We start from the raw sequence: 102,199 nt of genomic DNA, 5'->3' as shown, positions 1-102,199 counted from the left end.
ACCCTGAGGGCTCACCCCTTCACGCAAATGCATGGTCAACAACTCAGCCATTATCACCTCAACCACTTAAATAAGCAGTCCACAGGTTAGACAAAGCAAAAGGGAAGAAAGAAATAGGAAAGTGAGTGAATGAATGTAAGTCAGATTGCCTCCATTCTCAGCTTTGCTTTCCAGAAGGTCTATCTGGGGACTGTCTGCGGTGACCATACAGTCCTGAACATCTGCCTTAACATGAACACTCGAAGAGAACATGAATCACAGGATCGGGCCATCGTCAAAATAGCAGCTCATTTACCGGACCTCATTGTCTATGGAGATTTCTCTCCAGAGCGACCTTCTGTGGATTATTTTGACGGAGTCTTGATGTTTGTTGATATTTCAGGCAAGCGCAAAAGGGATGTTTAATGTGGGGGAACAACAGGCTTGAATCGGAATCACGTGCAGAGCTTGACTGCAGAGCAGAGGGAGCATTTTCGAGTTTTTTGTGCTGTTACTGCAAATATTCCTACTGAGAAAACTGGAGGGAAGAGGGATAACCTGTGGACCTGCCTCCCTTTCTTCTTCCTTTACCCAGCATGTCCAGTAATGGGCAAATCTTTAAGGTGTCCACGTCCCAGGCCTGGAACTTCAGGCTCCAGTGGCCCTGTCCCAACTGACTCAACCCCCCACACCCCACAGCATCCCAGGCAAAATTGACCTCAGGAAATGGCCTCTCCAGATGTTGTTTACAGCTTAACAGGAAACTTGCCACCTCTTTAGAAGTCTTTGAATTTTATGAGTTTTCATTACCATGAAATGGAAGTTCTATATCCAGTTAAAGAAACTGCAGTCATCCCTGTACAAGTTGAGAAATTAGGAGGCAAGAGTTATCTGGTGCCTTTCCCTGACCCCTAAAATAATAAATAGAGAAGGCCCAATATCTGACACTTGACCAGCCACATAGATCACTTAAGAGAAACCCTGCCAGTTCTTAAAAGCTGAGACCCACTGCTCACCAGTGTGGTCCTCTTCTCCTGACTCTGTTTGGTTCCTCCCAGCACCCAAGGAAACTAGCTGCACATTTGTTACAGGTTTTACTGCAATGACTGAGAAGTTCAGCACAGCCATGTACATGGACAGAGGGGCTGAGCAATTGGTGGAGATCCTCAACTACTATATAAGTGCAATAGTGGAGAGTAAGTGTCCCCAGAGGTTTCTGGCTTAAGCATATTTCAATTCATTGTTTTTCTGTATTTGGTGGTTATAACCTGATAAAGTACTGTTGCTTAGCATTCTTCACTGTCCCCATGAAATGTGTATGAAACCAGTCTTTTTGAAATATAATACAGTACAAATGAAGGAATGCCGTCAAACCTCACTAGCACAGACTATTTGAGGGATTAGTTTTGCATTAGTTACAAAACTAAATTAGAGACTACTTTTAAAAGAACTGTAGTAGTAATTCTTTTAGTTATATTCAATAACTCTAAAAAGCTAGCATCAGTATAACTCAAACACAGTCATTAAGAGAATAGGCTATGAATAGATGAGTGATTTATAATCAACTTGTCAGTAATTTGTGTCCTAATAATGGATTCTGAAGTACTCCCAGCTGACTGAAACTTTGGTCTCCTTTTCAACCTCTGCCTACCAACTTGTTTGCATTATTAATTCGAACTATTCATGAAGAAAAGGATTTATTCTATGAAGGTAAACCTTAGGTCTAGTCTATTATCAGGCTCTGAGTTCCCTAGTAATATCTTAATATCACCCACTAGATAAAATTTGGTTGTCTTTAAAAGCAGAAACTGTATCTAATTCCTTTTCGCATTACACTCAGCGCAACGGTGCTCAACAAATTTGTGACGATGCAGAAATAAGAGGAAAAATGTCCATTTATGTCAGAAAGCCTAAATAAACAAAATGCAAATTGGTAATAAACAAAACCCAAGTTGACCATAGTTGTGGGTTTTTTCTGATTTTCAGTTCTTATGGAGTCCTGTCACTCATGTACTCACCCACGCTCACTCAAGCCCCTGCTCATAACATACATAGATCAGTGAAGAACGTCCCATTACCATGGGAGTAGGGTAGCTGTCCTTAAGCCTCCTCAGCAATCCCACCGTCTTCGTTCCTATCTTTTCCCATTCACAAAAACAGAGCAGGTACATAATCTAGTTCACTGTTCTCATTCTGCAGTTGAGGAAACAGACTTAAATGGATTTAAATGCCTTGTCTGAGATGACACCTTTAGTATAAACCTATTCTCTGAATTGCTCTTCTCTTGACCTAATTTCTATCCCACTATTGAGGAGTAGATTCGTTTTATTAGCTTTAAGAAATCAAAATTATGCTGTACACCTGAAACTTACATAATTTAAAAGAAAGAAAGAAGCCAGAGTTTGATTTTACCTTCTCTTTTTTTTTTCTCAGAAGTGTTGATTTTTGGAGGAGACATCTTAAAATTTGCAGGTATGGGGGCTTACCGACATAGCAGGGGTAAGAAAGGAATGCCGAGGGGCCTGTGCTCTGACAAACGAGGCATCTCAGAGAAAGCAGTGGCCAGCAGACCGGGTGGAGAGATGTTTGAAGCGTAATTCTGTACAGATTTCATACAAAATAGACTGACCCCCAGGGCAGGGCAGGACCTCTGGTGTGTCTTCCTCTTCAAGGTGATGCGCTGCTAGCCCTGTGGAAGGTGGAGCGGAGGCAACTGAAAAACATCATCACGGTGGTAATTAAATGTAGCCTGGAGATTCATGGATTGTTTGAGACCCAGGAGTCTGAAGAAGGCCTGGATGTCCGAGTCAAGATAGGTAAGCTCTTGAGAAAGAAGAGATGCTATAGCAATTTGGATATAGGTCCTGACTCCTGAGGCATCTCCCCTCTAAAGAGAAAACAGTAGAACATTGTGACTCAGGTCCACCATCTTGTCTTGAACTTTGGATTAGGTTAACCAGAATGTGAATTTTGGTTCCCTCACTTACCAGTTAAGAGAACTAATATCTACCTCATAGACTCTTACAAAAAAGTAAATTTAAGTGGTTAGTATAGTACCCGGCACATAGTCACCACTCCACAAAATAGTCTTTATCATTACTATTGCTGTTATTGTGATTAGGTCTTGCTTCTGTCAACAATATGTATCATTAAGCTCAACAGGGAGCAGCTTGTGATTACATAGATTCAGCAATGTCTTAAGACTGGTCCTCCCCCACGTCATGAGAATCATGTGCAAGAAAAGCTTAAAAGTTCAACCTGCGACACAGCTCCACTTAATAGAGGGCTTCTTAAATTCACACGTACAATAACAATCACACATATTTACAGTTGTGGTGCAGACATTACACTATGTCATTTCCGCTTCACCACAGTCCTGAGGTACAGGCATCAAAGGATCTCTTTCACAGGTGGGGAATGAGATTCTGAGAGGTGTAAAGGATGAGTTACAGCTGCTGCTGTGGGTGTTAGCTTCTGCCTAACTAAGCTTTGTAAACTTTGTAATTCTCGAGTATCAGAGATGATGAGAAGATCAGAGGTTATCCAATTAACTGTTTCTCAGTTTTCTTTATGTTATTCAGAATTTCCAAATTAGTTAAGTCTTCTGTTGAAAAAATAATCAAAGTTGTTATAATACTGAATCTTATTTTCCCAAGGTAACACCTAGAGAGTTTTGACATATTATCCTTCTTGGAAATGATGGGGACCCTTCATGTGGATGCTGATTGGCTGTTAGAGAAGTGAAATGGTTCCAGTACCTTTCCTTCTTTTTTTTTTTAATTTAATTTCATTTATTTTTAAATTTTTTAAATTGAAGTATAGTTAATTTACAATGCTGTGCCAGTCTCTGCTGTACAGCAAAGTGAATCACTTATACACATACAGACATTCTTTTTTTTATATGCTTTTCCATTATGGTTTGTCACAGGATATTCAATATAGTTCCCTGTGCTATACAGTAGGACCTTGTTGTTTATCCATCCTATATATAATAGTTTACATCTGCTAATCCCAAACTCCCAGTCCTTCCCTTGGTAACCACAAGTCTGTTCTCTATGTCTATGAGTCTGTTTCTGTTTTGTAGATAGGTTCATTTGTGCCATATTTTAGATTCCACATATAAGTGATATCATATGGTAATTGTCTTTCTCTTTCTGACTTACTTCACTAGTACGATAATCTCTAGTTGCATCCATGTTGCTGCAAATGGCATTATTTTGTTCTTTTTTATGGCTGAGTAGTATTCCATTGTATATATGTACCACATCTTCTTTATCCATTCGTCTGTCGATGGGCATTTAGGTTGTTTCCATGTTTTGGCTATTGTGAATCGTGCTGCTATGAATATAGGGGTGCATGTATCTTTTTGAATTATTGTTTTGTCCAGGTATATGCCCAGGAGTGGGATTGCTGGGTCATATGGTAATTCTATTTTTAGTTTTCTGAGGAACCTCCACAGTGTTTTCCATAGTGGCTGAACCAACTTACATTCCCACCAACAGTGTAGGAGTTCCCTTTTCTCCACACCCTCTCCAGCATTTGTTATTTCTGGACTTATTAATGATGGCCATTCTGACTGGTGTGAGGTGGTACCTCATTGTAGTTTTGATTTGCATTTTTCTAATAATTAGTGATGTTGAGCTTCTTTTCATGTGCCTACTGGCCATCTGTATGTCTTCTTTGGAGAAATGTCTCTTAAGGTCTTCTCCCCATTTTTCGATTGGGTTGTTTGTTTTTTTGTTGTTGAGTTGTATGAGCCGTTTGTATATTTTGGAGATTAAGCCCTAGTCTGTCACATCATTTGCAAATATTTTCTCCCATTCGGTAGGTTGTCTTTTCTGCTTTTTGTTTGTTTGTTTGTTTTTATGGTTTCCTTTGCTTTGCAAAAGCTTGTAAGTTTGATTAGGTCCCATTTGTTTATTTTTGTTTTTATTTCTATTGCAGTAACTTTTCTTTTAATGAGCCTAAGCGTCAGTATGTTTCAGAGGGAAAACAAACCATATGTATATATCAGGGGAAATCAGCCTTGACAAATCAGCATGGCCGAGAGCAAAGATAAAAAACAAATTATGATTATGTTAATTATAGTCATTTAAAAGAACTGTGTATCACTTATAGTTCATGTATACATACATTTCGTATACATGTCATATTTTACAAGTCTCTCTTCTGTTGCTTTGGTACCAAAACCTTCAGCTCCCAACTTGAAAACAACTGGAGGACACATTCTTGGGATAGAACCTGATGGTCAAGATGCCTGTTCCTTTCCCCTACCTTTTCTTCTCTGGCTGTTGCCTGAAATTTCACCCTAAGTGCTTATTTTCAGCTAGAGCCTCAATCTCTGATAAAATGCAAGTTGTTCCCAAACAGAAATCATTAAAACTGTCCTCTGTATAAATAAGAAGTGTAAATAAGTCAAAGTATAAATAAATTGAAGAAAAGATAAAATAACTTTTGGGACTGACAGGGCCATCTAGAGAGCTAAATGTCATAGAAAGGTGAAAACAAGTAGGTAACTTGCTAGCTTTGGGAGAAAAGGAGTTTGGGAAGGGCCAGACCCAGAATAGACTGCTCTGATTTCCATGTAAAATTTTAGAAACTAGATTTTGCTCTGGGATGCTCAAGATTCTGATTTGTCCAAGAACCCATGCTGCGGGGGACTAAGCCAGAACTTCTCATGCAAATCCATTGCTTGCCTTCTTGCCAGGCCTGGCTGCCGGCCACATCACCATGCTGGTCTTTGGAGATGAAACTCGAAACTACTTTCTGGTGATTGGTCAGGCGGTGGATGACGTGCGCCTGGCGCAGAACATGGCGCAGATGAATGATGTCATTCTATCGCCAAACTGCTGGCAGCTCTGTGACCGGAGCATGATAGAAATTGAGAGGATTCCAGATCAGAGAGCAGTTAAGGTAGGTGTGATCCTGTCACTTGCAGAAAGTTCTGCCAGTCTGTGCCAGGGGCCTCCTGTCAGAAAAGCCACTGGGAAACCACTGGTTCCATGAAGCTTCCGGGCTGGAGACTCGGATGGGGTCAATCTGGGTTAGATTAAAAATTATTGGTCCAGGGACTTCCCTGGTCGCACAGGGGTTAAGAATCCACCTGCCAATGCAGGGGACACGGGTTCGAGCCCTTGTCCAGGAAGATCCCACATGCCACAGAGCAACTAAGCCCGTGAGCCACAACTACTGAGCCTGCATGCCACAACTACTGAAGCCCAGGCGCCTAGAGCCCGTGCTCTGCAACAAGAGAAGCCACCTCAATGAGAAGCCCGCGCACCACAATGAAGAGTAGCCCCCGCTCCCTGCAACTAGAGGAAAGCCTGTGCGTAGCAACGAGGACCCAACACAGCCAAATAAATAAATAAATAAAGTATTGGTCCAGAACACCTCCTCTGGGAGGAACCAAGGCTGGTGAGTTCAAGAGGAAATGATCAGGCTTCTCCGTGGTAACTAAGGATGTGAAATTTGGGTATGGAGGCCTTTGGGGGGACTAGTGCCCTTGCTTAATGAAAGGAAGAGTCTCCTGGCTATTCCCTAGGAGCAGAGGGTTGTAGTTTTGATGGCTGCCATTGGCCTTCAGGTTCTCTACTCAACACTCTCCTAACTCAGGGTGAGGAATCACCGAGGGTGAGGATTGGAAGTGAGCAGGGGCAGCAAAGATTAGTGAAGGAAGAGACTTTTCCTGTGGCCCTGCCTAGTAGAAAGCACTGTAGTTAAGTTGAAGACCAACTATAAGCAGAACTGTTCTTGGGATATAGCCAATTAGAGAAAGGGGGCACAGCTGTACTGCTAGATGACCCAGGAATGAGACTGCTTGGCAGACGGAAAGAAAAGATAGTGAACACATGGAATTGCAGGCAAAGGTGAGAGCCCCCTCACCCCCCAACACACAATGTACTAGGTAAGCCTCAGTCTACAACCCTCACAGCCCTCCCCCACTCACTCTCCCAGTAATACACATCCCAGCTGCATGACCTAGCTGGCTGATAGCAATGCCCCCCATTCCCCATCCTCTTCAATCATTCCTTATACCTTTAAAAATTGTTTTTAATTTTTAAATTAATTTTAGACTCACAAGAAAGTTCAAAAATAATACGAGTGTTTCCCTATATCCCTTACCCAGCTTTCCCAATGTTAGCATTCTTCATAACCAGAGTGCAATAGTCAAAACCTGAAAATTAACATCGGTGCAATACTACTCACTAATTAAAGGCCTTATTTGGATTTCACCTGTTTTCCCACTGAAGTCCTCGGTGGAGTGTTCCAGGATTCTATCCGTGATCTCACACCACATTTTGTTATTTTTACTTAGCCTCCTGCAATCTCTAAAACAGTTTTTTAGTTTTTCCTTGTCTTTTATGACCTTGACATGTAAGAAGAGCATTAATCAGTTATTTTAGTGTATGTCCCTCTGTCTGGTTTTGCCTGATAGTTTCTCATTATTGGACTAAGGTTATCCATTTGGGGGGGCAAGAATGTCACAGAAATGAGGTTGTGCCATTCTCCATGTATCATATCTTGGGGTTCATGATCTTGATATGAATCTTATTACTGGTGCTGTTCCTGATACCTTTTTGGGGCATTAGCACCCTTTGTCTTCTTACGCTTGTAAGAAAGAAATGATGTACGGTTTAACCAGGCTTTATTTGAATTAAAATATTATAAAAGAATAAGAAAAAGAAGAAGAAAGTTCTAAGACTGGAAAAGTATATAGGTCAGCCCCTTGGAATGGCCCTCTGTGTGTATACCAAAGATTGAGATTTTAATGGCCAATCAGAGATATTTTTAATGTAGTCACATGCAGATAAATCTCTTCATTGTTTAAGTATGCCTGTCTCTGTTTATCATGTCCTGGATATTCAAAAGCATACACCCTGCCCTTTCTGTTGAGAAATTACATTCAAAGGACCAGACATCCCTCAGAATAACCAAAAACTTCTCTCTCTCTCTTTTTTTTTTTTCAATTTAGGTTAATTTCTTAAAACCACCCCCTTCTTTTAACTTTGACGAATTTTTCACAAAGTGTATGGCTTTCATGGATTATTATCCTTCTAGTGACCACAAAAGTAAGTACCCTCTATAGACAAAAGCCCTTGCCTCTACAATTGGTCAGTAGGGTCTTATACCAATGCCAGGGGCTCCATTACAAGTAATTGGCCTCCTCAGTACAGCTCCCAGTCCCAGCAGCACACAAAAGGGACCTCCTTCCCATTCCCCACAACCTTCCTCAGGTCCTCTACCTCTCCCTTGGCAATGACTCCTTCTCTCATTGTCCAAACATTTGCAAGTCTTTTCCATGATAAAAGAAAAAAATAAAACTTCTATGAACCCTACTTTTCCCTTCTAACCTTCACCACCAAACTTCTCAGAATAGTAATCTATATGTCTCTGCCTCTTCTTCTATCCTCTCATTTATTTATTCACCTAATAAGCATTGATTACATGCACCTCGGAGGTGAGGGGGCATGTGTTCACCTACTTGTCAGTCTTGAGCCCCTGCCATCTAGCTTCTGTCCATTCCTCCTGTCTACTGAGACTGTTTATGTCAAGGCCACTAATAACCATCAACTTACCAAACCAGCTGACCTCTCTTCAGGCCTCATACTGGGTGCTTGGCTTTAGATTACTCTCTTTTTCTGGATACTACCTTCTCCTCTTTCCTTGCTTTCAAGAATATTCTTTCTTAGTTTTGCTTTTACCCCTCAAACTATCCATTTTCAGTGCCCTTTCTATTCCTTAAATGTTGATGATTTCAGGGATCTGTCCTTGACTGTCTGGTCTTCTCTACCCACCTTTTGTGGAACCATTCATCTATGCTGGATTTCCCCATGACTCCACAGGGCTGGGACTAGGGTGAGGAAAGCAGGACAATTTAGGTGATACAAAACAAACTTTAACACTTCATGAAGTAGACAGTCTTCTGCAAAATGGTGCGGAGGGCAAGAAGCTTTTATAGGATAAAGAATAAAGGAAGAGACAAATAAAAAATATCTGATTGGCTGGGGTCATATAGTTAGTCTTGTTTGGAATGAGAAGGCCCAGGGTTGGCTTGGCATTTGGGGATTGGCTGACTAGATTATTGCATTTCTGGTTAAGAGGAGCATTTACAGGGAAACAAATGTTATCTAAGTCTTGGTTTGCTGACATGGCACCCTGGGCAGGGAACAGCTCCATCTTGGGCCTAGAAATTTATTTCAACATTGTCTAAATTCTATGCTACTTATCTTTCCCTACAAACCGTTTCTTCATCCGAACTAGAAACTTCAGAAACATCTTTGAATCATTTTTCTTTCTCATCATTTATGTGTAGGTCTTGAATATTTTGAGCATCACAAATAGTAGACTGTAATTTTACAAAACTGCAGTAGGTAATGGAGTGGGAGGGACACTGAGGGGAACTGTAGGAAAATTGACCAGGAAAGGCCAAGAACCCAAAAGTTCCAAAGATGGAGAAAGTCTGGTGACACTCCTTGAGTTGTATCCCATCCCAACTCCTAGATCTTAATGATGCCTTCAATAAAGAGCTTCTTCTGGCCTTATTTTGGTCACTGCAATACTGCAATGCAATTCTGGTGCTAAGTACCTGGAGTTAGCATAGATAGGTGGAGTCCTCCATAAGACTCTCCTTATTTCAGACACCAGCTGCAAGCTCTGAGATCACCAGGCCACCTGCACTTCTGACCAGTTGGCTACAGATCCAAGGGTTCCCAAAATGCTCTCAGGTTCAATAAATAATTCACTATAGTTCAATATTCACTATAACTCACAGAACTCAGGAAAGTGCTATGCTTACAATTATGGCTTTATTGTAAAGGATACAAATGAAGACCAGTGTTGTATTTATCTCTAGACACATTGGGTGAGGTCTGGGAGAGTCCCAAACATGAAGCTTCTGTATCCTCAGGACACATCACTCTCCCTGCACATCAAGGTATGATTACCAACCAGGGAAGCTCACCCAAGCTTTTGGGGGTTCAGAGATTTTATTGGTGTTTAATTAAGTAGGCATGTTGATTGAATCATTGGCCTTGCAATTGAACTAAATCTCCAGTCACCATTCCCTCCTCAGAAGTCCTGGAGGTCAGGCTCTAATCACCTGGCTCAAAGCCCCAACCCTCTTATCACATGCTTGGTCTTTCCAGATAGACCCCTATCCTGAATCATCTCATTAGCATAAATTCAGGTGTGGTCCAAAGGGCCCACAGTGAATAACAGAGACAGTCCTATTAACTGGGAAATCCCAAAGATTTAGAAGTTACTCTCAGGTACCAGAAACAAAAACCAGCCAAATTCTTTATAAGTTTTGTCTCCATAACCATTGCCACCGTAATGGTCTAGACCTTTACAACTCCTGCTCTCTTCCTGAGCTCTTTGCCTTTTTCCACAGTCTATTTAGTGTCATTTCTTGTTAATCTCCAATATTCACATGGGGCTCCAGCCAGGCTAGAGTAACATACTGTGCTCATTCTTGACTTTAACCAACTTGGTTTCCTCTGCTAGGAATGCCCTCCTCAATCCTCCTAGTAAAAAGCTATAAGTCATTCAAGATTGAGTAAAATTCCTAGTTCTCCTTCGAACCCTTTTCAGATTAAACCAGTTTGTCTAGACCCCTGCCTCCTCTGAATCTCTCTGGTCTTTATAATCTTTTAGCCCATTTGGCCTTTTTTCTATTTAAATTTTCTAAAAATATTATACTTGAATGTCCATAAGTCAGTGCCTCCAGGAAAAAGTCCAAGTTTCCTAATGACTTTTTTTCCCCCACACAGTGCCTAGCATGGTGTTTTAAATATACTAGGTTTTGAATATATTCCATAAAGACTTTAAAATTAAATTTTCTTCTTAATTTGTATCCCTTTCAGACTCCATTGATCTTTTTCAACTATTTTTTTTCACATTATCATTATTTTATTCCCTGCTAAAAGCCTATCATCCTTTCTTTCTCCCTCATTTTTTGATTTCTTCAAGCTCATTCTTACCACCTACTATCAGTCTATTTTAGAGTATGGAACTATCAACCATTATAGTAACGAGAACCATAGAGATAATGAAACCCCAGTGCTTTTTTTCCCTGGACAAGGAAGTAGGAGTCAACCAAGGCAGTGAAGTGACTTGTCCAGAGTCACACAGTTGGTATCAAACCTGAGATCAGAAGCCAGTGTCCTGAATCTTATTTGTGCTGCTCTTTCAACTCTGTCATCCCCTACATTCTGTCACCATTGTCCTCCATTGGCATTCCCTCATCTCTCCATTCCCATCACCTGTGGCAAGACTTTTAGCTCAAGTATGGAGGTGAAAGTCTCCTTAAGTTCTGAAGAGTGATGACAATTAGAACAGGGTTTTGAGCTACACACCACTGAATTTTGGGAAACCCGCAACTTCTGAGAACTTCTCATTGGATTTCCCTTGCCCCTGTTTGGCCACTAGGTAGCCCAGAGTGTCCTGACTGAACAGTGAAGACCACTGCCCAAGGGAATGGGGACTGGGAGGTGCCTCTCTCTAGCACTGCAGAGCCAAGCTTCCCTTTCTGAGCCTGCCCCTCCTTCTGCCCTCTTAGACCTCCTGAGGCTTGCTTGCATGCTGGAGTCCGATCCTGAACTGGAGTTGTCCCTACAAAAGTATGTGATGGAAAGCATATTGAAACAGGTATTTTCAAGTTTTAATTTATTGGCTTTTGGGGTGTCAGGGATCTTGGACAGCTGTTAAGATCAAGGAAATCAGTAGCTTGTAAAATGTTTCATTGAAGTAAAAAGAGGTGGGGCTGACATTCTCCATGTCTAGGTGACCGAAAAGTTTATTGTTCACATCAGGATACTTTTAAGAGTTAAAGGGGCATTATTCATAATTACACTGTGACAACAGGCGTAAACTAGGACTGTGTTGCCTTACACAACTGGGCAAACTGAAACTGTCCCAAGTATATAAGAACATATGGTTACCCTTTCTATAGGCCACATAGCAGAAAGACATCAAGTGAATGATACTGTTTCTCTTAAGTCACTTGAATTGGATCTTAAGCTTTGAAAGTTAATACAGATAATTAGAACTCTCAGAACTACCTCCAGCCCCCAAAGTTTTCCCTTTGCATTTGCTTAGATCTAGGTTCTCTCAAATGCATTAATCTGTGCAAGTTATAACTGTTTCTGAGCACTCATCATATGCCAGATACTCTACTCTTTCTTTCTTTCTTTTTTTTTTAATAGCCTACATATATTTGAACTACATTTATAGCCAACTGGTTCACCTTTTTTTTTAAAACTATTTATTTTTTTGGTTGCACCGGGTCTTAGTTGTGGCAGGCAGGCTGCTTAGTTGTGGCATGCGAACTCTTAGTTGCAGCATGCACATGGGATCTAATTCCCTGACCAGGGATTGAACCCAGGCCCCCTGAGCTGGGAGCTCAGAGTCCTATCCACTGCACCACCAGGGAAGTCCCTCTACCCTTTCATATATTTATTCTTCACAATCCTTAGCAGATATCTTTATCCCTTATAGGTGAGAAAACTGAGACCCAGAAGGATACCATGAACTTTCCTGAGGTTGTAAAGTAGGAAATGTGGCTAGGATTTGAACGCTGTTCTCTCTGAACCCTACATTTTTTGCACAGGCTATACACTGCCTCTAATATATGGCTGTTTTAATTCTTTTTTTTTTTTTGTGGTTTTATTTATTTATTTATTTATTAAGTAATTTATTTATTTTTGGCTGTGTTGGGTCTTCGTTGCTGCGTGCGGTTCTTCTCTAGTTGCGGCGAGCAGGGGCTATTCTTTGTTGTCATGCGAGGGCTTCTCATTGCGGTGGCTTCTCTTGTTGTGGAGCACAGGCTCTAGGTGAGCGGGCTTCAGTAGTTGCAGCACGTGGGCTTGGTAGTTATGGTGCACGGGCTTAGTTGCTCCATGGCATGTGGGATCTTCCCAGAGGGCTCGAACCCATGTCCCCTGCATTGGCAGGCGGATTCTTAACCACTGCGCCACCAGGGAAGTCCCTGGCTGTGGTTTTAAACCTGATAACTGGGAGGCTGATACGGTCACTAATTTTTTTTTAAAAATGAGACAAAAAACAGATCTGGCTTGGTAACTGGCAACCGTGCTCTGTAAGTTCTAGCGATTTGTTTTATCACCATCATGTAATGGCTCCGTCCCTTGGACCAGAGGTTTAAGGGTAATCAGTATAAGAGATGGGACATTGTGGTAGGCCAGATGCTTTTCAGAGCTCTGATTTCATCCAGATATGTACATGTCCTAAGTGCAAGGCTCCATTAGTCTTTTCTCACAGCACAGAGCAGGTGCTCAGCAAGCACATGCTGAACTCAACTTTGATGGCAACGCTTCATTCAGGTAGCGGTTACAGCATTCTCACGTCTCACTGTGGCTTCTCCTCTGTCCTTGGGCGTGGGGTATCCTCCTTGGTGAAGTCCAGGGTCTTCCTGTCAGTGATTGTCCAGCAGCCAGTTGTGATTCTGGTGCTCTCGCAAGAGGGAGTGAGAGCGCATCCTTCTAGTCCGCCATCTTGGTTAACGCTCTAGTCTGTTTTAATTCTTAATCCCATCAAAATGCAGTTGTGCCCTAGAGGAAATCTTTGTAGGACAAGCCTGATCAGTGGGCAGCTGCCTTCACAGTGTGGGTTGAAGAGCTATCAGAATGCACCCCTCCACATTCTGCTCAATTTAGAAACACTGCCTTTAGTGCCTGCAATTGTTCGACTCTTCAAGGTTTTTGAAGCTCAAGAGAGCCACCCCCTCTTCCCCTCCCTCCCTCTAAGAGATATAACACATTATGCTTCTTCAGCTGCTACCAGCTGAGAGCAAGGTCTACAGGAATGGGATATGTAAGACTCTGTGAGTCACTGTGAAAATTGTGGGTAGGAATGACGAACACCAGCTGAAGATATAACAGCTAAGGGGGCTGAAAGGAGGCAAAAGAGAAACCTTTTACAGCTTTACCAAGGCCTGTCCCTGCACTTCAAGAACAGAGATGTGGGGACTTCCCTGGTGGCGCAGTGGTTAAGAATCCACCTGCCAATGCAGGGGACACGGGTTCGATCCCTGGTCCGGGAAGATCCCACATGCCGCGGAGCAACTTAGCCTGTGTGCCATAACTACTGAACCTGCGCTCTAGAGCCCACGAGCCACAACTACTGAGCGTGCGTGCTACAACTACTGAAGCCCGGACGCCTAGAGCCTGTGCTCTGCAGCAAAGAGAAGCCACCACAATGAGAAACCCACAATGCACTGCAGCAAAGAGTAGCCCTTGCTGCAACTAGAGAAAGCCCGAGTGCAGCAATGAAAACCCAATGCAGCCAAAAATAAATAAATAAAATAAATTTTAAAAATAATAATAATTAAAAAAATAAAAAGCACCCCTAAAAATTCAAAGTAAAACAAAACAGAGAGTTGTAGGCATATAATAGAAAGATATGTTTAAAAAAAAAAAAAAAGAACAGAGATGTGGTTGCATTTTCCAAACCAAAACTCAGAACACATGGCCTGATAGAATAAAATTTTAATTATTTAATTAATTTATTTATTTAACATATTTAAAATTATGTATTTAATATTAATTATTGACACTTATTTTAGAAATTCATTTGAAAAATCAGAGAAAATTATCATATTGGTGAGTTAGAAATTATTAAATTATCTTTTATGAAAAGTCTCAAATTACATGAAACCAGGACTGTCTCAGCCTGCAAGATTCCCTATACACAACTGGCTGCAAGATTCCCTATACACAATTTCCTCTTTCATCCAGAAGATGTGTTTCATATAGCCAATGGAGAATTTGACACTTTTGTGCTCTTTGGGGGAGAAAAAAATGCAGTGATTCTCCCCCATTGGTTTGCTATGCAGTTAATTTAACAAAATTCAGGGCTGATGATATAGGCAGGGAGAATTTGGGAACACCCTCCTTTCCTTTCCCTGTGCCTGTTGTGGATAGACTTAGAGAAAAGATGGGAGCTGAATGAAATATACCACCCCAAGAGGCAGGGGAATGTTATAAATGGAATGTTGGACTAGAAGTCTGTAGATTTGCATTTTTGTTTGCTACTGTTTCCCCATGTGACTTGGGAAAATTATGTTATTTCTCCATCTCTCAGTTATCTAATTAGTAAAATGGGGATAATAATGCTGATTTTATTTCATTTGAGGATAAAATAGCATAGAATATGAAAATATTCTGGAAGGTACCTTACTATGAAAATATAAGGTTGAATTACATAGCATGCTATTCTTATTCCTACACTGTAAGGGAGCCAAAAGAACAGCAGTCCTTTTTTTATTGTGATGGCTCATATTGGCATGAGGGAGATAGCAGATGGGGCAAGGGAGTGGTGTCTGGCCAAAAATGAGCAGGTGTGTAGGTTCCCATTGGAAGAGATTTTGAAAGGCCATTCCATTTCCATCTTTTTTACTTTGGGTTGCCTCTTCTGTGTTGTACCTCCCAACTTTGATAACTTCAGCTTCCCTAGAGAATCTCAAAAGGCTAGTTCTATCCCAGTGATAATTTTGGGTGTAGGGGTGATATTGGGAGGAAAGATCCACTGCCAAGGACACATGTTAAGGAAAGCTTCCCTCTAAACTGCAGATTGATGACAAACAGCTTCGGGGCTATTTGTCTGAGCTTCGCCCAGTGACGATCGTGTTTGTGAACCTGATGTTTAAGGAACAAGACAAAGCAGAAGTCATAGGCTCAGCCATCCAGGATGCCTGCGTGCACATTAATTCTGTCCTGAGGGTCTTCCGAGGCCAAATCAACAAAGTCTTCATGTTTGACAAGGTAAATTTCCCACTGAAGGTGTGGGTACCTACCAATAATTTAAGGTTAGCATTCATGTCTATGGACATGGGGGAGAGGGAGGGAATAGACGCCTTTAACCTAGAACTATCAGTCTTTATTCATAGTTATAATTACAGCTTACATGGTGGATATGGCACTCACTATGTGCCAGGCATTGTTCTCCACACTTTACATATTTTACTCATTTCTCCTCATGACTACTCTAAGAGGTAGGTACTGTTCTTATTGTCCCCAATTTACAGATGAGGAGGTTTAGGGAGAGTTGAGGATACTGAGACAAGATGAGATTAAATGGGGGACTGGGATTCAAGCCCAGGTAATGTGCCTTCTTCGTCTGTGCTCTTAACCACTGTGTTCAACTAGCTTTTACGATACATACGTATATCTGCAACCCAGGGTATAACGCATCTCCCAGAGATTTTAGGTCAGGTTTCTAGTAACCGTCATACCCCAGAAGCTGTAACTTCCAATAATCTCCACCTGCCATATGTACACTTCCCGTTCCCCTTTCAGTTTCTTAATCAGTTGGGGTGGGTGTGGTGGTGGGTGTCACATCTAGCTCTCAGTGTTTTCAATCTGCTCTTATTCAATTCAGAGAAAAATGATGTGATAAAAATTATCACAGAAGTGCTCCTGAGAATTGACTCCCCATCTCAGGTGTTTCTGTATCTTAAGAGCAGGGCACTCAATTACTGCCCCACACTCATTCATTCACTCATTCAGTAAGCACTTATTGAGCATTTCATAGCCACTGCAAGCTAGGGCTGCAGAGATGGGTAACTCACACACGTTGTCCCAGAACCAGGCAGAAAGAACAAATTCTTTGTAGGAAAAATAAACTCTGTGCTTCTGAGGGAGTGGGGCCCTCCAGCACAGTGTGCTCTGGTACTTTCTTCCATATTCATTCATGAGTATCATCAGAAAAGAGCATAGAACCTAAGAGAACAGTCTTCGGTGTCTAACAGACACTCCAGACAATTCCTGGAGAGAGAGTTCCTGACTCCAACGATTCCCAGCTGTGTGACCTTAGCAAGTCATTGAACTTCTCTGAGATATGGTTTGTTCCTGAATAAAAATAGGGATATTATTTAAATGGGGATAGTATTTGCCTCAAATGATTGTTGGAAGTTTTAAAAAATATATGTGTGAAGCGCTTGTTGCAATGCCTAGTTCACGTCAGCACTCAGCAGATGAGAGATGCTAGTCTCACTGCCAGCGTGAGACCTTCCCAAGCCACTAGGCAGAATTTCCAGGCAAAGCAGACCAACCAGTGGCCCCAAAGGGGCTGCCCTCTAGTCTCTTCACAGACCTGGATTCAGGGCTCCCCTCGCACATCCCAACAGAACCCAGCGCCAGTTAGGATTTGATTCTTGGTCAGCTTCTTTTTGGAGAGGGTTGAAGAAATGGAGGTATTTTACTGTTCTTTTGCATTTTATCAGGATATAACATACAAAGACTCAAATTTTTAACTCATTGGGCCTTATTCATTATGCCCTTTTCTTACAGAAAACAGCGTCTGAGATCGTTTTTTAAGGGACTGGTAGTAAAAGTGCCAAGTTTTAGAGTTTACTCTCTGCTTGAAAGAGTTAACTTTTTGCGAGAAAAACCACTACCAGCTTAAGCCTTTATCCTTAAGAAAAATGAATAATAACAATTTCTGAAAAGAACTTTAGAGTTTATAAGGTATATGTGTATATATGTGTGAATATGTATATATAATATATTAATATTTTCAGTAGCCAAGCCAACCTCAGCAAGTCTAGGTTATACCCATTTTCAGATTCATAAACTGAAGTTCATAGAGTATAACTGACTTGTTCAAGTTTCTACACTTGGGAAGTGGCCTGAGAACACAGATTTTCTGATTCCAGAGCTGGTGCCTTTTGCTCTGTGCTGCTTCTTGGCCTTAAACTTAGTACCTTGCAGCCCAAGACCTTGGCCACAGGAGAGAGTAGAGGAGGGTGCACACAGATAGCTCAGTACAACCCACTATCTCTGGAGCAAAATCAAGCCCCTCTCAGGATCAAGCCCTACTGTTGATGATGCACTAGAAGTTACATGAAGTTTGCTAAAAATAAAATGGGTGTGAGAGAAATCATGATGAAATTTGTTTCAGAGAGTGAAAATTGCTGTCCCCCCTCCACTGGGCCTTCTAGCTGGTCCAGTTTAAAGCTGACTGTCCACCAGCTGTGCTTGCTGATTCTCTCCCTCACAGGGCTGCTCCTTTCTCTGTGTCTTTGGTTTTCCTGGGGAAAAGGCACCTGATGAGGTCACTCATGCCTTGGAAAGTGCTGTGGATATATTTGACTTCTGCTCTCAGGTCCACAAGATCCAGTGAGTGTTTCCAGACCCTGATTTCGTCTGGTCCCTGACCCTGTTGTAGGATATGGGGAGATAGGACAAGTGTCAGGGAAGAGGAAGGCAGGAGAAGGCTGTCCTTGCCTGGGTGCCCTTATGTCTGCATTCATTACTCACCTAATGTACAGGTAGGGTGAGCAAACCCAGCCCTGACGCAGTCAGACGGGCGATGGTCAAGGCCAGGTGGAGAAAGGATACTCCTAAAAAGTCCAGATGCACCAGAGAGAGTCTAACTGAGTTGTCTCTCTCTACTCTGGCTTACTTTCTGGTAGAGGTCGCACTCCCAACTATGTTGGAGACCTGAGTTGATTTTTAATAACTAGGAGATAAAGTAAGTCCTTGGGTTGGAAATTTATATATTGATCTGGCCTCAAGATGATCCACTGAGTAAAACTGTCAAGATAATGTTTACCATCCTCAACCCCGGCTGCCCAAGAGCCCAGTGCCCTCAGGCTCCCCCAGACTGAGCACCCCAGTGACCCTACTTGCGGCCCACTCTGGTCTACTCTAACAGGTACCACCCCTTGCCCTAAATATCCCACCTTCTCAGCCTCTAGTCATCTGGATGCATTAGCAAAGTTAGCTTTTGATGCCACACACTGAGTTACTTCCTTTCAAAACAATGACCCTGTTCTTTCTAGCAATCACAAAAGATAGTTAAAATTGTTTACGCAAAGTCATTCTATATTGAAAGTCCATTTGGAGTGATGAGCTTATTTTCCAGAAAAATAGCTCAGATGAATACTTAAAAATAGCAGAAAAGTGAACTGAGTTATCACTTCTAATAACTTAGTTCTCTGTCACAGACTGCCCCTCCTTTACATCGCCAGGCCATGTATAATTGCCCTAACCTAACTACAAAGGGAAGAGAGTTATTTCTTGAAAATCCTTTCCCACCCCTCCCCCATCCCATTCATCACCTTGTCCCCACCCTCCCTGCCTTCTCTGTGCTCATTGTCTTTGCCTCTTTCCTCACAACTCTCTTTCTGCCCGGAGCCAGCACTGTTTCCATCGGCGTGGCCAGCGGGATTGTCTTCTGCGGAATCGTTGGACACTCTGTGAGGCACGAGTACACAGGTGTGCGGGGCTAACTTATCTCCGTCTTCCTTTCAGCAAACACTGTGCCTTGCCACTGGGCTTGGTGGGAGGAAGGACAAAAATAAGTGAGACGTGGGCCCTGCCTTCAGAAAGTTTACAGTCTTCCAGATGGAACCAAGCCGTATAGCTTTGCCTCTTGACAACTCAATGATTGCAAATATGCATTTCTGGGGCTATGATTGAGTATAAGAAATATGCAGCCATTGGAGGGGAGCCATGGGGGGCCATAAGCTCGTGGGACGATGGGCCTTTATGTTAATTTTCTGTTCACATTAAACAGTTACTCCTCTTAATTCTTGGGATAGGTTAGGACTGCTTCTTTTTTTTTTTTTTTTTTTTAATTTATTTATTTTTGGCTGCTTTGGATCTTCGTTGTGGTGCACGGGCTTCTCATTGCGGTGGCTTCTCTTGTTGCGGAGCACAGGCTCTAGGCGCGTGGACTCAGTAGCTCTGGCTTGCGGGCTCTAGAGCACAGGCTCAGTAGTTGTGCCGCACGGGCTTAGTTGCTCCGTGGCATGTGGGATCTTCCTGCACCAGGTCTCGAACCCCTGTCCCCTGAACCGGCAGGCAGATTCTTAACCACTGCGCCACCAGGGGAGCCCCAGGACTGCTTCTTAAAAATTACGAATATTGGCATTACTGATAAATAGTACTAATCTCAAAAGGAAATAGTAAGTAGGTGTTATCTCAAGATTTCACTGCTCTTTCCTCTTCAATCCTATTACGGTTTTAAATGTTCAGAAATAATACATCTAAAATACTGAATACATGTAAAACTGAAATAGTTATGTCTGAAATGATATGACATCTGAGATTTTCTTCAAAATAATACAGGGTGGAGAGTGGATGGGAATGGGGATGGAGCGGGATTGGCCATGGGTTAATGGTTTTGGGGACTGGGTGATGGGTATATAGATTCATGATACCATGCTTTATTGTATGGTCAAATTTCCCCATAATAAACTGTTTTTAAAAAACGAATATCTTAATCAGGAATACTCAAGTTTATGTCAAAGTGCAACATTTAATACCTAATTAGTAGTATTATTAACTGAGGGCTTACTAGCAGCCCAGTACTTCTCAAAGTTCTTTATGTGTATTAACTCATTAATCTTCATAAACCACCCTCTGAGAGAGGTACTATTATCAACCCCATTTTACAGATTAGAAAACTGAGCCATGGAAGAGTTCAAGTATTTTGCCCAAGTAATTTACACATAGTAGTTAGAGGTAGAGCTGAGATCCAAACCTGCATAACCTGGTTTCAGACTCTGTGCACTAAAGTGTATTACCTCTTACAATATCCCCTAAACCAATCCTACACACACACTCCTTCCAGCCCCATTTACTCACTCTTAAAAAATTAAATGAAGGCTCATACACAGGAACATGCAGACCCAGTTGAAGATCACTGTTCCAGGCCCAAGCTTGTGCTTATCTCTCTTGTAGCAGAAGACCAAGTATACCTCATCTGAGGGCCCTCAGGCCCTGTCCACCATCCCAATTAACAGAATCCTCTCCATATTCAGGGTCCTGCTATCCCTAAGCAGATCGTCCCCTTAGCCTCCCAGGTGGCTAAACGAGTTAACTCCCTATATATTCTAAAATAGCCATTGGCTGAATCTGGGTAGTTGAAGGTGAGATTGCTGTGTCATCCATGAGAGGCAAAGGGAGTAAAGGGTAACAATGCCGGTTGGGGACAGTATGCCTCAGATTACACTCAGTTCAATGGCTGTTTTCTCCCAGCTCTTTGCCTTTCTCTCTCCTTCCTATTATAGTCATTGGTCAAAAAGTCAACATAGCTGCCAGGATGATGATGTACTACCCAGGAATCGTGACCTGTGACTCCGTCACCTACAATGGCAGCAACCTACCAGCCTACTTTTTTAAAGAGCTTCCAAAGAAAGTCATGAAAGGTGTTGCAGATTCTGGACCAGTGTATCAGTGTTTGGGCCTTAATGAGAAAGTGTGAGTGTGGGGCATTGATCTTGCAGTACTTTTTAGTAAAGAAGTGGGACAATTATGATAGCAAAACGACAGGTCACCCATTTCAGATTCAAAGCCAGCTCATGAAATTAAAATCTATTCCTTCCCAGACCAAGGCCCAGATTTCAAATTCCTTCATCTTCCTCTATCCTGCTGATAGTATAGCACGGTGGAAGATCCCGTTCTACCCTCAGTTCTGAGACTATGAGGGTAATTCTTCAAAGGTTGTGTAAAGAGAACAGAGAATCCCCTCATTCGAGTATCTATTTGGACACAGATGGACCCAATCACCAACCATTAACTATTGATCGCATCAACTGTGTGTCCAGGCATTGACAGGGATTGCTCCTCCTCTAGGTGTTTAGAGAAATACATTCCCTCAAAGCCCAACTTGCTCTCACATTGGGGCTTAAAACCCCTCAGTATCTTCCAATCATTTTCATGATAATTTTCAAATTCCTTGCAATGACATACAAAGTAACCATCTGCCTTTCCTACCTCATCTCCTCCTGTGCCATTTCCTCTGGGTGGCGGGCCGGGGGTGGGGGTGGGGGGCTTCTAAGGGGATTATCCTCCCTTTCACTCATTCAATCCCCAGTCTCCTAGGAAAACCACAGTCATTTTTTTTTTAACATCTTTATTGGAGTATAATTGCTTTACAACGTTGTGTTAGTTTCTGCTGTATGTTATACAAACATAGTGAATCAGCTATATGTATACCTATATCCCCATATCCCCCTCCCTCTTGCATCTCCCTCCCACCCTCCCTATCCCACCCCTCTAGGTGGTCACAAAGCACTGAGCTGATCTCCCTGTGCCATGCAGCTGCTTCCCACTAGCTATCTATTTTACATTTGGTAGTGTATATATGTCCATGCCACTCTCTCACTTCGTCCCAGCCTACCCTCCCCACTCCCCATGTCCTCAAGTCCATTCTCTACGTCTGCGTCTTTATTCCTGTCCTGCCCCTAGGTTCATCAGAACCATTTTCTTTTTTTTTTAGACTCCATATGAAATTTGTAGTGAGGTGGATGGACCTAGAGTCTGTCATACAGAGTGAAGTAAGTCAGAAAGAGAAAAACAAATACCGTATGCTAACACAGTCAGTTTTTGAAATCCAGCTCAAGGATCTCCTCCTCTCTGAAGCTGCCTTTGGAAGCTACCCAACCCCAGCTCAGACAGTTTAGCTGTTTCCTCCTCTGTGTAACTCTATAGCACATTAGAACATTCATTATGCTCATCACAATCACAGACTCGATGTGCCTTTTCACCTCCTACACTGGGAACTTTTTGAGGATAGTGATTATTTCTTGTTCATTCTTATATCCCCAATGCATGGTAGGCATCAGTAATGACGAATAAATGAATGAACAGCATGGAAAGCTCTATATAGTAGTGCTTGGTGGATGGAAAGTGAGAAGGTATTATTCTTTATACTAGCAAGCTAGAATCTGGGTCTTAAAGGGTCAGATAACAGAATCAGGGCTATAATTGGTTCAAGGAGTTTTTATTATTCATCTTTGTATTCCCAGGGCTCAACACTGTTCTTGGCATGTGTAGATCATCAATAAAATGCTGTTCGAATAAATGAATGAATAATAATTTTTGTGAGCCCTTATTAAATATTAGGCACTTTACCTCAATATCAACTATATGAGGTAGAAACAAACTATTATTAACTCTATTTTATAAATTTAAAAACTGAGACTCTGAGACGTTAAATGACTTGTCCATAGCCATAAATCTAGTAAACAATTGAGCCAAGGTTCAAAATGCCACAATAATGCTGCATTATAGCCAACCACAAAACCTCAGTTGTATACAACAGTAAATTTTTACTTATCTCATGAATTTGTGGGGTTCAGCTGATCTTGGCGGATTTGGATGATCTTGCCTAGGCTTGTTCACATGCCTGGGGTTCAACAGGTTGTTGGCTGATCCAGGACGACCTCAGGTGGGATAACGGGGAATTTTGGCTGACATAACTGGGACAGTTTGATTCTATGTGTCTCATCTTATATTGGGCTAACCCAGGCATGTAGTCATGGCAATATCAGAAGATCAAGAGAGAGCAAGCATTTTTCAAGCCTCTATGTCATGTTTGCTAACATCCCATTGGCCAAAACATTCACAAGTCTGAGCCCAGAGTGGGAGGACACTGCAAAGGTACAGTACATAGCAAAGGGCATAGATACAAGTAGGGATGAAGACGTGGCGCCTTTAATGCAGTCAGTCTACCACAGAAACTATCTACTGCTTCTGAAACTACCAGGACTATCTGATCCCAAAGCCTGCCCTCTCTATGGTTTCTCTATACCATCTCTGCAAATAAGAGACTATAGAAATACACATACAAATATGAACAGGGCCTGATTCCTGTCCTGAAATCTAATGGGGAAGACAACATACACAAAATTAGCTGTATATTACATAGGAAACTTTGGTATGTACTACAACAGAGGCATAACAAGGTAGTATGATAGTATAAACAAGGGATTGAGCCATTTGTCTAAAAAGGCCCCTTCAAGAGATGATATTATGCAGTGGGCAAGCATATGCCCCTGGCCTAGTTTTAGATACTGACCCTGTCACTATCCTCTGTCACCGCTAGCCATGGGATCTTGTTCAAGTTAAATTCTCTGTACCTCAATTTTCTCATTTGTAAAATGGACATAATAATAATAATACCTTCTTAATAAGGTTTTTGTCAGGAGTAAAGAAAATGATACATGTACAGCACTTGAAACTGCCAGGCACATAGCATGTGTTCCACAAAGGTGAACGATCATTGTTTGAGCAATTGGTAGAATCTTTCCATGCTCTGAGACAATATAACACATCTAACTTTATTGGGTCCCATACTGAGTGCCTGGTTTCCCTAGAAAAGGGTCAGTTCTACCAATGCAGACTCAACTCATTTTTTGAACAACGTACCAGGTGCTGTGGTAAAGGCAGCTACATAAGTTGTTTGGAGACTCTATTACCAGGTAAGAACTTCTCCTTTCCCTTCCTCTTGGCATCTGCACCCCTTGATAGACCCCTTGATAACAGGGGATAGATTCCTGTTAGAGACTGAAAAGGAGGCTTTCTGGGAACTAAGAACTAGTCCCTCTGGCTCTCAGTATTTCCCTGTTTTGATGCTAACATCTTTTCTTTTCTTCTCTTCAGCATGTTTGGGATGGCATACCTCATCTGCAACAGAAATGAGGGTTACCCTTTGCTAGGTAGGTAGTGAGCCTTGATTTTTAAACCTCTTTATCGAACTATAACAAAACACACAGAAAAGTACACCAATGATAAGTCTTCAGCTTAATGAATTATCACAAAATGAATGTAGAATCACCATCCAGGCCAAGAAATAGAAAAATAACAGTACTCTGGAAACCCTCACATGCTTTATCCCTCTCCCTTTACCCAAAGATTTCTAACACCCTAAATTACTTAGGCCTGTTCTTAAAATTTATATGAATGAAATCATATATTGTGTAATTATGTAAGCCTTCTTTAAATCAACATTACATTATGAAATTCATCCATATTGTTGGATGTAGCTATAATTCATCCATTTTCATTGCTGTGTAGTACAGTTGGCCCTCTGTATCTGCAGGGTGTGCATCCATGGATTCAAACAACCACAAATCAAAAAAAAAAAAAATTTTATTTTAAAATTTATTTATTTATTTATTTTCGGCTGCGTTGGCTCTTTGTTGTTGCGCACGGGCTTTCTCTAGTTGCGGTGAGCGAGGGCTACTCTTCCTTGCGGTGGGCGGGCTTCTCATTGCGGTGGCTTCTCTTGTTGCGGAGCACAGGCTCTAGGCACGTGGGCTTCAGTAGTTGTGTCACGCAGGCTCAGTAGTTGTGGTACACGGGCTTAGTTGCTCTGCGGCATGTGGGATCTTCCCGGACCAGGGCTCAAATCTGTGTCCCCTGCATTAGCAGGTGGATGCTTAACCACTGTGCCACCAGGGAAGCCCCCCCAAAATTTTTTTTAATTCCAGAAAATTCCCAAAAGCAAAACTTGAATTTGCTGCACACCGGCAACTATTTACATAGCATTTACATTGTATTTGCTATTATAATTAATCTAGAGATGAGTTAAAGTATACAGGAGGATGTGTTTATGTTGTATGCAAATACTACACCATTTTTTTTTTTAACATCTTTACTGAAGTATAATTGCTTTACAATGGTGTGTTAGTTTCTGCTTTAAAACAAAGTGAATCAGTTATACATATACATATGTACCCATATCTCTTCCCTCTTGCATCTCCCTCCCTCCCACCCTCCCTATCCCACCCCTCTAGGTGGTCACAAAGCACCGAGCAGATACTCCCTGTGCTATGCGGCTGCTTCCCACTAGCTATCTATTTTACAGTTGGTAGTGTATATATGTCCATGACACTCTCTCACCCTGTCACATCTCACCCCCCCCTCCCCATATCCTCAAGTCCATTCTTTAGTAGGTCTGTGTCTTTATTCCCATCTTGCCACTAGGTTCTTCATGTCCTTTTTTTTTTTTTTTCCTTAGATTCCATATATATGTGTTAGCATACTGTATTTGTTTTTCTCTTTCTGACTTACTTCACTCTGTATGACAGACTAACTCCATCCACCTCATTACAAATACCTCCATTTCATTTCTTTTTATGGCTGAGTAATATTCCATTGTATATATGTGCCACATCTTCTTTATCCATTCATCCGATGATGGACACTTAGGTTGCTTCCATGTCCTGGCTATTGTAAATAGAGCTGCAATGAACATTTTGGTACATGACTCTTTTTGGATTATGGTTTTCTCAGGGTATATGCCCAGGAGTGGGATTGCTGGGTCGTATGGTAGTTCTATTTTTAGTTTTTGAAGGAAACTCCATACTGTTCTCCATAGTGGCTGTATCAATTTACATTCCCACCAACAGTGCAAGAGTGTTCCCTTTTCTCCACACCCTCTCCAGCATTTATTGTTTCTAGATTTTTTGATGATGGCCATTCTGACCGGTGTGAGATGATACCTCATTGTAGTTTTGATTTGCATTTCTCTAATGATTAAGGATGTTGAGCATTCTTTCATGTGTCTGTTGGCCATCTGTATATCTTCTTTGGAGAAATGTCTATTTAGGTCTTCTGCCCATTTTTGGATTGGGTTGTTCGTTTTTTTGTTATTGAGCTGCATGAGCTGCTTGTAAATCTTGGAGATTAATCCTTTGTCAGTTGCTTCATTCGCAAATATTTTCTCCCATTCTGAGGGTTGTCTTTTGGTCTTGTTTATGGTTTCCTTTGCTGTGCAAAAGCTTTTAAGTTTCATTAGGTCCCATTTGTTTATTTGTGTTTTTATTTCCATTTCTCTAGGAGCTGGGTCAAAAAGGATCTTGCTGCGATTTATGTCATAGAGTGTTCTGCCTATGTTTTCCTCTAAGAGTTTGATAGTGTCTGGCTTAACATTTAGGTCTTTAATCCATTTTGAGTTTATTTTTGTGTATGGTGTCAGGGAGTGTTCTAGTTTCATACTTTTACATGTACCTGTCCAATTTTCCCAGCACCACTTATTGAAGAGACTGTCTTTCCTCCACTGTATATGCTTGCCTCCTTTATCAAAGATAACGTGACCATATGTGCGTGGGTTTATCTCTGGGCTTTCTATCCTGTTCCATTGATCTATATTTCTGTTTTTGTGCCAGTACCAAACTGTCTTGATTACTGTAGCTTTGTAATATAGTCTGAAGTCAGGGAGCCTGATTCCTCCAGCTCCATTTTTCGTTCTCAAGATTGCTTTGGCTATTCGGGGTCTTTTCTGTCTCCATACAAATTGTGAAATTTTTTGTTCTAGTTCTGTGAAAAATGCCTGTGGTAGTTTGATAGGGATTGCATTGAATCTGTAGATTGCTTTGGGTAGTAGAGTCATTTTCACAATGTTGATTCTTCCAATCCAAGAACGTGGTATATCTCTCCATCTCTTTGTATCATCTTTAATTTCTTTCATCAGTGTCTTATAGTTTTCTGCATACAGGTCTTTTGTCTCCTTAGGTAGGTTTATTCCTAGATATTTTATTCTTCTTGTTGCAATGGTAAACGGGAGTGTTTTCTTAATTTCACTTTCAGATTTTTCATCATTAGTATATAGGAATGCAAGAGATTTCTGTGCATTAATTTTGTATCCTGCTACTTTACCAAATTCATTGATTAGCTCTAGTAGTTTTCTAGTGGCAGTTTTAGGATTCTCTATGTATAGTATCATGTCATCTGCAAACAGTGACAGCTTTACTTCTTCTTTTCCGATTTGGATTCCTTTTATTTCTTTTTCTTCTCTGATTGCTGTAGCTAACCCTTCCAAAACTATGTTGAATAATAGTGGTGAGAGTGGGCAACCTTGTCTTGTTCCTGATCTTAGTGGAAATGGTTTCAGTTTTTCACCATTGAGGACAATGTTGGTTGTGGGTTTGTCATATATGGCCTTTATTATGTTGAGGAAAGTTCCCTCTATGCCTACTTTCTGGAGGGTTTTTATCATAAATGGGTGTTGAATTTTGTCGAAAGCTTTCTCTGCATCGATTGAGATGATCATATGGTTTTTCTCCTTCAGTTTGCTAATATGATGTATCACGTTGATTGATTTGCGTATATTGAAGAATCCTTGCATTCCTGGAATAAACCCCACTTGATCATGGTGTATGATCCTTTTAATGTGCTGTTGGATTCTGTTTGCTAGTATTTTGTTGAGGATTTTTGCATCTATGTTCATCAGTGATATTGGCCTGTAGTTTTCTTTCTTTGTGACATCTTTGTCTGGTTTTGGTATCAGGGTGATGGTGGCCTCGTAGAATGAGTTGGGGAGTGTTCCTGCCTCTGCAATATTTTGGAAGAGTTTGAGAAGGATAGGTGTTAGCTCTTCTCTAAATGTTTGATAGAATTCGCCAGTGAAGCCATCTGGTCCTGGGCTTTAGTTTGTTGGAAGATTTTTAATCACAGTTTCAATTTCAGTGCTTGTGATTGGTCTGTTCATATTTTCTATTTCTTCCTGGTTCAGTCTCGGTAGGTTGTGCATTTCTAAGAATCTGTCCATTTCTTCCAAGTTGTCCATTTTATTGGCATAGAGTTGCTTGTAGTAATCTCTCATGATTGTTTGTATTTCTGCAGTGTCAGTGGTTACTTCTCCTTTTTCATTTCTAATTCTATTGATTTGAGTCTTCTCCCTTTTTCTCTTGATGAGTCTGGCTAATGGTTTGTCAATTTTGTTTATCTTCTCGAAGAACCAGCTTTTAGTTTCATTGATCTTTGCTATTGTTTCCTTCATTTCTTTTTCATTTATTTCTGATCTGATCTTTATGATTTCTTTCCTTCTGCTAGCTTTGGGGTTTTTTTGCTCTTCTTTCTCTAATTGCTTTAGGTGCAAGGTTAGGTTGTTTATTCGAGATGTTTCCTGTTTCTTGATGTAGGCTTGTATTGCTATAAACTTCCCTCTTAGAACTGCTTTTGCTGCATCCCATAGGTTTCGGGTCGTCATGTCTCCATTGTCATTTGTTTCTAGGTATTTTTTGATTTCCCCTTTGATTTCTTCAATGATCACTTCGTTATTAAGTAGTGTATTGTGTAGCCTCCATGTGTTTGTATGTTTTACAGATCTTTTCCTGTAATTGATATCTAGTCTCATAGCGTTGTGGTCGGAAAAGATACTTGATACGATTTCAATTTTCTTAAATTTACCAAGGCTTGATTTGTGACCCAATATATGATCTATCCTGGAGGATGTTCCATGAGCACTTGAGAAAAATGTGTATTCTGTGTTTTTGGGTGGAATGTCCTATAAATATCAATTAAGTCCATCTTGTTTAATGTATCATTTAAAGCTTGTGTTTCCTTATTTATTTTCATTTTGGATGATCTGTCCATTGGTGAAAGTGGGGTGTTAAAGTCCCCTACTATGATTGTGTTACTGTCGATTTCCCCTTTTATGGCTGTTAGTATTTGCCTTATGTATTGAGGTGCTCTTATGTTGGGTGCATAAATATTTACAATTGTTATATCTTCCTCTTGGATCGATCCCTTGATCATTATATAGTGTCCTTCTTTGTCTCTTGTAATAGTCTTTATTTTAAAGTCTATTTTGTCTGATATGAGAATTGCTATGCAAGCTGTCTTTTGATTTCCATTTGCATGGAATATCTTTTTCCATCCCCTCACTTTCAGTCTGTATGTGTCCCTAGGTCTGAAGTGGGTCTCTTGTAGACAGCATATATATGGGTCTTGTTTTTGTATCCTTTCAGCCAGTCTGTGTCTTTTGGTGGGAGCATTTAATCCATTTACATTTAAGGTAATTATTGATATGTATGTTCCTATTCCCATTTTCTTAAATGTTTTGGGTTTGTTGTTGTATGTGTTTTCCTTCTCTTGTGTTTCCTGCCTAGAGAAGTTCCTTTAGCATTTGTTGTAAAGCTGGTTTGGTGGTGCTGAACTCTCTCAGCTTTTGCTTGTCTGTAAAGGTTTTAATTTCTCCATCAAATCTGAATGAGATCCTTGCTGGGTAGAGTAACCTTGGTTGTAGGTTTTTCTCCTTCATCACTTTAAGTATATCCTGCCACTCCCTTCTGGCTTGCAGAGTTTCTGCTGAAAGGTCAGCTGTTAACCTTATGGGGATTCCCTTGTGTGTTATTTGTTGTTTTTCCCTTGCTGCTTTTAATATGTTTTCTTTATATTTAATTTTGGATAGTTTGATTAATATGTGTCTTGGCGTGTTTCTCCTTGGATTTATCCTGTATGGGACTCTCTGTGCTTCCAGGACTTGATTAACTATTTCCTTTCCCATATTAGGGAAGTTTACAACTATAATCTCTTCAAATATTTTCTCAGTCCCTTTCTTTTTCTCTTCTTCTTCTGGGACCCCTATAATTCGAATGTTGGTGCGTTTAATGTTGTCCCAGAGGTCTCTGAGACTGTCCTCAGTTCTTTTCATTCTTTTTTCTTTATTCTGCTCTGCAGTAGTTATTTCCACTATTTTATCTTCCAGGTCACTTATCCGTTCTTCTGCCTCAGTTATTCTGCTATTGATCCCGTCTAGAGTATTTTTAATTTCATTTATTGTGTTTTTCATCGTTGCTTGGTTCCTCTTTAGTTCTTCTACATCCTTGTTAAATGTTTCTTGCATTTTGTCTATTCTATTTCCAAGATTTTGGATCATCTTTACTATCATTATTCTGAATTCTTTTTCAGGTAGACTGCCTATTTCCTCTTCATTTGTTAGGTCTGGTGTGTTTTGACCCTGCTCCTTCATCTGCTGTGTGTTTTTTTGTCTTCTCATTTTGCTTATCTTACTGTGTTTGGGGTCTCCTTTTCACAGGCTGCAGGTTCGTAGTTCCCGTTGTTTTTGGTATCTGTCCCCAGTGGCTAAGGTTGGTTCAGTGGGTTGTGTAGGCTTCCTGGTGGAGGGGACTAGTGCCTGTGTTCTGTTGGATGAGGTTGGATCTTGTCTTTCTGGTGGGCACATCCACATCTGGTGGTGTGTTTTGGGGTGTCTGTGGCCTTATTATGATTTTAGGCAGCCTCTCTGCTAATGGGTGGGGCTATGTTCCTGTTTTGCTAGATGTTTGACATGGGGTGTCCAGCACTGTAACTTGCTGGTCGTTGAGTGAAGCTGGGTCTTGATGTTGAGATGGAGATCTCTGAGAGATTTTCACCGTTTGGTATTACGTGGAGCTGGGAGGTCTCTTGTGGACCAGTGTCCTGAAGTTGGCTCTCCCACCTCAGAGGCACAGTCCTGATGCCTGGCTGGAGCACCAAGAGCCTTTCATCCACACAGCTCAGAGTATAAGGGAGAAAAAAATAGAAAGAAAGAAAGAAAGAGGATAAAATAAAATAAAATAAAGCTATTATAATAAAAAATAAGAAAAAAATTATTAAGAGTAAATGTATTCAGATAAAATTTTTTTTAATTTTTAAATATAGATTTATTAATTTTTTATAATAAAAAATAAGAAAAAAATTGTTAAGAAAAAAATTTTTTAATTTTTTTTAAAATAAAAAATATGAAAAAACTTATTAAAAATTTTTTTTAATTTCTAAAAATAGAAAATAAGGTAAAAATTATTAAGAAAACATTTATTAGGAAAAAAAAATTTTTTTTAAGTTAAAAAAAAAAAAAAACGGACGTACCTAACCCTAGAATTAATGGTGAAAGCAAAGCTATACAGACAAAATCTCACCGAGAAGCATACACATATCCACTCACAAAAAAAGGAAAAGGGGAAAAATTAATATATCCTGCTCCCAAAGTCCACCTCTTGAATTTGGGATGATTCGTTGTCTATTCAGGTATTCAACAGATGCAGGCACATCAAGTTGTTTGTGGAGCTTTAATCCGCTGCTTCTGAGGCTGCTGGGAGAGATTTCCCTTTCTCTTCTTTGTTCGTACAGCTCCCGGGGTTCAGCGTTGGATTTGGACCCGCCTCTGCATGTAGGTCGCCTGAGGGCGTCCGTTCCCCGCCCAGACAGAACGGGGTTAAAGGAGCAGCTGCTTCGGGGGCTCTGGCTCACTCAGGCCGGGGGGGGTGGGCGGAAGGAAGGGTACGGAGGAGGCGGGGCGAGCCTGTGGCGGCAGAGGCCGGCGTGACGTTGCAGCAGCCTGAGGCGCGCCGTGCGTTCTCCCGGGGAAGTTGTCCCCGGACCACGGGAGCCCGGCAGCGGCGAGCTGCACCGGCTCCCGGGAGGGGCGGTGTGGAGAGTGACCTGTGCTCGCACACAGGCTTCTTGGTGGCGGCAGCAGCAGCAGCCCTAGCATCTCCTGCCCGTCTCTGGGGTCCGCGCTGATAACCGCGGCTCGCGCCCGTCTCTGGGTTCCGCCCTGTTAGCTGCGGCTCGCGCCCGCCTCTGGGGTCTGCGCTGATAGCCACGGCTCGCGCCAGTCTCTGGAGTTCGTTTAGGCGGCACTCTGAATCCCCTCTCCTTGCGCGCCGCGAAACAAAGAGGCAAGAAACAGTCTCTTGCCTCTTCGGCGGCTGCAGACTTTTTCTCGGGCTCCCTCCCGGCTAGCTGTGGCGCACTAGCCCCCCTCAGGCTGTGTCACGCCGCCAGCCCCAGTCCTCTCCCTGCGATCCGACCGAAGCCCGAGCCTCGGCTCCCAGCCCCCGCCCGCCCTGGCGGGTGAGCAGACAAGCCTCTCGGGCTGGTGAGTGCTGGTCGGCACCAATCCTCTGTGCGGGAATCTCTCCGCTTTGCCCTCCGCACCCCCGTGGCTGCGCTCTCCTCCGTGGCTCCGAAGCTTCCCCCCTCCGCCACCTGCAGTCTCTGCCCGCGAAGGGGCTTCCTAGTGTGTGGAAACCTTTCCTCCTTCACGGCTTCCTCTCACTGGCGCAGGTCCTGTCCCTATTCTTTTGTCTCTTGTTATTTCTTTTTTCTTTTGCCCTACCCTAGTACGTGGGGATTTTCTTGCCTTTTGGGAGGTCCGACGTCTTCTGCCAGCGTTCAGTAGGTGTTCTGTAGGAGTAGTTCCACGTGTAGATGTGTTTCTACTGTATCTGTGGGAAGGAAGGTGATCTCCGCGTCTTACTCTTCCGCCATCTTGCCCCTCCTCTACACCATTTTATATAAGGGACTTGAGCATCCGCAGATTTTGATATCCCCGGGGGTCCTGGAAGCAATCTCCTGTGGATACAGAGGGATGACTATATTCCTTTTTATAAATATATAACAATGTATTCATTCTGCTTTTGTACAACATTTGAGTTGTTTCCAGTTTGGGTTCTTATGAATAATACTGCCATAAAGCTTTTTGTACAAGTCTTACGGTGAACATATGTATGCATTTCTGCTGTTGAGTATATATATATAGAAGTGATACTGTTGGGGCAAAGGGTACAATTTTGGTAGATAGTTTTCTCAGTCTTTATAATTTTAATAATTCTGTTGGGTTTATAGTGGTATCTCACCATGGTTTCCATCTGTATTTCCCTGATGTGGTTGAGCGCCTTTTCCAAATATTTATTGGCCATTTGGAAATCATCTTTTATAAAGTGTCTGTGCAAATCTTTTGTCTATTTTTCAATTGGATTGTATTTTTTTATAGATCTGTTGGAATTATTTATATATTCTGAAAATGGGTCTATTTGTTTTTACTGTATGTAACTTTTCCCATTCTGTGCTTGCCTTTTTACTCTATTATGTATTTACTCTATTTATATGTATTTACTCTATTTACTCTATTTATATGTATTTATTATGTATTTAATGAACACAATTTTTGATTTTAATGAAATCCAATTTATCAATCTTTTTCTTTATAATTAGTGCTTTTGTATACTGTTTGAGAAATCTTTCCTCACCCAAAAGTCATGAAGATATTTTTCTAGATTCTCTTCCAGAAATGTTGTTTTACCTTTTACATTTAGAGCTATGATCCCTCTGGCAGTGATGTCTTTGTGATTCTTGGTGAGAGGGACCCTATCATAAGAAAGCTAACTCAAGACAATACAGGGAAGTAGACATAAAATGAGGTAGAGAAGAGACCCACATGAAGATTGGCCTGTGGATTCTGAAGGCAGCCATTTCAAGTAACACTTGTAATTTCCATCTGTTAGACGTGAACATCCCTAAAAGTATCATTATAAATTAAATCTCGGTCATAATTGTGTTAGGGCAATTGAGAAGAGTCTCTGTCCCACACCTTGGGGGAATATTAGGACAGAATCTTGATGTCAGCAGAGCATAAAAGAAGGCAACAGTTCCAGAACTTCAAAGAGCACTTGAGCCAGCAGCAATGCCTAACTTTCAGTGCATTCAGGTAGTTTTCAGAGTCTGCAAGCACATCACTTCTTATAAGTCCAGATCCCCAAACTCTTGAAGGCTAGAAAGGAGAAGGAATGCCCACTCTCACCCTCCTCCGAGGCCTAACTTTTCATCCTAGGATATGCTTGTTGTGATAGTGACTGACAGTAAATGGAAGTCCTAACACCCTTTCTACAAAACTGAGGACTCAGTATGACAGACATATTAGAATACATTGCTGCAATATGCATATATTTCTCAGTCTGGTCTAGTTGCCTTTGTTTGTTTGTTTTCTGTGTGTGTGGTTTTTTTTTTTTAATTTTTTAAAAAATTAATTAATTAATTTATTTATGGCTGTGTTGGGTCTTCGTTTCTGTGCGAGGGCTTTCTCCAGTTGCGGCAAGCGGGGGCCACTCTTCATCGCGGTGCGCGGGCCTCTCACTATCGCGGCCTCTCTTGTTGCGGAGCACAGGCTCCAGACGCGCAGGCTCAGTAATTGTGGCTCACAGGCCTAGTTGCTCCGCGGCATGTGGGATCTTCCCAGACCAGGGCTCGAACCCGTGTTCCCTGCATTGGCAGGCAGATTCTCAACCACTGCGCCACCAGGGAAGCCCTGTGTGTGTGTTTTGTTTTCTTTTCTTTTTCGGCTGCTGCTGAGCAGCTTGTGAGACCTTAGTTCCCTGAACAGGGATCAAACCCAGGCCCTCAGCATTGAAAGCGCAGAGTCCTAACCACTGGACTGCCAGGGAATTCTCTCTATTTGCCTTTTTACCCTGATTTCACCAGTATAAGGTAAAGATCAGGCCCACATATCTTTCCTTAAAGCTATAACCAAAAACAGACTGTCAGAGGTTAGGAGTACGGGAAATACCCTTCTTTTACAAGAGCGCCTGTAAATGAAATTGTATATGCTAAATGATAACAAAACTAAGATGAACAAAAAGTGTTCTTTTAGGGTCAAAAATGCATACAACAGTCTCAGATATTAGGGCCTTGTTCAAATAGAAACAAGGTATGCATACTTCAAGGCAAGTTGAGTTAACCTCATTTTAGAATCCAACTAAAAAGACAATCAGTAAGTTCTTACCTGTATGTGTTCTATACAAATAGAACATAAAACAGCTAGAATATTCTGCTCTGCAGACTTCTGGGCCTTATCTTCTAAGTTCCTGTGTAAGCTTTAGGCCAAAGAACAATACTACACATCTCACAAAATTGAAATTCAAATGCGTTTTCAGAAAGGAAATGTTTCACTTAAAAGAAGCAATATGGTCTGCAGAGTAATTCTCACTAAATCTTACCCAGAAATTTACATTACCAAATAAACACTTAGCTTCTTTGTATAAAACATCTAAACTTAGAGTAGTGGTCTTGGTTTTCAATAGACTTTAGCTAACACCTAGGTATGTATTTACTCTATCAATGGAAAACAGAATGGGCCCTCCACAGTGATCTGTCCAGCAAAGAAGGAAGAGTCAACCCTGATTTGGTCTCCAGCTCTTTTGACAGAAATTACCGTTCTGCCAACTCCTTCCTATCCACCCAGGTTTCAAAGACTGTAGGCTGAGTTTCAGATTTCAGTCAGGGCATCCTGTTACACATATTTAAAAACACATAAGAAAAATAAGAGTGATAGTGTTGTAACCCAAGAGGACTTTTTTATCTTCTTCTTTTCATTTTTTAAGTTTTCTATATTTTCTACAGTGAGCATGCATTAGTTTTATAATAAGGAAAAAAAACTATAATTTATTTTTACTAAGAATTTAGGTTGTTCTTATGATAGAATTAATCTACATATGAGTTTTTTAAAGCAAATTGAATTTTTTTTATCACTGTTAATACTTTTAGTAGCCCTGAGATAAGTATAATTTCTCATTTACAAAGAGCAAGTTTCCTTCACAGAATCAGAAATAAAAAAATTTTATCCATATTTTTCAACATGGGAACCTTAACTTTAATAAGTTGATTTCCTAATGTAATAATCTATAGTTACTTCTCGTGTGTTACAGAAAAAGGAAAAGAAAACAAGCATTAGGGTCAGATAGCCCTGGTTTAATTCCTGGTTGTATAATTTAAGCAAATCTCAGTTTTCTACACTAAAATTAAATGGACATCATAATGAGCATTATAAGAATCCTTTCCCTCACAGCTTGTGGGAATCAAAAAAAACCAAACCAAACCAAAACAAACCAAAACTGTAAAACCACACTGTTAACTGGAAAGTTCTAGAGAAAGATTTTTAAAAATTTTAAAGTGCACAGGACCTCAAGAAACTCCATGAACAATGCCATGGAAATTCCAAGGGTATTCTTAGAAGCTGTATCACTATGTGCTTTTTTATGTTTCTAGACTATTTTATGTTGATTGGGTTTGCTCCCTTTTTAAAAAATGAAAATAACAGGACGCGATAAGGAGATCAAATACTTCATGTGTACTATGAAGGAATTTTTGATATCTAACTGCAGCCGGGTCCTGATGTACGAGGGATTATCGGGATATGGAAAAAGCCAGATACTAGTAGAAATTGAGTACCTGGCCCAAGGTGAGAACCACAGGTGAGTGTCTTGCAATGACCATTTTTTTGTGAATCCAGAGGATCCTGACATCCTCAAGAGTTTCATTTGTTTCAATGTTCCTCTCCTTTATATAAGTTGCCTTATGTATACTATCCACAATCTATCAGTTATTATTGGGTGTCATGCCCCTTGTGCTAGATAAATAATTAATGATAAACATATCGAACTGAGAAAATGGAAGATGGGCTGACCCCTGGAGATCCTGATTTAATGCCAAGATGGGCTTGGACATTGATCTTTTTAAGTTTCCTAATGCACAGTTTGAGAACAACTGGTATAAATGTTGAGGATAGATTGGGTTTGCAGAACAAATACGTAAGTTTATCCATGTGGCTGACAGGGAATCACTAGTTCAAACCACTGAGCCCTGAGAGTATGGTTAGAGAATGAAAGGCCTCTGGATTTTCCTTCGGAAGGCAGAGCTGATGTACTTACCTCATGCTGTTTGTCTCTTCTCATATAAGGAGTGTCATGAGGGCTCTCTTTGGGACAGCCCATCTCATGGAGGTGGACGGTATGGTATTCAGTAACAGTGATGATGACCAAGACAATGGTAATGGTGTCTCACATCCTTTCACCATCTAACCTAAAGGCTTTAAGGGGAACATTCTTATTAATCTTATTTTTAACTGTGTTTCTACTCTTTTTTAATGTCAGGCCTGAGAAAGACTAGTTTTAAAATACCTTTAACATTGCTGAGGGGATAATTCAAAATAACCAGAAGACACTCATTTATTCCATCACTTACTGAGTACCTACTATGTTCCAGGAACTAAGTGCTGTGTTAGTTTGCTAGAGCTACCATGACAAAGCACCACAAGCTAGGTGGCTTAAGCAACAAAAGTATATTGTCTCAGTGTACAAGAGGGTAGAAGTCCAAGATCCAGGTGTCGTAAAGTTGGTTCCTTCCATCAGCTGTGAGGGACAATCTGTTCTGTGCCTCTTTCCTAGCTTCTGGTGGCTTGCTGGCAGTCATTGGTGTTCATTGGCTTGTATAAGCATCACCCCAGTCTCTGCCTCCATCTTCACATGATGTTCTCCATGTGTACTGTCCGTGTCCAAAAATTTCCCTCTTCTTTTTTTTTCCCACTGTGTGGCTTGCAGGATCTTAGTTCCCCAACCAGGGATTGAACCTGGGCCACACCAGTGAAAGCACCGAGTCCTAACCACTGGACCGCCAGGGAGTCCCCCAAATTTCCCCTTCCTATAAAGAGACAGTCATATTGGATTAGGGGCCCACCCTATTCCAGTATGGCCTCATCTTAACTTACCTAGTTACATCTGCAATGACCCTATTCCCAAATAAGGTTGCATTCTGAGGGCTAAGACTTCAGCATATGAATTGGTGGGGGGGATGCATAAATCAATCCATAACAAGTTGCAAAGCCTTGGAGACGAATAATATCTGATCCCTACCCTCAAGGAGTTCTCACAAAAGAAAAGGAAAGAGAGATGACAGTAAAAATAGAATGTGGTGAGGACACTGATAGAAGCACGCAATAGAGTACTGTAAAAGCTACAAGAAAGAGGGGTATGTCATCCAACCTGAGGGCATCAGGGAAGATTTCCAGGAGGTTACTCCTGAGCTGAGATTTATAAATGAACAGGAAACGAGGGATTAGGAGGGACTGTGAGAAGTGATAACACTCCAGGCCGAGGAAAGCAAAGGCATAAAGAGAAGAAACAGTTGGATGTGCAGGGAAACCTCACCGGTTTGTTGTTGGTGGAGGGTAGACTGCTGGGCAGAGAGTGGCAAGAAATGACAATGAGGCCTTGGAAAGGCTTATATGTCACATGAAGGAGTCTAGGCTTAGCCTAGACTTGCATCTATCTAGGTGCTTCAAGCTTCTATAAAGGTGATGCATTCAGAGAGTCTTGGCGCTAGACAGGGGTAGTAGTATGCTGTTAGGGAGTATAGGTGAGAGTATGAGAGCCTGAACCCAGGCAGTGGTGGTAGGGCTAGAGAAGAGGGGATAGCTAGGATACATTTACAGAGCTTAGAAACATAGTGGAATAAGGGAGGGTATCTGAAGCACAAATAAAGAACAGCTTCCAGATAGCTTGGGAAATCTGTCGTTACAACTGAATATGAAGAGTCAGGGCTTTCCTTCAACCTTTATTGTTTTCAAAAAATATTATTTTAAAACTCTGATTCCTGACTTTCTTATAAACAGGACTATTGCTATTGCGTTGACTAAGATCAGCTTCCATCAAAATTTTTATACCATCCAGATACTCATGGCCAATGTACTAGGTCTGGATACTTGCAAACATTATAAAGAACGACAGACCAACCTTCAAAATAAAGTCAAGTCACTGCTGGATGAAAAGTTCCATTGTCTTCTTAATGACATTTTCCATGTGCAGGTAACTAGCTAGTGTTAGACTCCTGTGAGAAATAGTGAAGGGGCAGATGTGGCCACTCTTCCCTGATGCTTTATGACTTTGCATCTCTTTGGCCTTTATTATCCTCTTCTTTTCTCATCTGGAGCATCCAGGTGGTAAGGAAATGGCTCCCAGTCCTTGAATGAGCCACCTTCCTGCGATATATTGGTACCAGACTCAAGAAAACCCAAATAGCCACCTGCAGATTCATTTCTTTTCTCACCTTCCCATCATAGCTATACTATACTAGCTAGTCCAGGGCACGAAATCACTCTGCTCCCACAGGTGACCGCCAATGCAAAGACAAGAATGTGCCCTGTTGTTTCCTGTATCTATTAGATTCAATGGCATAGAGTATTAGAGCTGGAAGGGATGTTACGGATTATCTAACACATGAGGATTTTAAGGCACAGAACAGTAAAGTGAATTGCCAGAGTCATACAACTAGTGGTTCCCTCTGCTATTTGCCCACACTCAGTATTCTCATAATTCTTTATACAGTTCCCTATTTCACGAGAGGTTTCCAGGATGAGCACCATGAGAAAGCAGAAGCAGTTGGAAGCGTTGTTTATGAAGATCTTGGAGCAAGTAAGAGCATCTATGGGTCAAATAATGGGGAGGGGGAAACTGGGCATCTCACCGCAAAGCCAGGTGGCCTCAAGGGTTTAGACTCCAATGGCAAGAAGCTTTGAAGTATGTGAAAGCTTTAACCCAAAGTGTTTCATTTTCCTCCATCCTTCCAAACCTCAAGCTAAGAGTCTGTTCAGAATTTAGCTGTGCTTGAAAGGAGTCCTTTAACATTACTCCTGGGAGTTTGGCCTCGCCTTAAAACCAGTCCTCTTTTTCTCTCCCTCTGTATGAGATGCAGTCTATCAAACTGGTTATGTATATAGGCTCTGTAATCAGTCTACCAAGGTTTGAGCCCTTAGGCCTATCACTTGCTACCTGGGTAACCTTGATCAAGTGACTCAACCTGTCCATGCTTTTACTTTATCTTCTATAAAATGAGGAAATAATAGTACCTAGCTCACAGGGTTGTAAGGTTTAAATGACTAGATTATGTGTAAAACTTAGAATAGTGCCTCTTTCATTGGAAGCACTCAACCAATGTTAACTTTTTCTCTCTGAGTAATATCATGACTGTCCATTATATGTTGATGATCACCAACTTTATATCCCATTCCTCAGCTCTCGTATAAGCACCAAAACCATATTTCCAAGAACTGTATATTCCACTTGGATATGGGGACTCACACTCAGTTCAGTGTCTAATACTAAATTCATTTTTTTCCCTACTTTAGTGCCCTACCTTCCTCATCCTGATCCTGACCCTTGATTTAGTTAATAGCAAATTCATTCACACATCATTTAAAGTTATCTTTGCTCCCTTCCTCACAAGTTGCCACATCTTCTACATTTACTCAGTTGACAAGTCCTACCATGTCTACCTCAGACTGACTCTGGAATCTCCCTGTCCTCTGTTCCCTACTGTAGTTCAGCCTCTTTCTCTTCCTGGACTATTTCCATAGCTTTCCAACTAATCTCTGTGCCTCATACCTCTCCACTCCAATTCATCCTCCATACAACTGCTAAAGTGTGTGCAAATCGCTCCAACCAGTGCTTTATACTATCCAATTAGTTCTCAATACTAATAAGATAAAAGACTTTTTTTTTTTTTAACCTGGAGAAATGCTACTCATCATTCAATGTCACCTCTTCAGTGAGAACTCCCCCAAATCACGAGGCATGACTAATTCCTCTTCTGCTGTGTTTCTGTAGCACTTTGAACATATTTCTTATTGTATTTTCCATACTGTATTGCAATTTGCTACTTATATATGTGTCTCTCCCCCTCAGGAGGTCGTGAGCTTCTTAAGGAAAGGGAGCCTCTTTCTCATTCTTGTATCACTATTGACCAGCAGAGTGTCTGGCACAACATAAATAAACAATTCAAGTTTGTGGCATTGTGTAAGTTTATAACACAACTTCCTTCTTCTCCACTGCAGGCAAATAAGGCTATATCAGTAGTTTCTAAATGTCAGGCTTTGGACTGTTTGCACCACAAGTATCCAGGAAGCTTCATAGAATATATGGATTTGTGAATTCTACCCCAAATTGAAAAGGGCTTGGTTTGGGCCTAGGAATCTGTTTAGTTGTTTGTTTTTGTTTTGAAACTTCTCAGTTGGTTCCGATCCACAACCTAGTTGGAAACCATGAGTAAAGCTGTGCTTTGACTCTGTGCTATGACAACAATCTTTGGATCATTTACTATGGGTATGACCTCGGGCAAGTGGCTTAACTTCTCTTTGCCTAAATTTTCTCAGTAAATAGATTCAACAGTGCCACCTCCTATGAATGTTACGAAGATTTTTTTAATTAAAAAAAAATTTTTTTTTGGCTGCATTGGGTCTTTGTTGCTGCACACAGGCTTTCTCTAGTTGTGGTGAGCGGGGGCTACTCTTCGTTGCAGTGCACGGGCTTCTCATTGCGGTGGCTTTTCTTGTTGCGGAACACAGGCTCTAGGTGCACGGGCTTCAGTAGTTGCCTCATGTGGGCTCAGTAGTTGCGGCACTCAGGCTCAGTAGTTGTGGCTTGTTGGCTCTAGAGCGCAGGCTCAGTAGTTGTGGCGCACGGGCTTAGTTGCTCTGTGGCATGTGGGATCTCCCTGGACCAGGGTTCTAACCTGTGTCCCCTGCCTTGGCAGACAGACTCTCAACCACTGCGCCACCAGGGAACTCCCTGCCCTGTAGTTTTAAAGATATTAGTCAAATACAAAACAATGGGATACTAACCCCTATTCATTAAAATGTTCTCAGGGTCAATGAAGAACTAACGATCTGGTGACAGAATGGGGGTGTAAGAGGGGACTTAACATATATGTGATAAGGCAGGCTATACTACTTTATAATGATCATCTTCTGAAATTTGACATTTGAATGTAGCCTTTGCTGCTCTAGTTTATAAAAACATGCAGAGGGAAAGAATGGCTTAACCCAATCTCTTCCCAGAGGGAAAAAAAAGAAGCCAAGAGCAGTCTGGAGCAGTAAGATTGGGGAAGGTTTTCTCCATTTAGACATGTTACACTATGGAAATGCAGGGCCCGCTATGCAGGGGCTCACACTAAATGTAAGCTCTATATTTTGTCTAATACTCTATCCCCAGTGCTTAAAACAGTACCTGACCCTAACAGATGCACAATAAATGCTTAATGAGTAAATAAATAATTCAGACTAGTTAGGGAAAGGTAGTCTACACAAGAAAAGAGACACACGATCTGTTTTTAAGTGTAACATGTGCCATAGCTCAAGCTAGAACAGCATAAACTGCCAGCAGGGCAAGGACCAGGTGAGTTTCTCTCAGCACTCTGCCTCCAGCACCCAGCCCAGTGGGTGCTTGGTAAGTATGTGTTGAATTGATGTTGGTTGAATAAATGTCAATGTATTTCCAGGAGACCTTCATTTTTCAATAGATTAGAATGACTTGAAGTAAACCTCAGTAATTTTTATGTAATGGCTGTTTAACTTGACTACAACCCCATCTATCCTATATATTTACATTACCTTTACACAAAGATTTGACCAAGTAACAGTCTATTCCAGCCAGTTCTGTCCCCATTGCCACAGATTCCAATTAGCGGAATCTAAATTAACGCAAAGTTATTGGAAAGAACAGATTCAACTTAGCTTCACAAAACTCGGTGGATACACATGCATACCCATACATGTGTATAAAAAACTGAAGTCACGGGAGTTCCCTGGTGGTCTAGTTAGGATTTGGCGCTTTCACTGCCATGGCCTGGGTTCAATCCCTGGTCGGGGAACTGAGATCCCGCAAGCTGCTCGGTGCGGCCAAAAAAACAAACAAAAACAGAAAAACCCCCTGAAGTCCTACAGCATTTTTCTTTCTGTTTCTCCACCTTGTCCAGACGGTGAAAGAGGAAAGGATTATTTTCATCATCGATGAAGGCCAGTTTATCGATTCAGCCTCCTGGACCTTTATGGAGAAGCTTATCCGGTCTGTTCCCATCTTCATCATCATGTCCCTGTCTCCCTTCATCGACATACCCTGTGCAGCTGCCAGTGCCATAATGAAGAACAGGAACACCACCTATGTCACCCTTGGAGCCGTGCAGCCTAAGGACATCCTCAACAAGGTCTGCCTGGACCTCAACGTCAGGGGTATCCCCAAAGAACTAGACACGTGAGTAACCTATGTCTGTCCTGAGGCCTTGACATCTGCACTCATTCTCCAGGTCCAGACTTCATCAGATTCCTTAAGATGTGTCTGAAAGCGGCCATTTCAGGATTCTTGTTGGTCCCGCCTCTCAAAGGGGCCACTGAACATGCTTGACAGGACGGGTGCTGCTCACTTTTCCTTGTTATGGTCCCTGTTACACCGTCTCAAACGTTGCTTAGGACCTCAGTTTTGTCTCCCTTTCATCACGCTGGCTATGGGTACACTCACTCTAACCCACAGTGACTAAGGGCACTGTCATGGGCAAGTAACACGAAAGGCAAACTGGTAAGCCTTAAGAACCACAGCCCACAGCTGAGCAAGGTCTTAGCCGCTGGCAATAACGTGGTCTGGTGCTGGTGTTCCCTGTCATGGTAGATGGTGACGTCAGTGCTCTCTGAGCTTCTCAGTGACTCCTCTCCTGGGGTCTTGACAGCAGTCCCCTTAACAACATGGACAACGCCTCTTCCTTAGCTGGCTGTTCACAAGCCACCTTGCTATCTGCATCTGTTCTTTCTAATGAGGTTGCTTTGCTTCTGGAAGAGAAACGTCTTGGACAAAGTCTCATTTAAAATAACTCCAGGCATGAATTTTGTGTGTTCTTTCCCTTTGTCTCTCTGTCTCTCCCTCTTTCTCTCTGTATGTATGTATGTATTTATTTATTATGTATGTATTTATTATATATGTATACATTTATTATATATGCATTTACTTTTTGATCTAGCCTTCCCAATTCTAGGAACCTATCTCAAAGATACACTGACAGGGAACTATGCTCAATATTTTATAATAACCTATAAGGGAAAAGAATCTGAAAAAGAATATGTATGTGTATATATATATATATATATATATATATATATATCTGAACCACTTTGCTGTACACCTGAAACTAACACAACATTGTAAATCAACTATACTTCAATAAAAAATTTAAAAATATATATATTGACAAAAATATGAAGTGACATATGGGCACAGTTTTTATTGAGGCATTATTTGTACTAGTAAAAGACTGAAAGCAATCCAAATGTCCATCTCTAAGAGGATAGTTAGAATAAACTAGGATTCATCCACACGATTGAGCCCTACGTAGCTATAAAGAGAAATAAGGAAGATCTACTGATATGGAGGGATGACCAGGATACATTGTTGAGCGAAAAAACAAGGGGTTGCCTAGTGTGCAGTATGTATAACTTGCTGTCTTTTATCTAAGGAAGAGAGTGAAATACGTGTGTGCATTTTCTATAGTTTTACAAAGAAACGTTGAAAAGATAAACCAGAAACTAATTTAAATGGTTACTTATAAGGTGAGGAAGGGAATCAAGACTGAGGATGTACCTTATTACATAGTTTTGACTTTGGAAAGATTTAAATGGTTTATTATGTAATTTTAAAAATGAGAGAAAAAAGAAAAAGCAATCCCTAAAAATGAAAAACAAACCAAAGCAAATGGAGAAAGAGAAGTGATTATTTTCAGGTGATTGAGAAAACTCAAATATTTTTACTTCCCTAAAGATGGTTCTTTGATATAAATAGATTGCGTTGTTTTCACTACAGGTACATGGCAGAGGGAAGCTGTGGGATTCCATTTTACTGTGAAGAATTGCTTAAAAACCTGGACCATCACAGGGTACTCATTTTCCAAACAATAGAGTCTGAGGAAAAGACAAATGTGACCTGGAATAACCTGTTCAGTAAGTCCCATAATGATGGTTCTTTCTCCCTGTCTCCTTCTGCAGAGAGGGTGGCAAGGGTGGGCTTTTCCATAGGCCGCTTCCTATACGGGTCAGAGGCTTTGGGGAGGCAAAGAATGTTGGACTTGATATCCCAGACTGTGAGAGAACTTAACATTGCCAGGGACTCACTGAGCTGGGAGAAAGAATGTAGACCTGTAATAGAAATGAAAGAACACTGGAGAATCTTAAAGCCCAGAATCAGAACTGACGGGGGATGTAGATGTTATCTGGGAAAAAGGATAACTTGTTTTCCAGAGGTAAAATTATTAGCTCAAAGTGAATTGTCAACAAGGTTCTCATGCTACAGAGACATACAGAAGGATGAACTTTGAGATGATGTCACAAAGAGGGCAGTTGGAATTTTTAAGAAAATAGTTTTAGTGAAGGGAGAAGGGTAGAGGTTGGGGAATGGGGTAAGGATGCAAGCTGGGATGTAGAGGATTAAGGTTAACGTGAATGATAAGAAAATGTCTGTGGTGGATATACTAGTTGTTTAGGGAGACGGCAGTGATGAGAAGGAAAAAACCATATTCTAGCAAAAATAAAAAGAAAGAAAGAAAGAAACTATGTTTTGACACAAAGGAGACCATGAAGGTTTAAGAGATAGCATCTCTTCCATGAGAAGAGAGAGTATAAAGATATAATCATCTCTGGGCTTTCTATCATCTCACACCGGTCAGAATGGCCATCATCAAAAAATCCACAAACAATAAATGCTGGAGAGGGTGTGGAGAAAAGGGAACCCTCTTGCACTGTTGGTGGGAATGTAAATTGATACAGCCACTATGGAGAACAGTATGGAGGTTCCTTAAAAAACTAAAAATAGAACTACCATATGACCCAGCAATCCCACTCCTGGGCATATACCCTGAGAAAATCATAATTCAAAAAGTGTCATGTACTAAAATGTTCATTGCAGCTCTATTTACAATAGCCAGGACATGGAAGCAACCTAAGTGTCCATCAACAGATGAATGGATAAAGAAGATGTGATACATATATACAATGTAATATTACTCAGCCATAAAAAGAAACGAAATTGAGTTATTTGTAGTGAGGTGAATGGACCTAGAGACTGTCATACAGAGTGAAGTAAGTCAGAAAGAGAAAAATAAATACCGTATGCTAACACATATATATGGAATCTAAAAAAAATGGTCATGAAGAACCTAGGGGCAAGATGGGAATAAAGACACAGACCTACTAGAGAATGGACTTGAGGATACAGGGAGGGGGAAGGGTAAGCTGGGACAAAGTGAGAGAGTGGCATGGACATATATACACTACCAAACGTAAAATAGGTAGCTAGTGGGAAGCAGCTGCATAGCACAGGGAGATCAGCTCGGTGCTTTATGACCACCTAGAGGGGTGGGATAGGGAGGGTGGGAGGGAGGGAGATGCAAGAGGGAAGAGATATGGGGACATATGTATATGTATAACGGATTCACTTTGTTATAAAGCAGAAACTAATACACCACTGTAAAGCAATTATACTCCAATAAAGATGTTAAAAAAAAAGATGTGATCAAAAGAAAATTTTGCCCTTGAAGTTAGGAGTCCAGAGTTCCAGTTCCACATATGCCATTTAATAGCTAGTATTTTGGGATTAGTCACAATCTTTATGGCCAGGTACCTGCTATAAAATGGGGGGTCGGGTAAAGGAAACTCAAATCCTTTCTTATTTATTCATTCAACAAACCTCTACTGAGCACCTTCTCTCTGTCTGACACCACAGGAAGCATTCTGGGGACCTCTTGGAGTATAAATGAAGTGACTGAGTACAATAATACTTTGCTGTCTCATTGATTTTTTTTTTAATTAAATTTTTTGAGGTGATTATATATTTACAGGCCATTGTAAAAAATAATATAGAGAGATTCTGTATACTCTTTACCTAGTTTTCCCCAGTAGTAACATCAGCAAAACTACAGTATAATATCACAACCAGGTCCAGTAAAGATGTTAAAAAAAATATATCACAACCAGGATATTAATATTGATACAGTCAAGATACAGAACATTCCCATCACCATGAGGATCCCTTATGTTGACCTATGATAGCCACCCCCCACTTCTCTCCTACCCCTACTTCCTTCTTAACCCCTGGTAATCGCTCATCAGTTCTCCATTTCTATAATTTTGTCATTTTAAGAATTTTTATAAGTGGAATAATATTGTATATGTAATCTTTTGAGATTATTTTTTTTCACTCAGTGTAACTCTCTGGAGGTTATCTAGGTTGTTGTGTGTATCAATAGTTTGGTCTTTTTAGTTGCTGAGTAGTGTTCCATGGTATGGACATACCTCCATTCACCTGTTGGAGGACATCTGGGCTGTTTGCAAAAAACAAGAAAAAGAATGTTAAAGAACATTACTGAGGCAGTTGACAAAACTGGATTATGAACAGTAAATTATTGTATCGATGTTAAATTTTCTGAAGATGATAAGTATATTCTACTTATGTAAGAGAATGTTGTTATTCTTGGGGAATTCAGAGTAAAGTATTTGGGGGTTAAAGGGCATGAATTATGCAACTTAACGCTCAAATGAAATGCTTCAGAAAAAATAAGTACATACAGAGAGAACAAAGGCTATAAAAAATGGAGCAAAATGTTAACAGTAGATGAATTGGAATAAAGACTGTATAGTGTTATTCTTACAACTTTTCATAAAATTTGAAACTTACCAAATAAAAGAATTTTTTAAAAACCAAACAACTTTTAGTGGTTTCCCATTGAGCTTACAATGAAATCCAAACTCCTTACCTTGGTCTGGAGATCCCTGAGGGAGCTTCCTTCCACCCCCTCTGTGGCCTCACCAATACTCTGAAATGTACTCCAGCCACATTTCTGCTCCTCCAACACCCGAGCTCCTTTCTGCTCCCTCTCCGCTGGCATTTCACGTACCTGCTCCCTCTCTCCCTCAGCTCAAGTGTTACCTCCTCACAGCCACTTTCTCTGACCATGCCCTGGTTAAGGAAGGCCTTCCTCTCTCTGCACTTTCCTGTTAGTCTCTATCACCAGGTTTATTTCTTTCACAAAACTGACTCACATTAGGAGATTATCTTATTAAGTCACTTTTCCTGTATTATGATTAGTTGCCTAAATATCTGTGTCCATAAATGTTAAGATCCTTGAGGGCTGGAATTATGCATTAGCCACATTTATAGCCTTCCCAGGTTATGGTGCATAAAAAGTCTGTACTGTGTTGATATGAACTCTCCAGCCTTTACTGTCTGTGCCTACTCACGTGGCACTTGTTTACTGCCTGGTCGTCTGGGTCTCTGTGTATATACCTTATCTTTCCAGGAGGTCGGGAACTTAGTATGTTCACCCTCATATTTCCACATCACCTATTTCAGTGTCTTGCAACTCAAATGTTAATGAATGACTGGAGGGACAAATAAGTAATGCATTTTGGAGTACCAGGAGAAAAATGACTAGGCAAGCTCACTATTCAAACTTCACCTTTTCTTTTTTATTTTTTTTTTGGTACCATATGGTATATTTACTATCCTATTTCACTCAGCTGAAGATTTTCCAAACTCAATATTCCTCAACAATTGTATCCTAATGGCTATGTAATATTTAAGGTAATCACTGTGTTATGGCTGGATATTTAGGCTATTTACAATATTTTAATGTTTAAGGAGACTATGAGCATCTTTTTTCAACATATTTTTTCTGGATCACTATAATCATATGAGTTTCTAATATGAAAAATTACCTTGCTGCAAGTTATAATCTTAAGGATTTTGGTCAAATTGTTGTGTTTTTTTTTTTAACGTCTTTATTCGAGTATAATTGCTTTACAATGGTGTATTAGTTTCCGCTGTATAACAAAGTGAATCATCTATACATGTACATTTATCCCCATTTCTCCTCTCTCTTACGTCTCCCTCCCACCCTCCCTATCCCACCCTCTAGGTGGATACAAAGCACTGAACTGATCTCCCTGTGCCATGCGGCTGCTTCCCACTAGCTATTTTACATTTGGTAGTGTGTATATCTCCATGCCACTCCTCACCTCGTCCCAGCTTACCCTTCCCCCTCCCTGTGTCCTCAAGTCCATTCTCTACATCTGCGTCTTTATTCTTGTCCTGCCCCTAAGTTTTTCAGAACCATTTTTTTTTTAGATTCCATATATATGTGTTAGCATATGGTATTTCTTTTTCTCTTTCTGACTTACTTCACTCTGTATGACAGTCTCTAGGTCCATCACCTCACCACAAATAACTCAATTTCATTTCTTTTTATGGCTGAGTAATACTCCATTGTATATATGTGGCACATCTTCTTTATCCATTCATCATTCGATGGGCACTTAGGTTGCTTCCATGTCCTGGCTATTGTAAATAGTGCTGCAATGAACATTGTGGTACATGACTCTTTTTGAATTATGGTTTTCTCAGGGTATATGGCCAGTACTGGGATTGCTGGGTCATATGGTAGTTCTATTTTTAGTTTTTTAAGGAACCTCCATACTGTTCTCCATAGTGGCTGTATCAATTTACATTCCCACCTACAGTGCAAGAGGGTTCCCTTTTCTCCACACCCTGTCCAGCACTTATTGTTTGTAGATTTTTTGATGATGGCCATTCTGACTGGTGTGAGGTGATACCTCATTGTAGTTTTGATTTGCATTTCTCTAATGATTAGTGATGTTGAGCATCCTTTCATGTGTTTGTTGGCAATCTGTGTATCTTCTTTGGAGAAATGTCTATTTAGGTCTTCTGCCCATTTTTGGATTGGGTTGTTTGCTTTTTTGATATTGAGCTGCATGAGCTGCTTGTATATTTTGGAGATTAATCCTTTGTCAGTTGCTTCATTCGCAAATATTTTCTCCCATTCTGAGGGTTGTCTTTTCATCTTGTTTCTAGTTTCCTTTGCTGTGCAAAAGTTTTTAAGTTTCACTAGGTCCCATTTGTTTATTTTTGCTTTTATTTCCATTTCTCTAGGAGGTGGGTCAAAAAGGATCTTGCTGCGATTTATGTCGTAGAGTGTTCTGCCTATGTTTTCCTCTAAGAGTTTTATAATGTCTGACCTTACATTTAGGTCTTTAATCCATTTTGAGTTTATTTTTGTGTATGGTGTTAGGGAGTGTTCTAATTTCATTCTTTTACATGTAGCTGTCCAGTTTTCCCAGCACCACTTATTGAAGAGGCTGTCTTTTCTCCATTGTGTTTCCTTATTTATTTTCATTTTGGATGATCTGTCCATTGGTGAAAGTGGGGGTTTAAAGTCCCCTACTATGATTTTGTTACTGTCGATTTCCCCTTTTATGGCTGTTAGCATTTGCCTTATGTACTGAGGTCCTCCTATGTTGGGTGCATAAATATTTACAATTGTTATATCTTCTTCTTGGATTGATCCTTTGATCATTATGTAGTGTCCTTCTTTGTTTCTTGTAATAGTCTTTATTTTAAAGTCTATTTTGTCTGATATGAGAATTGCTATGCCAGCTGTCTTTTGATTTCCATTTGCATGGAATATCTTTTTCCATCCCCTCACTTTCAGTCTGTATGTGTCCCTAGGTCTGAAGTGGGTCTCTTGTAGACAGCATATATACGGGTCTTGTTTTTGTGTCCATTCAGCCAGTGTATGTCTTTTTGTTGGAGCATATAATCCATTTACATTTAAGGTAATTATCCATATGTATGTTCCTATTACTATTTTCTTGTTTTGTGTTTTTTATTGTAGGTCTTTTCCTTCTCTTGTGTTTCCTGCCTAGAGGAGTTCCTTTAGCATTTGTTGTAAAGCTGGTTTGGTGGTGCTGAATTCTCTTAGGTTTTGCTTGTCTGTAGATCTTTTAATTTCTCCATCAAGTCGGAATGAGATCCTTGCTAGGTAGAGTAATCTTGGTTGTTGGTTCTTCCCTTTCATCACTTTAAATATGTCCTGCCACTCCCTTCTGGCTTGCAAAGTTTCTGCTGACAGATCAGCTGTTAACCTTATGGGGATTCCTGTGTATGTCATTTGTTGCTTTTCCCTTGCTGCTTTTAATATTTTTCCTTTTTGTTTAATTTTTGATAGTTTGATTAATATGTGTCTTGGCATGTTTCTCCTTGGATTTTTCCTATATGGGACTCTCTGTGCTTCTTGGACTTGATTGACTGTTTCCTTTCCCATATTAGGGAAGTTTTCAGCTATAATCTCTTCAAATATTTTCTCAGTCCCTTTTTTTTCTCTTCTTCTTCTGGGACCCCTATAATTAGAATGTCGGTGCATTTAATGTTGTCCCAGAGGTCTCTGAGACTGTCTCAATTCTTTTCAGTCTTTTTTCTTTATTCTGCTCGGTGATAGTTATTTCCAATATTTTATCGTCCAGGTCACTTATCCATCCTTCTGCCTCAGTTATTCTGCTATTGATTCCTTCTAGAGAATTTTTAATTTCATTTATTGTGTTGTTCATCATTGTTTGTTTGCTCTTTAGTTCTCCTAGGTCCTTGTTAAACGTTTCTTGTATTTTCTCCGTTCTTTTTCCAAGATTTTGGATCATCTTTACTAACATTACTGAATTCTTTTTCAGTTTGGCTGCCTATTTCCTCTTCATTTGTTTGGTCTGTTGGGTTTTTACATTGCTCCTTCATCTGCTGTGTATTTCTCTGTCTTCTCATTTTGCTTAACTTACTGTGTTTGGGGTCTCCTTTTCGCAGGCTGCAGGTTCGTATGTCCCGTTGTTTTTGGTGTCTCCCCCCAGTGGGTAAATTTGGTTCAGTGAGTTGTGTAGGCTTTCTGGTGAAGGGGACTGCTGCCTGTGTTCTGGTGGATGAGGCTGGATCTTGTCTTTCTGGTGGGCAGGACCACGTCTAGTGGTGCGTTTTGGGGTGTCTGTGAACTTATTATATTTTCAGGCAACCTCTCTGCTAATGGGTAGGGTTGTGTTCCTGTCTTGCTAGTTGTTTGGCACAGGGTATCTAGCACTGTAGCTTGCTGGTTGTTGAGTGGAGCTGGGTCTTAGTGTTGAGATGGAGATCTCTGTGAGAGGTTTCGCTGTTTGATATTATGTGGGGCTGGGAGGCCTCAGGTGGTCCAATGTCCTGAACTCAGCTCTCCCACCTCAGAGGTTCAGGCGTGACACCTGGCCAGAGCACCAAGACCCTGTCACCCACTCGGCTCAGAAGAAAAGGGAGAAAGAAAAAGAAAGAAAGAAAGAAAAAAATAAAATAAAATAATTAAAATTTAAAAAATATTATTAAAAAAAAGGTAATAAAAACAAAGGAAAGAAAGAAGAGAGCAACCAAACCAAAAAACAAATCCACCAATGATAACAAGCACTAAAAACTATACCAAAAAAAATCCAAAAAACAAAATGGACAGACAGAACCCTAGGCCAAATGGTAAAAGCAAAGCTATACAGACAAAATCACACAAAGAAGCATACACATACACACTCACAAAAAGAGAAAAAGGAGGGGCTTCCCTGGTGGTGCAGTGGTTAAGAATCCGCCTGCCAATGCTGGGGACACGGGTTCGAGCCCTGGTCCAGGAAGATCCCACATGCCGCAGAGCAGCTAAGCCCATATGCCATAACTACTGAGCCTGAGCTCTAGAGCCTGCGAGCCACAGCTACTGAAGCCCGCATGCCACAACTACTGAAGTCCGCGCACCTACAGCCCATGCTCCGCAACAAGAGAAGCCACCACGATGAGAAGCCTGAACACTGCAATGAACAGTAGCCCCCACTCGCCACAAGTAGAGAAAGCCCGCACGCAGCAACAAAGACCCAACGCAGCCTAAATAAATAAATTTATTTATTTTTAAAAAAAGAGAAAAAGGAAAATATATACATATAAAAGGAAAGGAAGGGGCTTCCCTGGTGGTGCAGTGGTTGAGAATCTGCCTGCCAATGCAGGGGACACGGGTTCGAGCCCTGGTCTGGGAAGATCCCACATGCCGCGCAGCAACTAGGCCCGTGAGCCACAATTACTGAGCCTGCACGTCTGGAGCCTGTGCTCCGCAACAAGAGAGGCCGCGATGGTGAGAGGCCCACGCACTGCGATGAAGAGTGGCCCCCACTTGCCGCAACTAGAGAAAGCCCTCGCACAGAAACGAAGACCCAACACAGCCATAAATAAATTAAATAAATAAATTAATTTAAAAAAAAAAAAAAGGAAAGGAAGAGAGCAACCAAATCAATAAACAAATCTACCAGTGATAATAAGCTCTAAATACTAAACTAAAATAAACATAAAGCCAGAAACAAATTAGATGCAGAAAGCAAACCCCAAGTCTACAGTTGCTCCCAACGTCCACCGCATCGGTTTTGGGATGATTCATTGTCTATTCAGGTATTCCACAGATGCAGGGTACTTCAAGGAGATTGTGGAGATTTAATCTGTTGCTCCTGAGGCTGCTGGGAGAGATTTCCCTCTCTTTTCTTTGTTCGCACAGCTCCTGGGGTTCAGCTTTGGATTTGGCCCTGCCTCTGCATGTAGGTCGCCTGAGGGCATCTCTTCCCCGCTGAAACAGGACGGGGTTAAAGCAGCGGCTGATTCGGGGGCACTGGCTCACTCAGGCCAGGGGGAGGGAGGGGTACGGAATGCGGGTAAGCCTGCAGCGGCAGAGGCCGGCATGACGTTTCAACAGCCTGAGGCGCACTGTGTGTTCTCCCGGGGAAGTTGTCCCTGGATCACAGGACCCTGGCAGTGGCGGGCTGCACAGGCTCCCGGGAGGGGAGGTGTAGATAGTGACTCTGTGCTTGCACACAGGCTTCTTGGTGGCTGCAGTAGCAGCCTTAGCGTTTCATGCCCATCTCTGGTGTCTGCGCTGATAGCCGCGGCTCACACCTGTCTCTAGAGCTCGTTTAGGTGGCGTTCTGAATCCCCTCTCCTCGCACACCCTTTTGGGAAGTCTGATGTCTTCTGCCAGCATTCAGTAGGTGTTCTGTAGGGGTTGTTCCACATGTAGATGTATTTTTGATGTATTTGTGGAGAGGAAGGTGATCTCCACGTCTTACTCCTCTGCCATCTTGAAATCTTCACCATTTTTGATATCTCTTTCTGGCAATAACCACATCTTAAGTAGAGTACAGTCTTCCACAGAATGTGTTTGCCTCCGAGTGTGAGTATTTCAATGTGCATACAAGTATATATATAAGTATATAATATAAGCTATATTTGTAAAACTGCATGTCTTACGGAAGACATCCTGTAGTTATTACCAATCCTTTTTTTCTTGGAGGGAGGGGAGGAAAAACATATTTTGAGTAAATTTTGATTTTCATATATCAGTTTTGCTTAAAACACAGTATTCCAGAATACTTTACAAGCCAACACACATCTCTGCCTGCTCTTTCTCATGTGAGACCCATCTCGAAGTTTATTGGAAAATCCAGATAATAATAGGACAATGACTCTCAAATTTTCCTCCCTTTTACCTCTCTATAGAGAATTTTGCGAAGCCAACAGAGGACTTAAAAATATTTACTTTTGGTCTTGAGGAGGGAAATGAAGAAGTCTGTAACCTCGCTAGTGGTGTCAGATTGAAAAACTTGTCACTGCCAGCATCATTAAAAGGTAAAGAAAATTTGACCTGGTGTTCATTTTCCAGGACCTAGATTCCCCTCTTGCTTTCTCTAGGATGCCTCCAACAAAGGAGAAAGGAAGATAGAAGACTGGCTTTGTTTTTTGTTTTGTGTTGCCCAGGCAATGGGAAGGTTCCATTACAAGCTTGGCTTTTCTGCTTCTAAATAGGAGCCAGCTTCCCCCTGTGCATACGCTGGAGTCTGATTTGAACAAAGTTTTACTCAACTGCATAAAAGAATGAGGTATAGTACATTTTCAATTAAACAGAAATCAAATAATGAGAGAGAAAATCTAACAGTGATACTTTTCCTGCTATCTACTTCCATAAGAAATGACAAACAAGGGAATTTATATCAGGGATGTACTGTTATTCATTTCAAGAAAAATGAATTTCAAGCAATGTTCTAGCATGCATTCAGCTCCAATCCATGCCATCCATAAAATGTTCAACTTCAAATGTTTAGTACAAGGATGAGACCTCAAGTTCTCTATCTCCAAAAGAGCATCATTTGTCTTTCGTTCACTATGTCTACTAAAATAGCAAGATGGATTAACTTGGTTTCTTTTAATCAATATTTTTTGTATTGAAGTATATTTGATTTACAATGTTGTGTTAATTTCTGCTGTACAGCCAAGTGATTCAGTTATACATACATACATATATATATAATATATATATATATATATATATATATATATATATATATATTCTTTTTTTTTTTTTTTTTTGGCCACACCGTGCAGCTTGCAGGATCTCAGTTGCCCTACCCGGGATTGAACCCAGGCCACGGCAGTGAAAGCCTGGAATCCTAACCACTAGATGACCAGGGAATTCCCACATTCTTTTTTTTTTTTAATATTTTTTTCTATTATGGTTTATTATAGGATACTGAATATAGTTCTCTGTGCTATACAGTAGGCTTTGTTTATCTGTTCTACATATAAAAGCTTACATCTGCTAACCCTACTTATATCTGGACTAGCTTGGTTTCTACAGTGTTCTGTGGACATATTGAGAAGTTCATATATTGTCCCTGAGGAGGGTGATGTAATAGAAGGACATCCTGGTCAAGATGTCCAAGAAGCCATGTGAGCTATGATACTCGAGCTTAGATGAGAAGATGGAATTGGAGCTAGGAGCTCTCTGACACTTGGTCATGAGCATAGAGATGGTAATGGGTTGTCACAAGAATAACTGAATCCCTGGGGCAGATAGAGAGAAAGCTTATTGCTGGGAAGTTCCAGGAGAAAGGGCAGCCAGTGAAGAAGACAGAGAATGAGCAGCTGGAGAAGTCAACACAGAACACGGATGGCAGGCCCTGCTCCTTTTGACCACTTCTCACCATGACCTCTGCTCTCCTCACACACCCTTGTCACACTTTAACACAAAATCAGAACACCTTGAAATCAATCTTATTGTCATGGCCAATGGGACATGCATATTTTTAGGTTATAGCATCTCCATCTTTTGTACTCCCGACACAAGTGCTATCTGTGAAATAGGTACTAAGTAAATACTTCTTTTGGCTTAGCTCAGCTGGGTGTAGTTCTATTGAACAAGAACTATAGAACAGGACAGTTGTCCATCTCTAGAATGTATCTGATAAAGACAGATGACTCGGTCCCTGTTGTGTGGCATTCCACCTACAGAAATCTCTCTGGTCCAGCTGGATAGCATGAGCCTGTCCCACCAGATGTTGGTGAGATGTGCAGCCATCATTGGCCTGACCTTCACTACGGAACTGTTGTTTGAGATTCTCCCTTGTTGGAACATGAAGATGATGATCAATGCCCTGGCAACCCTCGTGGAATCCAACGTCTTTGATTGTTTCCGGAATGGCAAGGAGCTCCGAATAGCCCTAAAACAGAACGCGGCCTCGTTTGAGGTGAATTATCGCTCCCTCTCTCTGCAACCACCCTCTGAAGGAATGGGTAAGTAGAGCCTGGAAGTGACCCATATTTCCTTTAGTTTAAGGCACATCTTGATAAAAGAACTGATCTGTATTTTGTAGCAGGGGCTGACTTGTTGCCCACTGCCTTTCTGTCCTCTCTAGCCCATGGCGAGGAGGAAGAGCTCCGTGAGCTGGAAAGCGAGGTGATTGAGTGCCACATCATTCGATTCTGCAGCCCGATGATGCAGAAAACAGCCTATGAGCTGTGGCTGAAAGACCAGAAGAAAGCCATGCACTTGAAATGTGCTCGCTTTCTGGAAGAAAATGCCCACAGGTGTGACCACTGCCGAAGTGGAGACTTCGTCCCCTTTCACCACTTTGCAGTGGACATCCGGCTCAACACTTTGGACTTGGATACCATTAGGAAGATGGCTAAGTCCCATGGATTTCAAAGTAAACTTTCTTCGTTCCTAATTAGTTCTAACTATAACTGGGGAACATGGAGACAAGACCTAGAAGAAGTGGGTCTGGACCATGAGGATTTCAAGTCCTCTGCAGGCTCGGGCACCACGGATGATGAGACGTGAGCAGCATAGGTCAGCGGGGCAGGAAGTTGGGGAGTACACATGTAGCTGAGTTGGCAGAACCAATCTCACTGTGAGACTGTCAGGGAGGATTTGGGGGTAAGGACTCTGGCAAAATGGGCTGTGAGCAGAGCTCAAATTAAAATGTCCAAAGGAATAAAACAGACCCAGCTTCATTCGCACCAAGGGATGGAATCCAAGGAGGGTAGTGGGTAGGGAGCGGGGTCTGACATGAAGTGGGGGGAAGAGAAAGATCCGAGAGGGAGTGGTGTTTCTTGGCAGATAAAATGTTGTTGCTCTGTCTAGTTTGAAACAAGGTTCCAGTGGAAAAAATGTATGAGTGGGAGAGAATTAGCCAGGACTAAGCATGTCAGGGCCCCCAGAAAAGAGGGCTTGGGTTTAGAACAGGGATTCAAGACCATCTGAGGTGCAAGTAAGAAAGTTACAGACTGATAGCACAAACTGGCCACATGATCTGGGAAAACGTAGTAAGGATTCAAGGGGCATAAGGGCCCAGGGACTCAGTTACTGCAGGAACGATGGATGTCAGACTTAGGGCAGCAACACCAACTCCAGCCCTCATTCGGGGGTGGCCAGGGAACACCCAATGGACTTCCTGCCCTAGTCACAGGGCCTCCATGATTATGACTAAATCTGGTCAGGAAAACAGGCTACACATAGAGGACTCCTATATTATAAGTATATGAAAAATTGGGAAAGAATGTATGTAAAGTGCCCAGCACATAGTAGGTACAAAATAAATATTTATTCTCATTCATTCTCTACTTTACCTGCATTCTCATTTCATTCTCTTATCAACCCTCCAAGGTGGAGGGTTATTTTCATTTTATAGATAAGAAAATTGATGTTCTGGAAGATTAAATAACTTTCCCGATGCCACACAGCAAGTAATAGACTTTATTCAATCCCAGGTCAGTCTAATTCCTGAGTTCATGCTCTGCCATTACACTTGAGCTTCCCAAAGCACAGGACTGGATTTTAGGTAATACTGGCCAAGGAGACTGGAAGAGGTTCATAGATATAGCATTAGGTATGAATCAGAGAGTGAGGAAGGTGATTCCTTTGCAATACTTGATCAGGGAGAAAGCAGCTTTGTCCTGTGATTTAAGCCTATCATTGACGCTGCACTAACACTTGCCAATCTCCCCTTTTAAAAAAAGAGAAATCAGCCTTTAAGTTCAGAGACTTAGAGTCTATACATATAGAGAGAGTCTATACATGAAGGTTTCAAGTCTCGGAGGGCGTGGGCGCAAAGATAATGAGATTCAGCAGTAGTCTCATCCCACTGGGGCAGGAAGATGTCAGAGAGATGGACATGTAGATGAGCCTAGTGTTTATTACTAGTATTTACTACATTTCCCCTCATGCAGTATATTTTTTCCAAAATTGGAAACGTGTTATTATTATTATACTATTAGTGGTATACGTGTAACATGATGTTGAAATTGCAATTTGTACCAAGCACCAAGATACAATGGATGTTGAAATCCAAAGTGAGGTAAATAGATGGATGTACAGACTCTATAAAGGAAATAGCTGAGAATCATTCACAATATTGTATCCTTCATCCACATTCAAGATATAAAAATGAGGTATAGTGTGGAGAGGGCCAGGATTTGTGGAGAGATTTGGCAAGAACTGAGGAGGTACTGTGTACCTTCCTCAAGTGGGTTGCTTCCTTTCTCACCTCAGTGCTAGGAAGATGTCTTCCTTGGAATCAGTTAGAGGACACAGAAGACCTCACACCTAATGAGGCCAGCGTGGCCTGTGGCTGCACCAGGATCAACCTGCCCTCCCAGAGTTTGGGAAAGGATGTGTGAGGGTTTCCTATAAATCAGATATAACTCACCTGGGAGAAAAAGCCAGCCTGGCATCATTTTAAGTTGTTCCCAAGAGTACCCCTAGGAGTGTGAGAAGACCCCTAGTAGTGGGCTGCTAGAATAAAACAGGCACCAAGAGGGCAGGAGATGGAGAGCTGAAGAGGATGCATGACTGGATCAAGGGATCTTCAGTGAAGGATCCCAACACAGGGCCATAGTCAAAGCACCAAAGAAAGCATTAATAGGAGAGAGTCAACTGACAGACATAAGAGAAAAGGGAAAGAATACAATAAGTCCTCTACATACGAACCTTCAAGTTGCGAACTTTCAAAGATGTGAACGTGCGTTTGCATGTCCAGTCATGTAAGTTAGTTCATGTGTCTGGCGTATATTGTCATGTGTGCATCCTCTACAAGTGGTGGTGCTTTTGTGTACTTTACTGTACAGTACTGTATAGAGTACAGTAGTACAGTATCTTTATTACAAGCCCAGGATGTCCAGAAGCAAGCATAAAAGCAGCAGTGTTGTAGCTGGTACTACTGTACTTTTCAAGGTACTGTACTGTAAGATTAAAAATGCTTTACTTTTGTGTTTGTTTTTTATGTATTATTTGTGTGAAAAGTATTATAAACCTATTATAGTACAGTACTATACAGATGATTGTGTTTGTTGGGTACCAAGGCTAACTTTGTTGGACTTACGAACAAATTGGACTTGATGAACATGTTCTCGGAACAGAACTCATTCGTATGTAGGGGACTTACTGTATTCCAGACTCCGTGGGATCAGTGAGTCTTATTTTATATATACATTATATACATAAATAAACAAATTATATATAAACTATGTATATTATATATGTATGTTTTAGTTATATATTTGGTGAGGGGTAAAATCAGCTGGCAGCTAGCAGACAGGTTAGCCTGAGTAGTTCGTTGGTCTTAAGCAGGTTGGCTAAGGCCACCAAAGGAAACAACTACAGTTATTTCAGGTTCTCCAATGTTCCTTAACCATTTCACTCTGGAGCATATGTTACCAGATATCTCTGAGTCATGTCTACTGATGTTCTTTCAACAGAACCTCCACCTGAATGAGGCCAGGGCTTGATTATTTCCCTTAGAATTTTTCACCTATTGAAAAGAGTATCAACTAGACATCTTTAAATAAAGACATTTTTTAGATTTCCTGAAAGTTTTACCATAAAAGCAATAGTCCCATGACCTACTGCCCTGCATATGTATCTTCAATATTTCTTCTCAGGGGCAAACATTTTTAACTTAGCTGTTCCCTCTAGTAATTACTTCCATATACTAAGTGGTATGTTAATGCTACTTTTTTTAAAAATCAAATTTGACATCATCTGTTTTAGTCTTGCTATGGTAGGTAAGGATTTAACTCTATTACACCATGCTTGGGCACCTCTTCTCCAATATTGTTATAGAACTATCATTAGATAAATCAATCAAGTATTTACATTATTAAGACTATGAAAATGCTGTCCATTAGAGAACTAAGTAGTAATATACTGTGAATAGATTTTTTTTTAATTTTTGAATTTTATTTTTTATACAGCAGGTTCTTATTAGTCATCAATTTTATACACATCACTGTATACATGTAAATCCCAATGGCCCAATTCATAACACCACCATCCACACCCACCTGCAGCCTTCCCCCCTTGGTGTCCATACGTTTGTTCTCTACATCTGTGTCTCAACTTCTGCCCTGCAAACCAGATCATTGGTACCATTTTTCTAGGTTCCACATATATGCATTAATATACGATATTTGTTTTTCTCTTTCTGACTTACTTCACTCTGTATGACAGTCTCTCGATCCAGCCACATCTCAACAAATGACCCAGTTTCGTTCCTTTTTATGGCTGAGTAATGTTCCATTGTATATATGTGTCACATCTTCTTTATCCATGCATCTGTCGATGGGCATTTAGGTTGCTTCCATGACCTGGCTATTGTAAATAGTGCTGCAATGAACATTGGGGTGCATGTGTCTTTTTGAATTATGGTTTTCTCTGGGTATATGCCGAGTAGTGGGATTGCTGGATCATATGTAATTCTATTTTTAGTTTTCTAAGGAACCTCCATACTGTTCTCCATAGTGGCTGTATCAATTTACATTCCCACCAACAGTGCAAGAGGGTTCCCTTTTCTCCACACCCTCTCCAGCACTTGTTGTTTGTAAATTTTCTGATGATGCCCATTCTAACTGGTGGGAGGTGATACCTCATTAGTTTTGATTTGCATTTCTCTAATAATTAATGATGTTGAGCAGCTTTTCATGTGCTTCTTGGCCATCTGTATGTCTTCTTTGGAGAAATGTCTATTTAGGTCTTCTGCCCATTTTTGGATTGGGTTGTTTGTTTCTTTAATATTGAGCTGCATGAGCTGTTTATATATTTTGGAGGTTAATCCTTTGTCCGCTGATTCGTTTGCAAATATTTTCTCCCATTCTGAGGGTTGTCTTTTCGTCTTGTTTATGGTTTCCTTTGCTGTGCAAAAGCTTTGAAGTTTCATTAGGTCCTATTTGTTTATTTTTGTTTTTATTTCCATTACTCTAGGAGGTGGATCAAAAAAGATCTTGCTGTGCTTTATGTCAAAGAGTGTTCTTCCCATGTTTTCCTCTAAGAGTTTTATAGTGTCCAGTCTTACATTTAGGTCTCTAATGCATTTTGAGTTTATTTTTGTGTATGGTGTTAGGGAGTGTTCTAATTTCATTCTTTTACATGTAGCTGTCCAGTTTTCCCAGCACCACTTATTGAAGAGATTGTCTTTTCTCCATTGTATATCCTTGCTTCCTTTGTCATAGATTAGTTGACCATAGGTGTGTGGGGTTATCTCTGGGATTTCTATCTTGTTCCATTGATCTATGTTTCTGTTTTTGTGCCAGTACCATATTGTCCTGATTACTGTAGCTTTGTAGTATAGTCTGAAGTCAAGGAGTCTGATTCCTCCCGCTCCGTTTTTTTTGCTAAAGACTGCTTTGGCTATTCGGGGTCTTTTGTGTCTCCATACAGATTTTAAGAGTTTTTGTTCTAGTTCCATAAAAAATGCCAGTGGTAATTTGATAGGGATTGCATTGAATCTGTAGATTGCTTTGGGTAGTATAGTCCTTTTCACAATATTGATTCTTCCAATCCAAGAACGTGGTATATCTCTCCATCTGTTTGTATCGCCTTTAATTTCTTTCATCAGTGTCTTATAGTTTTCTGCATACAGGTCTTTTGTCTCCCTAGGTAGGTTTATTCCTAGGTATTTTATTCTTTTTGTTGCAATGGTAAATGGGAGTGTTTCCTTAATTTCTCTTTCAGATTTTTCATCATTAGTGTCTAGGAATGCAAGAGATTTCTGTGCATTAATTTTGTATCCTACAACTTTACCAAATTCATTGGTTAGCTCTAATAGTTTTCTGGTGGCATTTTTAGGATTCTCTATGTATAGTATCATGTCGTCTGCAAACAGTGACAGCTTTACTTCTTCTTTTCCAATTTGTATTCCTTTTATTTCTTTTTCTTCTCTGATTGCCATGGCTAGGACTTCCAAAACTATGTTGAATAATAGTGGTGAGAGTGGACATCCTTGTCTTGTTCCTGATCTTAGAGGGAATGCTTTCAGTTTTTCACCATTGAGAATGATGTTTGCTGTGGGTTTGTCATATATGGCCTTTATTATGTTGAGGTAGGTTCCCTCTATGCCCACTTTCTGGAGCGTTTTTATCAGAAATGGGTGTTGAATTTTGTCAAAAGCTTTTTCTGCATCTATTGAGATGATCATATGGTTTTTAGTATTCAAGTTGCTAATATGGTGTATCACATTGATTGATTTGTGTATATTGAAGAATCCTTGCATCTCTGGGATAAATCCCACTTGATCATGGTGTATGATCCTTTTGTGTTGTTGGATTCTGTTTGCTAGTATTTTGTTGAGGATTTTTGCATCTATGTTCATCAGTGATATTGGTCCGTAATTTTCTTTTTTTGTAGTATCTTTGTCTGGTTTTGGTATCAGGGTGATGGTGGCCTCATAGAATGAGTTTGGGAGTGTTCCTTCCTCTGCAATTTTTTGGAAGAGTTTGAGAAGGATGGGTGTTAGCTCTTCTCTAAATGTTTGATAGAATTCACCTGTGAAGCCATCTGGTCCTGGACTTTTGTTTGTTGGAAGATTTTTAATCACAGCTTCAATTTCATTACTTGTGATTGGTCTGTTCATATTTTCTGTTTCTTCCTGGTTCAGTCTTGGAAGGTTATACCTTTCTAAGAATTTGTCCGTTTCTTCCAGGTTGTCCATTTTATTGGCATAGAGTTGTTGTAGTAGTCTCTTAGGATGCTTTGTATTTCTGCAGTGTCTGTTGTAACTTCTCCTTTTTCATTTCTAATTTTATTGATTTGAGTCCTCTCCCTCTTTTTCTTGATGAGTCTGGCTAATGGTTTATCAATTTAGTTTATCTTCTCAAAGAACCAGCTTTTAGTTGTATTGATCTTTGCTATTGTTTTCTTTGTTTCTATTTCATTTATTTCTGCTCTGACCTTTATGATTTCTTTCTTTCTGCTAACTTTGGGTTTTGTTTGTTCTTCTTTCTCTAGTTTCTTTAGGTGTAAGATTAGATTGTTTATTTGAGATTTTTCTTGTTTCTTGGGGTGGGCTTGTACAGCTATAAACTTCCCTCTTAGAACTACTTCTGCTGCATCCCATAGGTTTTGGATCATCGTGTTTTTATTGTCATTTGTCTCTAGGTACTTTTTTATTTCTTCTTTGATTTCTTCAGTGATCTCTTGGTTATTTAGTAATGTATTGTTTTGCCTCCATGTGTTTGTGTTTTTTACGTTTTTTTCTCTGTAATTCATTTCTAATCTCATAGTGTTGTGGTCAGAAAAGATGCGTGATATGATTTCAATTTTCTTAAATTTACTGAGGCTTGATTTGTGACCCAAGATGTGATCTATCCTAGAGAATGTTCCGTGCACACTTGAGAAGAAAGTGTAATCTGCTGTTTTTGGATGGAATGTCCTATAAATATCAATTAAATCTATCTGGTCTGTTGTGTCATTTAAAGCTTCTGTTTCCTTATTTATTTTCATTTTGGATGATCTGTCCGTTGGTGTGAGTGAGGTGTTAAAGTCCCCCACTCTTACTGTGTTACTGTCAATTTCCTCTTTTATAGCTGTTAGCAGTTGCCTTATGTATTGAGGTGCTCCTATGTTGGGTGCATATATATTTATAGTTGTTATATCTTCTTCTTGGATTGATCCCTTGATCATTGTGTAGTGTCCTTCCTTGTCTCTTGTAACATTCTTTATTTTAAAGTCTATTTTATCTGATAGGATTATTGCTACTCCAACTTTCTTTTGATTTCCATTGGCATGGAATATCTTTTTCCATCCCCTCACTTTCAGTCTGTATGTGTCCCTAGGTCTGAAGTGGGTCTCTTGTAGACAGCATATATATGGGTCTTGTTTTTGTATCCTTTCAGCAAGCCTGTGTCTTTTGGTTGGAGCATTTAATCCATTCACGTTTAAGATAATTATCGATATGTATGTTCCTATGACCATTTTCTTAATTGTTTTGGGGTTTTTTTTGTAGGTCCTTTTCTTCTCTTGTGTTTCCCACTTAGAGAAGTTCCTTTAGCATTTGTTGTAGAGCTAGTTTGGTGGTGCTGAATTCTCTTAGCTTTTGATTGTCTGTAAAGCTTTTGATTTCTCCAGCGAATCTGAATGAGATCCTTGCCAGGTAGAGTAATCTTGGTTGTAGGTTCTTCCCTTTCATCACTTTAAGTATATCATGCCACTCCCTTCTGGCTTGTAGAGTTTCTGCTGAGAAATCAGCTGTTAACCTTATGGAAGTTCCCTTGTATGTTATTTTTCATTTTTACTTTGCTGCTTTCAATAATTTCTCTTTGTCTTTAATTTTTGCCAATTTGATTACTATGTGTCTTGGCGTGTTTCTCCTTGGGTTTATCCTGTATGGGACGTGCTGTGCTTCCTGGACTTGGGTGGCTATTTCCTTTCCCATGTTAGGGAAGTTTTCGACTATAATCTCTTCAAATATTTTCTCGGGTCCTTTCTCTCTGTCTTCTCCTTCTGGGACCCCTATAATGTGAATGTTATTATGCTTAATGTTGTCCCAGAGGTCTCTTCATTTCTTTTCATTCTTTTTTCTTTATTCTGTTCTGCAGCAGTGAATTCCACCATTCTGTCTTCCAGGTCATTTATCCGTTCTTCTGCCTCAGTTATTCTGCTATTGATTCCTTCTAGTGTAGTTTTCATTTCAGTTATTGTATTGTTCATCTCTGTTTGTTTGTTCTTTCATTCTTCTAGGTCTTTGTTAAACATTTCTTGCATCTTCTCAATCTTTGCCTCCATTCTTTTTCTGAGGTACTGGATCATCTTCACTATCATTATTTTGAATTCTTTTTCTGGAAGGTTGCCTATCTCCACTTCATTTAGTTGTTTTTCTGGGGTTTTATCTTGTTCTTTCATCTGGTACATAGCCCTCTGCCTTTTCATCTTGTCTATCTTTCTGTGAATGTGGTTTTTGTTCCACAGGCTGCAGGATTGTAGTTCTTCTTGCTTCTGCTGTCTGCCCTCTGGCGGATGAGGCTATGTAAGAGGCTTGTGTAAGTTTCCTGATGGGAGGGACTGGTGGTGGGTAGAGCTGACTGTTGCTCTGGTGGGTAGAGCTCAGGAAAACTTTAAACCACTTGACTGCTGATGGGTGGGGCTGGGTTCCCTCCCTGTTGGTTGTTTGGCCTGAGGCAACCCAACACTGGAGACTACCTGGGCTCTTTGATGGGGCTAATGACAGACTCTGGGAGGGCTCACGTCAAGGAGTACTTCCCAGAACTTCTGCTGCCAGTGCCCTTGTCCCCATGGTGAGCCACAGCCACCCCCGCCTCTGCAGGAGACCCTCCAACACTAGCAGGTAGGTCTGGTTCAGTGTCCCCTGGGGTCACTGCTCCTTCCCCTGGGTCCTGATGCGCACACTACTTCGTGTGTGCCCTCCAAGAGTGGGGTCTCTGTTTCCCCCAGTCCTGTCAAAGTCCTGCAATCAATTCCCACTAGGCTTCAAAGTCTGATTCTCTAGGAATTCCTCCTCGCATTGCCAGACCCCCAGGTTGGGAAGCCTGACGTGGGGCTCAGAACCTTCACTCCAGTGGGTGGACTTCTGTGGTATAAGTGTTCTCCAGTCTGTGAGTCACCCACCCAGCAGTTACGGGATTTGATTTTACTGTGATTGCACCCCTCCTACCGTCTCATTGTGGCTTCTCCTTTGTCTTTGGATGTGGGGTATCTTTTGTGGTGAGTTCCAGTGTCTTCCTGTTGATGATTGTCCAGCAGCTAGTTGTGATTCTGGTGTTCTCACAAGAGGGAGTGAGAGCATGTCCTTCTACTCCGCCATCTTGGTTCCTCCTCGTGAATAGATTTCTTAATAGAAGTTTATTTTTCCTAGAGTTTCTAGGAAACTTTTTTTTGCAATGTCTCCTTTATAATATCCTGCGTCAGTCTTGGCTGGACACTCTATCCATTACCTGTGAATCTCCCAAAGTGTGAGGTATGCTTTTTTTTATATAATTATTTTATTTATTTTTTTTTTTGGCTGCATTGGGTCTTCGTTGCTGTGTGCAGGCCTTCTCTAGTTGTGGCGAGTGGGTCTACTCTTCGTTGCTGTGCACTGGCTTCTCATTGTGGTGGCTTCTCTTGTTGCAGAGCACGGGCTCTAGAGCGCATGCTCATTAGTTGTGGTTCACGGGCTTAGTTGCTCTGCAGCATGTTAGAGCTTCCTGGACCAGGGCTCAAACCTGTGTCCCCTGCATTGGCAGGCAGATTCTTAACCACTGTGCCACCAGGGAAGTCCATGAGGTATGCTTTTAAGAAATGCTGGAGAAGGACATATCATAAGAGGTTCAAGGACACAGCATTAGCTGTGAATCAGATAGTGAGGAAGTTGATTACCTTTTCAATTCTCTATCAATCCTCATGTCCTTCCTAAAAACTTATTTTCTGACTCTTGATCCATTCCAAGGATTGACAGCCCATGGGCTCCCTCCTGGGCTCTTTCATCTGATATGTGCCAGACAGTGCTCTAGGCACCTTAGATGCGCCAGACAGTGCTCTAGGCACCTTAGATGCATCAGGGAACAAAACAGCATTCTATTGGGGAGAAGCAGACAATGGAGAGAAAACATTAACAAGGAAGTAAATTCTGTAGTATGTATAAGTGATCCCAAGGAGAAAACCAGAAAAGAATGTTGGGTAGGGCAAGGGAGATTAGGAGTGCAGAGTCATTAGGGTAGCCCTCTTACCTCAGTGAGAGGTAAGATTCATGGAAAGGCAAAGGAAGTGAGGGATTTTATTGTATGGATGGCTGGGGAAGAGCATTCTAGGCAGAGGGGAGGGCCAGGGTAATGGCCCTAAGATAGGAATTGACCCCTTCCATTCTGTATATTGTGAGTTTATGCTTTTAAAAATTATTTTATTCTTGTTTTAATGGGGTAAAATGTGCTGGACCTGGAGGTCAGGAGATAAATAAAAGAGGTCAGTTTTTCACCTTGAACTTGAAGTCTTATTTCTGAGTCTTTGACACCACAGGTGAGCAAGTACTATCTTTGCTTTTCTCCTTTCTTCTGAGAACCTACAAGCATTCCGTATATTTCTTTTCTTTTGATTTTTACAGATCCTCTTTGAAGTAGGGAACTTTTAATATATTTCCTTCATAAATGAAGAAAATTGAGACCTAAAAATAATATGATTCACCCAAGGGGTAAATGATATGACAAAAATCATATCTTATATATCCTGACTTTATTTGCTTTATTTAGCCAATATTGCTTTTCGCCACATCTCATTGTATCACTATTACAATTTGAAATATAAAACAAAACATATAGGATGTTGAAGAAGAAATAGCATTTTATTTTTAATCATTGATTTTTTTTCCCCCCAAAAAACGCATTTATTGAGTATCTATTATGTGTCAGGCAGTGATCTAGGCATTGGGGATATAGTGGTGAAAATGGCAGACGTGTCTATTCTCATATATTGAATTTTAATGGAGGCTGATAGACAATAAACAAATTAATTAATAGAAGCATCAGGGGGACTTGGAGGCCTTGAGAAATATTCTGTATTTTATTCCAAATGGATTAGAACACATTAGAGAAATATTGATTAGAATTAGTATTGGCTGCATATAACAAGGACCCAGCTAGAGTGGCTTAAATTTATTATTAAAGTTCCTAAATGTATTTCTCTCTATGTAAAATGCTTGTCTCATCACTGGGACTGGTATGGAGGCTTCATGATCATCAGAGATCCTTGGTTCAAAATGGTAGCTGGAGTTCCAGCCATCATGTTCACATTTAACACTAGAAGGAGGAGAAAAGAAACCAAAAAATGAAAGGGATGCCCCTTCCTTTTTCAGTAGTTTTCTAGAATTCTTCCTACCCAATACTGCCCTTATATCTCAAGGACCAATACAATACAATACAATACAATACATCACATGGCTATATATCCAGTTGCAAGGGAGGTTGGAAAATGTAGCTTCCCCAAGTAAAATTGAGTTCTATTACTAAGGAGAAAAGGGACAATGGAAGTTGAGATAGGAAACAAGCAGTTTCTGCCACTGAGATCTGAATTTTTTTTTTAAATTATTATTTCATTTATTTATTTTTGGCTGTGTTGGGTCTTCATTGTTGTGCGTGGGCTTTTTTGTTTTTGTCTCTAGTTGTGGCGAGCGGGGGCTACTCTTCATTGCGGTGCGTGGGCTTCTCATTGCAGTGGCTTCTCTCATTGCAGTGGCTTCTCTCATTGTGGAGCACGGGGTCTAGAGCTCAGGCTCAGTAGTTGTGGCACATGGGCTTAGTTGCTCTACAGCATGTGGGATCTTCCCGGACCAGGGCTCGAACCCGTGTCCCCTGCATTGGCAGGTGGATTCTTAATCACTGCGCCACCAGGGAAGTCCTGAATCATGTTTTTAAAAACTTACTCTGCCTTCTTTATAGAAAACAGATTGAAGAGGATAGGAATAGGAGGGAGATCAGTTTTTCACACTTGTCTAGATGAAATTTGGTGATGGACTAGGGTGGTGCTATAGAGAAGATTGACAGAAGAAAATGGATTCAGATATGTATTGGAGTAGACATAATGGGACTTTCTGATGGACTGAATTGGGGATAGGGGTGAGGGAAAGAAAAGAATCAAGGACATTGTCTAGGTTTTTGCCTTGAGGAGATGAATATGGCAGTGATGCCTTGAGAAATGAATACGGCAGTGATGCTAAGACAGGTGAAACGTTGGTGGATATAGGTTTATGGAAAAGAGATTCAAGAGTTCTGTTTAGATCATTTTAATTTTGAAATTAGGCATCCGCGTGGTAGCTGCCAAGGAGACACTTGGATGTATGAGTTGGTAGGTAAGGGTTGATGTCAGGTCTTAAAGATGTAAAACCAAAAGTCGTTGTCATATGGGTAGAATTTAAAGTCATGGGCAGGTGAAATTATCTAGGGAGAAATTTGGATGGAGAAAGAAGCCCACAGTCAAACTGAGGCTTACCAAAATTTGGAACATTGATAGAGGAGTAGGAGCCAGCAAAGTGAGCAATGAGGGAGGGAAACAAGGGAATGGGTATTATGAAATCCGGTGAAAAAAGGGAGTGGTCAATTGTCGTAAATGCTGCCAAGAGGTGTAATAAGATGCAGACAAAGATGTAACCTTTGGATTTGGCAACTTGGTTGTCACTGGTAACCCTGACAAGAAAGTTTTAGAGGAATAGGAGGATAAAGGCATAATTCAATTTATTCAGCCTCTAGTCACTAGAGATAAAGTAGACAGCAGACTAGGAGAGGTGGGCAAATTAATCCTTATACAGTGTGATAAAGGATGATGATAGAGGTCTGCATGGGGTCAATGGGCACACACAAGTTGGGGCACTAATTCTATGGGGCAAGGGCACAGAAAGCTTTCAGAAGAAGGTGATAAGTATCAATAGATGCTGAAACTGAATTTTATAAATTAAAAGATCTATGGAGTAATGCATTCACCTTGGAGTCAGGAGACCTCCATCACGAACAGATATATGATCTGAGACAGGGCCCTTTCCCTCTTTAGGATTCTTCCTTCTCCCTGAATGGAGAAGTGGCTAGATTCAACAATCCTCATTTGTTTTCTGTTTTAAGATCATTATGGAATTTTCTAACCTATTGAAGTCTAGATAGACTGAAGGTTATAAATTCAAGGCTCTCAGCCCTTAAGTTAGCCCTTTGGGGTATTCCATTAATTGTCTGTATTTCTCCATTAGAAGCTGACATCGCTTTCTTCATCATCATTAATTCATAGTTTGAATTACTGCAGGGTAAATTAGTTAGGATAATGTTATCATCTAAAACAAACCCCAACATTTCAGTGGGTTAACACCGTCGAATGACAGTTTTTTTCTGCCCAGGTAATGATCCAATGAGAATGTTGTCAAATAGCCTTGAACACAGTCAGTCAGGGACCCAGCCTCCCTGACTATGTTGTCGATTTGCTATCCCTTAGATCCCTACAGTTAATTTGTTTTCCTGTGGAAGGAGAAGATGGTGAAGATATCTAACCGTCTCAATTCAGAGGTGACATATATTACTTCTGATGGAATCCCATTTTCAAACTAAACACATGTCTTCACTTAAGATGCAGTGGGGACTGGAAAATGTAGATCCTGGCTGGGCAACAACAACTTTGTCATGGAAGGGGAACAGGAAGCTTCAGTGGACACCAGACATCTCTGCCACATGAACATTTCAATGACCCATACAACTCACTTGTTTGTTTATTTTCCAGCTGAAGAAGAGATCACCTTTTCCAGAATAGAGACTTCTAAGCGATCTGAAATATTTTCTGAAAATCTCAGGTACAGGCTTCTATAATTGTTTAGGAGGTAGAGCATGAACAACTGGCATTAAATTCAGAACACTGTTAGAATCATTTGTCTGGTCAGTACTCTGGGTCTTTTAGGCACAAATCAGAGCGTGTGTGTGGTGAGTTTGGTCAGTAGTTATGTAATGGAGCGGGAACCTATGGGCCCTTCCCAGGACAGACCCCCTCCCCCATATCCTCTGCTGTAGCTCCTCTTTGGGTTTTTTTGTTTTGTTTTGTTTTAAATATTTATTTACATATTTCGTTGTGCTGGGTCTTAGTTACGGCAGGCGGGCTCCTCAGTTGTGGCATGTGGGATCTTTCGTTGCGGCAAGCAGGCTCTTCGTTTTGGTGTGTGGGCTTCTCTCTAGTTGTGGCACACAGGCTCCAGAGCACGTGGGCTCAGTAGTTGCAGCAATATAACCTCCTTAGTTGTGACAGGTGGGCTCCTTAGTTGTGGCTCACCAGCTCCTTAGTTGCGGCATGCATGCATGTGGGATCTAGCTTCCTGGCCAGGGATCGAAACCAGACCCCCTGCATTAGGAGTGCAGAGTCTTAACCACTGTGCCACCAGGGAAGTCCCTGTAGCTCCTCTTTGAAGTACCTAGATAATAGTATCTGATGCACACTTCCTGAGTTGTTTTACAGACGCTAAAACCACCACCAAATGGAAGAAATCTACATTAGATTTTCTTATCTTGCTCTTTTATTTGTTTTTGAAGATCTCTTCATATCAAACACTATACTATATCTACAAATTATTACTCCTATTTATTTCTGCATTTGGACAGTTCTGAAGAAATAAGAGAAAAGATCTTGAGTTTCTTTGACATCATTATATCAAAAATGAGGACATCTGAGAACGACATCATCCCTCTGGAATCTTGCCAGTGTGAGGAAATCCTAGAGATTGTCATCATGCCTCTGGCTCACCATTTTCTGGCTTTGGGAGAAAACAACAAAGCCTTATATTACTTCCTAGAACTTGCGTCTGCTTATCTCATCTTGGGTGATAATTATATGGTAAGCTGTTTCTGCCCAGATCCCCTCCAGTTTTTTTTTTTTTTTTTTATAATTAGTTATTTAGGGGAGTGCTTTTTAATTTCTAAGTTGTCAGGGTGCTTTTATGTATCTATTTTTATTTTATTTATTTATTTATTTATTTATTTATTTATTTATGGCTGTGTTGGGTCTTCGTTTCTGTGCGAGGGCTTTCTTCTAGTTGTGGCAAGCGGGGGCCACTCTTCATCGCGGTGCGCGGGCCTCTCACTATCGCGGCCTCTCTTGTTGCGGAGCACAGGCTCCAGACACGCAGGCTCAGTAATTGTGGCTCACGGGCCCAGTTGCTCCGTGGCATGTGGGATCTTCCCAGACCAGGGCTCGAACCCATGTCCCCTGCATTGGCAGGCAGACTCTCAACCACTGCGCCACCAGGGAAGCCCACCTGTAGGTCTTTGAATAAGCACAAATCTAGTTTTAGTCTTGTGATCCCTGAAGGGGCTCACTCACTTTGGTCTTCATGTAACTCGTGCTAAATCATCATACATACCTTTAGGCCACCAAAGCCCTAGTGAATATTTCTCTAGGATAATTGTAAATAACCTTCCAGGGCAATATGCCCTTAGAAGTTGTGGGGATTTGATACATATAATGAAATAAAAGAATTTATTGTTAAGTAAGTTGGAAAGCGCTGAGCTGAATAAAGCTAAATAGATTTCTGTACTACAGATATTTCAGGGCCTTAATATGCTAAGATCCACAGAAATCTCCCAGAGGGTTGGGCTAGGACTGGGACATATTTTTTCTCTGAAACTTATTTGACCTTAGATCACTTTTCATAGAGCAGCTGGCTGACTAAGCTTCCACGAACTCACTTGAGGAAATGCCTTTCTGGGCAGAGCTTCCCACGCCCGAGTAGCCATGGCTGCCACCCTTCATGCCTGCACTTGTGGACTGTTTCAGATTTTACAGTTGTGGCCTAATTAAACTCCACACCTTAGATTTATATAAAATTTCAAAATTAAACCATTAAAGATGTCAGTAAGCTGTGGTTCTCTCAAATATTTATGAACAAAAGGCTCCTGTGCATATTTTATACACATATGTGAAGAAGGCAGTGTGATGTGGCCAGTGAGTCCCAGGAGGAGAAGGTTTAGGCAGCCTTGGGGGCTAACTTGCTAAACCTGTGCTCACCCTCATCTCATTATCCAGGGAGTGACGAATGTTCAGGAAAACAATGATTGGAAGCAGAGCCCCAGTGCAGGGTCCCCAAATGTGCCATTTGCTTCCCCGTCTCCCAGCAAAGAAACCTTGTCTCCCTCTTTCCGCATCCCACACATACGCCTTAGGCTGCATGAGACTTGGGGACAGTCCCTCACCTTATTTTACTCTTCAAGTCTGACCTTGCCTTGGTGTTTACAAGTGCCAAGACTCTCTTCACGGTGTCATAGGACGTTGAAGATGAAGGGAGGAAGGTTGCTCAGGGCCTTACCTTCCTCTTCCACTTCCCAACGATGGCCCTGGCAAAAGAAATGGGAGTGGTTCATAACTCATTCCAAAAGTAGAGGCTGGCTTCTCATAGATGTGGGGAAGCTCTCAGGAGCCATGAGTACTCTGCTGGAAATAGGGAGGTCGGGGATGGAATTACTCAAAGAAGGAAATTGCCCTGGGGACAACTTCAGGTAAGGTGACTTACATGACAACATGAGGAAAGGAGGAGGTCTCTAGATTCATCCTCTAGAATGAGAGATTCTAAGAGGGACCAAGAGGGACATGAAGGTGACCCATATCTTCAGCAGGAACTTTCCCCACCCTTTCTGTCTAGAGTTTGAAGGACTCTGATCAGGACCTGAAGGAAGAGATGGAGGTGGGAGCTGGAGTGGTCCTGCTTCTCTTCCTTCAGTAGAGTCTGGGGCAATGGCCCCTCCGTGGTCCCGATCCCTGATGACTCAATACCTTCTACTCCTTGTGCTGGTTGCAGGCTTACGTATATTTGAATGAGGGAGAGAGGTTGCTGAAAATTCTCAAGAAGGAAAAATCTTGGAGTAAGACTTTTGAGTGGACTACCTTTTTTACCCTCAAGGGTCAGGTAAGAAACCATTAGAAACGTGATTAATCTGTTCTTTATCACTGGGGCTTTACGTAGAAGAAGTAGTAGAAGTCATCCCTATACTTTCTACATCCTCCTCCCATCCTCTGCCAGAAATCTTTTCCAAGACTCCAGAACCCCAAGCCCCGGGACTCAAACCTCCTCACCATCACTTGTCTGCAGCAAGATCTTCTTTAGCCTCTCGGTTGACAGCTTTATGAAATGTTTTTCTAACAACCTCCCAAAATGGACAGGAATAGGTAAACGTTTTCTCAGAGGTAGATGATGAACAATGAGGATGTAAAGTCCTAGTCATTCAACCATCCTTCCACAGACACATCCAAGAAACATTTCAGATTGTGCCAGGCACTGGAGATTTTGTTCCTGGGCCTTAAATGACCTTTTCTGGATAAGATTCCTTAACTATGTATTTTTGGAACCTACCAACCAAGTCTAGAATCACTGCTTTTCTTCTTTTCCTTTCTTCCCCTTTCTTCTCCTTGTAGGTCTGTTTCAACATGGGCCAGATGGTGCTTGCCAAGAAAATGCTGAGGAAGGCCTTGAAGCGCCTCAATCGAATCTTTCCTTACAACTTAATCTCCTTGTTTCTCCAGATTCATGTTGAAAAAAACAGACACTTTCATTATGTGAATCAGAAGCAGCAGGCCCAAGAGAGCTCACCTCCAGGGTAAGGAAGGAGGTGGGGAGAGCTGGGTATCTCATCTCACTCCCCAGAGGAGAGAGACCTACACATAGTCCAACAGTCAACCCCCAAAGCCTGGGCCTCTAGCGGGTGCAAGGAGTCCTGGTGGCTCGCTGGTGGGGGAAGGGATGAGTGGGAGAGGAGCTCCCAGGCCAGGGCTGGGTTGCCTCAGAACAACTTAACAGGCAGCTTTTGCCAAAGGGAGTTCAGGTGACAAAACCTTAAGGGAGCCCTTTGCAAGGTGAGCTCCAGTGCCCCTCCCCACTCATCTTACCCACTAACCCCTCTGGCCATCCATGTTCCAATGGGAATCTGCACCACCTGTTCCTAGAGCCTCAGTCACAAGTCCTCTTCCAATTCAGTGCTAAAACCCTGGGTGTTGTCCCTGCCCCAAAGAAAAATGGCAAGTCCTGAAGACATCTGCCAAAAGACAAAACAGCCCACCCATTTTTGTAACTCTATAGATACGTGGGTTACATGGGGTATCCATCGGTCAAGATTATACCATTAAGATATGTACATTTCAATGTACATAAATTTTATCTATAAAAGAACTATAAAAAATAATGAGGTGGGGTAGGAGAAGGAAACAGTGAGTAGAAGGACAGATGTAATAAGAATGTTGATAGTTGCTGAAGCTGGATGCTGGGTACATGTGGCTCATTATACTTTTCTGTTTTACTGTGTGTGCACGTTTGAAATTTTCCACAATAAAAGTTTTAAGAATATATTCCACCTACCTAGCAATTCATACCAAGAGAGATGCCACCTAGTTGGGGATCTGGAGAGCTGGCAGAAATCTTCCATCTTGGGAGAGGCCAGCTGCAATATTCCCACAGGTTCTGCCTGAGATACAAGTATCTATTTCTATGGGCAAATTGCTGCAATTCTTTGGCAACCTCACCAAAAACTGCCTTCCCCAGTTTCCTGAAAGTGTTCCCTTGGCTATGGGGGAGGCTGGGATGGAAATGAGGTGTAGCTCAGCTCCTTTGCAGGCTGGGGACAGGCTCCTGAGAATCTAAGCCTGCTGCCTCAGGAGACACCAGGAGGGGGAGAGGCGGGGAGAAGTTCACAGAGATCTCTTGGAGAGGTAAGAGAGAATTGGAGTTTGGGTCACACAGAGGGTTGCCAGATGAAATAAAGGATGCCTAGTTGAATTTAAAGTTCAGATCAATAATAAATGATTTTTTTTTTTAGTATACCTTATATCACACAAGATATTTAGGACATATGCATTCTAAAAGAATTGTTTTGAAATTCAGATTTGACCTGGCATCGCATATTTTCATTCCCTAAATCTGACAAGCCTAATGTACAACCACATTTTGTAAAAGGAATAAGAAGTACCTGCACAAGAGGAGAAGGCGAAACAGTGATGATCAGGAAGAAACTACAGAACAATTGGCTTAAAATGCTGTCCAGTCAAAAGGTTCTCATCTCAAAAATAAGGACATTAAGAAACAATATTTAATGTCAGAATTTCTACAGCTTCATGAACTCCCTATGTTATTAAGGATTTTACCTTCTCCATGTTTCCTTAGAAACTTTAAAAAATAATTTCCACAACAGAATGAATGTCATCAGTGTCTAAACTGAAAGTACCTGGAATTCTTCTTTAAGAATCTCTAGGATATCTTCCTTTCTTCTCATCTTTATTTAAAATCTGCTTTTTGATAGTTATTTCTAGTTATATTTTGTTTTCTTGGCTTTGTTAAATTACTGATATTGCAGCCAGTTTAGGATCCCATTTTTATCACAAATAGAGGAGATTGGGGGCTACGTTACCAGTTAAATGACTCGTGGAGGCTGAGGCTGAGACCCCCCAACATTCTCGGTAGGTGGTCAGCCATCCTTCCCTTGAATAATTCCAGCACAGGAAGTTCACCATCTCCTGCGACATTCCACTCCGTTGTCAGAATGTGTTTTAGTCTGTTTGGACTGCTGTGACAAAATACCACAGGCCAGCTGGCTTATTAACAGCAGAAGTTTATTGCTCACAGTTCTGGAGGCTGGAAGCCTGAGGTCCTAGTGCCAGCGTGGCTGGGCCAGGGCCCTCTTCAGGGTCGCAGACTTCTTGTCGTATCCTCACATGGTGGAATGGGGCCGGGAACTCTGTGGAGTCTCTTTTATAAGAGCTCTAATCCCAGTCATGAAGGCTCCACCCTCATAACCTTATCATGTCCTAAAGGCCCCACCTACTATTACCATCACTTTTGGGAGTTAGAGTTCAACTTATGAATTTTGGGGGATGCATTCAGACCACAGCAGAATGGGATTGTTTAAAAGGCTCATTTCCTTTGTTGAACTGAGACCTAGCTCCTGACAACCATGTGTAACAGAGGAAATGACACACTGGACTGGCCAGGCTGGAGGTGGCCAGGGCTGGAGTCCTGGCACCGTCGCATTCTAGCTACGTGACTTTGACTTAATTACTTAACCTGTCTGAGTCTCACCTTCCGTTCTTGTAAAATGGGGTTAATTATTCCTTCCTTTCTTACGGGGTTGTCATCAGTCTCATGTGATAAAATGATATAAATGTGCTTTTTAAATAATTTCATTTAAATGGCAATGAACTGACAGGGGACAGGTGAGTTACATCAATTACCTTAATTAATCATCACAAAGTAGGTATTATGGTCCCCACTGTCTGTTGGAAAAATTGTGCTTCACAAAGATTCATGTGCATGTACAACAAGGTCCTACTGTATAGCACGAGGAACTATATTCAATATCCTGTGATAAACCATAATGGAAAAGAATATTTCTAAAAATTAATGTATCAATATACATATGTATAACGGAATCACTTTGCTGTACAGCAGAAATTAACACAACATTGTAAATCAACTACGTGTCAATAAAAAAATACTATGTGCTGAAACTGAAAACAAAAATTAACGTGCATGTCAATTTCCACGTAAAGGAAACAGGCCTCAAACTCAAGTCTGTTTTGACCCCCAAGCCAGTAGTGAGGCTCTGCCCCTGCGCTTCCCTCAAGCATGCTGGTGGCGATACCTTCTTCTTATGTCCCATGTGTGTACTTTATCTAATAGGAAGAAGAGGCTGGCGCAACTTTACCAGCAAACCACTTGCTTCTCCTTGCTGTGGCAGATCTATAGCTTAAATTATTTTTTTCACTACAAGTATTATTGCCACCTGGCAGCTCTGATGCAAGTGAATACTGCCCTGGAAACTCAAGATGATTTCCAGGTAGGGTATTTTTGTAGCTGCTTTTTTTTTTTTTTAAATTTATTTATTTATTTTTGGCTGTGTTGGGTCTTCGTTTCTGTGCGAGGGCTTTCTCTAGTTGCAGCGAGCGGGGGCCACTCTTCATCGCGGTGCGCGGGCCTCTCACTGTCGCGGCCTCTCTTGTTGCGGAGCACAGGCTCCAGACGCGCAGGCTCAGTAGTTGTGGCTCACGGGCCCAGTTGCTCCGCGGCATGTGGGATCTTCCCAGACCAGGGCTCGAACCCGTGTCCCCTGCATTGGCAGGCAGACTCTCAACCACTGCGCCACCAGGGAAGCCCTGTAGCTGCTTTTTACGTTTCTGAATCTCATTTGGAGAGAAAAGCCTAGTGAAAGCCAATCAAAATTCAAAATCACGAAGATTTAATAAAAACCTTCCAGACTAGATTGTTCCGCTGAGGCTAGCAGTTGTCAAACGCTTTGGTCCCAGGATCCCCTTATACTCCTAATAATTGAGGACCTCAAATAGCTTTTTATATGGGTTTATATATTTATATTTTTATATGGGATCATATACTTTTATGGGGTATATCTATTGATACTGTCATATAAGAAACAAAAACTGAGATACTTTAAAAATATTTTTTAGAGAAAATAAACCCATGACATATGAACATAATTAACATTTTCATTGAAAAAAAACTCTATTTCCCCAAACAAAAAATATTGTGAGAAGAATGGCATGTATTACATTTTGGCAAATACCTTAATGTCTGACTTCACAGAAGACAGTTAGATTCTCAATCTGCTTCTACTTTCACTTCCTTGTAATGTCACATAACTCTCCCTCGGAAAACTCCACATTGTACTTGTAAGAGAATGAGGGTGAAAAAGGAAAATGTAAAAGGATAATTCTTTTAAAAAGATAAAATCATTCCCTAGCGGTCCAGAGGTTAGGACTCAGTGCTCTCACAGCCGAGGGCCCGGGTTCAATCTCTGGTCGGGGAACTAAAATCCCACAAGCTGCGCAGCATGGCCAAAAAAAGTAAAAGTAAAAGAACGCGCATCAAAGATGTTATTGAGCTCATTAAAGTTAGTGAGAGAACTAGTAAGATGTTACAACTGTTTCCCAGGAGAATTTAATTTATGAATGTATACAAAACTAGTCTAATCACAGGGCAAGAATACAATCACTTGTATTCCACCGAACATTTCTATTTCTATGAAAAAGAATCATTTACATTATTACCAGGTTTCCCAAAGGCAGTGAAAGGCAGAGATAACCTTGATGAGTGAGCTAGACAGGACACCCACTGAATTTTTTTTGTTTTGACCCATTTCAAGTTCTTTCACTATTTTTCCTGAAAAACTGCTACACACAAAACAAATGGTCCACAAAACATTCTCCCTTCCTTCTGAAGGTTTCACCATGCGTTGTTATCATTAACCAGTCTTTTGCTATTAAACTTAAATGGCCAGTTGAGACAAACAGTTCTAAGACTGTTCTTCCACCACTGATTAAGACTGGGGTGGCAGGTGTTGGGGATAACATTCATTTAGCCTTCTGAGCTTTCTGGGCAGACTTGGTGACCTTGCCAACCCCAGCTGCCTTCTTGTCCACTGCTTTGATGACACCCACAGCAACTGTCTGTCTCATGTCACGAGCAGCAAAACGGCCCAGAGGAGGATAGTCAGAGAAGCTCTTAACACACATGGGTTTGCCAGGAACCATATCAACGATGACAGCATCACCAGATTGAAGAGCTGTTTAAACAGTAAACAACTTCTCTTCAATCCCCCAGTTAAGTTTAGAACTAGTCTTTACATTTTTTTGGAAAGCAAACAAAACCAAACCAACCTTCCTTTATTGTTAAACAACAAAAGCAATGTATGCTTGTTATAACAATAAATTAAACATCACAGAAATGCATAAAGTAAAAAGTCCCTCAAATCTCTACTCCAACTGCAACAAATAGGTAACTGCTTTTTACAGTTTGGAATGAATCCTTCCAGGCTTTTTGGTATGCAGTCATATATCCACACATATAAGCTATTGCTTTTATTTTTCACAAAAATTAAAATTCTTATATTTTGTTTAAGGACCCTGTGTGGACAAAAGGGGCCATTGAGCTTGTCCTGGATCATGCATTAAATAGGTGGCAGAAACTCAGCTTAATTTCTGTATCTAAGCCTATGGTTTTGCCAAATGTCCAGCTCCATTCCCAAGCTTAATAAATCCATGTTTACTGGCAGATGATTGGTGATATCCTGGGCTTTCTGCTTCGGGTTCCATCCCAGTCTTGCCCCGTCTCTCCTCTCCTCCACTGCTGCCATTTCAGATCATTAAGGCCTACCTGGACTATTCACTGTACCACCATCTAGCCGGCTACCAGGGCGTGTGGTTCAAATATGAGGTCATGACCATGGAGCACATCTTCAACCTCCCCCTGAAACGCGAGGGTGTTGAAATCATGACCTACGTGGCCGATACACTTGGCTATATCAAGCTCCTAATGGGTCACTTGGACTTGGCCATTGACTTAGGTAAGCCCTGGCTGGTCAAGAAAGAACTTGCAGATACAAGTAATGCCCAGAAATATACTGGAATTGTTTTCTTCCCAGGCTCTCGAGCCCACAAGATGTGGTCATTGCTTCGTAATCCCAACAAACACTGTCTGGTCCTCTGCTGGCTTTGTAAATCCCTCTTCTTGAAAAACAGGTATTTATCTCAAGCCATTTTCCAAAATTAGAGGAAGAAAGCCATATTAATGGAATGTTCTGGGTTTATTTAACCCCGGCCATAGGGTGGGGCAGGAAGTAAGGTTTACCAGAAGCTGATGTAACTGATAATCATCATCCTTGAGACACCACTACTCTTTCACAGGCATCCCCTCTAACCTGGTTGCTCTGGCCAGTGTCTGGAGGAGGGACAGACAGTCAGCCCCACTGTGGGAATCAGGCCTCCACCACTGCCAGGTGGAAGAAAGGGAACAGTCTCACAGGTGAGGCAAATGCCCAGAGAGTAGCAGCCGGGACCAGAGGCGCAGGCCAACTTGGCCTGACTCCGGCCACCCTGATAGAGAGGTCCAGGAAAGGACAGTTTGAACAGAGAGCCAACTTGAGATTTAGGAGTGGGTTTGAAGTCTGTTGAAGAATCGTATTTGGTCCTGAATTGCTGGGCAGGACTGAGACCAGGACTGAACTTCCTTCTCTCCCCACACACTATTTTTCAATCCTATCACCTTTTCTTATCCATAGATACAAGCAACTGATCCAGGTGCTGGGGTGGCTGTGGGATCTTTCTGTAGCAGAAGAGCATATCTTCAGCAAGGCATTTTTCTATTTTGTCTGCCTGGACATCATGCTTTATTCTGGTGAGCATGGCCTTAGAATTTATAAGAAACTGGAGGAATGACGCTTGCGTTGGTGTGGTGTGGCAGGTGACAGGACTAGGGCTTTGAGACCACTGGGTTTCTGGCTAGAAAGACATACAGGACAGGGGAGGGCAGAGCCTGGTGCTATGAGCTGAGGAGCCATCTAGAAGGTGCGAGGATTGCAAGGGACCAACAAGGAAGAGAATTTAGAATTTAAGCTGCCAGTTAAAGCGTCAGATCATTTGTCACACAAGTGATAGTGACTGACAGTATCTTCCTATGTGGCTTCTACGAGGGTATTTAATTTTTAGCAGGATAGACTTAGAGACTTCATGCTTGAAAATGAAGGGGAGGGCTGCTAATGGTGAGGGGAGGGTTCCAGGCACTGGCAGCTGTTAGCGATTTGGAAAACAAGTTCTTTCCCGATAACCTTCATGTTACACCAGGTAGGCAGGCCTCAGTGTACGTATTAAACCAGAGGGGCCAAACAGGGCATTCTTTTTCCCAGCCATATTTTCAACAAGGGATGTGGATATTGCTGCCAGCCAGGGAAGTGTGAACGCGAAGACTGAGAAGTCCCAGGCTGCACTGAGGCTGATTCCTTGGGCTCAAGCAGGGAGGGTTGGTTTAAACCCCACTCCTGCCTAATTGATATTATGGACTTGTATCTTGTACACATAAACTTCCACAAAAGCAGGGGCTCAGCAAACACAGGGCAGTGCAGTCACCTGATTGTTGTAATCCGTGGGACCCTTTGGATTCATAAAGTAATCAGAGACCGAGACCTGTCCTCACAGTGGGAAATTCTCCTGGGAGCTATTAGGCCAGAAAGACGACACCCCTCCACCCCCAACCTACCAGCCAAGCTCTCCTGTTTCTCTCTTTTTTTAGGCTTTGTTTATAGGTCATTTGAAGAATGTTTGGAATTCATACACCAAAACGAAGACAACAGAATACTGAAGTTCCAAAGTGGAATCCTTCTGGGACTTTACTCATGTATAGCTATCTGGTAACAATGTGTTGCATACCACTAAATTCCCAAATTTGAAAATGTTGAATCCTGGAAGAGTTCTATGTGATTTGAAAAAAGGAAAGAAAAGAAAGGGAAAGTACTTTTAATTTATACCTAAGACAGATTGAAAGTGACAGAGCAGATTTATACTGAAAAACACCTTGGGGATCACCTAGTTCATCCCACTCAACTGAGGCCAGTAAAGCGATGCCACTTCAATTGTACTCAATGCAACAAGCATTTCTTGCGTACACAGTGTGCGGTATTAATACAGAGATGAATAAGAAAAGATACTTGCTTCTGAGAAGTGTTGGGGGGTTTGAGGGAGACTAATAAATAGCACTACTTACCCCCTCCCCACCCCCAAGATGGAATCATAATCATTGTTAATAGAGCCGATGTTGGAGGATATGGCGTGTATCCGCAGGCAAGTGAGCTTCCTAATATTGAACCCCAGGATTAGACACCCATCAGCAGCAGGCAGTTCTAGAAAACTCCACCCCCTCCCCACCCCACTGAGGCAGGAAGTACCATGCTCCCCGTGGGTCTCACTGGCTCTCAAGATGAAAGAGAGCTACACCTGCCTAATTTCTGTCCCAAAGTCACCAGCCTACTAAGTCACCCCTTGTCATTGGAGGAGTGAATGAGGCAGGGAAAGAAATGTGGAGCTTTGCACCAGTGGAGCTCCCTCACATGGAAGGAAACTTCAGGAAGGTTGAAGAAGCAGGCTTCCTGTATCCCCATTAACCCATTAAGCCTGAGGCTTAATCTCTTTAACCCATTACATTTTTTAAACTCAATAAGCCTGTAGCTATGGCTTTAGCTTCAAGGAAGTAGATGGACAGTAAGGCTCCAGAACATTAAATAAATTACTTCCACAGCCATCCCCAAGACTGACAGTCATTCCCTATTCCACTTCCCATCTCAAATTATATATGCAGTCATGTTGTCCAGTATTTAAAGATTTTGTGATGAGATTAAATGATAATACGAAGACATTCCTATGCAAAGTGCCACAAACTAGAGCAGTTTCAAATTTGAATAGAAATCTCCTCTTATTATAAAACTCATTGGGAGAAATTAAAATCCAAAAAATCAATTACCCTTGCCAGCTAAAGTCTAAAGAAGTGAAAGTTCAAAGTCAAATTAATTTGCCCTTGTGAGTTAAAGTTCAAGGAATGTAAAGTCCAAAAATCACCCTAATTTCTTATTCTACTCTACCTCACCTGAAGAGTTCTTGCAACAGCTGTAGCTTAGGCCAATACTGCTCCCACTTTATGGGCATAGGAATCATCTGGAGAGTTTGTTAACTCAGATTTCTGGCCCCATCCCCAGAGTCTGTCTGATTCAGTAGATCTGGGTTGGACCAGAGAGCTTGCATTTCCAAGGAGCACTCAGATGGTACTGATGATGTCTCTCTGTGGCCCACACCTTGAGTAGTATCAGCCCAGGCCATCTCTTTGAAATCAGAGCAATTTCTTCAAGCCGCAGAATTTATAGCTCCAAGTGCCTGATCTGTTTCATTTTTTTTCTGGCCACACCGAACAGCCTGTGGGATCTTAGTTCCCTGGCTAGGGATTGAACCCCAGGCCCCTGGTAGTAAAAGTGAGGAGTCCTAACCACTGGACTTCCAGGAAATTCCCTCACTTCAAAGAGTCCAAAGAATTAAATGGTAAATAAATTAAAAAAAAAAAAAGAATTAAATGGTAGCTAATATTGCCCAAGTATTCCCCCAATTATATTCATTTGAAATCATCAAAAAATTCTATTCTGTCCTTGCTCCATATCACATAATTTTCCCTGAATAGGCCAGTGGCAGGCTTCCAGAGACCAACGTACTAGGAGCTACACCTCTAGAGAGACCCATTTCAGGAAACCAGCCCATTCCAAGGGTGATGGGGATTTTTCTTATTCTTCTGTGGTGATACAGGTATGCCAGACTTCAGGAGTGGGACAACTTTCACATATTTTCCAACAGAGCCAAAAGTCTAGTGTCAAGAAGAACCCCAGCAGCTCTTTACTGCATAGGCCTCAGTAGGTACATGGAAGGGCAAGTCCTCTACCTTCAAAAGCAAATTGAAGAACAATCAGAGAATGCTCAGGACAGTGGAGTTGACCTACTCAAGGTAAGGCCTCTTCTCTGGTTTACCCGGTAAGTCATGCCTTAAATGGATTTTTCTCTACCTCCTGTGATAATTATTTTCTCTGATTACAGAAGTTACACGTGTTTTATAGTTTAAGTTTTTGAAGGCCACTCCACTCCCTCCCCATAATTAGAATATAAATTGCCCACAACCTTACTACTCAGAGATAATCACTTTATACATATTGAGATATCACTTTCCAAGTTTTCTTCCATGTGTGTGCATGCATTTCCATTTTTTAAACTTGCTACTAAATAAGATATATTTATGAATAATTCCCTGCCTTTAAATTGTTTTCTGCACCACTAGTTAAAAGGAAGCCTAGTATTTTATCTTACAGATATACTATTAGATGATATTGCCAAACTATTCTTAGATAGAATTTTTCTGTAGTACTTTATTGCTGTTGCTGTGATAAACATCTTGGTAGATAAATCTTTGCACACAGCAATTTAAAACATTCAACTGATACATAGTAAGGACCTGGTACTAGGTGTTGGGGTACAAGAGTGAGCAAATTAAACCTGGTGCCTGCCTCCCGGAGTCTACAGCCCAGCACGGGCAAGCTCCCCTAAGGGAATGAAGGGCTGAACCTCCAGGGCCGTCTTAACAAGTGTTTGCCTTGTTCTCTTAGAAACTGAATGCAGGTGAATTCCTTTTCTATTGCTATGTCTCCAAGTACACAACCTTAACAGCTTAAATGACAGCACTTCTTCTCTCATCTCCGGGCTTAGCAGTCAAAAGTCTGGACGGGCTTGGCTGGGTTCTCTGCTGAGGGTCTTACAAGGCTAAAATCAAGGTGTTGGCTGAGGTATTTTCTCATGATCTAGGGAAGAACCTGCTTGCAGGTTCCTTCAGGTTGTTGGCAGAATCTAGATGCTGACGATTTTAAGGCACATCCCTATTTCAGAGATGTTAAACTGTTTCAAAACAAGGCATCTTGAGACCAGTGAAGAATAGTTGCTCGTTTAATCTTTGGAGGCATTGTTATGGGCTGGGTCTTTTTCACTGCTGCTGGATAGAAAAGCCTTGAATTTGCCCAGGTGGGAGCCCACTCCCTACCACTCTCATAGCACACTCAACCTCAGCATCTCTTCCTGCAATTTGTTCACACCAGCTGACTAAATCGCCGCCTCCAAAAACACACAAGTTCACTGTCATCACCGCTTGGAGGTATGTACTCTTTGACATAGAACATGTATTTATATTCCTGATTCATAAAACATTCTTCTGGTTCTCACACAGTATATGGAAATTGGTGATATAAAACATTTTGTTTTATGTAATTATTATGTATTACATATGACTTACGTAATTATTATGTGTATTATGTAATTTATTTCATGTAATTTGATGGAGCAAATGTCTTTCCTTAAGAAAATTACTTGGGAGGGATTTAAAACATGCTTAACTTCATGTTGTTTTAAAAAAATAGATTTTTACCATCTTAAACATGATTTAATTTATTCCAACATTCTCTTTTTCCTTTCAAATACCAGGCACATTACGTATGACATATGAGTTGACTGTCATTATCACTTTTAAATATTCAGTGCTAATAAAGGGGTACCACAATTTTGGCCAACCTGATATATGGAAATCCAGGTAGATAAATTAGCAGCTGGTTAAAAGAAAGCACCTCTTTATTTAATGAGTAGTAAAGTATAAAACTCACCTATCCCAAAGACAGTACAGGTTAAAAACACAGTAGGTGCTATTGGGATTACAATAAAGATGTGTAAAATGTTGTCTTTGTACTCAAGGAGTTTGTGATTTGAGTTCCAGAAGGGGATGGGGCTGGGAAGCCCAGGAATGAGACGGAGTGGTAGAGGTGGGGAGTAGAAAGAACACAAGAACACAAAAGAACACAAAATCAAACTTAGTATCTCCCACAGTACACAGAGCAATGCCTTTTACACATGTTACTGAACCAAACTTGGGCTCGTTCTCCCACATGCAGTAAAGCTAATCTACTGACACCAGGTGTGGTGAAGGAAAGTGCAGCATTTACTGTAAGGTGCCAGACAAGGAGTCTGGGGCAGGTAATGATCAAAAAACCCGAACTCCCCAAAAGGTTTCAGGGAAGCATTTTTAAAGGCAAGGTGAGGGAGAGGATTCACAGGGTATGTGATCAGCTTGTACGCATTTCTCTGACTGATTGATGGCGAGGTAACAGGGCAGTGTCACAGGGGTTAACGTCATCAGTCCTCAGGCTCCAGTAGGTCTGGGGGCTATATCTCATGGTCATTAAGTAGTTAACTTCTAACATCTATAAAACAACTCAGGAAATGTGCAACAGGTACTGTTATCTCGTTACTTCATGGAGGAACTAAAGAGTCTGTGACTGCCATATGGCTGATGTACTGTTTAAATTGTTACTAGTGCTCCTGGCCCAACTGCCATTTTTGTCACTACATGGTCATATCCTTTCAATCATTAATTCTTGAGCCAGGCTTTTGTGACTCAGGGGAGGCCTGGGAGACTACAGCTTTTCTACAAACAAGAGGAAGGCAGAGGACATGGTGAGAGCGGTCTGTCCCAAGAAGGCCCCATAGGGTCCTGCTTGGTTACACACAGTAGATGTTTAATTTCTTGAATAAGTAATTGATAGACAAAATAAACATGTAACAGGTTAGTCAGGAAAACTCAATGTTTCAATCCATTTCTATGAAATTGAAGTAAATGCAATAAAAGAAAAAGACATTGTATTGTTGACCATCAAGTTAGCAAAGACATGAGAGAAGACACATTCATGCTCTGAAGGACTCTCATAAACTTTCTAGAGAGCATTCTGGCAAAATGCATGAATATCTTTAAAATATGCACATCATTTAATTCTCCTCCTAGGTACTAACCTAAGGAAATAATCAGATGGCAAACAAAAATTTATCTATAAAGATGTTGATCTCAGGTTTATAGTATTTAAAAAACTAGGGGAAAATAAAAATTATATGCCTTTCAAAAATATTGGTTAAGTCAGAAATGGTATATTTAAACATTGGGGTTTTTTTTTTTTCTTTGTTTTTCTTTTAAATATATTTTATTTATTTTATTTATTTTTGGCTGCGTTGGGTCTTAGTTGCAGAATGCGGGATCTTTCCGTTGTGACGCATGGGCTCTTCGTTGCGGCACACAGGCTTCTCTCTAGTTGTGGCATGAGGGTTTTTCTCTCTCTAGTTGTGGCGCTCCAGCTTCAGAGCATGTGGGCTCTGTAGTTTGTGGCACGCAGGCTCTCTAGTTGAGGCATGTGAGCTCAGTAGTTGTGGCGCATGGGCTTATTTGCCCCACAGCATGTGGGATCTTAGTTCCCTGACCAGGGATCGAACCTGTATCCCCTGCATTGTAAGCTGGATTCTTTACCACTGGACCACCAGCGAAGTCCCTGGGATACTTTCACATTAAAAAAAAAATCTGAATTTCTTACTCTTCTTTTAAAAATTGGAGTATCTGGTGACTCTAGGCCCCAATCCTAAAGGGCAGCTACTGGCTGGAATTGACGAGGGGTGACATTTAGGGCATACCCTCTCCAGTATGACATAATCCCCTCTGCTTCTTATCTTGCTACATTCAGCCTCTTATTTATGTTTCTTGCCCAGCTCTGTCAGCATTTGAATTTGTGAGATCTGATGTAAAAGAATCATGTCGTTGAAAAGAGCCCTTTAAGATAGAGCATCTGCATGTCACCTCAGGTTCATCTCCAGATTTTCTTTAACCCCCTTTACCCAAATCTACTCTTCAAACTTTCAGAACTATTTTTAATTCTAGCAACAGCCATCCACCCTTGTCTAGCGCCTTTATATATATAATCTGCTTTCTTTCACCATTGTTTGTCTGGCCATGTCTTCTTCCTTCAGATCTCACATCCCTTCCACATCTTCCAGGAGAAATTAAGAAGTTCCTGCTTTGTGTTCTCCCTGAGGATCCTTGTTCCCATGTTGCCTGCACTGCATTTTAACTGCTTATTTGAATACTCCCTTAGCTGGTGCTCAAGGCATGGCATCTTGCTCAGGATAAATCGCCCAGCAAAGAAAAATACAAGATACCAGTCAGATTTTTACCACAGTTGTCTCCGCCGTGTGGCTGACAGGGTCTTGGTGCTCCAGCAAGTGTCAGGCCTGAGCCTCTGAGGTGGGAGAGCCGAGTTCAGGACATTGGACCACTGGAGACCTCCTGGCTCCACGTAATATCAATCAGCGAGAGCTCTCCCAGTGATCTCTGTCTCAACACTAAGACCCAGCTCCACTCAATGACCAGCAAGCTCCAGTGCTGGACACCCCATGCCAAACAACTAGCAAGACAGGAACACAACCCCACCCATTAGCAGAGAGGCTGCCTAAAATGATACTAAGTTCACAGACACCCCAAAACACACCACCAGACGTGGTCCTGCCCACCAGAAAGACAAGATCCAGCCTCATCCATCAGAACACAAGCACCAGTCCCCTCCACTAGGAAGCCGACACAACCCACTGAGCCAAATTTACCCACTGGGGGCAGACACCAAAAACAATGGGAACTACAAACCTGCAGCCTGCGAAAAGGAGACCCCAAACACAATAAATTAAGCAAAATGAGAAGACAGAGAAATACACAGCAGATGAAGGAGCAAGGTAAAAACCCACCAGACCAAACAAATGAAGAGGAAATAGGCAGTCTACCTGAAAAAGAATTCAGAGTAATGATAGTAAAGATGATCCAAAATCTTGGAAATAGAATGGAGAAAATACAAGAAATGTTTAACAAGGACCTAGAAGAACTAAAGAGCAAACAAACAATGATGAACAACACAATAAATGAAATTAAAAATTCTCTAGAAGGAATCAATATCAGAATAACTGAGGCAGAAGAATGGATAAGTGACCTGGAAGATAAAATAGTGGAAATAACTACCACAGAGAAGAATAAAGAAAAAAGAATGAAAAGAATTGAGGACAGTCTCAGAGACCCCTGGGGCAACATTAAACACACCAACATTCGAATTATAGGGGTCCCAGAAGAAGAAGAGAAAAGGAAAGGGACTGAGAAAATCTTTGAAGAGATTATAGTTGAAAACTTCCCCACCACATTTTAACTGTATATTTGAATACTCCCTTAGCCGGTGCTCAAGGGATGATGTCTTGGTCAGAATAAATCACCTAATATGGGAAAGGAAACAGTCAATCAAGTCCAGGAAGTGCAGAGAGTCCCAAACAGGATAAATCCAAGGAGAAACAAACCAAGACGCATATTAATCAAACCATCAAAATTTAAATACAAAGAAAAATATATTAAAAGTAGGAAGGGAAAAGCAACAAATAACATACAAGGGAATCCCCGTAAGTGTAACAGCTGATCTTTCCGCAGAAAATCTGTAAGCCAGAAGGGAGTGGCAGGACATATTTAAAGTGTGAAAGGGAAAACTCTACAACCAAGATTACTCTACCCAGCAAGGATCTCATTCAGATTCGACAGAGAAATTAAAACCTTTACAGACAAGCAACAGCTAAGAGAATTCAGCACCACCAAACCAGCTTTACAACAAATGCTAAAGGAACTTCTCTAGGCAGGAAACACAAGAGAAGGAAAAAACCTACAATAACAAACCCAAAACAATTAAGAAAATGGTAATAGGAACATACATATGGATAATTACCTTAAATGTAAATGGATTAAATGCTCCAACTAAAAGACATAGACTGGCTGAATGGATGCAAAAACAAGACCCGTATATATGCTGTCTACAACAGACCAACTTCAGACCTAGGGACACATACAGACTAAAAGTGAGGGGATGGAAAAAGATATTCCATGCAAATGGAAATCGAAAGAAAGCTGGCGTAGCAATTCTCATATCAGACAAAATAGACTTTAAAATAAAGACTTACAAGAGACAAAGAAGGACACTACATAATGATCAAGGGATCATCATTCTCAATGGTGAAAAACTGGAACCATTTCCACTAAGATCAGGAACAAGACAAGGTTGCCCACTCTCACCACTATTATTCAACATAGTTTTGGAAGTTTTGGCCACAGCAATCAGAGAAGAAAAAGAAATAAAAGGAATCCAAATTGGAAAAGAAGAAGTAAAACTGTCACTGTTTGCACATGACATGATACTATACATAGAGAATCCTAAAGATGCTATCAGAAAACTACTAGAGCTAATCAATGAATTTGGTAAAGTAGCAGGATACAAAATTAATGCACAGAAATCTCTTGCATTCCTATACACTAATGACAAAATATCTGAAAGAGAAATTAAGGAAACACTCCCATTTACCATTGCAACAAAAAGAATAAAATACCTAGGAATAAACCTACCCAAGGAGACAAAAAACCTGTATGCAGAAGACTATAAGACACTGATGAAAGAAATTAAAGGTGATACAAACAGATGGAAAGATATACCATGTTCTTGGATTGGAAGAATCAACATTGTGAAAATGACTATACTACCCAAAGCAGTCTACAGATTCAATGCAATCCCTATCAAACTACCAATGGCATTTTTCACAGAACTAGAACAAAAAATTTCACAATTTGTATGGAAACACCAAAGGCCCCGAATTGCCAAAGCAATCTTGAGAAAGAAAAACAGACCTGGAGGAATCAGGCTCCCTGACTTCAGACTATACTGCAAAGCTACAGTAATCAAGACAGTATGGTACTGGCACAGAAACAAAAATACAGATCAATGGAACAGGATAGAAAGCGCAGAGATAAACGCACGCACATATGGTCACCTTATCTTTGACAGAGGAGGCAAGTATATACAATGGAGAAAAGACAACCTCTTCAATAAGTGGTGCTGGGATAACTGGACAGCTACATGTAAAAGAATGAAATTAGAACACTTTCTAACACCATACACAAAAATAAACTCAAAATGGATTAAAGACCTAAATGTAAGGCCAGACACTATAAAACTCTTAGAGGAAAACATAGGCAGAACACTCTATGACATAGATCACAGCAAGATCCTTTTTGACCCCCCTCCTAGAGAAATGGAAATAAAAACAAAAATAAAGAAATGGGACCTAATGAAACTTCAAAGCTTTTGCACAGCAAAGGAAACCATAAACAAGATGAAAAGACAACCCTCAGAACGGGACAAAATATTTGCAAACAAAGCAACTGACAAAGGATTAATCTCCAAAATATACAAGCAGCTCATGCAGCTCAATATCAAAAAAGCAAACAACCCAATCCATAAATGGGCAAAAGACTTAAATAGACATTTCTTCCAAGAAGATATACAGATTATCAACAAACACATGAAAGGATGCTCAGCATCACTAATCATTAGAGAAACGCAAATCAAAACTACAATGAGGTATCACCTCACACTGGTCAGAATGGCCATCATCAAAAAAATCTACAAACAATAAATGCTGGAGAGGGTGTGGAGAAAAGGGAACCCTGTTACACTGTTGGTGGGAATGTAAATTGATACAGCCACTATGGAGAACAGTATGGAGATTCCTTAAAAAACTAAAAATAGAACTACCATATGACCCAGCAATCCCACTACTGAGCATATACCCTGAGAAAACCATAATTCAAAAAGAGATATGTACCACAATGTTCATTGCAGCACTATTTACAATAGCCAGGACATGGAAACAACCTAAGTGTCCATCGACAGATGAATGGATTAAGATGTGGCACATATATACAATGGAGTATTACTCAGCCATGAAAAGAAACGAAAGTGAGTTATTTGTAGTGAGGTGGATGGACCTAGAGTCTGTCATACAGAGTGAAGTAAGTCAGAAAGAGACAAACGAATACTGTATGCTAACACATATATATGGAATCTAAAAAAAAATGATTCTGATGAACCTAAGGGCAGGACTGGAATAAAAACACAGACATAGAGAATGGACTTGAGGACACGGGGAGGGGGAAGAGTAAGCTGGGATGAAGTGAGAGAGTAGCACTGACATATGTACACTACCAAATGTAAAATAGATAGCTAGTGGGAAGCAGCCGCATAGCACAGGGAGATCAGCTCGGTGCTTTGTGACCGCCTAGAGGGGTGGGATAGGGAGGGTGGGAGGGAGAACCAAGAGGGAGGGGATATGGGGATATATGTATACATATAGCTGATTCACTTTGTTATACAGCAGCAACTAACACAACGCTGTAAAGCAATTATACCTCAATAAAGATGTTAAAAAAGAAAAGAAAAAAAAAGAATCATATCATTGGAAAATATTCATAACGTGGTGCTAAATGAGAAAAAAATGTTACTGTATTGGTGATTAATTTTGAAACTATGCACCTCAGATTGGGACTAGAACCCACGTGCCAGGACTCGAACCCAGCCAAAACCCACAGTCTTCCAACTGAGATCACACACCTGGTCTCAGGACTTAATGAGGCTCAGGTTTTTGATGTCTTGTCACAGAAAGAATTCAGTGAGAGACAAAGTGATAGGTAAGAAGTGGATTTATTTAGAGAGAAACACACTCCACAGACAGAGTGTGGGCCATTTCAGAAGGTGAGAAAGGCACCAGGGTATGGGGGTTGTCAGTTTTTATAGGGGTGGGTAATTTCATAGGCTAATGAGTAGGAGGAGTATTCCAGCTATTTCAGGGAAGGGGTGGGGATTTCCAGGAATTGGGCCACTGCCCACCTTTTGATCCTTATGGATCCTTGGAACTGTCGTGGTACCTGTGGGTGTGTCATTTAGCTTGCTGATGTATTACAGTGAGCGTATACTGAGGCTCAAAGTCTAGTGGAAGTCGACTTGTCCACCGTCTTGGACCCATTTGGTTTTTGGGGTTTTTTTTGTTTTTAATTTTTATTTTTGGCTGTGTTGGGTCTTCGTTTCTGTGTGAGGGCTTTCTCTGGTTGTGGCAAGTGGGGGCCACTCTTCATCGCGGTGCGCGGGCCTCTCACCATCGCGGCCTCTCTTGTTGCGGAGCACAGGCTCCAGACGCGCAGGCTCAGTAGTTGTGGCTCACGGGCCCAGTTGCTCCGCGGCATGTGGGATCTTCCCAGACCAGGGCTCGAACCCGTGTCCCCTGCATTGGCAGGCAGATTCTCAACCACTGCGCCACCAGGGAAGCCCCGACCCATTTGGTTTTAATCAGTTTATGTCATGTCCTTGGGCTATGTTGTTCTTTCAAAGATTGTGCCCTGCTCCCTTCCCTCCTGTTTCAGTGTGATCCCAGTTGTGGTGGGTATGAGTGTGTGTGTATGTGTGTGTGTGTGTAAGTGATAGGCAGTGTCAACTGAAGAAAAACACACAACCTAAAAGTTGCAAGTTAAATTTTCTTCGGGGATCTTACTGAGGACTATAGTTGTAGCCTGGAGGTTGGCCTCTCAGATAGCTTTTGAGTAACTGCTCTGAAGAAGTAAGGAAGGAGACAGGATATATAGGAGTTTTTTCCTAGGAAGAACATGAAAAGATTACTGCTAGTCACAAAGAACAGATATCTCAAGTTAATGACTTTAGCACTTTTCTATGTACGGAAGATGCAAGGATCTGGGTTCATTGAAATTATTCCTTAGATATGCATCTTAACTATCTATGGCCAGTATCCAAAACACAAAATGCTTCCTGTTTTTCTCAGGCCCCGCCATCAGTGGGTGGCTGCAGTGGCTAATGGCTTGATTCTTGTAGAACTGTGATGGTGGGCAACACTCCCTGTCCACAGCAAAGAAATTAAAAAACGGGAGAGTATGTATCCAAATGTGAAAATATTTCTTTTTATGTGTTATAATTAAGAGTGATTTTCTTTTTCTATCCTCATTTTTTCCCTAAATTCTGAGTTGTTTGTTCGTTTTTCCCTTTTATTCCCCCCTCTCCAATGTCTACATATTTTTTTTTCAATTGAGGTATAATTCTCTAAATTTTGAAAATCAACTTATATTGCTTTGGTAATCAAAAGAAAATATTGTGGTTTTGTGGTTGTTGTTACTGAACTGAACTTGGGTCTGCTTGCCCACCACACAGCAAAGCCAATTTACTGACACCAGGTAGTGGTGAAGGAAAGTACAGCATTTATTGTCAGGCCCAGAAAGGAGAATGGATGGCTCATGTTCAAAAGACCCAAACTCCCCAAAGATTTTCAGGGAAGGGTTTTTATTTTTATTTTTTAAAATATTTATTTATTTATTTGGCTGCGTCAGGTCTTAGTTGTGGCACGTGGGATCTTCGTTGTGGCACGCGAGTTCTAGAGTGCGCAGGCTCATTAGTTGCAGCACGCAGGCTCTCTAGTTGTGGTGCACAGGCTCTAGAGCGCACAGGCTTAGTTACCCTGCAGCACATGGGATCTTAGTTCCCTGACCAGGGATCAAACCCATGTCCCCCACACTGGAAGGCGGATTCTTAACCATTGGACCACCAGGGAAGTCCCTCAGGGAAGGGTTTTTAAAGGCAACATTTTGGGGTGAGGGCTGCAGGGTACATGACTTTATTCTGATTGGCTGGTGGTGATGTAATAGGGTGGTGTTTCAGGATTCTTAATCATCAACCTTCTGGTTCCAACCAGTCTGGGTCTGTATCTTGTAGTCAGCATGTAGTCACAATCCTCTACATGGGTGGGGGTATTAGTTCCTGCAGAAGAACTCAAAGATATGTATCAGATTGTGATGTATATCCCTTGGGGAGGAGCTAGGATTCTGTTTTATCACTGAACTATTGTTTCTTGACTGTTTTTCTGCATCCCCTCACTTCCCTAATTAGTAACTGCTTGAGTCTGCCCTTTGGAACTCAGGGAAGGCCTAGAAGACCAAAGCCCTTTTCTACAAACAGGAAACAGGGGACACAGAAGGGCTTTTGTACGTGGGAGAGCCCTGCAGGGTCCTGCTTAGTTTCAGTCACCCCCTTTCTTTGATACTCCTCAATCCTGGGGGGAACAGGGAGGCAGGACAAGAAAGAGAATAAAGTTTTAGATAGAGAGGCTAATCATAAACTCAGCAGGGGAACTGAGTTTCAGGGGGACCTAGTTTCATTTTTTAAAAGTGGTTACCAAAAAGGGTTATTGAGCCCACCCATATCACATTCTTGGTCTGGGTAGGCCACTGGGGCTGCTCCACCTGACATTTGTCATCTAATCTCCACTACTTTCTACGTATGTCTCTGTAATATGCTTTTTCGCTGGATTGCTTATACCCTTGAAATGATCCCAAATCATCTGAGAAGGAAAAATCTTTCCAGTCAAGGACCCGTTTCTGATTCTGATGTGATGCTTTTTTCTTTAGAACTTGGAGAATCTCGTGGCTCAAAACACCACCGGGCCTGTCTTCTACCCAAGGCTCTACCACCTGATGGCCTATGTCTGTATACTAATGGGAGATGGGCAGAACTGCAACCTCTTCCTGCACACAGCCTTACAGCTCTGTGAAACACAAGGGAATGTGCTGGAGAAATGCTGGCTGAACATGAGCAAAGTATGTAGCATCAGCTAGCAAGCTGGGGAAGGGGATGCTCACGGGGGATGCGAAGGGGCCCCAGCAGCCCACTGCCTGGCTGGGTTTCACCAGGTGTGAAAGGCCAGCAGAGGCCTTTCTGGACCCTGACTGAAAGGGGTGACACGTCCATAGGTCAGGTATTTGCACCTCCTCTTCCCCTTTGAGTTCTCATGGGATCTCCCCCCCTCCTGCAAATCCCCTTTAGCAAGCTCTCCACCTTCTCGTAGGTCTCACCACATTCCACTTTGTGTTCCATGTCTTGCCTCCCTTCAAGAATGTGAACTCTTAGAATGCAAAAGCCACTGGGTCCCTAGCGTAGCGCCTTACACTCGGTATTTGTTGAATAAGTGAATGAATGTACACTTCTACATGTTTATTTAAAGAGAGTCCTGTGTCAGTATCCTAGTTTGGGCTGCAAAATTCATTGTTTGCCTGTGGGTTCGCCTGGATTTAAAAGCTCAGGGACATTTGACCGTTTGGGGATTACCCCACTCTTGACCACACAAGCTGAGGAGCACTGATGAATTCTGTGTTCTCTTTGTCTCCTCTCAGGAATGGTGGTTCTCAAGCTCTGAGTTAACAGAAGACCAGTGGCTTCAGACGCTCTTGAGTCTCCCACCATGGGAAAAAGTTGTATCAGGCAAGGTAAACATGCAGGATATTCAAAAAAACAAATTCCTGATGAGAGCTAATATCCTGGACAATCCTTTCTAACACTTCATGAAAGAGAACAAAGATTTTAGTAAGACTCATTCTCTTGTGATCATCCATTATTAACCTTTCTTTATAGGCAGCACCATCCAGGCTCCTGCATATTCCCTTCTGTTCCAGACACAGAACCAGACCTGTTGGTTTCTCCTCTGTCTGGAGGGTTAGAAAGGGTCGGTAGTGTCATGCTTTCCTTTCTCCCAGCTTCACACAAATTCCCTTTGCCTTTCATGTTGTTTTAGCTTGACCTGTTTATTTTCAGCCCATGCAAAATTGTAGCAGATCAAAAAATTTTAATATGAAAATGGTACATGTTGCAACAGATACACTTCTAGTTAATCTATTAAACTGAAAATGGTTATTTTTAAATGTCCAGTTGTTTAATCTTTTGTATATAGCCCAGGATTACAAATAGCAAATTCTCCTCATGGTCTGTAAGGGCAAGATTTGAAAAGACACCTCTTTGTTGTGTGTGACTGCAGCCTCCAAAGCCCCTCTAACCACATGCACCAAATATCTGTGGAAATACTTTTTTTTTTTTTTTTGGCTGCACGGCTTGTGGGATCTCAGTTCCCCGGCCAGGGATTGAACCCAGGCCACCACAGTGAAAGCCCAGAATCCTAAACACTAGGCCACCAGGGAACTCCTGGAAATAAATTTTTAAATGGAAAGATTAGCAATTTTGATGTGTCTTTTACATGCTTAGAGTTGATATATTTCTATATTTAGCAAAGTCATAGCATTCAACTTAACTTCCCAGATGTTGGAGAAGCTGCCCTAGAGCCATCTGTGGTCACTGTCTCTCTTTGTTGGCAGACAGAACAGTTCTTATAGGCACTTGGTGCCTCTGATGGTCCATGTGGAACACGTGTAGATTCAGCCCCTCTCTGTGTTGCTGCAGCTCCCTCGTGTTCACTCATTTCACAGACCCAGGTGGCCTCCTCAAGCAAGTGCCCCAGGATTTCTATTTTGTTGACTCTAGTCACCTTTTGATCCTGGAAAGAGGTTCTTCTGATGGACATCGATGTGTCCGACTTTAACGTACACCTCAAATTCTCCTAGTGATTTCCACAGGCAGTGCCCCGTGTGGGTGCGTTCTTTCATAGGCCTGTATTTCATTGTCCTTCTGCAAAAGGCAAAGCTGTGTTTTTCCTCCTGGTAATATAACTGAGTTCTACTAAGGAGGTTGGATAATCCCAGTTGGTACCAGGAGGTTAGTCACAGGGGTCTGGGCCCTGACATGACGGTAAGGACAGCTGGCTAGGAGATCAGAGCATTAGGTTCTAACATGAGCTCTGCCACAAGCATATTCCTGGGGGCTCATCACCTAACCTCCCTATTTCAGCGCTGGGTGTGGGTATCAAGTAAGATAATAAAGTTGTAAAAAGGAATTGAAAAATTACACTGTGCCATACAAGCAAAAAATTAGTATTAGACAGATGACTGATTTTAAACAAATGCATCAAATATTGAACTTTGCATAAATATTGTCCCCTTCAAAGGTGTCATCCTGAAAGTTGCACACTTGTCCCATGTGCTACATAAAAATTCCTTGCTTTCTAATCGCCTTCATTATTTTATATAACATTCATCTTAATCATTCACTTATTTACTCATCCAACTAACATTTTTTTTTGACTGATCACCATGCATCAGGCATTGATTAAGTTCCAGAGGTTAAGACACAAAGACATAAAAGACACAATCCTTGACCTTGGTAAACTCATAGGTCTCGTAGAGGAAACAGACACACAAGTCAACCTCACTTAGCCCATATTTCACGGTAATTATACTAGAGGTGTGTACACAGCAAACAGCATGGTGGAGAGAGTAGCACACACAAAAACCCAGACATCTCTGAAGACTTAGCTGAACTGCCTCTGACACGAAATCATTTGATTACCCTGTGCCTTCCAGGTGAGGGTGGAGGGCAAGTGTGGGAGAAGATAGGTGAGTGTGTAAGGGAGAGTGGGTGCACATGAGGAGAAAAGTGAGAGCAACGCTTGGCCTATAGCAGAGAGGTGCTTGACATGGAGCTTATAGGAGATGTCCTCGGCCAAGTATCTGGGGGTCTGTTCTGCAGAGGCTGTGCTGTCCTGGAAGTGAAGTGTCGTCCTTCCAGCCCCCCCCCTACACGCCCCCTCCTGGGGCAGAACCTCTCATTTACATTACCAGCACCTCCCAGATGAAGTCCTCCAGGGAGAAGCTGGGGGCTGGCTTGTGCCCACAATCCTTCATCCTCCAAGATTTTCAAAACTTCTTTCACTTTATTTGATTGGCCTCTGACCAAGCCAAAGCAAAGACTGGAGGAGGTCGACAGGGGGAGGGCAGCCTGTTACGAGAAGTACAGTGAGGTAATTCCCTAAGGACTGATCAAAGAAAGTGAAAACAGAGGAAGAAGTAGGAAAAGGCCAAACTGCAATTTAGAGATTTTACATTCCACGTGTCTGAATCCAGAGGAGCAGGCATCAGGCTTTACAGGAATCCTGAACTTGCTTTCTGGCCCCAGCTACACCACAAACCAGTTATGTGACCTTTTCGTCAGTTTCCTCACCTCTAAACTAAACAGGTTGTGACAGGTTCCCATCCCTCCCCATCAGGTAGCCATTCCCTCCTCCTACCAACAGGCTGGGTGTGGGTCCACCTCCTCCGTGGCCAGCAGATGGCAGCACCAGCTCTTTGCTCTGGCCACGGCCCAAGGAACAGTTTCTGGTCAAGCTCCAAGCTTTTGTCTTCACGTCTACAGCCTCAGCCCTGAACAGTTAGAACCATGTCAGCTTCCACGGTAGCGCCCCTCATTATCTACAGGGAGCTTCCAGCATAAGGTTCTCAGGAACATCACTTGAGAAGGTGGATTCTGGCTAGAATTCTTTTTAGGAGAAGGCAGATAATTTATGAAGGTTTCAGGAACAGAGAGTAACGGAGAAGTGAAGCCCTATCTTTTCTTTCTTCCTTCCTCCCTTCCTCTCTCTCTTCCTTCCTCCCTTCCTCTCTCTCTTCCTCTCTCTCTTTCTCTCTCCCTTTCTTTCTTTCTTTCTCCTTTCTTTCTTCCTTTCTTTCTTTCTTTCTTTCTTTCTTTCTTTCTTTCTTTCTTTCTTTCTTTCTTTCTTTCTTTTCCCTTTCTTTCCTTCCTTCCTTCTCATGAGCCTGTAAACTCTCTTCCCCAAGTCTATGCGTTCCTAGAGGGCAGAGGCTCTGTCCTCATTCCCTATCTCCAGCACTATGCTCATTGCCTGGATATATGGTCAGTGCTTAGGAAATGTGAATTAGTGATTTAACCACATTTTCATTTGATCATCTTAAGTTAATTCTTACAAGCACTCTTAGAAGTAGGAACCTAGTATTTATTGAATGAGTAAACTATATGGACTTTCAGGGAAATCAATAAAAATTACTTATCATCAACTCTGCTAGCCAGACTCTGTACTCGGGTTACAATGATGAGTAAGAAACGGTCTGCACAGCGGTTACAGATGTCTATTTAAAAAACAACACGGACAACCTAAGAGCTGTGAGCTGAGTTTATTCAGTGTCTTACTGAGGACGATATCGCAGGAGACAGCCTCTCAGATGTCTGAGAAACTGTTCCACAGAAGTAGAGGAGGAGCCAGGATATATATGAATTTTTTTTGCTGGAAAAGAACCCAAAACCTGTAGTTGAACATGTAGTTCAACATGTAGTTGAACATAAAAAGATGACTGCTAGTCACAAAGAACAGACATCTCAAGTTAATGATATTAGTGCTTTTTTATGTATGGGAAGATGCAAGAATCTGGACTCTTTGAAATTTTTCCATAGATATGTTTCTTAACTATCTAGGGGCTGGTCAGAGAATAATACCAGCTTGGATCAGAGAGGAATTATTAATACATAGGAGAAAATGTATCCGGCCAGTTAGGCTAAACCTCTTATCGATATGTATTTCTCCAATTAATGTGATTCCAGGATGCCAAACTAGTGCTTAGTAATAGGTCAGATGTTAGTCTAATGCCCAGGTCATACAGCGGTGAGGTTGCTTTACCAGGCCTTTGCCTCCACAGGAAGGGATTGCATTTTGCAATGACTTTAATGCAGGCCGGCTCACAGGGAGGAGGAGGCCTGAAGGGCGGCCCTGGAAGAGCCATAATCTAAAAGCTTGAAATTAATTGAAACAGACAGAAAATTTACAATGAACCCAAATCTTTCACTTTCTCTTATGGTATTTTTGAGAGAGGTCATGGAAGGAGGCCAGTTATTTCTATCCTAGTGCTAGCTCTCCTCCTCAGTTTATTTCACTTTTCTCCCTTGGGCTTTTTTCTCTCTTGCTCAACCTCAATTAGCCAACATTGAATCATGAGCTTAGCCTCCTGTCTGAGCCTGGCGTGTCTTGAGGTGTCCTGTGTCAGAGGATTCACCCTGTGCCCTCTGCATTGTGTGCTTCTTCCCAATGATACGGTGCTGGTTCTTATCCTTTAACCCGGGAGCTCAGTTTAGCTGCCTCAGCTAAAGGACACAGAGCGGCGTGGCACTTGCTGGCTGCCAGCACCCCTGTGCTCCACAGAAGTTTTACATTCTTTGGGACCAAGATCCTTGAATACGCTTTTCAGAGCCATTTCCCCCTCTGCCAGACCCACTTCCTTCAGGAATGGCTTGTAGGAACACCCAGACAGGTTATAAACAAAGCCCCTAGGGTTCTGCTGGACCAGCAAGAGCAATGGCTGGGTTTTGCAAAATGATCCATATTCCTCTGGGTCTATTGTACATTCTAAGAGATGCCCTACAAAATAAGTTTAGATTTTATGTTTCTTTTGTCTAGTTGAAAGAGACTCTGTAATTTAAGAAAACAAAACAAAACAACAAGCCACCCCCCCCCCACCCACCCAATTCTATTCAAAGCAAGAGAAAGAACCTAGATTGAATCTAGATTCAAAACTCAGTCCCCAGGGTGTCCTTGTTGGGGGAAGAGAAACCTCAGACCTTAAGCAAGCCGGCCTTAGCTTTGCCATGTCCCCCGTGCCCACAGCAGAGCAGTGATTAGGTACACATGCCTGAAATTACTTAATGCCCCAAAGGACAAAGTGACCACAAATGTGTTAGCCACACAGCACTCGATGGCAGGGTTTGAAAGCAAATGTGAGAATACTAAACCTGTCAAACTTCCTCTTCCCAGATGTTGGGAGATTTAAAAAAAAAAAAATCCCAGACCTTCCTTACATTCTGGAATAAGAAAGGCCAGATCCATAAAGCCCACAGTGAAGGAACGGATGGACAATTAAACGCAAACCCTGAGCCAAGAAGGGACAATAGTTTAACATCCTGTTTGTGGGAGGAAACAGACGCTGGAAGCAGCTGTTCCCCTGGGACTCTCGGAGCTTGAAAGATTTGTGCTTCCTTCTTGTAAACACAGCCAGGTCTCCTGGAGGTTCTAGAACTCCCTCCTGCCTCCCGCCCCAGTTGTTTTTCTTACAACCTGACTCAGTCCGACTTGAGAGCAGCCTTTCGCCAGGATGTGAGGAGGCGAGGGGAGCTTGATTGCCGCCATCATCGCCTTCAGACTTAGGTCCCATTTCCAGGTGCAGGAGGACTTGTCTTTCATCCTGAGCTGCTTTTCCATGGCTGCAAGAGATTTGAATTTGGCTTTTTTTTCTTCAGTAGTTCATATGGACAGACAACAGCTACAGTACCACTTGTGATAGACAAAACAAAACACCTGGTTGTAGGACTTTTTTTTTTTTTTGGCTGCGCAGCACGTGGGATCTTTATTCCCCAACCAGGGATTAAACCCATGCTCCCTGCAGTGGAAGCGTGGACTCTTAACCACTGGACCACCAGGGAAGTCCCAAAACAAGACAACTGGAAACAACCTAAATATCCAGAAATGGTTTACAACTTTATGACACATCTGTTACCCAGAAACTGGGTTCACCTCTTGGTGGGTGTAGAGCC

The 102,199-nt window shown here is 41.5% G+C and overlaps 1 protein-coding gene across 1 annotated transcript; it reads left to right on the top strand.

Annotated features, from left to right (window-relative positions):
* Positions 1-231: 231 nt before the first annotated feature.
* ADCY10 (adenylate cyclase 10) lies at positions 232-96,279 on the top strand. The gene is made up of 32 exons (XM_068538359.1): positions 232-382; positions 1,071-1,175; positions 2,413-2,451; positions 2,652-2,795; positions 5,687-5,892; positions 7,952-8,048; positions 11,537-11,625; positions 15,564-15,755; positions 17,992-18,110; positions 19,135-19,211; positions 21,011-21,200; positions 24,387-24,442; positions 36,370-36,523; positions 38,719-38,911; positions 39,431-39,517; positions 42,855-43,129; positions 44,723-44,859; positions 54,290-54,418; positions 56,078-56,359; positions 56,482-56,772; positions 70,578-70,647; positions 71,444-71,675; positions 73,633-73,740; positions 74,247-74,428; positions 77,497-77,653; positions 79,969-80,173; positions 80,252-80,348; positions 80,888-81,003; positions 81,895-82,012; positions 83,946-84,141; positions 95,356-95,544; positions 96,118-96,279. The coding sequence occupies exons 1-32, from the start codon at positions 232-234 to the stop codon at positions 96,277-96,279; spliced, it is 4,845 nt and encodes a 1,614-aa protein (XP_068394460.1).
* Positions 96,280-102,199: the final 5,920 nt, after the last annotated feature.

This window comes from Eschrichtius robustus, chromosome 3 (assembly GCF_028021215.1).
Source record: "Eschrichtius robustus isolate mEscRob2 chromosome 3, mEscRob2.pri, whole genome shotgun sequence".
Taxonomy (NCBI): Eukaryota; Metazoa; Chordata; class Mammalia; order Artiodactyla; family Eschrichtiidae; genus Eschrichtius; species Eschrichtius robustus.
The sequence above is the reverse complement of the archived record's forward strand: the minus strand, read 5'-3'. Positions and strand labels throughout refer to the sequence as shown.

What these genes read in the sequence shown, in the direction of transcription:
- ADCY10 (XM_068538359.1), top strand. Translation starts at nt 232, where the DNA reads ATGAACACTCGAAGAGAACATGAATCACAGGATCGGGCCATCGTCAAA. An exon ending in ACTGCCAGCATCATTAAAAG is followed by an intron (nt 54,419 to 56,077) that starts GTAAAGAAAATT and finishes TTCCACCTACAG; the next exon opens with AAATCTCTCTGGTCCAGCTG. An exon ending in TCCCTCTTCTTGAAAAACAG is followed by an intron (nt 80,349 to 80,887) that starts GTATTTATCTCA and finishes TCTTATCCATAG; the next exon opens with ATACAAGCAACTGATCCAGG.